The sequence below is a fragment of the Columba livia genome, chromosome W (assembly GCF_036013475.1).
Source record: "Columba livia isolate bColLiv1 breed racing homer chromosome W, bColLiv1.pat.W.v2, whole genome shotgun sequence".
In the NCBI taxonomy this organism is placed as follows: domain Eukaryota; kingdom Metazoa; phylum Chordata; class Aves; order Columbiformes; family Columbidae; genus Columba; species Columba livia.
Window position 1 is genome coordinate 3,316,446 of NC_088641.1, and position 144,179 is coordinate 3,460,624.

A 144,179-nucleotide genomic window follows, 5' to 3' on the forward strand; every position below is an offset into this window, starting at 1 on the left:
AGTATGGAGAGGCTTGGCAGATTGATTATACTTCCACAAACATGTCAAGGTAAGCGTTATGTACTTACAATGGTGGAAGCAACCACCAGATGGTTGGAAACATATGCCGTGCCCCATGCTACAGCCCAGAATGTTATCTTGGGCCTTGAAAAGCAAGTCCTTTGGTGACGCGGCAATTGAGTCAGACAATGGCGCTCATTTCAAAAACAGTCTTATAGACAATTGGGCCAAAGAACAGAAATACTACGTACTGTAGAAGGAGATAAAGTCCCTGTAGTACACATGAAGAATATGTTAGGAAAGGCAGTCTGGGTTACTCCTGCCTCAGGCAAAGGCAAGCCCATTCACGGAATTGTTTTTGCCCAGGGACCTGGCAGCACCTGATGGGTGATGCTTAAGGATGGAGAAGTCTGGTGTGTACCTCAAGGGGATTTGATTTTAGGTGCAAATATTCAATACTGAACTGCATGATGTGAATTGCCATACTAACAGTGTTTGATAAGTGTCTTTCAGATCAAGACAGTGGTGACGAAACCAGATCTAACTTCTTCGAGCGGCACCTGACAACTTCACTGAAGTGGATGTTTTTAACCCACAAACAGTGGTCATGAGATGCATTAGATGTACCATTTTTCCTGCCCTGAGAGACTGTTGTGATAAATGAACTTAATGAACTTTTCAAAGGATGGTCCATGGACTAAGAGAATGATGAATTACACCTGTGTATATATATACATATGTGTGTGGGTGTATATATATTAATAGTGATTAATTAGATTGTATTGATAAGGTCTAAGTATGCCGTGAATGATATGTTATAAGGGGTGGAATGTCCTGGTTTTGTTAAAAACAAGTTTCTCTTTTAGTGAATTTTCCCTTCAGCTAAAGTCTTCTTAGTAACTGCACTTTTCTGAAAGCTAGATACATGCTTTGGTAGACATAGCAATGGAATGCAAGGCTGCAGATAAGGATGCACGTCCTGTGAGAGGGGCAATGAGGAGCAGTGAACTGAAACAGGTGACTAAAACTGACCAACTAAGTATTCCATCCCATTCATGTGATATATAATATAAAAGTGGGAGATCACAAGGATCTCATCCCTTCTCCCTATGACCGACATTAGGAGAGGACCTTGCGAGTCATCCCTGCGAACTGAGGCCTAGTGACAGACTGAATCCAGTTCTGGTTGGCTGCAGAGTCCAATCCAGGACTTCTGGGTGCAGGCTCTGCTGCTGCTGGAGCAGTGCTAATCTTTGCTGGGATTTTCAAGATTGGGTGTGTATATTTTGTACTATATTCTCTATTTTATTAGTAGCATTAGTACAACACTTCTAATATTTTCCAACTCTTTTCTCTCTGCCCTTCTTTCCCTTCCAATTGCCTGTATTTAGTGGGGAGGGGGGGTAAAAGGGGGTGCTGGAGGGAAGAGGGGGTTAACTAAACATCTGCCAAGGTTTATTGTCACCCTGCAATCAAACCTTGACAACAGTCCAAAAGAGCCAGTTGGTTATTCATTTGCATATTGGTTACATATTCATTTTAGCATATAATAAGCAACATCCATGTAAAGGACACTTTATCTAATAGTCTGCAGACAGGTCTTAAAGCAAGACAACTAATTGTGAGGTTCCAGAAAGTCTGCACTGCAAGAATAGTATTCTTTGTAGTTCATGATTAGGTGTTTTGCAAGTCACTCTTATCTTTGTCAGAGTGACCTAAAACTGAAAGGATTTATGTATCCTTAGGTTAGCAATTGCCAGCAGGATTCATTCTTTTAAATGCTAATGACAACAGGATAAAAGCAGAACTTGGACTTACTAAGGGCAGCCTTTGACCTGTTTAGGAGGCTGGTTGACAGAGTCCCTTGGGAGGCAGTCCTGAAGGGCAAAGGAGTCCAGGAAGGCAGGTCATTCTTCAAGAAGGAAATCTTAGAGAAGCAGGAGCAGGCTGTCCCTGTGAGAGGAAAGATGAGCTGGCAGGGAAGAAGACTGGCTGGGCTGGACAGAGAGCTTCAACTGTAACTTGGGAATAAAAGGAGAATTTATAACCTTTGGAAAAAGGGGCAGGCAACTCAGGAAGACTACAAGGATGCTGTAAAGTTATGCAGGGAGAAAATTAGAAGGGCCAAAGCCCAGCTAGAGCTGAGCCTGGCTACTGCCATAAAAGGCTACAAAATATCTTTCTATAAACACATTAGCAACTCAGTTCCTCGGATCAGCTGACTGAAGCCAGCTCGGCTGGAGCCGGGAGCGAAATCTCGAAGCTACAGAGGTAAGAGAAGGTAAAGAGAGGGGTTTCTGGTCGCGTTTTCGATTCCTCTACCCGGGAGTCCCCGGCAGCACTTGCAGAACCGGCTGACGTGGCGCGGCCGTTACCACGGTGACACGGGAGATTTAAAAGCGGCTGTAACTCGAGACAAGCACTCAGGTCCTCGGATCAGCTGACTGAAGCCAGCTCGGCCGGAGCCGGGAGCGAAATCTCGAAGCTACAGAGGTAAGAGAAGGTAAAGAGAGAGGTTTCTGGTCGCGTTTTCGATTCCGCTCCCCGGGAGTCCCCGGCAGCCCTTGCGGAGCCGGCTGACGTGGCGCGGCTGTTACCACGGTGACGGAGGTCACACCCCCTCCCTCTTGCTTTGAAAAAGCCTCCGGGAGCCCACCAGGTGCTGGGAGGTGAATTTGCTTGTGAGGTAGGTGGGCACTGCTTACACTGTGCTGCAGCAGTGACTGGGGCTGCTCGTCCAGCAGGGTTCAGAGGTTCTGTCTCTCCTTGCTGTTAGACCTCTCACTTGTTGCTGGTGACACAGACTGGGGTGTGGCAGGGCAAGTAGACTGGACACAACTAGCTCTTGTAGGTGAGTTTGTCCAGGGTTTCATTTTGTGTTCTTGTCCCCAATTTAACTAAGGGTAGTAGTGGTTTCTAGAAAAACGAAAGCTGTTGCTGCCATTAATACAAAGAGTGTGTCTACACAGACACTACCTGCCAAGAGGGATGCAGCCACCCAGGCTTCTGGCTGCGCAGAGTGTCTGTGCCTGGCATTAGTACCAGAGAATGGTATGGGAGGCACCTGTGTACGATGTGACCAGGTCAATGACTTACTGTGCCTAGTGGCAGAGCTTAAAGAAGAGGTGGAGAGACTAAGGAGCATTAGAGAGAGTGAAGAAGAAATTGACTGGTGGGGTCAGGCTTTTTTAACTCCTAAGGGTGTGCAACAGGAGATGGCAAAGCCTTGTCCCTCCTGCCATAAGGCAGATAGAGCAGATCTAATTGATGGGGAGGAATGGAAACAGGTCCCTGATCGGAGAGGTAAAAGAACCCTCTCTTGAACCCCATCACCACCCTTGGTGCCCTTAACAAATAGATATGAGGCCCTGGACCCTGAAAATCAGGCAAAGGACAGCCAAGAAGATTCACCTGGAGAGCCCTCTGGATGGACCTCATCTACAAAAAGAATTACAACTGCAGCTGTAAGAAGAAGAAAAAAAAGAGTGGTAGTGTTAGCATTCAAGACACATAACAACAGGTGCAGTTATATGCGGTGCTTTATTTCAGCGCTGGGAAACCAGGGGTTCGCACCCAAAGCTGGCTTCAGCCACTGATTCAGACTACACCATATTTATACAATTTGATCACATACATATGCATTACAATTCCTGACAACCATTAGCATATCCCACACCTATTCTAACACAAATTATCTATCTAAGCAATGCTAAGTAACATTTGCATGTTTATCAGTTATTTCTAAGTTACCTGTTTTTACCTGTTTTAAAGAATATATCATAAATCTATATCAATCTTAAGAATAGGGTATGGTTTAAGTTACCTGTTCTAAAGAATATGTCATAAATCTATGTCAATTTCAAGAATAGGGTATAATTATATAAAATCATGCTTGAATGCACATTCTGAACCTGGATACAGTATCAAAGCTAAGAATCTTGGATACGGTCTACAGAATCAAAACACAGCCCACAAAATTCAATTCAACTATAACATTTCCCCCCTTTGAAAATGCTTTTCTATTCCTAGACAATGCATTTTCACTACATTATATTTTCCTTATAAGCTGGAGGGTTGTCAAAAGTGGATCTGCTAAGGACAGTAAAGATGCGGTCGTTCCTTGCCTTTGATTGACTTATTTATGCTTAATACAAGCATAGAGCAAAAAGAAAAGAGCAACTATAATGGCAAGCAAAAATAAACTCTCCAGTAACGAATGTACCCATCCTCCCAGGTTCAGGTTCAATTTGCCTAGCAAGGCCCCAACCCAGCTCTGCTCTACATCTTGTTTTTCCGCTTGCAGTTCTTTTTCTGTTTGGGTTAATTGGGAAATATCTTTTTCCACTTCAGAGGTTACGTTTGGGATATGAATGCAGCAATGATCAACCCTATCTTTTAAATATCCACAAACCCCATTTTCTTTTAGCAACATTATGTCAAGTGCCATTCTGTTCTGCAAAGTCATTTTGGTCGTAGCTTGCAATTGTATATTGAATTCTTGAAAACCCTTTTTGGTTACCCTTGCCAATCGATCCATCTGTCCAATTAATCTGTCAATCATTTATCTGTTTCTATAGGCTGCGATTGGTGCAAAGAAAGATTCTAATGCCCAGCCGAATTTAACACTACCTGATGGCTCGTGCCACACATCATCTTCATCTATCTCTCGCTTGTGCCTAACTTGTAGGAGTTCCTGCCTGTTCTTCAGGGGTGACCTCTTCCAAATGGGACATAGGGTTGGTAACCCCAAAGTAGCCTCCCTTACAGGTCCTGCTATCGGCAAATGTGTTGTCCAAGTTCCATTACTTAAGGCCCAAACCAAATGTCCCACACTACCTATAGTTCCTCTACAATCTATCTTATCTCCTTCAATGCCTATTTTGACTGCTTCCTTTGGATCCAATTGTTTCTGGCAAATGCAACCTGCGATTACTGCAACTTTAATGATGGACAGAGGTATTTCTTTCACATCTGTCTGGCAGGTCATTACTTGAGAGCAATTCCACCACGGTACTGTTACTCCTCTTGTTACATTGGTCCATCGTATACACCATGGAAATGCTTCGCTATATTGATATTGCTGTACTATACTCAACGTCCACATGTTGTCCCATGATTCAGTTATGTTCTGATTATCCTGATCTTTACATTCCCAATAGGCTCGCTCAACCTTTTCATATACTGTTTTGGTGGTCCACTTTTCATACGTGCAATACCCAATATTATGAAATCGTCCTATCTTTACAAATGTTGCTCCTGGCAACTTCAAGCAGTCACCTCTCTTTATCATGGCATTCTTAACAAGCTCTTTTGTCTGTTGTTCAATTGGTACTTGCTCTATTTTAGTATGGGACTCACACACTATCTTACCAGTCTTATTTACTTCTGGTAAGGTCGTAGATATTATTCCCCACTGTACTGGGTCTTCGGCTGATTTCGGGATGGGAAGACAAGCAGTGATGCTACTGACATTTTGGGTTTGTGCAAAATCTCGAATTAGTCCTATCATCAGATTCTCTGCCTGATTCTGTACACTCTGTACTACTTGTGGCATTTGAGTATCGTCACTATCTCCTACAGCCCTTCGTGTTTTACATAATTGTTCTCCAGTGACTTTGCAAATCAGTGTGGCATACAGTCTGGGTACATAAACTACTACAAAAACAAAACGGTAACAAGAGTTAGACATCCTGCGTTGTGATTTTAAGTGTGGTTGGACCCACTAATCATGATTGCCACAGTTTTGGGACTTTCTTCACTCGGGTGTAATGTATCCAGGAGTCTATTTCAGCAACCTTGATTGCGGTAAATGTAGTTAAAAGTACTTGATAAGGTCCGTCCCAACGTTCTTTTAAAGGATCTTCTCTCCAAGTCTTTATATACACCGTGTCTCCAGGTTCTATATCATGTACCGGATTCTCAAGTGCTAGTGGGCGATTCCACACTAATACAGATCTGAGTCGATTCAATGTCCTGCCGAGAGACAACACATAATTGTACACATCCTGATTACCTTTTACATGTACACTTGGATTCGGATCAGGTGCTTCATATGGTTTGCCATACAGAATTTCGTATGGGCTTACCGACATTCCACTCCTAGGTTTAATCCTAATTTGCAATAACGCTATTGGTAAGGCCTGGGGCCACTGAATTTTTGCTTCCTGGCAAATTTTGCTAAGTTGTCGTTTTAACGTCTGATTCATTTTCTCCACCTGGCCACTAGACTGGGGTCTCCATGGGGTATGTAATTCCCATTTAATTCCCAAACATCTACTGACTTCCTTTACCACTTGAGCAATAAAATGCGGTCCCCTATCAGATGATATTCCCAATGGTACTCCAAATCTAGGAATTATTTCCTTCAGTAACCATTTTACAGTTTCTTGTGCCTGGTTGGTGCGACAAGGGAAGGCTTCTGGCCATCCTGAAAAGGTGCATACCCCAACTAGCAGATATCTGAATCCTCGAGTTTTGGGGAGTTCCACATAATCTATCTGCCAACAATCCCCTGGTTGTACACCTGTCCTAATTTTTCCCATATCTACTTTTCTTCGAACTAAAGGATTATTTCTCAAGCAAATTTCACACTTAGCTGTGATAGATTTTGCCATTGTTAACATTTGGACCGAGATAATTTGTTTTCTTAGATAAGTTACCAATGCTTCTGCACCCCAATGACACTTCTGGTGCTCCGCCTGAAGTATCCCTCTCATAATTGTGATCGGGACCACAATTTGTCCGTTGGTGGTTACATACCATCCAGAATTATCCTTGACGGCTTTTACTAGTCTTGCCAATTTCTCATCTTCTGTAGAATATTCAGGTGCCTCTGAAGGTGTAGGTAATAAATCAATTGCTCTTACCTTTTGGGAGACAAGACCCACCATCATCCAGACTCGTCGTGCCACTGATCGGGCTGTTTGATCAGCAAGTCGGTTTCCTTCAATAATTGTTGATGTCCCACTCTGATGAGCTTTACAGTGCATGATGGCAACCAGTGATGGCTTTTGAACGGCATTAATCAAGTTCAATATTTCTTTTTGGTACTTGATGTTTGTTCCTTGGGAGGAGAGTAGTCCACGCTCTTTCCAAAGAGCTCCATGTACATGAACAACCCCGAATGCATATTTTGAGTCAGTCCAAATATTGACCCTTTTGTCCTCACTGAGCTCTAATGCCCTAGTTAGGGCTATCAACTCAGCTTTCTGTGCTGATGTGTTTGGTGGTAGGGATTTAGCTTCAATTACTGTTTTGGCAGTAGTAATCGCGTATCCTGCATACCGCACTCCTCTTTCCACAAAACTACTGCCGTCAGTAAAAAGCTCCCAATCCGTCTTCTCCAACGGGGTATCTTTCAGGTCAGGTCGACTTGTGTGGGTATATTCAATGACCTCCACACAATCATGTTCCAGATTTTCTTCTTCAGTCTCTGCGCTTAAAAACACAGCTGGATTCATTAGGTTAGTTGTTTTTAGGATAATATCATCCTGCTCTGTTAAAATTGCCTGATATTTCATCATCCTACTTGGGGAAAGCCAATGGCCCCCCTTTTGTTCTAATACAGTAGTCACCATGTGGGATACAAACACTTCAATCTTTTTCCCCATAGTCAGTTTCCGGACTTCCTGAATTAATATCACGGTAGCAGCCACCGCCCGCAAGCACGCCGGCCATCCAGCACTTACCGGGTCAAGTTGTTTAGAGAAATAACCTACGGGCCTTTTCCAAGATCCCAGCCGTTGGGTTAATACCCCTAGAGCAAGTCTCTGTCGTTCATGTACAAATAACTGAAAGTCTTTACTCAGATCAGGTAGGCCCAAAGCAGGCGCTTGCATTAAAGCCTGTTTCAATTTCCGAAAAGCTTCTCGTTGTGGTCTTTCCCACACCAAGGTCTTATTCTTCTGTGCCTCGTATAAAGGTTTGGCAATAAGTCCATAGTCCATGATCCAGAGCCTGCACCATCCTGCCATTCCTAGAAAAGATCTTAATTCATGTAAGTTACGCGGTTCTGAGATCGCACAGATAGCATGTACACGGTTTATACCTAGTCTTCGCTGTCCTTGAGAAAGCTCGCATCCTAGATAGATCACAGTTGTGGATGCAATCTGAGCTTTATTTTTTGACACTTTATATCCATTCATTCCTAATTGATTCAATATTCCAATTGTTACCTGAATGCAAAGTTCTTGGGTCTCAGCAGCAATCAGAATATCATCCACATATTGCAGCAACAAATACCATTGTCGAGGAATTCCGATATAGCCTCTCGTAGTCTACTCCTCAAGTTCTTTGGCTAGTTGATTTCCGAAGATAGTTGGACTATTCTTAAATCCTTGTGGAAGGCGTGTCCAGGTTAATTGGGCTTTTCTCCCGTTGTGTGGGTTCTCCCATTCGAAAGCGAATAGCTTTTTGCTTTCCTGGTCAAGGGGTATGCAGAAGAAGGCATCTTTTAAATCAAGTACTGTAAACCATTTATATTTCTCTTTCACAGATGTTAACAAGGTATACGGATTTGCAACTACTGGATGTATGTCCTTAGTGATCTGGTTTATTGCTCGTAAGTCTTGGACTAGTCGATAGCTACCATCAGGTTTCTTTACTGGAAAAATTGGAGTATTGTATTCTGATTCACATTCCTCTAGAATTCCATATTTCAAAAACTTCTCAATTAAAGATACTATTCCTAATCTGGCTTCCAATTTCAATGGGTACTGTCTTAATCGTACCGGTTCAGCACCTTCCTTCAGCTCTACTTTCACAGGTTTAGCTGCCTTTGACTTCCCAGGTATGTCAGTTTCCCATACCGTGGGAATCACTGCATCCTCTATTGCCTGTGGTATTTTCACAATTGGATTTTCCTTTAATAGTAAAATTTGTCCTACCTTTGACTCCGGAACTTTCATTACCAAATTTCCATCCTCAAATGTTATTGTGGCATCTAATTTGGTCAGCAAATCTCGTCCTAAAAGAGAAACTGGACAATCTGGAACATATAAGAACTCATGGGTTAGCTCCTTTTCTCCAAAACACAAATCCAAAGGTTGCAGGAATGGCCGTACTTCCTCCTTCCCTGTGGCACCAACAATTGTTGTAGCTCTGTGACCCACTGCCCCCTGTAAGGAATTTAATACAGAGTAAGTAGCCCCCGTATCTACTAAAAATCTTACATCCCGGTCTCCCACTTGTATTGTCACTAAGGGCTCCTTATTCTGGGTTTTCACTTCCGTGCCTTCATATAGTCAGCTGTTGTTACTGTATTCCCCTAACACCATAGTCTGTACCGCATTTCCCGTCGCATTGGACATCTGACCCACGGGGCTCCTAGCCGGGCATTCATTTTTCCAGTGTCCTTCTTGCTTACAATAAGCACGTTGATTTATGCCAAGCCTCATGAGGGGTCTCAGGGGAGTTCCTTGGGCACTCCACGAACCACGTCCCCGACCACCTCCTCGACTATTTCCAGCTCCCCTACCCCGGACCCCTATTCCCCTGCCTTGTCCCTGGATCAAAGCCAACAAATTTTGCTGGTGGCGTCTCGATTGTTCTTTTTCTCTATTATTATAAACTTTCCAAGCTGTTTCCAACATTACGTCCAGATCCCTTAATTGTGCACCCTCTAATTTCTGCAGCTTCTTTCGAATATCATCTTGAGATTGCCCTAAGAAAATTAGAGCCAACTGAATTTTTGCTTGTTCCGTTTCTACGTCTAAATCCGTATATCTTTTGGCAGCTTCTTTTAATCTTTCTAAAAAGGCTGAGGGAGACTCATTCCTTTCCTGCCTTACATTATACAATTTCGACCAATTCATTTGCTTCGGCATAGCAGTTTGAACACCAATCAATAACCAATCCTGATACCTCCGGAGATGACATAACCCGCCTCCTGTATTATAATTCCATCGGGGATCTTCCTTTGGAAAATTCTCATCAACATTCCCCTCTACTCTCCCATTCCGGATATCTTCTCTCACCTTATCCCTTGCAGCCTGTATAACCATATCCTTTTCTGTAGAATCCATTAATGTATCTAGAATGACTTGTAAATCATCCCAATCAGGATTCTGCGTCTTAATTATCATCTTAATCACTTTTGCAACCTTATCTGGGTTTTCCCTATAAGGACCAGCTGACTGCTTCCAGATCACTAAATCCCCCGGCGAAAATGGAACTTTTACATAGACCGGTTCCCCCCCAACACCTACCGCCTGCCGCAGGGGTGCTATCACATTTGATAAACCTCCCCCCCTTTGTGCTTCCTTTTCCTTTTCTCTGTTTCTAGTTCGGTGAGATATTGGAGTTACGGTTATTCCTTTTACACCGGCTATAGCCCCCCTTTCATCACTTGATTCGTCATCACTATCGACGGGAAGGACAGGCGCGGAGGGTCTAATTGGTACCCCTTCCTCAGAAGGCGCAACATCAAAACACAGTAAATCCCGTCTTTGAATCATTACCACTGCTATTTTCTACAGCCAAACACGTCATGCATTTCTTTTCCGTTGTGCATCCCACGCACTTATTATTGCTGCTACCTTGCACCAACATTAATCCACAGCTCTCTCTCCAATCATGTTTTCGCTCGAGATAGAAGAAGAGATCAACGTATGGAACTTCATCCCATTTGCCCTCTCTCTGACAAAACCTCATTAATTCAGCAATAATTTCATGGTTCAAAGTGCCCTCCGGCGGCCACTGTACTTCATTTGGTAATTTATACTCAGGCCACCAATGAGTGCAATACTCAATTAACTTCTTTTTATGCATAGACTGTCCAAACCCAGCCTCTTTCCAATACTTCAATAAACAATTCAACGGCGACACTTTTGAATCAGACATATCAACACAGAAAGATAACACAGATAACTTCACCAGAACAACAGTAAACACGGATCAGATCACCGATTTCAACAGCAAATACAGACTAAATCACCGGAACTACAGACCAGGTGCTGAGCAGCACAAATAACCAGACCAGGTGCGCACAAATAACCAGACCAGGTGCCGAGCCTGCGGCACAAATAACCAGACCAGATGCCGAACCTGCAGAGGTTTCCCTCTGTCTGACGGACGGCTGCCTAGGCAATACCACGGGATATCCCTGCCCAACCGAGCGTGGCTTTCGCCGCGTCTGACCGGCAGGCTACCAGATGCCTGACCAGCAGGCTACCAGACCAGAACCAGACCAAGTGGGTACCCAACAATCCAGATAAAGCACCTTCTTACCAGTCAGAGGTCCGTCGTGAGCAGCAGAGGGTCGGTCGCGTCCGATGCACTCCCCAAGAATACCTCGGTGCTAGCTGGAGCAGGATCAAGACGCGATCCGCCTCAGCAATGCTCGCGAAGTCCCATCTGGGTCGCCAAAAATGTTAGCATTCAAGACACATAACCACAGGTGCAGTTATATGCGGTGCTTTATTTCAGCGCTGGGAAACCAGGGGTTCGCACCCAAAGCTGGCTTCAGCCACTGATTCAGACTACACCATATTTATACAATTTGATCACATACATATGCATTACAATTCCTGACAACCATTAGCATATCCCACACCTATTCTAACACAAATTATCTATCTAAGCAATGCTAAGTAACATTTGCATGTTTATCAGTTATTTCTAAGTTACCTGTTTTTACCTGTTTTAAAGAATATATCATAAATCTATATCAATCTTAAGAATAGGGTATGGTTTAAGTTACCTGTTCTAAAGAATATGTCATAAATCTATGTCAATTTCAAGAATAGGGTATAATTATATAAAATCATGCTTGAATGCACATTCTGAACCTGGATACAGTATCAAAGCTAAGAATCTTGGATACGGTCTACAGAATCAAAACACAGCCCACAAAATTCAATTCAACTATAACAGTAGTAGTCAGCGACTCCCTTCTGAGGGGAACATAGGGCCCTATATGTTGCCCAGACCCATCCCACAGGGAGGTCTGCTGCCTTCCTGGGGCTAGGGTGAGAGACATTAATAGAAGACTTCCGGAGCTAATTCAGCCCTCAGACTACTATCCCCTGTTAGTAGTCCAAGCTGGCAGCGAGGACATCAACAGAAGAAGTACCAAGATAATTAAAAAAGACTCTAAAGCACTGGGTCTGTCAGTTCATGGGACAGGAGCACAAGTGATATTTGCCTCAGTTCCTGTGCTTTCTGGGATGGATGAGGAGCTAAATAAAGAGAGGAGTAGAAAAGCCCATCTCATCAACAGGTGGCTTAAGGATTGGTGTCACCGTCAAAATTTTGGGTTTTTTGACCATGGGGCAAACTCCATGGTACCTAGTCTCCTCAAATCAGATGGGCTTCATCCTTCTGGGAAGAGCAAGAGGACTATAGCCCACAAGTTGGCAGGGCTGATCGGGAGGGCTTTAAACTAGGTTTGAAGGGGGAAGGGATTGAAACTGGGCTCTCCAAAGATCAGCCTAAGGATGGAAAGCCCAAATTAAGAGGGAAATCAGCAGCCCACTTGAAGTGCATGTACACTAATGCACGCAGTATGGGCAACAAACAAGAGGAGCTGGAAGCCATCGTGCAGCAGGAAAGCTATGATATAGTTGCCATCACAGAAACATGGTGGGATGACTCATATGACTGGAGTGCTGCTATGTGTGGCTACAAGCTCTTCAGAAAAGATAGGCAGGGTAGGAGAGGTGGAGGGGTGGCTTTATATGTTAGAGAGTCACTCGACTCTGTTAAACTTGAGGTCAGCAGTGACAAGGTTGAGTGCCTGTGGACCAGAATCAGGGGGAAGTTCAACAAGGCTGACATCCTCGTGGGTGTCTGTTATAGACCGCCCAACCAGGACGATGAAGGAGATGAATTACTCTACAAGCAGCTGGCAGATGTCTCAAAATCGACGGCCCTTGTTCTTGTGGGTGACTTTAACCTGCCGGATATCTGCTGGGAGCTCAATACTGCACAGAAGAGGCAGTCTAGGAAGTTCCTAGAGTGTATAGAGGACAATTTCCTTCATCAGCTGGTAAATGAGCCCACCAGGGGCAAGACCCCGCTAGACCTACTGTTTACAAACAGAGAAGGGCTGGTGGGAGATGTAGTGGTTGGAGGCCGCCTGGGGCATAGTGACCATGAAATAATAGAATTTTCAATACTCAGAGATGCAGGGAGAACCATTAACAAAACCTCTGTGCTGGACAGGAAGCTCAACATGAGCCATCAGTGTGCCCAGGTGGCCAAGAAGGCCAATGGTATTCTGTCCTATATCAAAAATAGCGTGGTCAGCAGAACAAGGGAAGTGATCCTTCCCCTGTACTCTGCATTGGTGAGGCCACACCTGGAGTATTGTGTTCAGTTCTGGGCCCCTCAGTTCAGGAAAGACATTGAAGTGCTGGAGCGGGTCCAGAGAAGAGCAACACGACTGGTGAAGGGACTTGAACATAAGACCTATGGGGAGAGGCTGAGGGAGCTGGGGTTGTTTAGTCTAGAGAAGAGGAGGGTTAGAGGTGACCTCATCACTCTCTATAACTACCTGAAGGGAAGTTCTAGCCAGGTGTGGCTTGGTCTCTTCTCCCAGGCAGTCAGCAATAGGACAAGGGGGCATGGGCTTAAACTCTGCCAGGGGAAATTTAGGCTGGATATTAGAAAGAAATTCTTTACAGAGAGAGTGGTCAGGCATTGGAATGGCCTGCCCAGGGAGGTAGTGGACTCGCCGTCCCTGGAGGTTTTTAAACTGAGATTGGACATGGCACTTAGCGCCATGATCTAGTAAACGGACTAGAGTTGGACCAAGGGTTGGACTCGATGATCTCTGAGGTCTTTTCCAACCCAGTCGATTCTGTGATTCTGAAAAGGAGGGTAAGGAGAATCTCCACCCTCTAGTGGATGCAGGGGAAAACACAGTAACAAAGGATGAGAGAAAGGCTGAGGTATTTAATGCCTTCTTTGCCTCAGACTTTAACAGTAAGACCAGTTGCACTCCAGGTACACAGCCCCCTGATCTGGAAGACAGAGACAGGGAGCAGAATGAAGCCCCAATAATCCAAGGGTAAATGGTTAGCAACCTGCTATACCACTTAGACATGCAGAAGTCTATAGGGCCAGATGGGATCCATCCAAGGGTTCTGAGGGAGCTGGCTGAGGTGCTCACCAAGCCACTATTTATCAGCAGTCCTGGCTAACCGGGGAGGTCCCAGTTGACTGGAGGTTAGCAAATGTGATGCACATATACAAGAAGGGCCAGAAGGAGGATCCGGAGACATACAGGCCTGTCAGTCTGACCTCAGTGATGGGGAAGATTATAGAGTAGATCATCCTGAGTGCCATCACGCAGCACCTACTGGACAACCAAGCGATCAGGCCCAGTCAGCATTGGTTTATGAAAGGCAGATCCTCCTTGACTAACCTGATCTCCTTCTGTGACGAGGTGACCCACTTAGTGTTTGAGAGAAAGGCTATGGATATTTTCTACCTAGACTTCAGTAAAGCCTTTGACACTGTTTCCCACAGCATCCTCCTGGAGAGACTGGCTGCTCGTGGCTTGGACAGGTGTACTCTTATCTGGGTAAAAAACTGTCTGGGTGGCTGGGCCCAAAGAGTTGTGGTGAATGGAGTCAAATCCACTTGGTGGCTGGTCACAAGTGGTGTTCCCCAGGGCTCAGTACTGTGGCCAGTTCTGTTTAATATTTTTATCAGTGATCTGGATGAGGGGATTGAGTGCACCCTCAGTAGGTTTACAGACAACGTCACGTTGGGTGGGAATGTTGATCTGCCTGAGGGTAAAAAGGCTCTTCAGAGGGATCTTGACCAGCTGGATCATTGGGCTGAGGCCAACTGTATGAGGTTTAACAAGGCCAAGTGCTGGGTCCTACACTTGGGTCATAACAACCCCAGGCAACACTACAGGATTGGGGAAGAGTGGCTGGAAAGCTTCCTGGCAGAAAGGGATCTGGGGGTGTTGATTGACAGCTATCTGAATATGAGCCAGCAGTGTGCCCAGGTGGCCAAGAAAGCCAACAGCATCCTGGCTTGTATCAGGAATAGTGTGGCCAGCAGGACTAGAGGAGTGGTTGTGCCATTGTACTCAGCACTGGTGAGGCCGGACCTTGAATATTGTGTTCAGTTTTGGGCCCCTCATCATAAGAAGGACATTGAAGTACTAGAGAGAGTGCAGAGGAGGGCGACAAAGCTGGTGAGGGGCCTGGAGCACAAGTCTTATGAGGAGCAGTTGAGGGATCTGGGGCTGTTTAGCCTGGAGAAAAGGAGGCTGAGGGGAGATCTTATCACTGTCTACAACTACCTGGAAGGAGGTTGTAGCATGGAAGGTGTTGGTCTCTTCTCCCAAGTAGCAAGTGATAGGACAAGAGGAAATGGCCTCAAGTTTCGCCAGGGGAGGTTTAGATTGGATATTAGGAAAAAATTCTTCACAGAAAGGGCTGTCAGGCATTGGAACAGGCTGCCCATGGAAGTGGTGGAGTCATCACCCCTGGAGGTGTTTAGAAGGCATTTAGATGAGGTTCTTTGGGACACGGTTTAGTGCTAGAGTTAGGTTAGGTTATGGTTGGACTCAGTGATCCTGAGGGTCTCTTCCAACTGAAATGATTCTATGGTTCTATGATTTTGACTGGCCCAGTTCCAGGTTTCAAATTAATTTTCACCGTTTCTGCATTCTTTGATTTATCATGAACTCCTGAAGCTCATACCCCTGGAAATACTTGATCCAATATTTCCTGAGGCATTTGGCTTTGCTTATCAGTTTGAATCATTGCCAAATGTAACATCTCAATTCTTTTATCTTTAGTCTCACTTCACCTCGTCTGAATGTTTTATTGTTTGCAGTTGTTTTAATAGTAACAGTTTCGGACACCCAGGCAGATATAAGAACTTAGGGATTCCAGTTTGGTTTCCCAATTTATATTTGATTTGCTGTAAAAAGAACACTTTCTCTTGTTGGCCAGTAGCTCCCACTACAGTTACAAAATCTTTATCTAATGATATCAGTTCCTGATTCAAAACTGAATAGGATGTTCCAGTATCGACTAAAAACTCTTCTTTTCCCTGTTTTCCTCTTCTCTCACCGAAACTTCATAATCTGCCACCTTGAAAGGTGAAGGCACATAATCTTCAATTCTACCCCCTGTGGGGACACAGAATCACAGAATGGTTAGGGTTGGAAGGGACCTCTGGAGATCATCTAGTCCAACCGACCTGCTAAATCAGGTACACCTAGAGTAGATTGCACGGGAATGTGTCCAGGTGGGTCTTGAATGTCTCCAGAGAAGGAGACTCCACAACCTCTCTGGGAAGCCTGTTCCAGGGCTCTGTCACTCTCACTGTGAAGAAGTTTCTCCTCATTTTCATACGGAAGCTCCTATGCTTCAATCTGTGCCCGTTGCCTCTCATCCTATTGTTGGGCACCACTGAAAGGAGTCTGGTCCCATCCTCTTGACATCCACCCTTGAGATATTTATAAATGATGAAAAGATCCCCTCTCAGCCTTCTCTTCTCCAGGTTGAATGGTGGGTATGTCCTTTGTAACTTAATCACAGTATACATTAGTTTAGCAGCTTCTTTTCAATACTGAATTAGTTTTTGCTGCACTCTCCAATCTTGTTACATAAAATGTCTTTAGCCATTATTTTCAAATAATACATTTTTTAAGGTGAGTGATGGTTACAGGTTTTCTTTCTATACTAATACACAAGTTTAAGGAAATCCAATCTCAGTTTGGATGTTCCAACTGAACTAACAGAGAGCTAACCCTTTAACCCACATCACTATTGCCTAGCCTTGCTTAGCTCTGTGTAACTTATTGTACAAGAAACAGGAGTTCACTGATGCCTTGCAAAGATAATAATCCTTGGGTGCATCCTTGGGTGAACTAGGTAACAGAAACTTGGGCACAGGACAGGAGATATGCCAGTTTTAATCAACTCAGCAGTCTGAGTCCTAACCAACTCATCACACTAGACCAAAGGTGACCGTGTACAGAGAAGAGGACCCAGGTTCACAATCACTGCACTGCTGCAACCAGGAGGAGCTGGAGACTATGGAAATGGTCTCCCGGAACTCATTGTAATAAGAACCTCCTTCTCGGGGACAGGTTATGAATATGTATAGGCGTTCCTAAAACTTTCATGAATATGTAACACTTTACTGCATTTAACCAAGCTCACAGCTACTGTAAATTTACACACAACTTGGGCGGAGCTATCCCCCATGTGTCTGGCGCCATGTAAATACATACCTTCTTTACAATCTCAAGGGTTGTAAGGTCATTTCCGCGCCTCAGTCAGATCTGACTGTGGGCATTCCAGAAGCTTCTCGGCTTCTCTGCACCCCCCTGCTCTGGCTATGGGCACCCAGAAACTTCCCAACTTCTTGGCGCCTCTTCTCTCCTGGCTAACAGCAAACAAAAGGAGCTATTAACTGCCCCACTGAAGAAGAGGAGGGATGTGTTAGGGGAGAGGAGAATGTGCAGGCACCTTCCACATTGAAGGAAAGGAGGCAGGGGAGGGGGATGTGCAACTGCCGCAATCAGAAATAGTGTGGCCAGCAGGACTAGGGAAGTCATCATCCCCCTGTTCTCAGCACTGGTGAGGCCACACCTTGAATACTGTGTTCAGATTTGGACCCCTCGCTACAAGACATTGAGGTGCTGGAGCACGTCAAAAGAAGAACAACAAAGCTGGTGAAGGGTCTAGAGAACAAGTCTCATGACGAGCAGCTGAGGGAACTGGGGCTGTTTAGTCTGGAGAAAAGGAGGCTGAGGGGAGACCTTATCGCTCTTTACAACTACCTGTAAAGGACATTGTAGCAAGGTGGGTATCAGTCTCTTTTCCCAAGTAAAAAGTGATAGGACAAAAGGAAATAGCCTCAAGTTTCTACAAGGGAAGTTTAGATTTTATATTAGGAAAAATTTCTTCACTGAAAGGTGAAGAAAAGGTTGAGCATTGGAACAGGCTGCCCAGGGAAGTGGTCGAGTCACCATCCCTGGAGGTATTTAAAAGATGTGTACATGTGACACTTAGGGACATGGTTTAGTTGTGGACTTGGCAATGTTAGGTTAACAATTGGACTCAATGATCTTAAGGGTCTTTTCCAACATAAATTATTCTATGATTCTATGACTTCCAGCTCAGGAAGCCAGGAAATGGCTGTTGGCTGAAAGAAGGATGAGGAAGAACTATGCTTATCTCTGGTGCTTATATCCCAACAGTGGCTGCTGGCCACTGTGTGGATTAAGAGATTTGGCCCGCAGACCTTTGTGCTAACCCAAACAAACTGCTTTTTAATTTCAAATATTCTTGTGATGCTGTAAAATTGTGGTGGGTTGACCCTGGCTGCAAGGCAGGTCCCCACCAAAGCCTCTCTATCAGTCCTCCTCCTCAGCTGGACAGGGGAAAGAAAAGAATGAAAGGCTCATGGGTCAAGATAAGGACAGGGTGATCACTCAGCAATTACCATCACCGGAAAAACTCGACTTGGAGAAAAATAATTTAATTTATTACCAATCAAATCAGAGTAAGATTATGAGAAATAAAAATTAAATCTTAAAACACCTTCCCCCCCAACCCTTTGTTCTTCTCTGGCTCAGCTTCACTCCTGATTTCCTCTACCTCCTCCCCCCCAAAGCGGTGCAGGGGGACAAGGAACAGGGGTTGCACTCCATTCATAACACATTGTTTCTGCTGTTCCTTCCTCCTCAGGGGGAGGACTCCTCACACTCTTCCCCTCCTCCAGTGTGGGATCCCTCCCATGGGAGACAGTCCTCCATGAACTTCTCCAACACAAGCCTTCCCACAGGCTACAGTTCTTCATGCTGCTCTCCAGCGTCTCGCTCTCCAATCTGTATGTACAGCCAGGGTTGCCATGTCCCAGGTGCAAAATTCAGCACTTGCCCTTGTTAAACTTCATGCAGTTGAGGTTATTCCTCCCTGGGTGTAGGACCCTATACTTCCCTTTGTTGAATTTCATTAGCTTCTTCCCTGCCCAGCTCTCCAGCCTGTCCAGATATCACTGTCAGCACAGCCTCCTGGCATATCAACCACTCTTTCCAGTTTTGTATCATCAACAAACTTGCTGAGGGTACACTCATTCTCTTCATCCAGGTCATTGATGAGTGAGTTGAACAAGACTGGACCCAGTTCCCCAGTTCCCTGGGGAACCCCACTAACTACAGGCCTCCAAACACACTTTGCACCACTGATCACAACCCTCTGAGCTCTGCCATCCAGCCAGTTCATGATCCATCTCACTGTCCACTCATCCAACCCACACTTCCTGAGCTTACCTATGAGGATGTTATGAGAGACAGTGTCAAAAGACTTGCTGAATCAAGGTAGACAACAGCCACTCTTCTCTCCTCGTCTACCCAGCCGGTCATACCATCATAGAAGGCTATCAGGTTGGTCAAACATTATTTCCCTTTGGTGAACCCATGCTGACTACTCCTGATAACCTTATTTTCCTCCACATGTTTGGAGATGTGTGAGGGTGAAAACTCATGGACTCCACACAATCCAATATGAATTCAAGCGAAGCCATTTATTACAGAAACAAGTCTCCTTATATATGCAGTTATTTCCTGATCACGCGTCCACGCTCCAAGCATGCATTAGCTGATTGGATATTGTCCATGTTCGCGAGCTGTCCATGCGCCCGAGTCTCACTGCTAATAGGTCTGTTGATTTACGTCATGTTGAGGCCCTGTTATTGTAGAACTGCCTCACTCCCACAGCAGGTCCTGTTTTCAGCTTTCCAAGGTGGCCTTGAGATTCCTTTGGTCCTGGCTAGTTCAGTAATAAATCTCCATCTAATAGAAACCCATCCACACATTAACTTCAAGAAAATCCCTCAAATCTCCCACAGAGATGATGTCCAGAGTGAGCTGTTCCATCACCTTTTCAGGGATGGAGGCAAGGCTGACTGGCCTGTAGTTTCCTGGATCATTCTTCTTGCCCTGTTTGAAGACTGGAGTAATGTTGGCTTTCTTCCAGTCCTCAGGCATCTCTCCTTTTCCCCATAACCTTTCAAAGATAATGGAGAGCATCTTAGCAGTAACATATTCCAGCTCTCTCAGTGTGGAATATCTTACAGACAGTCACCTTGAGTTACTGGAATGACCTTGACTAAAATAGAATGAGGATCCAGGATGTTTTTGTACAAGATAAGAGGTCAATGAAACAGAAAAACCCTGTCAGCATGATATTTACAATGTGTTCGCTAAACTGCCAGAGCACGTGCAAGATTAAGTACACCAATCGCAAGATAGCTTTCAGCACATGAACACCTAGCATAAACCAATCGAAACAGAAAGTTAAACGTATGTACAACATCTCCCAGCTATAAATGTAAGTGCCTTGCCTAAATAAAGGGTCTTTTGGTTCACCTGCACTAGGAGTCCGTGTCGTCAGTCCCTCAAATGGTGACCCCGACGTGATAGGGTCGAAGAAACACTGAAGCGAGCGTCCGGAGGGACTCTAGACGAATCATCATCTCGACAGCTGGACTGATCGAGAAACACAAGAAACACACCTGGGCAATCACCGTATCACGAATACAGATGAGCTACTGGATAGTTAAATATGGGATCTAATTTGTCTGCAGAAGAAGCCATAGTGAAACCTTTTTTGCAAATTTTATAAAAGCGGGGAATAAAATTTGAAGAGCATATTGTTAAGCTAATGCTAAAATAGCTTAAAGTAAGTGGTGCTCCAACAACAGTAGCAGCAGTCTTTGATTCAGACACTTGGGAACACACAGGGACTATAATTTGGGAAGCTGCTTCCAAAGGTGATCTTACAGCAAAAGAAATAATGACAACGTGGCGCTTAGTAACAGAGATTCTTAAAGCTATAAAAGCAGAAAAGAAAGTAGCAGGAGCAGCGAGACAATCTTTGAGCTCCCGCTCCCCAGTAGATATCAGCAAAGACCAAAAAAAGATTGCAGAGGAAAGTATCAATATAATCAAAGAAGATTCTGAGCGAGACCTAATAGACCTTAATGTGACTATACCTCACATGGCAACTTCTAAACCTTTATTGACACTTTTTAATACCAATCTTGTAGCGAAAGAGGAGCCCACTGTCCCTAGCACTCCGCCGTTCCATTCAGAGCATTATTTTTATCCGCGGAGCCAATGGTGGTTATTACAACGAGAGGTGATTACCTTGGGGGACGGTGATGCTGCATTAGATTTTCCTGTGACAGTGCGCGATCGAGCACCAAACAAATGGACTTCATTTCAATGGGACTTGATAAAAGAGCTATGCAGAACAGTTACAACCTGGGGTTTGTCTGCACCATTCTCACAGTCATTACTGGAGAAAATTTTAACAGGACAGTTGCTAACACCTTTCAACTGCAGACAGCTTGCGGCCATGATCTTAATGCCCACACAGAAATTACCGTGGGATCAAAAGTGGGGCAATTTGTGTACAAATGCTGCGCTTGAGAATTTAGAACGGCCACAAGACAACCCTAGCTTCGGAGAAGGTTTGCCGCAGCTCCTAGGACAAGGGCAGTTTGCAGATCCTAGGGTACAAGCACAGCTGCACACCAGAACTCTGCGAAGTTCAGCTCAGCCTGGCTCAGCTCTGCCTGGCTCTGCTCTCACTGCTAACAAGAACTCTGTGCATCTCTGCGTCTCTATGCATCGTTCCTCATCACCACAAATTTTGAATACCCAGTTTGCACACTGGATGGGACAGCCTTTGACATAATGAGCATTGTTCCTTGGATAAAGAAATATGGAACCAATACAATTACAGGAGAAAAACTAGATGCCAAATCACTTATAAAGCTGAATTTTGCTAAAAACAGTGAAGGTAAATATCACTGTCCAGTGCTGTTTACTGTATTCACCAATAACTCCCATATTGTGGCCATCGAGACAAATGGAAACGTGTTTGCCTATGAGGCAATTGAGCAGCTGAACATAAAACCAAATAGCTACGAGGATCTTTTAACAGGTGAGCCCTTTACTCGGCAAGACATTGTGACACTGCAGGATCCAACAAACCTGGATAAGTTCAATGTCTCAAACTTCTGTCATGGTAAGAACAACTGTCAAGGTTTAAGGCAAGGTGGCAATAAACCGTGGCAGACGCTCCCTGTTACCCCCTCACTTCCCGCAGCCCCTTTACTTTAGATTGGAAAGATGATAGGAAAGATAAGGGGAAAGAAAGAGAGACTTAGCCTTAAAGTTGGAAGGTTTTAAAGGGTTTTACTAATGCTATTAATAAATAGAGAATATATATCAAATATACAAAACCAATCTCAAGTGCTCGATGTGGAGTTGGCATCACTCCAGCAGCGGCGGAGCCGGACGTGCGGAGCCGGTGTGGCTCCAGCAGGTGCAGGCCAGGCCCCCCGAAGTCATGGGCAGGACTTCACAGGAAACAGGAAACTGGTTGCAGTCTATGGGACCAGATGGGATCCATCCTAGGGTGATGAGGGAGCTAGCAGAAGAACTTGCCAAGCCGCTCTCCATCATCTTCCAACAGTCCTGGCTCACTGGGGAGGTCCCATATGATTGGAAATTGGCCAACGTTACCCCAGTCCACAAAAAGGGCTGCAGAGCTGACCCTGGCAACTACAGGCCTGTCAGCCTGACCTCGGTGCCTGGCAGGGTTATGGAGCAGATCATCCTGAATGGAATCACACAGCACCTTCAGGATGGACAAGGGATCAGACCCAGCCAGCATGGGTTTAGGAGGGGCAGGTCCTGTCTGACCAACCTGATCTCCTTTTATGATCAGGTGACTCACCTGGTAGATGAGGGGAAAGCTGTGGATGTGGTCTATCTGGACTTCAGCAAGGCCTTTGACACTGTCTCCCATAACATACTCTTGCAAAAGCTGGTAGCCCATGGCTTGGACAAGTGTACTCTACGCTGGGTTAAGAACTGGCTGGAGGGCCGGGCCCAGAGAGTGCTGGTGAATGGGGCTGCATCCAGCTGGCGGCCAGTCACTAGTGGTGTTCCCCAGGGGTCAGTGTTGGGTCCCGTCCTGTTTAACATCTTTATTGATGATTTAGATGAGGGGATTGAGACCATCATCAGCAAATTTGCTGATGACACCAAGCTGGGAGGGAGTGTCAACCTGCTGGAAGGCAGGAGGGCTCTGCAGAGGGATCTGGATAGACTGGAAAAATGGGCTGATTCCAATGGGATGAAGTTCAATAAGGCCAAATGCCGGGTGCTGCACTTTGGTCACAACAACCCCCTGCAGCGCTACAGGCTGGGCACAGAGTGGCTGGAGAGCAGTCAGACAGAAAGGGACCTGGGGGTACTAATTGACAGGAAGCTCAACATGAGCCAACAGTGTGCCCAGGTGGCCAAGAAGGCCAACGGTATCCTGTCCTGTATCAAAAACAGCGTGGTCAGCAGGACAAGGGAAGTGATCCTTCCCCTGTACTCTGCATTGGTGAGGCCACACCTGGAGTATTGTGTTCAGTTCTGGGCCCCTCAGTTCAGGAAAGACATTGAAGTGCTGGAGCGGGTCCAGAGAAGAGCAACACGACTGGTGAAGGGACTTGAACATAAGACCTATGAGGAGAGGCTGAGGGAGCTGGGGTTGTTTAGTCTAGAGAAGAGGAGGGTTAGAGGTGACCTCATCACTCTCTATAACTACCTGAAGGGAAGTTATAGCCAGGTGGGGATTGGTCTCTTCTCCCAGGCAGTTAGCAATAGGACAAGGGGGCATGGGCTTAAACTCTACCAGGGGAAATTTAGGCTGGATATTAGAAAGAAATTCTTTACAGAAAGAGTGATCAGGCATTGGAATGGCCTGCCCAGGGAGGTAGTGGACTCGCCGTCCCTAGAGGTTTTTAAACTGAGATTGGACATGGCACTTAGTGCCATGATCTAGTAAACGGACTAGAGTTGGACCAAGGGTTGGACTCGATGATCTCTGAGGTCTCTTCCAACCCAGTCGATTCTGTGATTCTGTGATTACAAGGCCTGAGGCCTATAGATCACAGGCAGACAGGCAGGGTCCTCTCTAGATGCCGGCTATGGTCGAAGAGAGCTTGACCCTCGTGATCACCCTCTTATATAGGGGGTATGACGATTATGGCATGGAATACTTCCGTTGGTCAGTTCTAGTCACCTGTTCCATCCACCCCTCCTCAAACACGCCCCTCTCATGACGGAACGTGGGAAAACTTATCAGTATTTCTTGGCTACCATAGTAATAAATCTAAACATGAGCTTCTTGAGCATTCTGTTGGTCTTCTTATTAGCGCCGAGTACAGCATCCTAGGAAAAAATATGCAGGCAAAAACTCAGAAAAGAGCACCTAGAAGAACTTAGCTGAAAGAAAAATCACTAAAAGAGAACTGGTCTTGTTTTTAACAAAACCAGGACATTCCATCCCTTATTCCATACCATTTGAGTCATACCCAAATCACTACTGCTTTCTGCATGTCTTCAAATGTGTATACACACACACACAAATATGCATCTCACTAGTTCATGAGTGCAAGTCTCTCTATCACAGCAGTCTCTCTCTAGGCAGGAGAGATTATGTGCAATCTGATGCAGTTTGTGCCCAGGAATTGTCAGAGATGTCAATCTCAGGAAAGTTACTGGACACCACTTGATGAGGTTAGCTCAGGGTTCATCACCACCACTGCATCAACCTGAAAGACACTTATGGAACACTGTTAGTGTCATGCAGCAATTCACCCTCATACAGTTTGAAATTGAGTATTCTCACCCAGAATCCAGTCTCCTTGAGGTACACATCAAACTTCACCATCCTTCAGCATCACCCACCAAGTACATCCAGGCCCTTGAGCAAAAACAATCCCACTAATGGGTTTGCCTTTGCCCAAAGCAGGAATAACCCAGACAGCTTTTCCTAACACGTTCCTTCCATGCACTGCAGGGACTTTATCCCCTTCCACTGTATGTAAAAGCTTTGACTGAGCAGGGCCAGCCTGATTGATTGATCCCCTGGTGTTAACTAACCAGGTGGCTTGTGCCAAATTCTTCTCCCAGTTTTTAAAAGTTCCACCTCCCGTTGCCTTCAGAGTAGTTTTAAACAAACCATTATATCTCTCAGTCTTCCCAGAGGCTGGTGCATGATAGGGGATATGATATATCCATTCAATACCATGTTCTTTGTCCCAGTTGGTTATGAGACTATTTTTAAAATGAGTCCCACTGTCTGACTCAATTCTTTCTGGAGTACCATGTCGCCACAGGACTTACTTTTCAAGGCCCAAAATAGTGTTCTGAGCAGTGGCATGTTTCCAGCCATCCTGTGGTTGCTTCCACCATTGTAAGCACATAGCGCTTGCCCTGGCGTGGTCTAGGGAGTATGATATAGTCAATCTGCCAAGCCTCCCCATATTTATATTTCAACTACCGCCCCCCATACCACACAGGCTTTAACCTTTTGGCCTACTTGATTGCAGCACATGTTTCACAATCATGGATAACCTGTGAAATAATGTCCATGGTTAAGTCCACCCCTAGATCCTGAGCCCATTTATATGTTGCATCCCATCCTTGATACCCTGAATCATCATGGGCCCACCGAGCTAGGAAATGTTCACCTTTATGTTGCCAGTCCAAATCCACCTCAGCTACTTTAATCTTAGCAGCTTGATCTGCTTGCTGGTTGTTTTGATGTTCCTCAGTGGCTCGACTTTTAGGCACATGGGCATCTACATGCCGTACTTTTACAGTCAGGTTCTCTAGTCGAGCAGCAATGTCCTGCCACAATGGGGCACCCCAAATAGGCTTGCCTCTGCGCTGCCAGTTATTTTGCTTCCACTGCTGTAACCACCCCCACAAGGCATTTGCCACCATCCATGAGTCAGTATAAAGTACTGGCCACTTTTTCAGCAATGTCCAATGCCAACTGAATGGCTTTTACCTCTGCAAACTGGCTTGATTCACCTCGTCCCTCATCTGTCTCTGTGCTTTGTCGTGTAGGACACCACACAGCAGATTTCCACTTTCGATGTTTTCCTACAGACAACAGGATCCGTCAGTGAACAGGGCATACTGCTTTTCAGTCTCTGGTAATTCATTATATGGTGGGGCTTCCTCAGCACGTATCACCTCCTCTTCTTCCGGTGATACTCCAAAATCTTTGCCTTCCAGCCAGTCTGTGATCATTTCTAAGATCCCCAAGTGATTAGGTTTCCCTTTTTGAGCCCGCTGTGTGATTAATGCAATCCACTTATTCCATGTAGCTTCAGTTGCATGATGTGTGGAGGAAACCTTACCCTTGAACATCCAGCCTAGTACTGGTAATCGGGGCACCAGGAGGAGCTGCGCTTCAGTACCAAGTAGTCAGGGAAGGGAGCCAGGAGGCCTGCATGGTTGAATAGGGATCTGTTGGGTATGCTCAGGCAGAAGAGGAGAGTTTACAGGTCATGGAAGCAGGGGCTAGCCACTTGGGAGGAATATAAGGCTGCTGTTAGAGGATGTAGGAAGGCAGCTAGGATAGCCAAGGCTGCCTCAGAATTATAGCTGGCAAGAGGGGTCAAGGACTGCAAAAAGAACTTTTTTAAATACATAGCAGATAAAACTAATACCAGAGGCAATGTAGGCCCACTGATGAATGGGGTGGGTGCCTTAGTGGCAGAAGATACAGAGAAGGCAGAATTACTGAGTGCCTTCTTTGTCTCTGTCTACTCTGCTGGAGGCTGTCCTGGGGAGCCCTGTACCCCTGAGACCCCAGATGAAGCCAGGTCAATGGAGGAGTTTGCTTTAGTCGATGAGGTCTGGGTTAGTGAGCAATTAAATAGTCTGGACATCCATAAATCCATGGGTCCAGATGGGATGCATCCGCGGGTGCTGAGGGAGCTGGCTGAAGTCATTGCTGGACCGCTCTCCATCATCTTTGCCAGGTCTTCAAAACATGGCAGGAGGGAGGACCCGGGTAATTATAGACCAGTCAGCCTCACCTCTGTCCCTGGGAAAGTAATGGAACATCTTATCCTTGGTGCCATCTCAAGGCATATCAAGGATAAGAGGGTTATTAGGGGCAATCAGCATGGCTTTACCAAGGGTAAGTCATGCTTGACCAACCTCATAGCCTTTTATGAGAATGTAACAAGGTGGATGGATGATGGCAGAGCGGTGGATGTGGTCTACCTTGACTTCAGTAAAGCCTTTGACACAGTCTCCCACAGTATCCTCACAGCTAAGTTGAGGAGGTGTGGCCTAGAAAATAGAGTAGTGAGGTGGGTTGCAAACTGGCTTAAGGAGAGAAGCCAGAGAGTGGTAGTCAATGGTGCGGAGTCTAGTGGGAGGCCAGTATCTAGTGCAGTGCCTCAGGGGTACTGGGGCCAATATTATTCAATATATTCATTAACGATTTAGACGAGGGAATTGAGTGTACTGTCAGCAAGTTTGCTGATGACACTAAGCTGGGAGGAGTGGCTGACACGCCAGAAGGCTGTGCTGCCATCCAGCAGGACCTGGACAGGCTGGAGAGTTGGGCGCGGAATAACCTGATGAAATTTAACAAGGGAAAGTGTAGAGTCCTGCATCTGGGCAGGAACAACCCCAGGTTCCAGTATAGGTTGGGAAATTACATATTAGAGAGCAGTGTAGGGGAAAGGGACCTGGGGGTCCTGGTGGACAACAGGATGACCATGAGCCAGAACTGTGCCCTTGTGGCCAGGAAGGCCAATGGCATCCTGGGGTGTATTAGAAGGGGGGTGGTTAGTAGATCGAGAGAGGTCCTCCTTCCCCTCTACTCCGCCCTGGTGAGACCCCATCTGGAATATTGTGTCCAGATCTGGGCCCCTCAGTTCCAGAAGGACAGGGAACTGCTGGAGAGGGTCCAGCGTAGGGCAACAAAAATGACTGAGTGGAGCACCTCCCTTATGAAGAAAGGCTGAGGGAGCTGGGTCTCTTTAGTTTGGAGAAGAGGAGACTGAGGGGTGACCTTATTAATGTTTATAAATATATAAAGGGTGAGTGCCACGAGGATGGAGCCAGGCTCTTCTCGGTGGCAACCAATGATAGGACAAGGGGTAATGGGATCAAGCTGGAACACAAGAGGTTCCGCTTAAATTTGAGAAGAAACTTCTTCTCAGTGAGGGTGACAGAGCATTGGAACAGGCTGTCCAGGGAGGTTGTGGAGTCTCCTTCTCTGGAGACATTCAAAACCCACCTGGACATGTTCCTGTGTGACCTCACCTAGGCGTTCCTGCTCCAGCAGAGGGATTGGACTAGATGATCTTTTGAGGTCCCTTCCAATCCCAAACATACTGTGATACTGTGATAAATATTTTCCCAATTTTGCAATACCTCAGCCAAGGGCGTCCCCTTTTCTATGCCAAGTTTTATTTCCCATCACTAAAAAAAATTCAATGAGACCCTCCCATTGAGTCACGAGGTTCAGATAGGACTCCCTTGCTTTCTAAACTCCTTCAGAGAGGAGTTTAGGTACGGCTGGATCCAGTCCTAGTCTCAGACTTGATCAACGGTTTATGTCTAAAGGATATTTTCCCATTCTCAGGAGAGACTTGAACCCCCTTTTATGTGCACTTTATAGTGATCATGCCACACACTTTGCACTCATAAACATGCTGCAGCAAGGGAGGGACTTGAACCCACCCCGGTATGGAGGAAGATTTAAACCCCCTATAGTTTTTTGTTTGTTTGTTTTTATGTACCAGTTTAGATCTTGGCATAGCCAATCATCATTGGATCCGTATTTTGGCCAGAATACCTTCCGCTCTCTTATGGGCTCTTTTGTCCAGACAAAACCACAATACTTGTATCATTTTCTATTTATCCTTTTTTGTACATCACACATTTCCCCAATACCTTAACATCCTCCCTAAAGGACTGTATGGAGGAATGTTATAATTTTTCCTTTACATTTTCCGTTCTGAGTCCCGAGGCTTCTCCTTCCGCCTCATCCCTCCTCTCAGAATGCCCCCAACCACCAAGGTAATACTTAATAGTCTGTTTTCTTACCTTGGTCCGTGCACAGAGTTGTCTGGTCACTTGTATTGTGCCTACTGCCTTTTTCTTTACCTTTTTCCCTTATGGTTTGCAGAGATCTGCCTTTTTCAATACAGCCTCAGGATTTCTGTCGGTCTCTCCTGGAGTCCCTACCAATGATCCACAGGACCGTTGAAATCAACGGGGTGCGCGTACCTGTCCTTCGGTAATAGGGACCCCTGAGATGACGACATCTCTCCCGGATGAGCCCCCAAATCTGTAGGAAACAATTATTTTGCAGATATAATAGGCCCAGGCAGGATCTCTCAGCAAAGCATATTTTAATAACGATTTTGCAAGACCAGGTGTTCTACCTAAAGGTAGGCACACCTAATAGGGCAAAAAGCCCCTGCTTATATCCCCCCAAAATTCTGGCCACAATTTCCCTCCCCTGTTCCCCATTGGTTGGGTACTTCAGGGTTTACAGACTACCTCAACACATACGATACCCTTCCCCTTATCAATATGGATTCCTGGTACTTTGGCTACACTTCCCCCTAAATTAACTTGTAAATACAGGTATCAGTATATATTCCGGGAAAAGACTGTGTTTTACATTAACGATTCATAGTCTGATGTCTCTTGGTCTTTCCCCTCTGCTGGGGTCAGGCGCCAGGTCCTCAGATATGTAAAAACAACAGTTCTTTGTTAAATGTTCCTTACAATTTCTCCTCTCCTTATTTTATACTTTTGTTGTTTTTGCATTTTCTTATGATTTAGTTCTATAGGTGGCTTCAAGCCTAGACAACATGATTTCACATTTTTCTTCTGGAGTTATGCATTTGCTGTTCTTTCTTTCTTCTTGACATTGACATCTGTAAGAAATTACAAAAGGTAAACGGGGCTGAAGAATGTGACTATTGCTCAGCTAATTGGAATTGCATATAAAGTGTATTATGGCTGGAATGAAATGGAAAACCAAAAAAGCAAAATATCTCAGGCCTCTGCTGTACAGCTTGAACATAAATTTCAGGCCTGTGTCAAGTTGCAAGATAAGCTTAGCTCATTGTAACTGAGGAGTCTGCCAGAGCCTGGCAGGTCCCACTTGGCACTAGCAATTACCCCACCTGCGTGGCCTTGCCTGTATCTAAACTGCTGTAAGAAGAAAAACAAACAAACAAACAAACAAATAAACAAAACTGGCTGCTCACCGCTAAAGTGGCAAAAGGGGGGCATTATTCTCCCCGCCCCCCCCCCCAGCAATGTTGCTGCTGGAGAACTGTATTACTGAATGAAGGAGTCTGAGGGTGAAATTTAAAGGCATCCCCAGCGGATATGTAATTCTAATGAAGCTGGGAAGTTAAACCAAAAATCTTTTAATAGACTTATTTTGTGGTAACTAGTTGTATGAAACTTCTTATTAAATTCACCGTGCTGGTTTTTGAGGTCATGGGAAAGGAAGTAAGAAAGGCCATTTTTTGAAACCAATGGAATGCCAAATTTGGAACAAAGTTTTAACAGATGAATTCTTGTATTTGCCAGAAAACCCTATACCTCTTTTAGGTCAAGATTTGTTAAGTAAGTTGTAAGCTCAACTAATGTTTTCTGAGAATTCTGTTTAGTTGCATGTCCCATAAGAAGGTGCTTGCAGATTTTTCTATTTATAGTTACAATACAAAAACAACCTGTGGCTATTATAGGACAATATGATGAGAAAGCAAACAGATTGATATATTTGGAGAGTGGATTCAGGTCTTAATAGGCCATGACCCATCTGTCATATATGTACCATTTGTGAAATCTGATTTTAATTTTTTAAATTTGCAAGCTATGTCTTTGTAAATGGCAGTAGCTGATTTTCTTAACAGCATAGCTTTTGGCATACCTAAATGTAAATTGCTGCAGAATTTGCATGTCTTTGACATCAGTCCACAGACCATACTTGTATCTGGTCTGATCCCACATACTCACACAGTTTTTGTTGATGGATCAGGGAAGTCTCATAAAGCTGTAGCGGTCTGGCGTGAACAACAATTGGCATCATTTTGTTAAAATTATTGATGGCTCAACCCAATTAGTAGAACTTGGCGCAACTTTACATTACTTAGAGCTTTTTAAGGAGGACCCTCTAAATTTGATTTATGATTCTGAGTACATAGTCAAGGTCCTACAGGGCATCACCTCCACCTTTCTTAAAGAAATCTTACAACAGCAGCTCTTTGAAATGTTTGTATCATTGTAAACTGCATTACAGCTTTGCAGACACCCATTGTTTGTTACTCATATATGCTCTCATACCACTTTACCAGGTTCTATAACAGAAGGTAATGCAGTTGCGGACTCTTACACTGTACCTACAGTTCACTTCCAGTTAGCCAGGGCTTCACATGCTTTTTTCCATCAGAATGCTGCTGCTTATTTAGTAGACTGATGTTACATGTTTCATCTTTTGGTCGTTTGAAATATGTACACATTTCTATAGATATTTTTTAGGTATCCTTTGTGCATCTGCTTATACTAGTGAAAAAAGCAGAGATGTTCTGCGGGAAGAAATGCCATCAGAGTTCCAGACCTGAGCGGACGGAGGAAGAAATGCAGCCGACTCAATATGAGTGATAAAGCATACTTCAACTTTATTGCCCGAGATAGCGTGCATTTATACCAAATACCATAATTATGCATACTTGTCTCTATCTAATAGGCTAAGCACTAAAAGGTTACATTTACTTACTCCACCTACTTGGGTTTAGCTAGCTATGCGCATCCCGCATTCTTCTGACTCTTATCTCTTCAAGGATATCCTGACCCTGCCTTAGTTAGTACTTTTCCGTTCCCCCCTTTCCCACGGCCTAATAGACAAGCTAACTAAGGCCTACTTATGTCAACTAAAATGGGCTCTGCTCGTACAGTTGCTTGGTGGACTCATGTCCGTGCTCCTTGAGCCAATCCCCGACAATGTTCAGTGCCACTGGACCCTCTGTTTTGCTATGCTGGGTGTGCCACAACAGATTAAAACTGACAACGTTCCTGGCTACACCGACAGATCCACACAATATTTTTTATAGCAATAGGGTGGTTCGCATGTCACAGATATTCCACGTTCTCCTACTGGACAGGCTATTATTGAACGGGCTCATTCCACACTGAAACAAATGTTAGAAAAACAAAAAAGGGGGAATATGATGCCTCAGGAACAATATGACATGCAACATTACAAAATTGAGCCACCATAGATATTTTTGTTGTTGGCCCATGGCCATGGTTATGAAGATTTTGACGGGCTGTGTTGCATGAACTTGTCTGATCATTCTGAATCAATTCACAAAGCAATCAGAAGGTTAGATGATATGACCAAGAAATTAACCTATGAAAATTGGGGTTTAGACAAATGGTTGAATGGTTGGGGTATTACAGGATGGATTAAGGATTTAATAAAAAAATGGTCTAGTTCTATTGATGGTTGTATTAGTAATATTCATGCTTGTCCCTTCTATCTTACAATGTGTACAATGTACAGTAGAAAATTCTATGAAAGGTCTATGGCTAGTTGAAAAACAAAAAGGGGGAGTTGTGGAATATCTTACAGTCACCTTGAGTTACTGGAACTACCTTGACTAAAATAGAATGAGGAACCAGGATGTTTTTGTACAAGAGGAGGACGATGAAACAGAAAAACCCTGTCAGCATGACATTTACAATGTGTTAGCCAAACTGCTAGAAGCGCATGCAAGATTAAGTAAACCAATCACAAGATAGCTTTAAGCACATGAACAGCTAGCATAAACCAATGGAAACAGAAAGTTAAACGCGTGTACAACAGCTATCAGCTATAAATGTAAGCACCTTGCCTAAATAAAGGGTATTTTGGTTCACCTGCACCAGGAGTCTGTTTCATCAGTCCCTCATGCTATGAGTCTGAGCACATTAATGTTGAATTCACACAATTAGATTCATGAATAGTGTGGGTCAGTTGCAATCATTGAACTTATGTGCTTGCACAGATTCATGAATAGTAAAATACTACTGTAAGTCTGAGTGCATTCACTGAAAATTTCTCACAGCTAGATTCACAAATACTGAGGTTTATTAAAGCAACAGGTACAAGTTATTTTAGACACCGTTGATAAATACACTGTCTGCAAAAACACACTTCATTTGCAAAAATATGCTTTAGTTGAAATACAAATAAGAAATAAGTATTGGTGCCAATATATATATAAATTCTAAGATGACTATATAGCGTTATTAATGTGATTACAGATATAAGCTTGAAGTCTAAGTGTCCTGGGGAAAACTTGGTATATCTAAGTGTGCAAATTTTACCCAAGAGCGTTCTCCTGAGGGTGGGAAAGATAGGCTCAGCCTGTTGACTAGTCCCAGAAGCCCTGTTATGCTGTTCTCTTGACTTGTCAGTGATGGCATCTTTCCCCCACCCTTGTTAGGGTATTTAATACTATTTTCTGCATTTAGGTGGAGCTTGAATGAATCTAGTCATATATACCTTTGTAACTGATTTGTGTAAAAAACAAAAACAAACAAACAAAAAAACCACCCTTGCTTTGATTTTTAAGGTAGAAACTTCACTACGTGTGCTTGAAGCTATGCTGGAGGTGGGTATCTTTTGAGATGGAGGTGTGTTTTGGTATTATGAGATTATAATGAGCAAAGTTCATCCATTGGACAAATTTCTGGCTCAGTAACTAGCATTCTGGATAGAATTTGAACATTTATCCTTTTTGACAGCAGCTATACCTTATCTTCAAAATTGGCAGCAGCTATGCCATCTGGTTCTTGTTAAACAGGGCTTGGCCATGATATCTTCACACTGCTCCATTTCCTGGTTCATCTTAATTGATAGTACTCTAAGCTTCCTCATGCACTACCAATTAAGAATGCAGGCCAGGTGTGTGGAGGGGTGAAACCACAGAGCAGGTTTCTTCACCACTGTGCAGCTGCCTTATATGCTAAAGATGTGGATATAGATTTATTCTTAAGTGTATTATTCTTGATAATTAGTTTCAATAATTTGCCCCCTCAGTAATTATTCCACAGTCCAGAATGAAGTTGGGCCTGGGAAGGAGAAGGTAGGTGGAAGCAAAGTGGTTTTAGCTTTTTGTCTTTGTTTCTCACTGTCCTACTCAAATATAATTTATTGCCAATTAAAAATAATTTTCCCCAAGTCAAGTCTGTTTTGCCCATTATGGCAATTGGTAAGCGATCTTCCTGTCTTTCTCAACCCACAAGTGTTTCTGTCATATTTTTTCATCTCATCCCATTGAGGGGGAATGAGAGTGCAGCTGAAGGGGGTTATAGCAGTCAGCCAAGGTCATTCCACCACATCCTCCCACATTACCTGTTCCTGCTTCTACCTTCTGTGTACTTCCTTTTAATATTTGAGTTTTGTCAGAAGCTCATTTTTCATTCATGCAAGCCTCCTGGCATTTTTGCCTAACTTTGTACTAATTGGGATGAACCACTCTTGAGTTTGGAAGAGGCAATCCTTGAATATTAAGGAGCTTTCTTGGGCCTCCTCTTCCCTCCAGGGCCTTAGCCCATGGAATTATTTCAAGCAAATCATTGGAGAGGCCAAAGTCTGCTCTCCAAGTCCAGGGTTGTGAGCTTGCTTTTCACCCTCCTCCTGGCCCTTGGGGTCCTGAATTCCATCATCTCATGTTTACTGCACTCAAGGCTTCCTTTGACTTTCACATTCCTGACATACCCTCATTGTTGGTGAGTTTCAGCATAGCACCTCTTCTCATTGGCTCTTCTGTCACTTGGAGGGGGAAGTTATCATCAAGGTACTCCAGGAACCTCCTGGATTGCTTATGCCCTGCTATGTCGTCCCTCCAGCTGATATTGAAGTCCCCCATGAGGACCAGGGCCTGCAAATGCAAGGCTGCCCCTGTCTGTCTGTAGAGGGCTTCATCCATTTTTTTTCTTCCTGAGAATGCAGCCCATAGCAGATACCCACTCTAATGTCACCCATATTGGTCTATTATTTAATCCTTACCCATAAGCTCTTGTGTGGTTCCTCATCCATCCCTAGGCAGAGCTTGATGTATATCAGTTGTTGTCTCACAAAGGACAACTCCCCCTCCTCATCTTCCTGTCCTGTCTTGTCCTCCTAAAAAGCTTGTATCCCTCCATTGCGGCACTCTAGTCATGGGAGTAGACCACTACACATATGTGAAGGTGCCTCATGCTCACTGGGAGCACCAGTCCATTCTCCAGAAGTGCAATCCTGCACTGGCTTATCTCTATCACAGAAGACAACTAATGATGGAAGCCAATTCTGTATTGGTCCTGAGAGAAGAGCTGGAGGACCTTGTTTCATGACCTTAACAAGCAATCAACTGAGTCTTAGTAGTGTGACTTGATTTTAGTCATTGCAATTTTTTATGTGTACACATGTTGCAAGGAGTTGAAGTTTTTGAAGGATTAAAGAAAGAAATAAACTTTTGTTTAAACAAAGCAAAGACTGGCAAATGGAAGCTCCATCATTTCAGTGGCATGATTACCTTTTTTTCTTTATTATCTTTCCAAAGCAGTGTAGCTTTGGGATGCTCATCTATAAAGCTCAAACAATCAGGTTGCATGCATGCATTTTTTTTTTTTTTTTTAATAGCAGTAACTTCTTTCAACCTCAGTTTATCAAGGAACTGAATCTGATCATCCATTTGTCAGGTATATATGTGAATGCCGTAACTTATATCTGATGTTAAATATTAAGAATAAGCAACATATGGCTTTGTCCTCTAACTCAGGCCACTGTAGGTATTCTAGGCATGTGCTCAGTTTCTTCTACTGATTGATTCAGTCTATGAGCAGGACAATATTCTATGATTATTTGATTATAAAAGATTGAACAGATCCAGAGCCTGGCAGCCTCTGGGAAACATTGGGGAAAAAAAAAAAAATCAATTTCTTGGTTGTTCTCTAAACTTGCAATCTTTCTGCTCTGTGGTCCAGATGTAGTGCCTACAGGGCACCAGGTTTGCTGGCATTGGATGGAGTTCACCTTTCTCAAAGGCAGAAGAGGGTCTTTGTACATGAGCTAGCAGGGCTCATCGACAGAGCTTATAACTAGGCATGATGGGGGAGGGGGATGATATCAGGCTCACCTGTGACAAGCTGTGGGATGAGATGCCAAGGACAGAGGGATGGGGTGCTGGCGTGGACCCTCAGCTGGTGGCCTTGGGACATGTTTGCTGCAGTGATTAGGAACGACGCATACCAGGATGGAGACAGAAATTCACGCAGAGGCAGAGATCTTGTTCAGGAAGGAGCGCAGAGCCTGGCCAAGCAGAGAGCTGACCTAGGCCTAGGCTACTTTCTTTATTCACCATTGACAATGTATATGATTTACAGGTACAGGCCTGGACTAAGATGCCTACAAAAGGTGTTTTTCCACTAATTGTTATTAAAAACACACTAAACTCATGTGATGTTTGTCTCACTTGTTCTTCCACTCATTCACAGACCAGGCCCAAGGACATTCACACATCCCATGCACTTGGGGGTGGTTATCCGGCCCAAGATACCATTCTCACGAGTCTGGGCTATAACTTTTTACAATTACGAGAAACGTACTTCAAAGTAATCTGTCCAAGGCCCTTTATATATTATTATGTTAGTATTATGTCTTTGACTGTCCAGATGGTCATGTTAGTATTGATCTTCCTTTATCATCCAGATGGCTGAAACTGCACATCTTGCTTTCTCACATTTTACTTTCCACCAGTTTGCCTCACTGGAGCACACTCAAAGTCTTATGGAGGTGAGCCAGGGACTCCTGACGTAATAGAGGCCAACAGGGAAACACCTGTGAAATATTTCAGAGGAATTAAGGTGTGTTCCTCTAAGAAGATGATGTGGCCAACAGCCCAGCTGAAGTGCCTCTACACCAATGCATGGGCAACAACCAGGAGGAGTTGGAAGCCACTGTGCTGCCAGAAGGCTATGAGCTAGCGGCCATTACTGAAACTTGGTGGGACAGATCCCATGATTGGAGTGTGGCGATCAATGGCTACAGGCTGTTCAGAAGGGACGTGCAAGGAAGGAAGGATAGAGGGTTTGCCCTCTACATCAAGAGAGGGATAGAGTGTGAAGAGCTGTCTCTGCAGAATAGCCAAGAGCAGATAGAAAGCTTATGGGTAAAAATCAGAGATCAAAGCAGCAAAGGAAACCTTGTGGTTGGTGTCTACTACAGGCCTCCCAGTCAGGGAGAGACTACCGATGAAGCTTTCTTACTCCAGCTACAGGAGGCATCATGCTCATGGGCTCTTGTCCTGCTGGGGGACTTCCACCACCCTGATATCTGCTGGAAAAGTAGCATGGCAAGCTGTAGGTAATCCAGGAGACCCCTGGAGTGCTTTGAGGATAACTTCCTAAGCTGGGTAATAGACAGCCCTACCAGAAGGGGTGCAATACTGGACCTGATGGTCACCAATGCAATTAAGCTAACTGGCAATGTCAAGATTGGAGGCAGCCTGAGATGCAGTGATAATGCGCTTGTGGAGTTGGCAGTCCTGAGGGATGTGGGACAGGTGAAGAGTAAAGTCAGGACCCTGAATTTTAGGAAAGCTAACTTCCACTTCTTCAAGGAGTTAGTCAACAGAATCCCCTGGGAAACTGCCCTCAGGGACAAGGGAGCAGCACAGAGCTGGCAGATATTTGAAGACGCTTTCCATAGAGCACAAGAGCTCTCGATACCCAGGTGTAAGAAATCAGGAAAGGAAGGCAAGAGATCGGCATGGATGAGTCAAAACTTGCTGGTCAAAGGGCAAGAAGGAAATGTACAAGCACTGGAAGCAAGGACAGGTGTCCTGGGAAGAGTATAGGGACACTGCCTGGTTCTGTAGAGATGGGGTCAGGAAGGCCAAGGTGCAGCTGAACTGAACTTGGCAATGGATGCAAAGAATAACAAGAAGGGCTTCTACAGGTATGTCAGCCAGAAAAGGAAGGACAAAGAAAGCATACCCCCTTGATGAGTGAGACTGGTAACAATGGAGAAAGAGAAGGCTGAGGTATTCAACAACGTTTTTGCCTCAGTCTTCACTGGCAAGCTCTCTTCCCACACTTTTCAGGTGGAAAATGAACTGCAAGACAGGGACTGGGAAAGCAAAATCTTTCCAACTGTGAGGATCAGCTTCGTGACCACTTAAGGAATCTGAACATACGTAAGTCCATGGGACCTGCTGAGATGCATCCCAGAGTCCTGAGGGAATTGGCTGATGTAGTTGCCAAGCCACTCTCCATGATATTTGAGAAGTCATGGCAGTCAGGTAAAGTCCCTGGTGACTAGAAAAAGGGAAACATTGCACCCATTTGTAAAAGGGGTAGAAAGGAGGACCCCAGGAACTATTGACCTGTCAGTCTCACCTCTGTGCCTGGGAAGAACATCGAATAGATCCTCCTAGAAGCTAACCCTGTAAATTCTTTGAATTTGTAGGAACAGAAAATCTTCAGAGGGTGTGCATAGACAAATTTCACAAATCACCATAGTAACTGAAAACAATAAAAGACATTCAGGGTTTTATATCTTCAAAACACTCTGCCAGCATAAATCTCTCTCAAATCTCTGTAAGGCAAGTAGAAGTCTAACAAACATTTGAGATTAAAATGAAATTAATAAAAAACTGCAAAGAATGTTACTTTCAGAAATAGAAAAAAAGTGTAAGTTTACTGAAATATTTTCTATAACTGGGCTTGTACTGCGTAACAATTTAATGTTATATCCAAATTAGTGTCAGTTTTATTAAAAACCCAACTACTCATTATATTTTGAATGTTTGCAATCATGCCTGCTTTTTAATGTCAAGAATATTTGTGCAATTACCACATGAAGGAAGTAGTTCTGTTTCGCAGTCAGCTGTATTTGCAATGAACTCTTCTCATTGTCATTTTGTACAGTAAGCATAAAGATGATTTTTTTAAAAAAATTGAACATGAAAATACTTTCATTTCAGGTAAGAGTGATGAGGATTCAACAAGTAGAGAAGGACATTCTTTGTATACAACAGATTCTGCAATCACAAGCAGCTGAAGCACAGGTTAGTGATCAATTTCTTGCCTTCTTTTGATTAGGATGTGTGTCTTTTAGAAAAAGCAAATCTACTGAAATGAGTATATTGGCAGGCAGCATTATTTGTATCAGCAAGTGATGTCATGGTTCATAAATTAGTTAATATTCATAAGCTGTAGCTGCCTTGATAATAGAATTTGGTAGCATGTTGCTTGCTCTGTTAACAATGAACTGAGGTTGAAAAACTTGGGATATTCTTTATGATACTGTTGAATTTTAAATCAATAATTATATATCAGTTAAAAGTTTAACTAGCAATTTCAATAAAAAGATCAAAGTGCAATGTATTATAAATGTATGGCTCACCTGTAACATGCTGTGGGATGAGACAGCAAGCATAGAGGGGCAAGGTGAAGCAGGCTCCTAGACTGATGAGCCTGGGCGGCGGAGTCCAAAGTGGTGATCCTCACACAATCATGTCCAACTGGGGAACATGCCAGACTAACCATACCAGCAACAAATATTCCTTACCTGCCTCCCAAAATGAGAACCAGAAGGCCAACCACCTCAAGGGTACACATGTCTGTGGTAGATCTTTCTGCACCCCTCATGAGAAACCCTCATGCTTGAGTACTTCCCTGAAGTGTCTATACACCAACGCAGGTAGCATGGGGAATAAACCGGAAGAATTAGAAACCTATGTGTTTTCACAGGGACATTATCTCATTGCTATTACAGAGATGTGGTGGGACAGCTCACAACTGGAATGTTGTCATGGAAGGCTATGTAATTTTTAGGAAAGATAGGCCAGCAAGGCAAGGTGGAGGAGTTGCACTTTATGTGAGAGCGCAATTCGAATGTATCAAACTCTGCCTAGAGGAGGATGACAAGCGAGGTGAGTCCTTATGGGTAAAAACTAAGAGACAAGCTAACAAGGGGGACACTTGTGGGTGTTTACTACAGGCCACCTGATCAGGAAGAGGAAGTGGATGAGGCTTTCTACAGACAACTGGAAGTAGCCTCACGATCACATGTCCTGGTTCTCATGGGAGACTTCGATCATCCTGACATCTGCTGGGTGGGCAACACAGCTAAGCACGCACGGTCCAGGAGGTTCCTACAGATCACTGGGGAACACTTTTTGATACTGGTGGTGGAGGAGCCAATGAGGATAGGCATGCTGCTGGACCTTGTCCTAACAAACCAAGAAGAACTGGTTGGATATGTCATGGTTGGAGGCAGCTTTGGCAGCATCAACCATGAGATGATAGAGTTCAGAATCCCATGTGGAGGAAGCAGGGCAATAAGTAGGACTAAAACCATGGACTTCAGCAGGGTGAACTTTGACCTCTCAAAGGTCCTGCTTGGAAGAATCCCATGGGATAGGGCTCTAGAAGGTAGTGGGGTCCAATAGAGCTGGCTAACATTCAAGCATCACTTCCTCCAAGCTTAAGACTGATGCATCCTTATGAGTAAGAAATCAAGTAAAGGGAGTAAGAGGCCAGCATGGATGAGTAAGGAACTCGAGTCAAAATTCAGGTGGAAGAAGGATGTTTATGTAATGCGTATGTATGTAATGTGGACAGATGACCCAGGAGGAATACGAGGTGGCTGTTAGAGTATGCAGGGATGCAGTGAGGAAGGCCAAGCTCCACTTGGTATTAAATCTGGCCAGGGATGTCAAGGACAACAAGAAGGACTTCTTCAAGTACATCAGCAGCCACAGGAAGGTTACGGAAAATGTAGGTCCACTGATGAATGAGGAGGGTTCCCTGGTGATGGATGATACAGAGGAGGCAGAGTTACTGAATGCCTTCTTTGCTTTTTTGCATTTTTCCTGCTAAGACTGGCCCTCAGTTATCACAGACCCTAGAGATAGGAAAGAAAGTCTGGAAAAAGAAAAACTTGCCCTTGGTTGAGGAATATCAGGTTAGAGATCATTTAAACAAGCTGGACACACACAAATCCATGGGCCCTGATGGGATGAACCCATGAGTGCTGAGAGAGTGGGCAGATGTTATTGCTAAGCCATTCTCCATCATCTTTGAAAGTTCTTGCAGAACACAAGAGGTGCCTGAGGACTAGAAGAAAGCCAACATCACTCCAGTCTTCAAAAAGGGCAAGGATCGTCAGCTGATCGGAGCCAGCCCAGCGAGAGTCGGAGCCAGCGGGGTTCAGCCGACCACGAGGTTCAGCCGAGATTAGGAAGCTCAGAGGGAAACGCACAGGGACAGCGTGATTCCCGGAGAGTCCCGATCCCCAAAACCCCGGCAGCCATTGCGAGAGAGCGGCTGACGTGGCGGGGGGTGTTCCCATGGTGACGGTGACCACACCCCCTCCCCTTGTCTTGAAAAAGCCTTTGGGAGGGCAGCGACCAGTCGCTGGCCACCAGGTGTAGGGAGGAGCAACCGGGTTGTGTAGCAGGTGAGTCCCACCAACACTGTGCTGCAGCAGCAGGTGTGGTAGCTTGTGTAGCAGGGTGCAGAGAGCACTTGTCGCTTGTCAGCCCCTCTAACTTATTGCCAGCATCCCAGACTGCTGACGACCATGGTCGCCTCCAGGAGGAGAGCTTGTCTGAAACAGAGTGTGGCAACGCAGACTGAGGAGGTTCTGTCCCGAACGGTGGCTGTTCAGGTCTCCAGCTGCAGGGAGTGCCAGAGCCTGCTGCTGCCGGGGGAGGGAGGCCAGCTCTCCACCTGTGTGAGGTGTGAGCAGGTGCAAGACCTGCTCGACATGGTTGTGAAACTTAAGGAGGAGGTTGAGGCGCTGAGGACCATCAGGGAGTGCGAAAGGGAGATTGACTGGTGGAGTAACACCCTGACGTGCCAGTCAGAAAGGTCCCAGGGAGGTACCCCCCAAAAGGAGATGGACCTCCTGCCCTCTCGGACAGAGGCGGAAGTCCTGAGACGGCCCCACCCTTGTCGCTGTCGGGCAGAGGTAGGGGACCTAAAAGACGACGAGGGTTGGAAGTGTATTCCGGTTCGGCGTCACGGGCAGCCCCCTTCCCTGCCTGCTTTGTCTCCCCAGGTGCCCCTCCGTAATAGGTTTGAGGCCCTGGATCTTGAAGAAGAGATAGGTGAGGAGGTGGTACCAAGCCTGCCTACAAGATCACATAGGAAGAGGCGGTTGACTTCACAACTTAAGACTGCCTCTGATAAGAAAGAGAGAAGGGTGATTGTAATAGGAAATTCCCTTCTGAAAGGAACAGAGGGCCCAATATGCAGGGTTGACCCTCATCTTAGGGAAGTTTGTAGTCTACCTGGAGCCCGGATCAAGGATATTGCTAGAGAGCTCCCCAAACTGATGCACCCGACAGACTACTACCCGCTGCTGGTCTTCCAGACAGATGGAGAGGAAGCTGCTTCCCGTAGTCTGAGGGGAATGAAGAATGATTTCAAGGTATTGGGAAGGATGGTGAAAGACTCAGGGGCTCAAGTGATCTTCTCTTCACTCCTTCCATCTTCTAGTGATGATTTGGGATGGAATAGGAAAATTCAGTCTCTTAATGGTTGGCTCCAAGACTGGTGCTACAGGCAGGGCTTTGGATTTTTTGATAACGATTGGTTTTATAAGACACCAGTCCGGACAGTGTCACGCGGGAAAGGTTTATCCCGCAGGGGCAAAAGGATGCTGGGGCAGGAATTAGCAGGGCTCATCTGGAAAGCTTTAAACTAGGCTCGAAGGAGGATGGGGCTGTAGCTGGGCTTGTCCAGGTGGGGCAGCATTCTCAAACTGATGAGGACTGGGTGGCCTCCTATGCCCCTAGGGAGAAATTGGTGTGCTCTGCTCGCTCCCTGAAATGCCTGTACACCAATGCGCATAGCATGGGGAATAAGCAGGAGGAGTTAGAATCCTGTGTTCGGTCTGGAGATTATGATCTGGTGGCAATTAGGGAAACATGGTGGGACAGTTCACATGACTGGAACGTGGTCATGGATGGCTATGCCCTTTTCAGGAAAGACAGGCCAGCCAGATGTGGTGGTGGAGTTGCTCTCTATGTGAGAGAGCAACTACAATGTACTAAATTCTGCCCAGGAGTGGATGACGAGCGAGTTGAGAGTGTATGGGTCAGGATCAAGGGGCAGGCTGGCAGGGGTGACACTGTTGTGGGCGTCTGTTACAGGCCACCAGATCAGGCTGAGGAAGTTGATGAGGCCTTCCATGGGCAGTTGAGAGTGGCCTCACAGTCACAGGCCCTGGTTGTTGTGGGGGATTTTAACTTCCCTGATGTTTGCTGGAAGGACCATTCAGCCAGCCAGCCACAGTCCAGGAGGTTCCTCCAGTGCATTGATGATAACTTCCTCATGCAGATGGTGGAGGAGCCAACTAGGAGAGGTGCACTGCTGGATCTCATCCTCACTAACAAGGAGGGTCTGGTTGAAGGCTGCCTGGGTTGCAGTGACCACGAGATGGTGGAGTTCAGCATCTTGGGTGGCAGGAACAGAATAGCAAGTAGAATTGCAACCCTGGACTTTAGCAGGGCTAACTTTGGCCTTTTCAAGCAATTGCTGGGGGAAATCCCATGGGCAAGACTGCTTGAAGGAAAAGGGGCCCAAGATAGCTGGATTGCATTCAGAGATTGCTTCTTCCACGCTCAGGATCAGAGCATCCCCACACGAAGGAAGTCAAGGAAGGGAGCCAGGAGGCCTGCGTGGTGGAATAGGGATCTGTTGGGTATGCTCAAGCAGAAGAGGAGAGTTTACAGGTCGTGGAAGCAGGGGCTGGCCACTTGGGAAGAATATAAGGCTGCTGTTAGAGGATGTAGGAAGGCAGCTAGGATAGCCAAGGCCTCCTTAGAATTACAGCTGGCGAGAGGGGTCAAGGACAGCAAAAAGAACTTTTTCAAATACATAGCAGATAAAACTAATACCAGAGGCAATGTAGGCCCACTGATGAATGGGGTGGGTGCCTTAGTGGCAGAAGATACAGAGAAGGCAGAATTACTGAATGCCTTCTTTGTCTCTGTCTACTCTGCCGGAGGCTGTCCTGGGGAGCCCTGTACCCCTGAGACCCCGGATGAAGCCAGGTCAGTGGAGGAGTTTGCTTTAGTCGATGAGGACTGGGTTAGGGAGCAATTAAATAGTCTGGACATCCATAAATCCATGGGTCCAGATGGGATGCATCCACGGGTGCTGAGGGAGCTGGCTGAAGTCATTGCTGGACCGCTCTCCATCATCTTTGCCAGGTCTTGGGAAACGAGGGAGGTGCCCGAGGATTGGAGGAAAGCAAATGTCACTCCAGTCTTCAAAAAGGGCAAGAAGGAGGACCCGGGTAATTATAGACTGGTCAGCCTCACCTCTGTCCCTGGGAAAGTAATGGAACATCTTATCCTTGGTGCCATCTCAAGGCATATCAAGGATAAGAGGGTTATTAGGGGCAGTCAGCATGGCTTCACCAAGGGTAGGTCATGCTTGACCAACCTCATAGCCTTTTATGAGAATGTAACAAGGTGGATGGATGATGGCAGAGCAGTGGATGTGGTCTACCTTGACTTCAGTAAAGCCTTTGACACAGTCTCCCACAGCATCCTCACAGCTAAGTTGAGGAGGTGTGGTCTAGACAACAGAGTAGTGAGGTGGGTTGCAAACTGGCTTAAGGAGAGAAGCCAGAGAGTGGTAGTCAATGGTGCGGAGTCTATTTGGAGGCCAGTATCTAGTGCAGTGCCTCAGGGGTCAGTACTGGGGCCAATATTATTCAATATATTCATTAACGATTTAGACGAGGGAATAGAGTGTACTGTCAGCAAGTTTGCTGATGACACTAAGCTGGGAGGTGTGGCTGACACGCCAGAAGGCTGTGCTGCCATCCAGCGGGACCTGGACAGGCTGGAGAGTTGGGCGGGGAATAACCTGATGAAATTTAACAAGGGAAAGTGTAGAGTCCTGCATCTGGGCAGGAACAACCCCAGGTTCCAGTATAGGTTGGGAAATTATGTATTAGAGAGCAGTGTAGGGGAAAGGGACCTGGGGGTCCTGGTGGACAATAGGATGACCATGAGCCAGCACTGTGCCCTTGTGGCCAGGAAGGCCAATGGCATCCTGGGGTGTATTAGAAGGGGGGTGGTTAGTAGATCGAGAGAGGTCCTCTTTCCCCTCTACTCCGCCCTGGTGAGACCACATCTGGAATATTGTGTTCAGTTCTGGGCCCTCAGTTCCAGAAGGACAGGGAACTGCTGGAGAGGGTCCAGCATAGGGCAATGAAGATGATTAAGGGAGTGGAGCACCTCCCTTATGAAGAAAGGCTGAGGGAGCTGGGTCTCTTTAGTTTGGAGAAGAGGAGACTAAGGGGGGACCTTATCAATGTTTATAAATATATAAAGGGTGAGTGCTATGAGGATGGAGCCAGGCTCTTCTCGGTGGCAAACAATGATAGGACAAGGGGTAATGGGATCAAGCTGGAACACAAGAGGTTCCGATTAAATTTGAGAAGAAACTTCTTCTCAGTGAGGGTGACAGAGCATTGGAACAGGCTGTCCAGGGAGGTTGTGGAGTCTCCTCCTCTGGAGACATTCAAAACCCGCCTGGACATGTTCCTGTGTGACCTCACCTAGGCGTTCCTGCTCCAGCAGGGGGATTGGACTAGATGATCTTTTGAGGTCCCTTCCAATCCCAAACATACTGTGATACTGTGATGACCCAGGAAACTACAGGCCAATCACCCTCACCTCCATTCCTGAAAAGGTGATGGAACAGCTCTTTCTGGACATCATCTCAAACCATGCAGAGGAAAAGAAGGTTTTCAGGAGTCAGCATGGGTTCAGCAAAGGGAAATAATGTTTGACCAACCTGATAGCATTCTATGATGGTATGACTGGCTGGGTAGACGGGAGAAGAGCAGTGGATGTTGTCTGCCTTATCTTCAGCAAGGCTTTTGACACCGTCTCTCACAATGATGTCCTCATAATTAAGTTCAGGAAGCGTGGGCTGGATAAATGCGCAGTGAAGATGAATCATGAACTGGCTGGATGACAGAACTCAGAGGGTGTTGATTAGTGGTGTAAAGTCTGGTTGGAGGTTAGTGGGTTTCCCCAGGGGTCAGTATTAGGTCCAGTCCTGTTCAACCTGTTAATCAGTGACCTGAATGAAGAGACTGAGTGCACTCTCAGCAAGTTTGCTGCTGATACCAATCTGGGAGGAAGGGCTGACACATCAGAAGGCTGTGCTACCATTCAGTGAGACCTGGACAGGCTGGAGGACTGTGCAGAGAAGAACCTAATGAAGTTCAGGAAGGGCAAGTGTAGGGTCCTGCACCTGGGGAGGAATAACCCCAGGCACCAGAGTACAGGTTAGGGATTGACCTGCTGGAACGCAGCATTGTGGGGAAGGGCCTGGGAGTTCTGGTCGACAAGAGGTTGACCGTGAGTCAGCTATGTGCCCTTGTCGCCAAGAAGGCCGACAGTGTCCTGAGATGCATTAAGAAGAATGTGACCAGCAGGTCTAGGGAGGTTATCCTATCCCTCTGCTCTGCCCTGGTGAGGCCGCATCTGGAGTACTGCGTCCAGTTCTGGGTTCCCCAGTTTAAGAAGGACAAAGAATTACTGGAGGGAGTCCAGCGGCAGGCTACAAAGATGATTAGGGGCCTAGAGCACCTTTCTTATGAGGAGAGACTGAGGGAGCTTGGTCTGTTCAGCCTGGAGAAGAGAAGGCTGAGAGGGGTTGTTATCAATGTTTATAAATATCTCAAGGGTGGATGTCAAGAGGACGGGACCGGACTCCTTTCAGTGGTGCCCAACGACAGGATGAGGGGCAATGGGCACAGAGTGAAGCACAGGAGGTTCCATCTGAATATGAGGAAAAACTTCTTTACTTTGAGGGTGACAGAGCACTGGAACAGGCTGCCCAGAGAGTTTGTGAAGTCTCCTCTGGAGACATTCAAAACCCACCTGGATGTATTCCTGTGTGATCTGCTCTAGGTGTACCTGCTTTAGCAGGTGGGTTGTATTAGATGATCTCCAGAGGTCCCTTCCAACCGTAACCATTCTGTGATTCTTTGATAAAGGCTGAGCATTGGTTTTAGCAAATGATTATAACAATTTTGCATGTCTTTCTACATGTGAATCTCTGTTAAGCAGCTTCATGGTTTGCTTATCTTTTGAGATAAGAAAAAAAGGGCGAATACAGTTTCTGTAAGACTTTATTAGAGAAGCCTTGCATGTTTTTAAAGTATTGCATTCTATTTTTAAAAGTACAAGATAATGTTTCCTGTAAATGGCAAAGTCCATAATAGTAATTTTCATTTTAAAAATCTGCACTAACACTGTAAATAATTTTACAAGCTCAACTCTTAATCATACTTGTAAATTAACTATAAATTATATGTTGGACCTGAGTATTTTATTGTTTGTCTTTGCCCAAAATAACTACTGTAAAAGTTCAGGGCAGCTTTTGAATTACTAAGAGAGAGAGATTTTCATATTGTAGAAAATAAATTATCTCACAATTCCATTTTTTTGGGGGAAAAACCTTGTATTATAAGTGAAGCTGACAGTAGTGTGTATAATTAAAGTTGTCTAGTCTTTTGACGTGTTAACCAGTTCAGTTGCAGTTTTATTTGATTTATATCCTTGACTGATGCTTTTAAAAATCACTAAACATTTTGGAGAATTAAATTATCAGTTTATTTTCCTAACCTTTTCATTTAATTCTGTCAGCACAGTTACTTGTGGTAAAACACGGATTTGATTTTTTGGAAGAAGTAACTTTTGCTTTCATAGTAAAATGTTTCCTAGTTTGATTTGTATAAAGTCTCCTAAAATCAGACTAGCAGACTTGCACAGTTGCATTAAGCAATTGAATTAAATTACAGTGGCATTGAGCTTTGTGGTCCAAATGGTAATGGAATCTGACAAGAAATGAAAACTTTTTTGGAGCAGTAGGAAAGATGAGCAACAATGCACCCATACAGTGACTCATCCAGTCACTGACAGCAAACACAGGATTATAATAGATGCCCTAGCTCCGGTGGACTGCCAGGGACACTTGGTGTCTGGGTCATCTGGCAGTAACAACCAATTGTGGAAATGCCTTTTGAATGCTGGTAAGAGTAGCACCGCCTCTTGGCTCTACTCATGGCAGTGTGATTTGAGTCAATCATACCTTACGTGAATAATGTAAGGTATCCTTCCTATGCTGCCAATGTCAGTGAGGGGACAGGGTGTCAGGCTTCCAGTTTCCTAATAAAACTTTTATGTTGTATGTGTAGAAATTGTTGCAGAGGTATTAGGTTGGTGCAAAAGGAATTGCAGTTTTTGCATTGTTGAAATTTGCCATTTGACGTTGGAATACATTCTTAAATAAATGTGGTTATCTTATACATCATTTTAATGCACTTTTCTCACTTTTTTTTTTTTTTTTTGCTACTGACTTATTACTTGCTGTTTATATGAACCAACAGCATGCCCTGGCCTCCAAGAGGGCCAACCGTGTCCTGGGGTGCATCAAGCACAGCATTTCCAGCCGCTCAAAGGAGGTGATTGTCCTGCTCTGCTCTACACTGGTGCGGCCTCACCTGGAGTACTGTGTGCAGTTCTGGGCGCCACAGTATAAAAAAGATATTAAGCTACTAGAAAGTGTCCAGAAGAGGGCTACAAAGTTGGTGAAGGGTTTGGAGAGGAAGACTTATGAGGATCAGATAAAGTCACTTGGCTTGTTCAGCTTGGAGAAGAGGAGACTAAGGGGAGACCTCATCACAGTTGACAGCTTCCTCACAAGGGGAGGAGGAAGGGTAGGTGCCAAACTCTTCTCTTTAGTGACCAATGACAGAACCGGAGGGAATGGCAGGAAGATGTGCCAGGGGAGGTTTAGGCTAGACATTAGGAAAAGGTTTTTCACCCAGAGGATGGTGGAGCACTGGAACAGGTTCCCCAGGGAGGTAGTCACAGCTCCAAGCCTGACAATGTTCAAGAAGAGAATGGACAACGCCCTCAGACACATGGTGTGAACCGTGGGGTTGTCATATGCAAGGACAGGAGTTGGACTCAATGATCTTTGTGGGTCCCTTCCAATTCAGGATATTCTATGATTCTATCAAATCTGTTTAAGCTTTTTTCTGAAGTCATGAGCTCCTCTATTAGCTATAAACCTTTTTTTGAATTAAATTTAAATGTCAAGTATGTAGTCTGGAGACAACTTTATTCTTCAGCCAGAAAAATAAACTAGCATTCTTATTCTCCAGCAGTCATTTGTCAATGGTTTACAAATTTTTTAACATCCTTTTTACTGAGCTGTTTTCTCTGTATCTCAGATAATAGCCTTTTCCTATTATCAGACATTCTTTTAAGGCAAATCAGGCTGATTTGTGGTTTGGATTTTAATGGTATTTGTTACTGACCTGGCAAGTGACCAGTGTGGATTGATAAGGTAACCTATGATCGTATTTCTGTTTTCCCAGATGGTGTAAAACATACTTATTTTTAAATAAAGCAAAGATATGTTAAAAATAATAAAATTGCTTAGTACTGAAATGCTAGCAGTGTAAAACAACATTGCCACCTTGAGTATAAATATGATAAACTTCTTAAATACAGTTAGTCTTTACTACACAGTATGTGGTACTTGGCTAAACTCAGGGCATTGAATAGAAGGTAAATGGGACAGTGATAAGAGGGGATACTCTTCTGTCTTTAAAGCCTAGGACTGTAGTCCAGGACAGTCAGGGTCTTGTCCATGTTCTGCCACAGACTTTTAATGAGTATTATTATTATTACGGTATAATTTTTTACTTTCAGATAACTATACAAGACATTTATTTGCATAATGTCTGTAATGTTCTCTAAAATCATTTAGAGACATTTAGAGACATTTAAAATCATTTAGTGACATTTAGAGAGCTGACGATCTTTATTTCAGAATTAAAATACATTTAATTTACTCATGTTGAGCCTACTGTTGACCGGCACCCCCAGATCCCTTTCTGCAGGACTGCTCTCCAGCCACTCCTCTCCCAATCTATACTCATGTCTGGCATTACTCTGTCTCAGGTGCAAAATCTGGCATTTGTTCTTAAATTTCCTGCCACTGTTATTTGCCCAATTTTCCAATCTATCCAGATCCCTCTGCAAGGCCTCTTGTCCCTCAAGAGAGTCAACAGCACCTCCCAGATTGGTATAATCAGCAAACTTGCTAATGGTGCATTCAACTCCTGCATACAGATCATTAATAAAAATATTGAACAGAACTGGCCCTAGAATTGAGCCCTGAGGAGCAATGCTGGTGATTGGTCATCAGCCAGATGTAGCCCCATTCTCTACAACCCTTTGAACCCCACTGTCCAGCCAGTTTTTCACCCAGTGCACTGTGTACCTGTTCATCTCTTAGTTGGACAACTTGTCCAGATGGATGCTGTGAGGGACAGTATCAAAAGCCTTAATAAATCAGAAAAACAACATCTACCACCTTCCCTTCATCCGCTAGGTGAGTGACCTTATCAAAAGGATATCAAATTAGCTAGGCAGGACTTTCCTTTTGTGAAACCGTGTTGCCTGTGCCTGATGATTGCACTGTCCTTTAAATGCTTTTCAATAGTAGGCAGTGTGGTCTTGTCCATAATTTTTCCAGGTACTGAGGTTAGACTAAGGTCTGTAGTTTTCCTGGGTCTTCCCTCATATGCCCTTCTTGTAAATTGGAAGACTCCCAAGACAAACAGAAGTAGAGGAATCAGTTTTCAATAAATACCAATTATCTGCTGACTATATGTTACTGTTGACTCCTTTGGGTCAGTATGCACAAAGCAAACAGCTACTCAGTTCAAATTACTCCAATAATGAAAGTCTTTTCTGTGGACTTGAAGGTTTCATGTTCAAGCCCTGCTGATGACTTGCGTGACAGTAAATTATGAGCTTGTTTATGCTTGTTGTGACTGCAAACTTGCATTTAAGGTGAGCTGAACTCTGGTAGTAACTGTAAATTATTTATTTCTAATTATAAATTAATTTGAGTGCTATGTTGACTACTTTTTGTCATGGCATACTTTTGAGAGCTTTTTCTGAAAATGGGAAGCCACCTCTTTTGTAAATAGCATGTAGTAAACAAAAACTTATCTCACTGGGAAGAGAGGGACAGAGAATGTAGGCGAGAGTTCTGCTTATGTTGTCAGGGAATGGAATAGATCCCTGTTTGTTCTCTAGATGAATCATAGCTTTTTAATAAATTACTCCCCCCACTCCTCAGGCCCCAAATCCAGAACTGTTCTTGGAAGAATAACATATAAATAGCATCAACTGGGCAACACAGTGATTCAGAGCCTTGCTAATGAACAGTTCAGCTTTTCGCCTCTAGATACTTTGAATGCTACTTTCTTCATGCGATTAAAAATTATTGATGTCTAATGACTGTTTGGAAAGTTCTATCTTGTGTTATATTGGAGGCTTAGATCTAGATTTATGTCAAACTTGTCACATCACTATACTATACTATAATATACTCAAGATTGAAAGTACTTTGAGACAGGGAGAGTCCTTACACTGTATTCAGCGCAGAATACAACGGCTTATCTTGACTAGTTGTATTTGCTGCTGTTGTATTTGGAAACAAAATTTCTTTAGTTACTTTATTAGCAGCAACAACACTATAATTTCATACACACTGATAGAGATGGTAAGCTTTAAAACAGCAGCTTAGGTTTAAAAGAATAACAACACTGTATCTCCTAAAATATTTTGAGATTTTTTTGCCTTGTGGTTTTTCATGTTCCATAATATTAAGGAAAACGTTATTAATTATGTTTCAGTTTTTTCATGTTATTACTTTGTTTAATGGTCCTGTGTTCTTTGAAGTATCTTCTTCTATTACTTAAATTGTATAGATTTCATTTTTTAATGTTTATTTCTAAATTATTATTTCACATGTCTTTAATCAGTTACTGGTTTCTGAAATCCTGTTGGATGTTAAATATTTTCTGGGTTTGAGATTAATGTTTTTATATGAATAAAACAAATTAAGAGTGCATGCCAGTGATACTGTATGAGTGTGTTCACCATTTTTTCAGGTAATGAGAGAAGTTTTAGTATATGTACATTGAAGAGAAATATGTTTCTTCTAGATGTTACAGAATAATTTGCATAAACTGATGAAGCAGACTATGCTGACATAGGCTGGACTGCTCATAAAAATTGTAGCATCTCATCAAAATGGAATTTGATAAACCAAGTATAGTTATGCAAATAAAACGAGAGGGATACAAGAGAGTATTGTCTGTTATGATAGTATCCTCTGAGCCAGAAAAGTGAGACTTTGCATAATCCTGCTTTGGAGATAAGGTAATACCTTTTGAATTTCAGACTTCAAGCCAGTTCCAAGGATAGAAAGCTTTATGTAATTCTGAAAAACTGGAACATTTTAAGCAAATTAGTGGATGATGTTGGACACTTTACACAGTATTCTGTTCAGTTATTCTATTTGCTTTATTAAGGAAATATATAAAACCCTATTTTTGGTGTTGATCTCATGATCTCTCTGAGTGGATATGACAACAGTTTAATTTTCATGTAGTTGTATTGAAAATTGGATCACCTTAAGAAACTGGAACGTGTCTGTACTAGGTTGCTGTATCATTTGCATTCATTTTGATAAAATACTATCAGGTTGATCAGTAGCAGATTATTTAAAATTTATTTTCATCAGAATGATTACTCCTGCATTGTTTGTCATTAAAATGTAGAAAGATTCATACTATATGTGTACTCTTCTGTTCACCCAGAAAGTGCTTGTATTTGAATGGGAATCTTAATTGTGCTAGCATTGTCTCAAAGTAAATGCACAGATCACGATATTGCAGAGAAGACAGTTTTTTGCTCCAATTCTGTTACATTTCTGATAGTTATGTGAGTATAGCTGGTAGAGAATAGTGTTTCTGTGTCTTGCAGGACTATAATCCTGAGTTGACATGCTTTGCTTTTATCTTGCAGTTTTTCTAAGACACTCTGTCTCAGCTGTTAATTATTGAGGCTAAGAGTTATGAAATACAAATCACTACTCAATGGCTTGGTGAAGATACAGGACTGATGCATTTATAGTTTAGAGAGCTTTGAACGTTAAAGTGTACTTCATTTCTGTATGTAATTTCATACACTTTTATTAACAGAGGGCACCTCAAAGCAAGCATGATGTGGTTTCCATGATACAGAGAGGCACAATGAAGGTCAAGGAGCAGCAGAAATCAGCATAGCAACTACTGGTACTGGTCGTCAGGTAAATTGATTATTTTCTATGTTGGTATTATAATTAAATACTTGACATGTACAAAGTTTATATTTTGGTATATACCTTATTGTTTGCATGTTCATTTTTAAAAGATTTACACTTCTCTTCATTCCTTCTGGAAGTGAGAACATTTCTTGTATTTATTAGAAAGAACTGTTTTAATGGGACAAATTGTAAACATTACACAATGCAAGGAGCCATTTTTCTTTTATTTAGTTTTATTTAGTGATTAATGAGCATAATAGTAAGAAACAAACAAACAAAAAGCATGACTATAGAAAGTTTATTTTATTCTAGGTGAGCTGTAATATTAGAACTATGGTTTAATTATGGGAAAATACTCAAAATTTCACTTGAGAAATTATCACTGAAATATCAGTGTTTTAAAAATAAAAAATACTCTTTTCATTGTCATTCCTTTTACTAGTGAAACACATTAGCACTGTATTTAGAGGGCTACATAAAATTCATTTAAAATTATATTTTATATTAATATTTTTGCAAGTTTGTGACCTCTTTCTTTGGCTAAAAATGCTTCAATTATTTATCATGCACTAGTTAATGTTCTTTCACTTCATCATCTCTAACTGTAGCTGAGTCATTCTTATTAGTATTTTGAGCTCTTAAAACTTCACGCTATAAATTTGATCATTTAATTAATGTGTAAAATATTTGTGCTACTTTAGGGAAGTAGAATTATTGAAATCCTTCTGAAAGTATCCTGTACAAGAAGATTTATCAGAAGGAATATAAATTGTTGTTTGGCTTGATTGTTTAATTTGATTTAATATTAAGCATAGCACATACTTTTGCTTTTGAAAGTTATTTGATCACCATTTTGAATTAAGTTCTCTCTGCTGTATCTGAACAGTTGCTTGAGGCTCTCACTCTAATTCTTATGACAGATTTATTGCTCAGCAAAAAAAAAATCACTGCTTTGGGGCATTATTTTGGACAACAGATATTTTATGAGGAAGAAAGATTTTTATGAGGAAGAAAGGGATTCTCATATGCCTTGGCAAACATTATGCAAGCAGACCATTCATTTGAGGTTTTATGTTTAGGATAATAACCTAATACTTTTAGGGCAAGTCCAGAGACAGAAGGTTTGACAGATTGGGCATAGCATTTATTTCTAATAAACCAGCTCAGTATACTTTGTTTCTTTGAGCAATCACTATTAAGTGGAGTGCAAAATATTTTAACTGAATAATTTGTGGCTAATTGGTTTTGTAGTCATATGAGCAATGCTAATTGAAAATCTGCCAGTTGAAGAAAGGATTTTTCAGGATTCAGACATGTCCTTTTCTGTACCATCCTACAACTTTCTTCTCTTCTGTTCCATTATGCTCACTATTCTGCCACTGTACTGAAATTTATTCAAATCTTTATTTTGGCAAATTTTATAAAGGAATTCAATGAAATATTCTATTTTATTAATAAAATATGCCACAAAATTCACAACCTGACTGAGAGTAAATAGCAAGTATAGTACAACAAACAACACGTGAAAGACAAGAAAGTATAAAAAGAGAAAAGATGAAGTATAGGAAGGAAGGATAGGAAAATATTTGGAAAGAGAAGGTTCTGCACAAGAAGGGTCCATGTAGATCTCTGTCATTTTCCAGTTTCACAGATAAATGGCTACACATTTCTTAAACTATTTCTTTCAGATCAGTCTTTAGGAGCCAGTAAGAAAGGTAATTGCATTTAATTTGGTCCTCCTGGCATCCTCAAAGTAGTAAGGCCCAAAATTATATATTTGAAGGAAATAGTTATTTGGATCAAAGTTGATACTGCTTTTTAGAAACAATAGGAAAAGCGTGCTATTTCTGTCTACACTATCCTGAATTTTAATAGGTAGTGCTCCAAACTTGCATCTTTTTTTTTCCTTCTTGGGTAAAATGAACATATTGAACTCAAGAGAGGAGAATTATGGCATGTATGTATACAAAAGCTGTAATCCTCTGAATGTAGTCTAAGATCAAGCTGATATTAATGGATCAGTCAGCGTAAAAATCTCAGCATTCTTTCCCATATTCATAGCACTGCAGATTATGAAAGTGAAATAAGTTAGGAAGTCTAATATAGATTTCATTCTAAGTTTTTCATACAATGTCCTCAGTCCTCAGTTGGAAGGGACCCACAAGGATCATTGAGTCCAACTCCTGTCCCTGCATATGACAACTCCACAGTTCAAACCATGTGTCTGAGATCATTGTCCATTCTCTTCTTGAACATTGTCAGGCTTGGAGCTGTAACTACCTCCCTGGGAAGCTTGTTCCAGTGCTCCCACCATCGGGGTGAAAAACCTTTTCCTAATGTCTAGCCTAAACCTCCCCTGGCACATCTTCCTGCCATTCCCTCTGGTTCTGTCATTGGTCACTAAAGAGAAGAGTTTGGCGCCCACCCTTCCTTCTCCCCTTGTGAGGAAGCTGTAGACTGTGATGAGGTCTCCTCTTAGTCTCCTCTTCTCCAGGCTGAACCAACCTAGTGACTTTAGCCGCTCCTCATACAGCTTTCTCTCCAAACCCTTCACCAACTTTGTAGCCCTAAGAAGGGGCTAACATAACATATCCAAAACAGCAAAAAAAGTGCTTGTTTACATAGGAAATATATATTGGAATAAAATAATGTGTGAATTTAAATCATTTTAGTTGTACCTTTTTAATATCCTATGCTAATACTTATTCTGGAATATGCACAAAATCTTCTGGATTCAGACGGAGAATGAAATTAGTCTGTTTAAATATTCCAGTATAGCTAGAACTTTTTTTCTGCTTTTTTTTAATAATTTGTACCAGAAATTAAAAGTCAGTAGATTAAAAGACCTGTGTCTTTAAAATAGTATACATTATTTTGTACATGACTTTTTAAATGTCACTGATATGGTCCAGTAATATTTGTGATTTTTGTATGAGTTTGCTTCTGTGATTCTTTCACAGTTTAACTTCCCTGATGATTGCTGGAAAGACTACTCAGCCAGCCAGCCACAGTCCAGGAGATTCCTCCACTGCACTGATGATAACTTTCTCATGCAAATGGTGGAGGAGCCAACTAGGAGAGGTGCACTGCTGGACCTCATCCTCACTAACAAGGAGGGTCTGGTTGAAGCAGTTAAGGTTGAGGGCTGCCTTGGTTGCAGCGACCATGAAATGGTGGAGTTCAGGATCTCGTGTGACAGGAACAGAATAGCAAGCAGAATTGCAACCCTGGACTTCAGCAAGGCAAACTTTGGCCTTTTCAAACAACTCCTAGGGAAAATCCCCTGGGCGAGACTGCTTGAAGGTAAAGGGGCCCAAGATAGCTGGTTAGCATTTAGGGACTGCTTCTATCAAGCTTAGAATCAGAGCATCCTGACACGTAGGAAGTCAAGGAAGGGAGCCAGGAGACCTGCGTGGTTCAATAGGGAACTGCTGGGCAAGCTCAAGTGGAAGAGGAGAGTTTACAGATCACGGAAGGAAGGGCTGGCCACTTTGGAAGAATATAAGGCTGTTGTCAGAGGATGTAGGGAGGCAACTAGGAAAAGTAAGGCCTCCTTAGAATTAAATCTGGCTAGAATCACAGAATCACAGTTAGGGATTGGAAGGGACCTCAAAAGATCATCTACTCCAATCCCCCTGCCGGAGCAGGAACATTTAGATGAAGCTACACAGGAATGTGTCCATGTGGGTTTTGAATGTCTCCAGAGAAGGAGACTCCACAACCTCCCTGGGCAGCCTGTTCCAGTGCTCTGTCACCCTCACTGAGAAGAAGTTTTTTCTCAAATTTAAGTGGAACCTCTTGTGTTCCAGCTTGATCCCATTACCCCTTGTCCTATCATTGGTTGCCACCAAGAAGAGCCTGGCTCCATCCTCGTGGCACTCACCCTTTATATATTTATAAACATTAATAAGGTCCCCCCTCAGTCTCCTCTTCTCCAAACTAAAGAGACCCAGCTCCCTCAGCCTTTCTTCATAAGGGAGGTGCTCCACTCCCTTAATCGTCTTCGTTGCCCTACGCTGGACCCTCTCCAGCAGTTCCCTGTCCTTCTTGAACTGAGGGGCCCAGAACTGGACACAATATTCCAGATGGGGTCTCACCAGGGCAGAGTAGAGGGGAAGGAGGACCTCTCTGGATCTACTAACCACCCCCCTTGTAATACACCCCAGGATGCCATTGGCCTTCCTGGCCACAAGGGCACAGTGCTGGCTCATGGTCATCCTGTTGTCCACCAGGACCCCCAGGTCCCTTTCCCCTACACTGCTCTCTGATATGTAATTTCCCAACCTATACTGGAACCTGGGGTTGTTCCTGCCCAGATGCAGGACTCTACACTTTCCCTTGTTAAATTTCATCAGGTTATTCCCCGCCCAACTCTCCAGCCTGTCCAGGTCCCGCTGGATGGCAGCACAGCCTTCTGGCGTGTCAGCCACTCCTCCCAGCTTAGTGTCATCAGCAAACTTGCCGATAGTACACTCAATTCCCTCGTCTAAATCATTAATGAATATATTGAATAATATTGGCCCCAGTACAGACCCCTGAGGCACTCCACTAGATACTGGCCTCCAGCTAGACTCCGCACCATTGACTACCACTCTCTGGCTTCTCTCCTTAAGCCAGTTTGCAACCCACCTCACTACTCTATTGTCTAGACCACACCTCCTCAACTTAGCTGTGAGGATGCTGTGGGAGACTGTGTCAAAGGCTTTACTGAAGTCAAGGTAGACCACATCCACCGCTCTGCCATCATCCATCCACCTTGTTACATTCTCATAAAAGGCTATGAGGTTGGTCAAGCATGACTTACCCTTGGTAAAGCCATGCTGACTGCCCCTAATAACCCTCTTATCCTTGATATGCCTTGAGATGGCACCAAGGATTAGCTGTTCCATTACTTTCCCAGGGACAGAGGTGAGGCTGACCAGTCTATAATTACCCGGGTCCTCCCTCCTGCCCTTTTTGAAGACTGGAGTGACATTTGCTTTCCTCCAATCCTCGGGCACCTCTCCCGTTTCCCAAGACTTGGCAAAGATGATGGAGAGCGGTCTAGCAATGACTTCAGCCAGCTCCCTCCGCACCTGCAGATGCATCCCATCTGGACCCATGGATTTATGGATGTCCAGACTATTTAATTGCTCCCTAACCTAGTCCTCATTGACTAAAGCAAACTCCTCCATTGACCTGGCTTCATCCGGGGTATCAGGGGTACAGGGCTCCCCAGGACAGCCTCCAGCAGAGTAGTTTATGCATAATCCATTATGAAAACTAACCCTTTTAAAGGAGTCCTTGGAATACTTTACTGGAGTCTGAGTGCACAAAACAGATAGCAATGCTAAGAAATTTAAATTTTAAAAAAAAGTTATGTAAGCCCTTGATGTTTATAAATGTCTGTTCTTTGTCTCTATAGTAATTCAGATAGTACGACGTAGAATAATGGAGAATGGAAAATGCTTGTAGTGACTAAATTATTTGAATTGAATAATTGTTGAAAGTAAGAAATGTGAAGGGACTTTGAGATCATCTAATGTATCTCCCAGTAATGCATTAATTTCATCAAGAGCATTCTTGACAGCACATGAAAGCTGTCTAACCTATTGGCTAAAGATGTAATGATAAGCAATCTCTATCAGTCTTTCAGTTTTTACTAATAATTTTCTTGATATCTAACCTAAATCTCCTTAGCTGCAATTTCCTTTTTCTCAGTGGAAATAGGAGGTACTCTTTCCATCTTTTGAAGCAACCTTCTATATACCTGCAGTGTATTCTAAAAAGTTACTGAAAAAGTGGAGATGAAGCTTGATATACAACAGTGTACTCAAGATATGTGAGCAGCATGAAGAGAGGAAAAAAGAGCAAATCTTTTATACACAATTGAGTTCCTGAACCACTGAAGCTTCCACTATCTGCGACATCAGAAACAATACAGATAGTATCAATGTGATGCTGATCCCAGTCTTCCAGGAAGCAGGACCTTGACATAGTATTAAGATATGTTGGGCCTTAAAACAGTGTTATGATTTAATTTCTGCCCTTCCTTGTATGTGTGCACCAAATGGAGGTGACATTAGTTAGAGCATCTCTTTGCAACTTGTAGAATTCCCAAAAGGTGCAGACAAGAGGAGAGCCCTGAATGCAGAAAAAGGGACTGAGTGCAGAAGGAAAAAGACAAATAGGTCCATCTTAGTGTGCTGTGGGGTAAGAAAAGCTTGAAATTAATGCATGAAAAGAAGGGAAAGCAGTAGAGATTTTAAGCATGTACAGATGGAAAAAGAGATGCCTTTGTGTGTAGTGTATATATAAAGAAGATATGTATATGTTTTTCCTGTACTACATGTGCCACAAATCTGGAGGCTAGATTTCGATGGCTTATATAGCTTTATTCTCTGACAAAAACTTTATCTTCCAAATCTAAATAACTGTGGAGTAAAGCTGTTCTCTAAAATATCTGTCAAGAGTCATGCATAAAGCAGAATGAATTCACTCTCATTTAAGAATCCAAGTGGATTATCTTAATACTATATTTGATTTTTTTCCCAGACCAGGAAGCAAGGATCTACAAGCTGTGATGCTAGGCTGTCATAAAATTCCCTCCAATAATATTTCAGTGGGGTTTGCATGTGATCATGCAATTTTATAAATTTTAATATTTCTATTGCTTCAGCAATATTTAGTATTTATCAGTATTTAGAAAAATGCATAGACTCATAGAATCATAGCATCATTTCAATCCGATGAGACCCTCAGGATCACTGAGTCCAACCATAACCTAACCTAACTCTAGCATTAAACCATGTCCTTAAGAACCTCATCTAAACGCCTTTTAAATATCTCCAGGGATGGTGACTCCACCACTTCCCTGGGCAGCCTGTTCCAATGCCTCACAAACCTTTCTGTGAAGATTTTTTTTCCTAATATCCAATATAAACTCCCCGTGGTACGACTTAAGGCCATTTTCTCTCATCCTATCACTTGCTACTTGGGAGAAGAGACCAACACCCTCCATGCTACAACTTCCTTTCAGGTAGTTCTAGAGATTGAGAAGGTCTCCCCTCAGCCTCCTTTTCTCCAGACTAAACAGACCCAGATCCCTCAACCACTCCTCATAAGATTTGTGCTCCAGGCCCCTCACCATCTTCATCGCCCTCCTCTGCACTCTCTCTAGTACTTCAATGTCCTTCTTATGATGAGGAGCCCAAAACTGAACACAGTATTCAAGGCGCGGCCTCACCAGTGCTGAGTACAGTGGCACAACCACTCCTCTAGTCCTGCTGGCCACACTATTCCTGATACAAGCCAGGATGCTGTTGGCCTTCTTGGCCACCTGGGCAAACTGCTGGCTCATATTCAGCCAGCTGTCAATCAACACCTCCAGATCCCTTTCTGCCAGGCAGCTTTCCAGCCAGTCTTCCCCAATCCTGTAGTGTTGCCTGGGGTTGTTATGACCCAAGTGTAGGACCCAGCACTTGGCCTTGTTAAACCTCATACAGTTGGCCTCAGCCCAACGATCCAGCCGGTCCAGATCCCTCTGTATGGCCTTCCTACCCTCCAGCAGATCAACACTCCCACCCAACATGGTGTCATCTGCAAACTTAATAAGGGTGCACTCAGTCCCTTCATCCAGATCATTGATAGAGACTAAACAGAACTGGCCTCAATACTGAGCCCCGGGGAAAACCACTTCTGACCGGCTGCCAACTAGATTTGGCTCCATCCACCACAACTCTTTGGGCCCAGCCCCCCAGCCAGTTCTTTATCCATCTCAGAGTACACCCATCCAGGCCATGAGCTGCCATCTTGTCCAAGAGAATGCTGTTGGATACAGTGTCAAAGACCTTACTGAAATCTAAGTACACAACATTCACAGCCTTTCCCTCATGTACTAGGTGGGTCACCTTTTAGTTGAAAGATATCATCGCCTTTCATAAAGCCAATGTTGATTGGGCCTGATCATATAGTTCTATTGAAAGTGCTGTGTGATGTTACTCAAGATCATCTGATCCATGACCTTCCCCAGCACCAAAGTTAGACTGACAGGTCTGTAGTTCCCTATGTCCTCCGACCGGCCCTTCTTGTAGATGGGTGTCACATTAGCCAACTTCCAGTCAACTAGGACCTCCCTAGTTAGCCAAGATTGCTGATGGATAATGGAAAGTAACTTAGTGATCACCTCTGCCAGCTCCCTCAGCACTGTTGGGTGTATCCCATCTGGCTCCATAGACTTGTGGATATCCAAGTGGTGTAGCAGGTCGCTAACCATTTCCACTTGGATTATTTGGGCTTCATTCTGCTCCACATCTGTGTCTTCTGGCTCAGGCGGCTGGGTACCTGGAGGACAACTGTTCTGACTATTAAGACTGAAGCGAAGAAGGCGTTTAGTACCTCAGCCTTTCCCTCATCTTCTGTCACTATATTTCCCCCTGCATCCATCAGGGGATGAAGACTCTCCTTAGCCCTCCTTTGTTGCTAATATATTTATAGAAACAGAATCACAGAATCACAGAATCACAGAATCGACTGGGTTGGAAAAGACCTCAGAGATCATCGAGTCCAACCCTTGGTCCAACTCTAGTCCGTTTACTAGATCATGGCACTAAGTGCCATGTCCAATCTCAGTTTAAAAACCTCTAGGGACGGCGAGTCCACTACCTCCCTGGGCAGGCCATTCCAATGCCTGATCACTCTCTCTGTAAAGAATTTCTTTCTAATATCCAGCCTAAATTTCCCCTGGTAGAGTTTAAGCCCATGCCCCCTTGTCCTATTGCTAACTGCCTGGGAGAAGAGACCAGTCCCCACCTGGCTATAGCTTCCCTTCAGGTAGTTATAGAGAGTGATGAGGTCACCTCTAAGCCTCCTCTTCTCTAGACTAAACAACCCCAGCTCCCTCAGCCTCTCCTCATAGGTCTTATGTTCAAGTCCCTTCACCAGTCGTGTTGCTCTTCTCTGGACCCGCTCCAGCACTTCAATGTCTTTCCTGAACTGAGGGGCCCAGAACTGAACACAATACTCCAGGTGTGGCCTCACCAATGCAGAGTACAGGGGAAGGATCACTTCCCTTGTCCTGCTGACCACGCTGTTTTTGATACAGGACAGGATACCGTTGGCCTTCTTGGCCACCTGGGCACACTGTTGGCTCATGTTGAGCTTCCTGTCAATTAGCACCCCCAGGTCCCTTTCTGTCTGACTGCTCTCCAGCCACTCTGCGCCCAGCCTGTAGCGCTGCAGGGGGTTGTTGTGACCAAAGTGCAGCACCCGGCATTTGGCCTTATTGAACTTCATCCCATTGGAATCAGCCCATTTTTCCAGTCTATCCAGATCCCTCTGCAGAGCCCTCCTGCCTTCCAGCAGGTCGACACTCCCTCCCAGCTTGGTGTCATCAGCAAATTTGCTGATGATGGTCTCAATCCCCTCATCTAAATCATCAATAAAGATGTTAAACAGGACTGGACCTAACACTGACCCCTGGGGAACACCACTAGTGACTGGCCGCCAGCTGGAAGCAGCCCCATTCACCAGCACTCTCTGGGCCCGGCCCTCCAGCCAGTTCTTAACCCAGCGTAGAGTACACTTGTCCAAGCCATGGGCTACCAGCTTTTGCAAGAGTATATTATGGGAGACAGTGTCAAAGGCCTTGCTGAAGTCCAGATAGACCACATCCACAGCTTTCCCCTCATCCACCAGGTGAGTCACCTGATCATAAAAGGAGATCAGGTTGGTCAGACAGGACCTGCCCCTCCTAAACCCATGCTGGCTGGGTCTGATCGCTTGTCCATCCTGAAGGTGCTGTGTGATTCCATTCAGGATGATCTGCTCCATAACCCTGCCAGGCACCGAGGTCAGGCTGACAGGCCTGTAGTTGCCAGGGTCAGCTCTGCAGCCCTTTTTGTGGACTGGGGTAACATTGGCCTATTTCCAATCGTATGGGACCTCCCCAGTGAGCCAGGACTGTTGGAAGATGATGGAGAGCGGCTTGGCAAGTTCTTCTGCTAGCTCCCTCATCACCCTAGGATGGATCCCATCTGGTCCCATAGACTTGTGAGGATCCAGATGGCTCAGTAAATCACCAACTATTTCCTCCTGGAATACAAGGGGCCTATTTGGCTTTCTATCTCTGCCAACCATCTCCAGACATGAGTTGTCCTGAGGGCCACCTGTCTTACTGGTAAAAACTGAGGCAAAGTAGGTATTAAGTACCTCAGCTTTCTCCTCATCTTTGTTAACTATATTTCCTTCAGAGTCCAACAGAGAATGGAGGTTTTCCTTGCCCCTCCTTTTGTTATTAACATATTTGAAGAAGGACTTTTTATTATCCCTGACAGAATTGGCCAAGTTAACTTCAAATTGCACTTTTGTTTCCCTGATCTTTTTTCTGCATGATCTAGCTATTTCCATAAATTCTTCATAAGTAGCCAGCCCTTTTTTCCACAGTCGGTAAAGTCTCTTTTTATTTCTGATTTCGTTCAAAATCTCCCTGTTTAGCCAAGCCGGTTGTCTTCCCCGCCGGCTAGCCTTTCGGCACACTGGTATAGCCTGTTCCTGTGCACTCAAAACCACCTGCTTGAAGCATGTCCAACCCTCCTGGGCCCCCTTGTTTTTAAGCATTGTTTCCCAGGGTATGCTCTGAACTAGACTTCTGAATAGGCAAAAATCTGCCCTCCGGAAGTCCAGCGTAGAGGTTTTGTTAATGGTTCTCCCTGCATCTCTGAGTATTGAAAATTCTATTATTTCATGGTCGCTATGCCCCAGGCGGCCTCCAACCACTACATCTCCCACCAGCCCTTCTCTGTTTGTAAACAGTAGGTCTAGCGGGGTCTTGCCCCTGGTGGGCTCATTTACCAGCTGATGAAGGAAATTGTCCTCTATACACTCTAGGAACTTCCTAGACTGCCTCTTCTGTGCAGTATTGAGCTCCCAAACATTTCTTGTTGCCTTTCACGGCAGTAGCTTGGCTCAGCTCTAGTTGGTCTTTGGCCCTTCTAATTTTGTCCCTGCATAACCTCACAGAATTCTTGTATTCCTCTTGAGTAGCCTCCCCCTCCTTCCAAAGGTTATAAATTCTCTTTTTATTCCTAAGTTCCAGCCGCAGCTCTCTATTCAGCCAGGCTGGCCTTCTTCCCCGCCAGTTGGCCTTTCGGCACACGAGGACAGCCTGCTCCTGCTCCTCTAAGATTACCTTCTTAAAGAGAGACCAGCCTTCCTGGACTCCCTTGTCCTTCAGGACTGCCTCCCAAGGGACTCTGCCAACCAGCCTTCTGAACAGGTCTAAGTCTGCCCTTCAGAAGTCCAAAGTAGCCGTTCTGATGACCACCCTTCTAATTTCTCCAAGGATAGTAAACTCAGTCATTTCATGATCACTATACACAAGGTGACCTCCAACCGACATGTTGCCCACGAGCACTTTTCTATTTACAATCAACAGATATGGTGGGCCTCCTTCCCTAGTAGGCTCACTAACCATCTGCGTTAGGAAGTTGTCTTCCATGCACTGCAGGAACCTCCTAGACTGCTTCCACTCTGTTGTATTGTATTTCCAGCAGACATCTGGTAGGTTGAAGTCCCCCATAAGAACAAGGGCTAGCGATTAGGAGACTTCTTCCAGCTGCTTGCAAAATGTTTCATCTGCTTCTTCATCCTGGTTGGGTGGTCTGTAATAAGAGTCATCCCAGCCTGTTTCTGAGATGGCAATTCAATCATAGTTTTTCTGCCTCACAAGGGCTTCCAGCTCCTCCTGTTTGTTGCCCATGCTGCATGCATTCATATAGATTCACTTCAGCTAAGCCATTGATTCCACTGGGATGGCAGACTGAAGTGCCTCGTTAGCACTACCCTCAGATGCCAGCATGTCACCCTGGGTTATGCCTTTGCCACATCTGGTTTCCTCCTCCCCCTTCAAATCTAGTTAAAAGCCCTCTCAGTAAGTCCTGCTAACTCCTGCTCCAGGATCCTTTTTCCCTTTTGAGACAGATGCATCCCATTTGTCACTAGCAGGCCAGGTGCCATGTAAGCCGACCCATGATCAAAAAAACCCAAATTCTGCTGGTGACACCAGTCCTGCAGCCAGATATTGATCTGCTGGGTCTTCCTCTAACTTTCCTTGTTCTATCCTGTAACTGTGGGGATAGAGGAGAACACTACTTGTGGTCCTGATCCCTTGATCATGTGTCCTAAGGCCCTGAAGTCTCTCTTGATTGTCTTTAGTTTTCCCTTTTCAGTTTCATCATTGCCTACCTGAAAAATTATTAGTGGATAGTAGTCTGAGGGCCTAACCAGGACAGGAAGTTTCCTTTTTACATCTTTAACACTGGCCCCAGGGAGGCAGCAGACTTCCCTAAGAAGTGGGACTAGCCTGCAAATAGGGCCTTCTGTTCCCTTTAGAAGGGAATCTCCTACAACCACAACCTGCCTTTTTTTCTTTGTGGGAACTGTTTTGATGGAGGGTGCAGGGTGACTTATCCTTTGTGGCACCTCCAACTTAGTGGAACTGCCTTCCTCAATGTTGTTGTTTGGTTCCACTTGCAAGGCCTCATACCTGTTTTGCAAGGGAACCTGGGAGGGTGGGGTGGTCACAGTAGGAACCCTACTCCTGCGCCAGGCAGGAACTAGCTGCCATTTCCCCTTATTCCTCAAGTTGCTGCATTCCACATCCTGAATCTTATGCCTGTTGGACAGAGGCACCTGGGAAGGTGGGGTGGGTAGAGGGGTGTTTTTCCTGCCACCCTGGGTGTGGACGTTCTTCCGTTCATCCCTTTCCCTTGACCTGCCTTCTTCAGTAAGGCAAGGAGAGAATACAGGAATCCCTTGATCTTCCTTTCTTGCTGGTGGTCTTACCTGCCCCCGGGCGGCCAGAGCTTGATCCCACCAGTTGATTTCCTTTACCAGCTCCCTGATGCTTCTCAACCTTTCCGCCTCCTCTTGCAGCTCTACTACCAGGCTGAGCAGGTCATCCACCTGTTCACATCTCACACAACTGTTTTCTCTATTACCACTCCATACCAGTGAAAGGCTCTGACATGCTCTGCAGCCTGTCTGGGTGGCTGTATGTTCCCATGGCAGCTCTGTCTGAGTTGTCGCCTCCTTCCTGACAAGTGTGGAGTACTTACCTTTGCCCTGAGTGGATACTATAGTCAGCTCCTTCTGTGAGGGTGACAACAACAAAGTGAGGTAAATCACTTGGGCTTGCCGAGCTTGCCCTGCCTGCTTAAACTGCTGCACTAACTGCTTCACCCCTGTTCACTGGACCTGGTTGCCTGTGCTCCCTAGGAGGGAATTTAAATCTCTCCCTGGTTGTTCCTGGCAATACCCCTTCCGCGTCAGCCCCTCTCATGAGATCAGCTGCTTTCACAGTGATTCTCTCAGCAGGACCGCGGCTCCGGGATCTCCTCCTCATCTCCTCAATCTGTGCCCAGCCTCAGCTCTTACCGTAGCCGCTGCTGTGCATGTCGGTTCACTGCATTTAAATCTCCCGCAGTTGCTCTGTAACCACTTTTGTGCTCATCTCTTGCCACTGACATGTTAACAGACTTATTGCTTAGTATACCCACTGCTATACTTTTTTTTTTTATAACTTGGTATTTGTACTCATCTTCAAAGACATTAGAATAGTCTCTGGAGAAACCAAATAAAATAATTCATTGGTCTGGTAACCAGTGTAAAAAATGTAGTTATTATTAGAAAACTCTGTATAACAGTCTGCAAGTGTCATTTCTTCCTTAGCTGGTATATTTTAAAGTAACACACCCACTATTACTTTGCTTTTCCCTTTGATAGTGTCTTTATGTTGTGGTATGATTTTTAAATTTGCTGTATTCTTGGTTTTAGGAGTTTGGAGTTTTTAGATAGTGTCTAATATTACGTTGTACATCATATTGCTCTACTAAAAGTTCACTAAAAGAACCAAACACATTTCTCAATCTAAAGCTATTACTGAAGAAAACAGAATGCAGGACAAACCAAATAGTTCATTGACCACTATATTATATGGCAACCAAAGGAACCCCTCAAAAATTACTGTTTTTAAATTTGAAAATTGATTGCTCTCAGTTAAATGTGTAATGCTGTTTTTCATGGCTTGATTTAGTTGGACAAAGACTTAGTACTTTATACTGTATATAGTAAATGATCATTTGTTTGCTCCATTGCTTTTATCCCTGTAAACTTGAAGAAAGTTTTAAATTAACTCCTCAATTTTCCATTAGCTGTAAATAATCTGGCCTATATGCAAATCACCATAACAAAAATTCATTGGTTAATTTGAAATAGTTAATGGAAAACATTAAAATATGTGTAAGATTTTTTAGCACAAAATATGTTAAAAATTAAAGTAAATAGTCATATTGTCTGGAAAAGCTGTATTTAATGCCATACATAAAATAATTTTTCACTCAAGAGAATCTTTTCATGAAAGTATGACTCATACAAAACATGCTCTTTGGAGATAAACTTAATTTTTAATATATTCCTACATTCCCAAACTAAAGCACTCTTATTAGTATGTTTCTTTAATCCTTGTGTGCAACTAAAAGTTAGATGTTTTTGCCATTAGTCTCACAGATTAATACAGTTTGATATAATTACCATTCTAGCCATTTAACCACTAAGTGAGATTTAAATTTATAAATGGTGAAGAGCTAATAGTGTTAATTATTTCAAAGCAGTACAAAACTAGATGATGGATGAATGGATGGATTGAGAGCAGCCCTGCAGAGAAGGACTTGGGGATATGAGATAGATGAAAAACTGGAAATGAGATGTTAACGTGTGCTTGCAGCCCAGAAAGCTAACTGTATCCTGGGCTGTGTAAAAAGAAGCTTAGCCAGCAGGTCAATGGAGGTGATTCTCCCCCTACACTGCACTCTGGTCAGAAAAAGGGTCAGAGGGTTATAACATTTCTCCAGAGAGACCTTATTGCAGCCTTTCAGTATATAAAGGGGGCTTATGAGAAAAACAAAGAGAGGCTTTTTACCAGTGCCTGTAGTGACATGACAAGGGGGGAATGGTTTTAAACTGAAAGAGGGTAGATTTAGACTACATAGAAGGAAGACATTTTTTACAATGAGGGTGGTGAGACACTGGAACAGACTGCCCAGAGAAGCTGTCGATGCCCTGTCCCTGAAAGTGTTTAAGGTCAGGTTGGATGGGGCTTTGAGCAACCTGATCTACTGAAAGATGTCCCTTCCCATGGCAGGGAGGTTGGAACTAGATGGTCTCTTCCAACTCAAACCATTTTGTGGTTCTATGATTTTATGTAATTACAGAATCACAGAATGGTTGGGATTGGAAGGGACCTCCAGAGATCATCTAGTTCAACCCACCTGCTAAAGCAGGTTCACCGAGAGCACATCACACAGGAATGCATCCAGGCAGGTTTTGAATATATCCGGAGAAGGAGACTCCACAACCTCTCTGGCCAGCCTGTTCCAGTGCTCTGCACCCTCAAAGTAAAGAAGTTTCTCCTCGTATTCAGATGGAACCTCCTATTTTCAGTCTGTGCCTGTTGCCCCTCATCCTGTTGTTGGGCATCACTTTGAAAGAATCTGGTCCCATCCTATTGACATCGACCTGTGACATATTTATAAGCATTGATAAGAACCCCTCTCAGCCTTCTCCAGGCTGAACAGACCCAGCTCTCTCAGTCTCTCCTCATAAGAAAGATGCTCCAGAACCCTAACCATCTTTGTAGCTCTCCACTTGATTCCCTCCAGTAATTCCTTGTCCTTCTTAAACTGGGGAGCCCAAAACTGGACACAGTACTCCAGATGTGGCCTCACCAGTGCAGAGCAAAGGGATGGGATAACCTCCCTCGACCCGCTGGTCACACTTTTCCTAATGCACCCCAATGCATCCTTCTTGGTCACAAGCGCACATTGCTGACTCACGGTCAACCTGTTGTCGACCATAACTCCCAGGCCCTTCTCCGCAATGCTGCTTTCCAGCAGGTCAATCCCTAACCTGTACTCTGGTGCCTGGGGTTATTCCTCCCCAGGTGCAGGACCCTACACTTGCCCTTCCTGAACTTCATTAGGTTCTTCTCTGCACAGTCCTCCCGCCTGTCCAGGTCTCACTGAATGGCAGCACAGCCTTCTGATCTGTCAGCCCTTCCTCCCAGTTTGGTATCATCAGCAAACTTGCTGAGGGTGTACTCAGTCTCTTCATCCAGGTCATTGATGAACAGGTTGAACAGGACTGGACCTAATACTGACCCCTGGGGAAACCCACTAACTACAGGCCTCCAAACAGACTTTGCACCATGTCGAGGGTTAAGATTGCGGGGTGACAATAAAACCCTGGCAGATGTATTGTTAACCCCCTCTCCCCCTCCCACACTTCCCCCTCCCTCTTTCCCCTTTTCACTAAAAAGAGGCGATTGGGAGGAAAAGAAGCACAGAGTGAAGAGAGTTGGAAAAAATTAAAGATGTTTTACTAATGCTACTAATAAGAATAGAGAAAATAATACAAAATATACAAAACCAATCTTGAAAGTCTCAGCAACTGCAGAGCCGGCACCTGAAGTCCTGGATTAGACTCTGCAGCCAATCGGAGCTGGATTCAGTCTCTCACTAGGCCTCAGTTCGCAGGGACGACTAACAAGGTCCTCTCCTAATGTCGGCCATAAGCAGAAGGGAAAAGGGAAAAGCCAACGAGATCCTCGTGATCTCCCACTTTTTATATGAAGTATTCACGTGAATGGAATGTTATACACAGTTGGTCAGTTTCTTGCTCACTTGTTTCTCGTCGCCCCTCTCGCGAGATGTCCATCTGTGCTTATCAATAAGTTTGCATTCCATTGCTAGGTTTACCAAAACATGTGTCTGGTTCTCCAGGAAAATGCAGTTAATATGAAGGCTTTAGCTGACAGGCAAATTCACTAAAAGAGAAACTTGTTTTTAACAAAACCAGGACATTCCACCCCTTATAATATGCCATTCACTGAATGCTTAAACCTTATCAATACAATCTATCAATACAATCTAATTAATCACTACAACTATATATATATATATACATATGTACATATATACACAGGAGTAATTAATCAGTGGACCATCCTTTAAAAAGTTCATTAAGTTCATTTTGTCGCGACAGTCTCCCAGGGCAGGAAAAATGGTACAAGTGCATCTCATGACCACTGTTTGTGGGTTAAAGACATCAACTTCGAAGAAGTTGTCAGGCGCCACTCGAAGAAGCTAGCTCTGGTTTCATCATCATTGTCTTGATCTGGAAGACATTTATTAAACACTGTTAGCATGGCAATTCACATCATGCAGTTCAATATTGAATATTTTCACCTAAACTCAAATCCCCTTGAGGTACACACTGAACTTCTCCATCCTTAAGCATCACCCACCAGGTGCTGCCAGGTCCCTGGGCAAAAACAATCCCACGAATGGGCTTGCTTTTGCCTGAGGCAGGAGTAACCCAGACTGCCTTTCCTAACATGTTTTTCATGTGTACTACAGGGACTTTATCTCCTTCTACAGTCCGTAGAGTTTCTGATTGGGCAGGCCCGGCTCGATTGGTTGATCCCCTGGTGTTGACCAACCAAGTGGCTTTTGCTAAATGTGAATCCCAGTTTTTAAAGGTTCCACCACCAAGTGCCTTTAGTGTAGTTTTTAGCAAACCATTGTACCTTTCAATTTTCCCAGAGGCTGGTGCATGATATGGAATATGATATACCCACTCAATACCATGTTCTTTGGCCCAATTGTCTATAAGACTGTTTTTGAAATGAGTACCGTTGTCTGATTCAATTCTTTCTGGCGTACCGTGTCGCCAAAGGACTTGCTTTTCAAGGCCCAAGATAGTATTTTGGGCTGTAGCATGAGGTACGGCATATGTTTCCAACCATCCAGTGGTTGCTTCCACCATTGTAAGTACATAATGCTTACCTTGACGTGTTTGTGGAAGTGTAATATAATCAATCTGCCAAGCTTCTCCATACTTATACCTTAACCATCGCCCCCCATACCATACAGGCTTTAACCGTTTCGCTTGTTTGATTTCGGCGCAAGTTTCACATTCATGAATAACCTGTGAAATAGTGTCCATCGTTAAATCCACCCCTCGATCGTGAGCCCATTTATATGTGGCATCTCTACCTTGATGCCCTGAAGCATCATGGGCCCACCGAGCTAGGAAAAGTTCACCTTTATGTTGCCAGTCCAAGTCCACCTCAGCTACTTTAATCTTAGCAGCTTGATCCACTTGTTGGTTGTTTAGATGTTCCTCAGTGGCTCGACTTTTAGGCACATGAGCATCTACATGCCGAACTTTCACAGGCAGGCTCTCTAGGCGAGCAGCAATATCTTGCCACAGTGTGGCAGCCCAAATGGGTTTACCTCTGCGCTGCCAGTTGCTTTTCTTCCATTGCTGTAGCCACCCCCACAAGGCATTTGCTACCATCCATGAGTCAGTATAGAGATAAAGTATTGGCCACTTCTCTCGTTCAGCAATGTCCAAAGCCAGCTGGATGGCTTTCACTTCTGCAAATTGACTAGATTCACCTTGTCCTTCAGTGGCTTCTGTAACTTGTCGTGTGGGACTCCACACAGCAGCTTTCCACCTTCGATGTTTTCCTACAAGACGACAGGATCCATCTGTGAACAGTGCATACTGCTTATCAGTCTCTGAAAGAGTATTATATGGTGGTGCTTCTTCAGCACGTTTTACTTCCTCATCTGGAGACATCCCAAAGTTTTTGCTTTCTGGCCAGTCTGTAATCACTTCTAAGATCCCTGGGCGATTGGGACTTCCAATTCGACCTCGTTGCGTGATCAATGCAATCCATTTACTCCATGTAACTTCGGTTGCGTGATGCGGAGAGGGAACTGTCCCTTTGAACATCCAACTCAGCACCGGCAGTCGAGGTGCCAGGAGGAGCTGTGCTTCAGTACCGATCACTTCTGAAGCAGTTCGAACTCCTTCGTATGCTGCTAGTATCTCTTTTTCAGTTGGAGTATTGTTGGCCTCAGATCCTTTGTATCCTCGACTCCAAAAACCTAAGGGTCGACCTCGGGTTTCTCCTGGTGCTTTCTGCCAGAGGCTCCAGGTAAGTCCATTATCTCCGGCTGCAGTGTAGAGCACATTTTTAACATCTAGTCCAGTCCGAACTGGTCCAAGGGCCACCGCATGAGTTATCTCACGCTTAATTTGTTCAAAGGCTTGTCGTTGTTCAGAGCCCCACTCAAACTGGTTCTTTTTACGAGTCACTCGATAGAGAGGGCTCACAATCTGGCTGTAGTCAGGAATATGCATTCTCCAAAAACCTACAACCCCCAAGAAAGTCTGTGTCTCCTTTTTATTAGTAGGTGGAGACATTGCTGCAATTTTGTTGATCACATCCATTGGGATCTGACGACGGCCATCTTGCCATTTTATTCCTAAAAACTGTATCTCTCGTGCAGGTCCCTTGACCTTGCTTTGTTTTATGGCAAAACCAGCATCCAAAAGAATCTGAATTATTCTCTCACCTTTCTCGAAGACTTCTTTCGCTGTGTCGCCCCATACGATGATGTCATCAATATATTGCAAGTGTTCTGGAGCTTTACCTTGCTCCAGCGTGGTCTGGATCAGTCCATGGCAGATGGTAGGACTGTGTTTCCACCCCTGGGGCAAGCGATTCCACGTGTACTGGATGCCTCTCCAGGTGAAAGCAAACTGCGGCCTGCACTCTGCTGCTACAGGAATAGAGAAAAATGCATTAGCAATGTCAATTGTAGCATACCACTTAGCTGCCTTTGACTCCAGTTCAAATTGCAGTTCTAGCATGTCAGGCACAGCAGCACTCAGTGGTGGTGTAACTTCATTCAGGCCACGATAGTCTACAGTTAGTCTCCACTCGTCACTAGACTTACGCACTGGCCAGATTGGGCTGTTAAAAGGTGAGCGAGTCTTACTGATCACACCCTGGCTTTCCAATTGACGGATCAATTTCTGGATAGGAATCAAAGAGTCTCGGTTGGTGCGATATTGGCGGCGATGCACTGTTGTGGTAGCAATTGGCACTTGCTGATCATCAACCATCAGCAGTCCTACAACAGAAGGATCATCTGAAAGACCAGGCAAATCAGACAGCTGTTCAATTTTCTCAGTGTCCACAGCTGCTATACCAAATGCCCACCTATACCCTTTTGGGTCCTTAAAATACCCTCTCCTGAGGTAGTCTATGCCAAGGATGCACGGAGCATCTGGACCAGTCACAATGGGATGCTTTTGCCAGTTTTTTCCAGTTAGGCTCATTTCAGCCTCTACAACAGTCAGTTCCTGGGATCCCCCAGTCACTCCAACAATATTGATGGATTGCGTTCCTTTATAATTAGAAGGAATTATTGTGCACTAGTGTCCACTAAAGCTTTGTACTCCTGGGGGTGTGTTGTACCAGGCCATCGTATTTGTACAGTCCAATAAACTCTGTTATCCCTTTCCTCCACCTGGTTGGAGGCAGGGCACCTCTAATTTCTGTTTTGCACCGTCTCTGGGTGTGAATTAGAGGTTCCTTCAAGAGCATCAGAATCTCTTCTGCTCCTTTTGTAAACTGGAGCAGCCACCTTCCTAGGAGTTTTTCCTTTTATCTCACTTACTCGTTCTTGAAGTTCTGAGGTAGGTCTTCCATGCCACTTATTCATGTTTTCTCCCTGCTCATGTAGGAAGAACCACAGTGAACCTCTTTTTGTGGGCTGCCTCTGTCCTCTCTCTTGAGATTGGAAACGCCTTTTCCTAATAGCTGAAACATAGGTTTGTGCAGGTCGTGAATGGTATGTGTCTTCTCTGAGCTCTTTGATTTCTTGCAACAGCTTTTCAAACCGGTCATCAGATTTTTCACACAGTTTCTCTACAGCAGAGACACAAGCCCGTAGAGAACCAGCAAGGCTGTCCTCAAAGTTCCGAAGCTGCTCAATCACTTCATTAATCTCTTGTTGACCTCCAGCTGACCAGACCATTCCTGCCAATGACTTAGCATATGCAGGGGGTGCACTTTGTACAAATCTGCGCCACAGAGATCGTGTACAATTGATTCTATCTGGGTCTGTCCCCTCTTGGTTGTCTGATCCAAAATAGATGATCTCTCGCACAGCTAATTCTCTCAGGAACTGAATACCTCTCTCCATAGTGTTCCATTTCCCTAACTTGGATATACAATCTTCCTTGTAGGGAAATCTTACTTTCATAGCTGCCAGGAGTCGGGACCAGAGACTAGTGGCATTAGACTCTCTTGAAATTGCCCTATCAATGGTGGAATCTCTTGACAGAGATCCCAGCTGCCTGGCTTCACCACCTTCCAATTCAATTGTTTCTGCCCCATTGTCCCAGCATCGGAGCAGCCAGGTTAAAATATTCTCGCCTTCACGACGACTAAAGTCTTTTCGCAGATCTCTCAGCTCACCTGGAGAAAAGGACCGAGTGGTGGTCACTTCATCTCCTCCCTGTCCTGATGATGCACCTTGGGTTGATGTTGGCCCTGTGCCGTCATCTGCTGCACGGGTAGTCTTTCTAGTGACTTTCTTACAACCAGCAACTGATGCTGATATGGGTTCACCATCATTTGATTTATTTCCAGAGTCTAAATGACTGTCACAGTGGTTACAGCAGCAACAGTGCCCAGTGTGTGAAGAAGGGGGGGCTGCCTTGTTAGCCTTTGAGGCTGGAGAAGTAGTGTTATCTGCAGCGACCTTGGCAGAGGAACTCTGCAGAGGAGCTGTAGCTTCAGCCTGCGAAGCCGCTGTTGGGGGGACAGTGGCTGCAGCGGCAGCTTTTGCTGTTTTGCTCTTTCTCGAGCGGCTCGGAGTGCTTTTTGCTAAAGCTTCCAAAGACGCACCGCAAATCTCAGGACAACAAAGAGACGCAAACCTCCTGTTGAACGCCATTTCTCTTAACAGAAGCACAAACTGACACACATTGAGCAAACCAGATAACACCATCACAGTTCTATCAAAACTCCAAGGATATTCAAAGCTCTCTAAAACATTTGCGAACTGTCCTAGCGAAAAAACGAAAGTATTGTTAGTCAGCCTTTCTGAAGATTCGCTTGACCAATTAGCAAACACAGAGCTGTACTGCTCTTTAATCTCTCCTGGAGGCTTTTCAAGGTAAAGCAGAAGCGAGTAAAAATTAATTAGCGGCTGCAGTATAATGAAATAAACCAGTGACAAACCACACAGCATCATCATGACCATTGTCCAGTTCCTTGTTGTTATATAATGAATACTTCGATTTAAAAAGAAAGCCCAACACAGATATGGAATCAGTGAGCACAATGTAGAAAATAACTGATACAACTTATGCCATAACATCTTTAAATCAGTGTAATTCACTTTGCCTTAATACAACTAAATAATATCCAAAGCAAACAGACATGCAAGTATCACAACTCTATGAGTTGGCACTGTGCCAAGAAAACTGAAAGGTACGTCAGAGCAGTGGAAAAGCCGAAAATCTTCAAATTTACCCCTTTCTCTTGCCCCACGTTGGGCGCCAATTATCTGTCAAGGGTTAAGATTGCGGGGTGACAATAAAACCCTGGCAGATGTATTGTTAACCCCCTCTCCCCCTCCCACACTTCCCCCTCCCTCTTTCCCCTTTTCACTAAAAAGAGGCGATTGGGAGGAAAAGAAGCACAGAGTGAAGAGAGTTGGAAAAAATTAAAGATGTTTTACTAATGCTACTAATAAGAATAGAGAAAATAATACAAAATATACAAAACCAATCTTGAAAGTCTCAGCAACTGCAGAGCCGGCACCTGAAGTCCTGGATTAGACTCTGCAGCCAATCGGAGCTGGATTCAGTCTCTCACTAGGCCTCAGTTCGCAGGGACGACTAACAAGGTCCTCTCCTAATGTCGGCCATAAGCAGAAGGGAAAAGGGAAAAGCCAACGAGATCCTCGTGATCTCCCACTTTTTATATGAAGTATTCACGTGAATGGAATGTTATACACAGTTGGTCAGTTTCTTGCTCACTTGTTTCTCGTCGCCCCTCTCGCGAGATGTCCATCTGTGCTTATCAATAAGTTTGCATTCCATTGCTAGGTTTACCAAAACATGTGTCTGGTTCTCCAGGAAAATGCAGTTAATATGAAGGCTTTAGCTGACAGGCAAATTCACTAAAAGAGAAACTTGTTTTTAACAAAACCAGGACATACCACTAATCAACACCCTCTGAGTTCTGTCATCCAGCCAGTTCATGATTCATCTTCACCACGCATTCATCCAGCCCACACTTCCTGAGCTTACCTATGAGGATGCTGTGAGAGACACTGTTAAAAGCCTTGCTGAAGTCAAGGTAGACAACAGCCACTGATCTCCTCTCATCTACCCAGCCCGTCATACAATCATAGAAGGTTAACAGGTTGGTCAAACTTGATTTCCCCTTGGTGAATCCATGCTGACTACTCCTGATAACATTCTTTTCCTCTTCTGTTCTCCATGACCTTTCAAAGATGATGGAGAACGGCTTAGCAGTAACATCTGTCAGCTCTCTCGGCACTCGTGGGTGCATCCCATTGGGGCCTATGGATTTGTGGATGTCCAGTTTCCCTAAACGATCTCTAACCTGATCCTCCTCAACCAAGGGAAAGTCTTCCTTTCTCCAGACTTTCTCTCCTGCCTCTAGGGTCTGGGATTTCTGAGGGCCAGTCTTAGCAGTAAAGATGGAAGCGAAGGCGGCATTCAGTAATTCTGCCTTCTCTGTATTATCCATCGCCAGGGCACCCTCCTCATTCAGCAGCAGACCTACATTTTCCCTAACCTCCCTTTTGCTGCTGATGTCCTTGAAGAAGCCCTTCTTGTTGCCCTTGACATCCCTCACCAGATTTGCTTCCAAGTGGAGCTTGGCCTTCCTCACTGCATCCCTGCATACTCTAACAGCCACCTTGTATTCCTCCCAATTGGTCTGTCCTTTTTCCACATTATATAAACATCCTTCTTCCACCTGAGTTGCTACAGGAGCTCCTTACTTATCCATGCTGGCCTCCTACTCCCTTTGCTTGATTTCTTGCTCATAGGGATGCATCAGTCTTGAGCTTGGAGGAAGTGGTGTTTGAATATTATCCATCTCTCTTGGATCCCTCTGCCGTTTAGAGCCGTAACCCATGGAATTCTTCCAAGCAGAACCTTGAAGAGGCCAAAGTTCACCCTGCTGAAGTCCGTGGTTTTAGTCCTACTTATTGCCCTGCTTCCTCCATGCAAGATCCTGAACTCCAGCATCTCACACTCGCTGCAGCCGAGGCTGCCCCCAACTGTGACATCTCCAACCAGTTCTTCTTGGTTTGTTAGGACAAGGTCCAGTAGCATGCCTCTCCTTGTTGGCTCCTCCACCACCTGTGTCAAAAAGTTGTCATCAATGATCTGTAGGAACGTCCTGGACTGTGCGTGCTTAACTATGTTGTCCACCCAGCAGATGTCAGGGTGATTGAAGTCCTCCGTGAGAACCAGAGCATGTGATCATGAGGCTACTTCCACCTGTCTGTAGAAGGCCTTATCAACTTCCTGATCAGGTGGCGTGTAGTAAACACCCACAACAGCATTCCCCTTGTTAGCCTGTCCCTCAGTTTTTAGTCACAAGGACTCAACTTGTTCTTCATCCCCCACTAGGCAGAGTTTAATACTTTCCAGTTGCTATCTCACATGAAGTACACTTCCTCCACCTCGCTTTGTGCCATTATATAAATAAATATTATTTCGCTCATGCATGCTATTGAGAACTTTGTTTTAATTTGATATGTATTTTTTAAGTGCAACTGTATTTTCAAAATCATTTGACCTGCAGGTGTATTTATTATTGTCGATGCTTGGTATTCATGATAAAGATGACATGTCACGAACATTGCTAGCGATGTCTAGCTCCCAAGACAGCTGCATAGCTATGTGTCAGTCTGGATGTCTTCCTCTCCTCATCCAGGTTTTACATGGCAATGTTAAAGACACTGCGTTGTTAGGAAATTCCTGTGGTAGTAAAGAGGCCCGTGCCAGAGCCAGCGCAGCACTGTATAACATCATTCACTCCCAGCCTGATGATAAGAGAGGCAGACAGGAAATCCATGTGCTTCATCTCTTGGAGCAAATTAGTGCTTACTGTGAAGTGTGTTGGAAATGGCAGGAGGCACATGAAGAAGGCATGGACCAAGACAAAAACCCAAGTAGGTTCTGTAAACTGTGTAAAGATGTTTAAAAGATATTTTGAAAGCAGTGAATTTACCAAAAAATCAGTTTTAATTTGACTTGTTGTTGAATCTATGTGAAGTCTCTTTTGTTTTTATATTTATTCATTTATTTACGTATATTCAAGTTGAGGTAGTTTCAGGAAATTTTATCTATTATAGATATGATATCTAATATATAAGCTTATTCTTTAAATCATAGGCTTTGGTATGCTTTCCAGATGTATAATTATTCTAGTGTTTTATATTTATAATCTACAAATTAAACATAAATTTCTACTCATTGCTATTTTATATTTGAATGGATAAGGAAATATATCTAAAGAAATAATCTCAAATTGCTCTTCATTCAGAACATGTTCTGAATAAGATAAAGAATTCATCTGGGAAAGGGATAGAGGGCACAAATTAAATAATCTCAGTCTATTCAGTATAATGAGAACTATTATTTAGAATGTGATACATAAAAAATATTTCAGTGTTTACCAGAGATGTGACAATTTAAGTGAATTGGAGTTTTCACACAGCAGTCGGGGGTTTTTTGTTTCGTTTTTTTGGATTTTGGGGGGATATTTTTGTGTTTTGTTTTGGGTTTTTTGTTTGTTTGTTTTTTTTGTTGTTGGCTTTTTGTTTTGTTGGGGTTTTTTGTTTGTTTGGTGGTTTTTTGTTTGTTTGTGTTTTGTTTTTTTTTTTTTAAGTAACCTTCTGGATTACTCAATGGATATCAGAAATACTACTGAAATCATTATGCTCTGTGTTGGATGTTGGATTTTACTGCAAGAATAATTTTGTAGAAGTGGGTCTCTGAGCTAGCAATATAACCACGATAGCCGCTCACTCATTCCACTCCCCACCCCCTAAATAGGGGAGAGAATCAAAAGGGAAGAGAGAAACTTGGATTGAGATAAACACAGTTTAATAATATAACAAAATACTAATACACTACTAATAAATATAGATATAAAATAGAAATAGAATATAAAATAAAAGATACTAGATGTAATTCCTCACAAACTCTGTCTGCACCAAATAGCCAATTCCAGGAATCACCACCTGGTCCCAACAACTGATCCCAGAGAGAGAAAGAGGAAAAAGGCAGAAAGGCCCAGAGGCCCCTGCAAAATGGCAGGATGGCCAAAGGCCAAACTAATGAAAGTCCCCAACAAAACTCCACCGAACAGGTCTCTGAGAGCGAAGAGAAGAGCCAGAGAGAAAGCAAGAGAGAGACTGGAAGATCCCGACTCTCCTTAAATATGAAGCTTGACACTAATAGGATGGAATACTCTTATTGATCAGTCTGGATGTCAGTCAAGGTCTGCCCCATCCATGCCCCTCTTCCTCGATGCCTCTCACCTGTGGGCAGAGCACTCAGAATGTCCTTGGCTCTCAGACCAAAACAATTAAAAACATTAACCTTGTTCTGGGTTGTTATCTCTTGTTCTCAAACTAAGTCCAAATAATGAGTGTACTAGCTATTAAAAAGAAAGGTTTCTAACTGCATGAAGAAAATTAACTCATTTTCAGTCAAACCAGCACAGATGTACCAATACAATTTGTGCTTTAGGGAAACATGAGCTCACAAAATTATGAACTTAAAAAGTTATGTTATAAAACCAAGGGCTTAATTAACCATTCATAAGGATGTAACACCCAAAGAAACAGCTTCACCTTAGATGTTGTATTATTTAATGCTGCTAGAAAATTTAAACTTACTGATTTGTTTCACTAAGATTATTATTTTTCAAAATTAGATTTTTTTTCATACTTGAAGTCATATTTTTTACTTAATACACACGTTCAAAATTCTTCCTAAATTCTTAATTAGTAATGTTCTTAATTAGCTGTCTGTTCTTGAGATACTGGAAAGATACAAACTCTGAAAAAAACCTCTGCACTGTACTTAATTTAATTTAAGTTTCTCTTTGGAAAGCTTATGATCTAGACAAAATTATACATCTAAGAAATACTAATAGTTACCTATTTCCTGATCAGTGCCAGCTCCAGTTGATCATCAAATCTGTCCTGCAGTGTGTGTTTTGATGAAACTTTCATTTGATGAAGAACACAGACATGACATGAATGAGCTTGGTAAGACTAAATATGTTTTTCTAACTTCCTTTGAGATGCTTCCTGAAAATGCAAACATTCCTTTCTTGTGGCTTTGATTAATGCAGTTTAAATGAACTTATAGCTAGAGTATTTCCTAGTGGATGGGTTGTTATGCAAGTTACTCTTATATCTGGCATGAGCTGTGATTTTTGGAAGGGTATTTGTATCCTGGAAATATTTGCTATTTTAGAAGTGTTGGACTTATGCTGGAGACTATTTTCTGAGGGTTTTTTGCATCATGAGTTAAACATATTGGTTCCTATATAACAGTCTGAATGCTTTAGTCCATCTTCAGTGAATTCTGTGCATTCAGGTTTCCTTAATTTGCCACTTTTCATTAATAATGAAAAAAATAAATGTATTTTTCTGGGATAATAAGATTCAGTAGTAACAGCTATTAAATTAATAGTTATGAGATTTACTGAATAACCTTTTATGTAATTGGTGTGAGTTCATCAGTCAAATGTGATTTTGACTGGGTAGAATTAAAAGATGGGTGTACTTCTTACCTCTTCATAAATGCTTCTTTTCTCATCTTCCCCCAAAATCTCAACATCATGTTACCATACCTTTCAGCTTGTACTAAGTACACAATTTAAGATCCAGAGTCAATATTTAACAGTGTATTTAAGAAATTATAATTTACCTTTCTGAGCCTTTTGTTTTTCAGATGTTTTGAGATATATTCTGTATATATGAATGCAATTTACTCCTTGAAGTGTGTATACTGTATTCTTGATATTAGGATTGAAATATAGCAATAGTAGTATTGTTTATTATTTTTCTTTTTCATTTTTTAAAGGAGTTTTGCAGGCCATTGCAGAACTGTTGCAAGTAGATTGTGAAATGTATGGACTTACAAATGACCACTATAGTATTACATTAAGGAGGTACACTGGAATGGCTCTCACAAATTTGACTTTTGGAGATGTGGCAAACAAGGTAAAAATAAAATTTCAAACATACAATAATTTCATTTCCTAGCTGTGTTTGACTTGTAGTTCTCTGTTTTGTCACTGAAAGTAAAGATTTTATCTACTGGCTTTATTTTTGTGTAAACAATACACTACATCTTTCCAGAATATACCAATGATTATGGATAATAGATTTTTCTGAGGATTTTGAACTAAACCTGTTAATTTAGTCAAATTTTGTAAAGTTATCACTTATTTACTAATATTATTATTGTCTGACATTTTTTTCCAAATCTCTTCAGCCTGGATCCTCTTTCTTAAATATTTGGAGCATGTCTGGCTCATAATGGGTGCTATTTCAAATGACTGGAGAAAATAAATTCCCTAATTTCTACCAAGGACTTTGCTTTCAAAAGATACAAAGTTATAATAATTTCTTGCCCCAGAGTTTTCCAAGACATAGATCTTCAAATAACTTCATTCTGACAAGACTTTTATCTTTCTACTCTAATGGAAGACACTTCAAGAGTGAATGAAAATTCCACCCCAAAAAGCAGGAACTCAAGCAAAAAATGCCAAGAGGTCTGCATGGATGAACAAAAGAGCTCTTAACAAAACTCAGATATAAAAAGGAAGTATACAGAAAGTGGAAGCAGAGACAGTTAACCTGAGAGGAATATAGAGACAGTCTGAGTTTGCAGAGACGTGGTTAGGAAAGCCAAAGCCCATCTGAATTTGCATCTGATGAGGGATGTCAATGGCAACAAGAAGGGCTTCTATAAGTACATAAGCGACAAAACTAAGACTAGGGAATATATAGGCCTGCTGCTGAAGGAGATGGGGACCTGATGACACAGATCATCATAAAGAAGCTGATAAAGCATGGGCTGGATGAGCAGACAACGAGGTGGACTGAGAACTGTCTGAACAGCCAGGACCAGAGGGTGCTGATCAGTAACATGAAGTCTAGTTGCAGATCAGTAACTAGCGGTGTACTCCTGTTCTGCACCAGGTGGGGTTCTGGGACTGTTTAGCCTGGAGAAGCGAAGGCTCAGGGAGAAACTCATGAATGTATATAAATACCTGAAGGGAGGGTGCAAAGAATCACAGAATCACAGAATGGTTGGGGTTGGAAGGGACCTCCAGAGACCATCTAGCCCAACCCATCTGCTAAAGCAGGTTCACCTAGAGTAGATCTCACAGGAATGTGTCCAGGCTGGTTTGAATGTCTCCAGAGAAGGAGACTCCACAACCTCTCTGGGCAGCCTGTTCCAGGGCTCTGGCACCTTCAAAGTAAAGAAGTTTCTCCTCATATTCAGATGGAATTTCCCATGTTTCAGTCTGTGCCCATTGCCCCTCATCCTATCTTTGGGCGCCACTGAAAAGAGTCTGGTCCCATCCTCTTGACACCCACTCTTGAGATATTTATAAGCATAAATAAGATCCCCTCTCAGCCTTCTCTTCTCCAGGCTGAACAGACCCAGCTCTCTCAGCCTTTCCTCATAAGATGCTCCAGACTCCTAAAGCAGTCTCTTTTCAGTGGTGCCCAGGGACAGGACAAGAGGCAATGGGCACAAATGGAAACACAGGAAGTTCTATCTGAAGATCAGGAAACACTTTTTCACTGTAAGGGTGACCAAGCACTGGGACAGGTTGCCCAGAGAGGTTTTAGAGTCTCTCTCCTTGGAGATATTCGAAAGCCATCTGGACATGATCTTGGGTAACTGGCTCCAGGTGGCCCTGCTTGATTAGGGAGGTTGGACCAGATGACCTCTGGAGATCCCTTCCAATCTCAACCATTCTTTGACTCGCAAAAATAAAACCAGATTTCATATTACTCAATTTTACTCCCAGTTTTAAACAGAGTGAAACAAATCCCTCCTACAAATGAAGAGCTTCACAAAATACTGCCTCTTAAAATCATCTGATTAGTAATTGCTGCAAGGCTGCAGTTACTTGGTTTATAGCACAAACTAAACTATTAAGTGATGTAAATGTATGTATTATCCAGCTATTGAATAATGCATTTCTAACATACTTTTGTTTTTGAAGAATTTTTAATTGTGCTTTGTCACAAACATTTTCTAACGCATGCCTTACAGTCTTCAGAAGTCAGGAACGTTGTTGTATTTGTGTCAGTTTTAAATTGTCATATAACTTTTTATATTACCTATATTTGAAAGAAAAAGTATGATTCTGAGACTCAAAAGACACATTGCCAACTTACAGGTGAGTGTCCCATATCTGGGACATAGGGAAGAAGGCTTCTCATCTATTAGTGTTCCAGATTTTATCCTAGACTTGTCAAAAATATAAAATTTCACCACTTATGTATTTCCGAGAATAGAAACTGATATTTATGCTTAACATTTTAATAACTGTAGATCAAATTTCTGTTATTGGAAACATTTTAGTAATCTTTTTTGAACCTCAGAGATGAATAGCTTAAATATCAAAGAATTATGCACAATCAAGCCACTGAATTTGTCATTTAATACTCTCTATTTTCTTTTTTCTCCGGATTCCTAATAGGCTACATTATGTTCTATGACAGACTGCATGAGAGCTCTTGTAGCCCAGTTGAAGTCTGAAAGTGAAGATTTGCAGCAGGTACTTCCTTTTGAGATGAAATATTTCCTTGGATTGCACATTTCCATCATCTTGCATCCCCTCAATTTGACTGAGTTGTATCAAAATGTTGTATTTCTGCTCCCCTTTCTTACCACTCATTTGGCCTCTCCATGAACTATTTTTGTGCTTGAATTCGTATTTTCTCTCATGACAATGGCTGAATATAAGCCAGCAGTGTGCCCAGGTGGCCAAGAAGGCAAATAACAACCTGGCTTTAATCAGAAATAGTGAGGCCAGCAGGACAAGGGAATTGATCGCCCCCTTGTACTTGGCATGGGTGAGGCCACACCTTGAATACTGAGTTCAGTATTGGGCCACTCACTACAAGAAAGACATTAAGATGCTTGAGTGTGTCCAAAGGAGCAACAAAGCTGGTGAAGGGTCTAGAGCATAAGTGTTAAGAGGAGTGGCTGAGGGAACTGGGGTTGTTTAGCCTGGAGAAAAGGAGACTCAGAGGAGACCTTATCGCTCTCTGCAACTACCTGAAAGGAGGTTGTAGTGAGGTGCGTTTTGGTCTCTTTTCCCAGGTAACAAGTGATAGAACAGGAGGAAATGGCCTCTATTTGCACCAGGAGAGGTTTAGACTGGATATTAGGAAGAATTTCTTCACTGAAAGGGTTGGCAAGCATTGGAAAAGGCCGCCCAGGGAAGTGGTTTAGTCACCATCCCTGGAGGCATTTAAAAGATGTGTAGTCATGGTCCTTAGGGACATGGTTTACTGGTGGACTTGGTATTGTAAGGTTAATGGTTGGACTCTATGATCTTAAGGATCTTTTCCAACCTAAATTATGCTATGATTCTATGATTTTTAGTGCTCTGTTCATAGAGCGCTTCCTCTTTTTTTAATTAGGCTATCTCTTTGAAATGTTCCATACTTCCCAATCTGATTCACTTTTTTTCATACTCATGTTGTCTTGTCAACATTAACTTGGATGCAAAGTTAGTACCTGTATTTGTCTGTAAACTAGGAAGTACAACTTTGTGGTTATAAAAATGCTTAAATCTGGGTCAAATTCTGTTTTCTCACCAAAGTATATATATATCAACTATAAACTCACTTTTATGACCCATATCTGTCAGTGAAAGTCCAGTTTTCAAGATAAGTTTGAGCAATCTGAGATTCTCTAATTTGGTTTACTAGTGATAGTACTAATGAACTAGGAATACTCTGAGGGTTAATGGCATCTGAGGTTCCTCCTACACTAGCAGCAAATAAATAATAGCCTAATAACAGCAGAGGAAGCTCTGCTTCAAAGGAGAATCTGTATGACATTTGATAAGGTTATTGTCTTAGTACATATGTACCAGCTTTCTCTTCCAGCATCTCATGCAGTGTAAAGAAAAATATCCTGTAAATAAACAGTATTTTATGGTCACCTTATTAAGAGGGACGTAGACAAAGCCAAGACATTTAATGCTTTCTTCGCCTCGGTCTTCAACACCGAAGACTGACTTGGGGGCCCCCATAGCCCTGGGTTAGAGAACCATGGCTGCATGAACAATAAACTCCCAATCAATCCGGAACTCATATGGGATTTGCTACTCCAGCTAGATCCCTACAAGTTGATGGGGCCTGATGGGATTCATCCAAGGGTACTTAAAGAGCTGGCTGATGTCATAGCGAGTGCTCTCTCCATGATTTTTCAATGCTCCTGGGAATCTGGAGAGGTCCCAGTTGACCGGAAGCTGACAAATATTGTCCCAAACTACAAGAAAGGCAACAGGGATGACCCTGGCAACTACAGGCCTGTCAGCCTCACTTCTGTGCCTGGAAAAATCATGGAGAAGATTGTTCTGGGAGTTATTGAAAAACATCTGAATGATAACGCAGTCATTGGTCCCAGCCAGCATGGGTTCATGAGAGAAAAGTCCTACTTAACAAACTTAATTTCGTTCTACAACAAGATTACCCACCTAGTTGACCAAGGGAAGTCTGCCGATGCAATCTTTTTGGATTTCACTAAAGCCTTTGATACTATCTCTCACAGTATCCTCCTGGACAAGATGTCCAGCATACAGTTGGATAAACACACAACACAGTGGGTGAGCAGTTGGCTGATGGGCCAGGCTCAAAGGGTTCTAGTAAATGGGGTTATGTTGGGCTGGCGATCAGTCACTAGTGGGGTTCTGCAGGGATCCATCTTCAGGTCAGTACTCTTCAATGTCTTCATAAATGACTTGGACACAGGACTAGAGGGAATACTAAGTAAGTTTGCTGATGACACAAAATTGGGAGGAGCTGTCAACACTCTCGAGGGCAGAGGGGCCCTGCAGAGGGATTTGGACAAATTGGAGAACTGGGCAATCACCAATTGCATGAAATATAACAAGGACAAGTGCCAAATTTTGCACCTGGGTCACAGAAACCCTGGCTGTACATACAGACTGGGGAACAAGATGCTGGAGAGCAGCTCCGCAGAGAGCGATCTGGGGGTTCTGGTCAACAGCAAGTTGAACATGAGCCTGTTGGCTCATGTGTGCCCTGGCAGCCAAGAGGGCCAACAGTGTCCTGGGGTGCATCAAGCTTTTTTTGTATTACCAGCTGCTCAAGGGAGGTGATTGTCCTGCTCTGCTCTGCACTGGTGCGGCCTCACCTGGAGTACTGTGTGCAGTTCTGGGCGCCACAGTATAAAAAGGATATTAAGCTACTGGAGAGTGTCCAGAAGAGGGCTGCAAAGTTGGTGAAGGGTTTGGAGATGAAACTGTATGAGGAGTGGCTAAAGTCACTTGGTTTGTTCAGCCTGGAGAAGAGGAGACTAAGAGGAGACCATATCACTGTCTACAGCTTCCTCACAAGGGGAGGAGGAAGGGTAAGCGCTGATCTCTTCTCTCCGGCAACCAATGACAGAACCTGAGGGAATGGCAGGAAGATGTGCCAAGGGAGGTTTAGGTTGGACATTAGGAAAAATTCTTCACCCAGAGGGTAGTGGAACAGGCTTCACAGGGAGGTAGTCATGGCCCCAAGCCTGTCAGTATTCAAGAAGAGACTAGACAATGCCCTCAGACATATGGTGTGAACCGTGGGGTTGTCATATGCAGGGACAGGAGTTGGACTTGATGATCCTTATGGGTTCCTTCCAACTCAGGACATTCTTTGATTCTCTGAGTATTTTCTTAAATCTTAAAAAGTACTTAGGGTGATCCTGAGAGCACAGAACTGTACTTCAGTGGTGTGGAAGTTAAAAGTATTAAATATGAAATTATAATCCACTTAAATAAATAGATCATGTAAACAAATCAGAACAGCTTTTGGAGAGGAAAACACTTTTTACCTTGCAGTTTGAGTGAATCATTAGAAAATAGATAAAAGAACAATTTTAAAGAAAATTTACTTTCTATGTTAAGATACCACTGACAAAAAGAATTTCCCCACTAGTTGAGAAACTAAGTAAATATGGTTGAAAAAATAGTTAAAATTACAGTAAAGGATACTGGGTACAGTCTCTAATTTGCTATTAGGACAGATATTTAGTAGTCTTGGAAAGGAAGTCATCTGTGGGATGCCAGCATTGTATAGTTATTTAGATTTATCAGGATTAAAAAAGACTCTGAGGAAGTCCAGAAGTGTATAAAACTTTTAAAAATAAGCAACACAGGCAATTCATTTTTTAAATGGAAAGTACTGTATGTTGGAAGAAGTAAATGCAACTGTTCGTACACATTACTTACTACTTTTCTGAATGGTTGCAGTTCATCTAAAACAAGAGCTTGAAATCACTGTAGTGACTAGTCAATAAAAGCATCTACTCAATATGCAGCAAGTACTTGAAAATAATAATTTACAATAGATGGATTTTTTTTTATTTCTGATCAGCTAAGGATAAAATGCAGAAAAGAATGGGCATAGGTAACATGAGTTTAAACATTGAAAGATGTTTATATTGAAAAACTGTTATAAGTATTGAAAAAGAGACTGTTTTGGTCATAAGCAAACGAGGACAAGAGACAGGTAAAACAACTTAAGGAATGATGTAACACAGGTAAATTGTGCCAGTTACTCATTTTTATCATTAAAATGAAAACCAACAAATTTAAATTAACCATTAAATGTCAAGACCAATAGGTCAGTAATATTTTTAAAAACTTTGTTAGGGAGGACCTGTCGTGGTTTAACCTCGGGTAAGACCACGATAGCCACTTGCTCACTCCCCCTTACCCTCCAAGTGGGACAGGGGAGGGAACCAAAAGGGAAAGGAGAAACTCATGGGCTGAGATAAAAACAGTTTAATAAGACAACAAAATAATAATAATATACTACTACTATATATAAAATAAAAGAAATGCTACTCACTGCAATCCCTTACAAAACTCTAGTTGCTCCAAACAGCCAGTCCTGGAGAGGAGAGAACTGTGGTCCTGAACAGCCAATCCCACCCAGAGAGAGCAAAAAGGCAAAAGGCAGAAAGGCCCAAAGGTCAGCTTCAAAATAGCAGAACAGCAAAGGGCCGAACTAACACTGAACTCCCAATGGAATGGAACTCCCGAACAGAACTAACTGAACTAATGAACCAGAAAACCCAAACTTATGGAACTAACCAGCCAGAAAAGCCGACTCCAATTATATACTGAGCATGATGCTAATGGTAGGGAATATTTCATTGATCAACCTGAATGTCAATCTAGGTGCTATCCTGCCTGTGTCCCCCTCCTATCAATTTGCACCTGCAGCTGGATGGCCAAAGAAGTCCTTGGTTTCCCTGACAACAGCCAAGATATCAGTGAGTTCGTACATTCTATTCATACTGACTCAAAAACACAGCTAGCTACTGAAAGAAAAACATTAATTCTATCCCAGGGAAGAAGCAGCTTTGTCTCATTATTGTAATAGTAAATCTAAACAAAAGACCGTGCTAGCTACGAAGGAGAAAATATTCCAACTGCGTGAAGAAAATTAACTCAATTTCATTTAAACCAGCACAGGACTGAATCTGGTATCCCAACAGAGACAAGGCTGTTACAGCTCCATTGCACCCAGATCCAACCAGTAGTGAGGCTGAAAATGTATTCCCAGTAGGCAGGCACACACAGAGGACACATATACACCACATATATACATAGGTTCACAGCTGGCCACAAACATTACAGATGGGCATGTAATAAATTTTGACTTAGTCTTGTAAGTAACAAAAGTTTTATTTTTAATCAAGCAATAAGCAAAGACAGCGCTGGGTGCGACGTAGAGACCTCAGTCTCCCTTGCGGCATGCGCACACAGCTAATGCAGTTTACTGGGTTTTTATAGTCCATCTCTGGTCCACAGCTTCCGGGTGTAACTTTCCACTCATGTTGAAGGCTCGTATTGTGGTGGGCGTTGACTGCTGTGTAGCCAGTTTCGATCGCCTTACTTTGGTTACTTATTAGGTAAATACATCAAGCAGAACAAAGCAAGTAAGCATACAAACACTTCTCAGAACTCAAACAAACATCTTCAGGAGCTTTAATGAACAAACATTTCTCGGAACTGCTTGTTACAATTTCCCCCTTTTTTATTTTGTTACTTATTTTGTTCATTAAAGCGTTGCAACTCTTGACCACTTAATACTAATAATTCGGTGTCGTTTTGATCATGCAATTTCTCATATTTTGCCTCAATCAACATCAAGTGAGCGGCTTCTAGCCTGCCTTTCACGATCGCTATTACTTTATTTAAGATACAAGGTCCGAATGTTAATACTAGGATTAAAAGAATCAGTGGTCCTGCTATAGTGGATAGGAGGGTTGTAAGCCAGGGTGATTGTCTGAACCAGTTCTCATACCAGCTCTGCCGAGATTCATATTCTTTTTTTTTTTTTTTTTTTCCGTCTTTCTATATTTTCTCGTAGTTTATTCATTGTGTCTCTTACTGGTCCTGTGTGATCGGCATATACACAACACTCTTCCCTTAAAGCCGCACATAATTCTCCCTCTTTAAGAAATAATAGGTCTAAACCTCTTTGGTTCTGTAAGACTACTTCAGACAGAGATCTTACCGATTTTTCTAATGCGCTTATAGATTGCTATATCCTTAACAGGTCTTCATCAACAGCCACTCTTAGCGCTGCAAATTGGTGGTTCTGATTCACTATTGAGGCGATACCTGTTCCTGCACCCACCGCACTGAGGGCTATTAGGGTGCCTACAGTTATAGCAGTAATTGGTTCTCTTTTGACCAAGTGGTGTGTTGCCACGATTTCCTCATATCCTTTTGGGTGATAAGTAATTTTAGGAATTACTACCACCTGGACGCAAAACTCGCTTAATCGTTTTATGTAATCCGTGGAGACACAAGGTGTGAGCCCAAAGTGAATTTTCATTAACATTATAGCCTTGTGTGGCTCCAAAGCTATCTGTTTTAGTCTTATTATTATTATTATCCAATTCTTCAGTTATTATTATATTGGGACCTATTGGCTGAGCTTTCTCCACGGGTGCAGGCTCCTTCTGTATCTTTATGAGCCCTCCCCGATCCTTTCCTGGTTCCCGATATTTGATCCCCCAAACCGCATGGCTCTATCAAAGATAATTACAAGGATTTACGTCAAATCTTGGAGATCCTACAGTAGTATTCTCTGTGATTACCTGGCTTTTCTTCTACTTGGATCAGGGTCCATTTATATGGTCGATGTGCCGTCTCTCCATTATTTGTCATCAACAATAATGTTAGTACAGTATACCAGGTGGGGGGGTTGCATTTGCCCAGGTTCGGCGTGCTTTGATTTTGCAATTTGTTGTGCTGCCTAGCACTGTGGTAGTTCTCCCAACATTGTTGCACAATTCCATTCGGGTTTTTTTTGCCCCCACTTTGTGTTATTCCTCTGCCTCGCCCGTCGACTTGGTTGCTTCGAGCCACGGGGTAAACCATCTTCTCGGCAGCAAGAATATTCTTCAGGAGGCCCCGAATGTTTCCGGCAACTGCAGCGTCACTTGTAAGCTTCCCAGTTGCAGCTTTTTACCAAGGGGGAATGGCACGTTATTTCTTTACAGTGGTTCAGCAACACACTTGTAATTTCGGGGGAGTCGGCTCATTAGGGTAGGAACAAACTCGTTCCAGTATTTGTTCCCCCAACTAGGGCCTTTGACCTCAATTTCTCTTCGTAAGGCTTTAAGTTCTAATGCCAATTCAGTAATTTCTCGTTCAATCGAATAACACTGATCACAAGTCCCTCAAAGGGGAATACCGTCTAGGCAATGCAACCACCAGTTTTTCCCGGCACACTGTGCATTTAAAACATATAAAAGGATAATAATTACAACTTATATTAATACATCTAACTCTTATAGTTTTTTGGTTTTTTTTTTTGTACTTGCACGGTATGATTCAACAAGCCCAAGTCCATTTATTGTTTCCGTAGTTTAACTTTCAGAGGGTCGTCCGTGGGCTCTGCAGTCCAGGCGTTAGTCTTGACTGAACCTTTAACTCGGCTGGTGTGTCCACCCCTTTTCGGCAGTTCGGATGGCTGTTTCTGTAGTGAGTAAAACAACAAAAGGTCCCTCCCATCGAGGGGTTAATGATGTTTCTTTCCATGTTTTTACGAGTACCTTATCTCCAGGTTCTAGGGTATGTATTTTTATGTCCAGAGGTGGACGCTGTACCACCAACCCTTTTTCCCAAAGGTATTTTCTTCACTTTAATAACTGTATTAGATAACTCCTTATTTGGAAATCCTTTATTTCTGGGTGGTCCTGTGGCATTTCTAAATCATAAGGCATACCATATAACATCTCAAAAGGTGAGATCCCGAGGTCTGTTCTTGGCTGCGTTCATATGTTTAATAGTGCTAAGGGCAAGCACTTTACCCATGACATTTTGGTTTCTATCATTAGTTTTGTGAGTTGTTTCTTTATCTCTCCATTCATTCGTTCTAGTCTTCCTGAACTTTGTGGATGCCACGGAGTATGATACTGCCAATTGGTACCTAGTGCTTGGAAGGTCTCTGTAATAATCTTTGATGAAAAATGTGGGCCCCGGTCGGAATCGATAGCTTCAGTTATTCCATATCGGGGAATTATTTCTTCTAACAATATTTTTGCTACCGTACGAGCAGTGGCCCTAGTTGTTGGAAATGCCTCCACAAAGTGCGGGAGATGGTCTACAAGCACCAATAAATAGCGGTATCGCCCGACCTTTGGTAACTCTGTAAACTCAATCTGTATTCTTGAGAATGGCTGGTATGTGAGTTCCCTTCCGCCGGGAACTCGTTTCCTTATTTCTTGTTCATTTTTGCTCTTCAATTGTTTGCAAACAATCATGTGTTAATTGTTTGCTAGATTCCCCATATAAGAACTGTGCAGGGTTCTGCAAGGAAGTAATTTCTAGGGTTAATTTAGGGGATTCAATCAAAATACTTTCGTATTTTAACAACCTAGAATCTGTTATCCATTTATCAGATTTTTGTTGCAAAACCCCTCGTATATTATATAGTGTCAAAACATACAATTCTCCTCCAAATGTTATTTTCTGTGCTTCTTCTACTAGTAATGCAGCTGATACTATTGCTTGTAGGCATGTTGGCCAACCCCTGCTAACGAGGTCTAGCAATTTAGATAAATAAACTACCATTTTTTTTATGTCCAGCCCATTCTTGTGCCAAGACCCCGTATGCAGTCCCTGCATCTATATTAGTGAACAAATAAAATGGTTTCCGTATCATCTGGCAAGCTCAACACAGGGGCACTTATCAGCTCTTTCTTTATGCAATCAAATTGTTCCTCATCTTGTTCCATCCATTGTACCAATTTTTCCTGTGTTAAATTTTCATACAAAAATTTTACCTTCTTTGTATAATTTTCGATCCATTGTCTACAGTATCCAGTTAGTCCTAATATTTGTCTTATCTGTCATTTAGACTTTGGGGCTGGCAATGACAAGATCCCACTTACACTTTCTGGGTCCAAATATTTGGTCCCCCTGCTTAAATAGTGTCCTAGATATTTGACTTCTTGCTCAACAAACTGGAGTTTGGTCTTTGACACTTTGAGCCCCTGTAGACTAAAGAAATTTAATAATTTAATACTTTCTTGTCTAACCACTTCTTCGTCTTGCCCTGCTAACAAGAGATCATCTACATATTGCACTAGTACCACTTCTGGACAGCGCTCATATCCCTGCAGAATTTGTTCTAAAGCTTGCCCAACCAAGTTAGGTGACTCCGTAAACCCCTGGGGAAGCACAGTCCATCGCAAAGGCAAAATAGTCTCGGCTCTCTTCATCAAGCGGGCAAGCCCAAAAGGCATCCTTTAAATCTATAACACTATACCATTGATCATTCGGATCTAATTGACTCAGAAGGGTATACGGGTTGGCCACTACAGGGAAACGACTCACGGTTCTTTTATTCACCTCCCTCAGGTCATGTACTAGTCTCCTTTTTAAAGGGAGACATGCAGGGCTCGAGTAAGCCTTTTTCTAGTAATCTTTCTATTTCTGGTTTTAATCCCCTTCGGCCCTCTTTGGATACTGAATATTGTTTTACACGAATGGGTATTTCTGGACTAGAAATTTTATCTTTAAAGGGTGTTATGTCCAGCTTCCCTACTGAGTCTTCTGAATACCATACTTCAGGATTAATTTTATTTTCATCTTCCACCCTGAGAGGACATAATCTTATCCGAATTTCTTTCCCCGTTACTTCTAAATTAACACCCAATTCGATTATTAAATCTCACCCCAAGAGATTATATTCAGCTTCTGGAACTAAAAGCAAATTTCCCACTCCTATTTTGGAGTCGGTTTCGATAATTACCCCCTTTACAACAGGAACACGAAATGGCTCCCCTTTTGCCCCAATTACTTGCATGGTGTCGAAGGATATTTTGCATCCCCTGGGCAAGGCTTGTATGGTAGATCGCTCTGCCCCGGAATCGACAAGAAATTCAATTTCTTGCTGCTGGGGGCCCACTTTCAATTTTATCAAGGGCTCTGTTCCTTTTTGGGTCCCCAGCAAAAAGAGCCCCTGACACCCCTATTCCGCTTTAAACATTCTCTCATCCGCCATTTTCTTCCTACAGTTCCGCTTAATGTGCCCTTTCTTTCCACAGTAAAAACATTCTATCAGCTCACCCCGTTCCATTGTAGTCTCGCTATTAAGGGGTCTTATCTTAGGACTAGGCCCCTTATACTCTTCCCTTCGATCTTTGGATTTCTGAACTGTACCTTCTCTGACTGCTGCAACCATCATTCGTACAGTCCTCCGCTCTTTCTCATCCTCTCTCCTGACATAGACTTTCTGAGCTTCCCTTAGTAATTCATCTAATCCACGATTTTGCCAGTCCTCAAGTTTTCCAGTTTCTTCCGAATATCTGTCCAGGATTTTGCTACAAATTGCGTCTTAAGCAACGCCTCCCCTACAGGGATGCTGTCATCTAATCCCGAGTATAACTGTAAATTCTTTCTAAGCCGTTCTTGCCATTCTGTGGGCGTTTCATCTTTTTTTCTGGTGTTCACTAAACACCTTTCCAATGTTCTGCCCCCTTGGCACAGATTCTCTAATACCCTGGACTAATATAGTCCGCAGATCTTGCATATGACCCCTGTGTAACGGGTCCTGGTTATTCCAGTCGGGCCTTTGCAGCTGCCATTTAGTGTCAGCTGCAGGACCCTGTTGATGCTGTTCATCCCAAATCCGCATACCAGCTCTACGGATCATTCCCCTCTCTTCTGCAATGAACAATATTCCTATTATCGATTGTAACTCGTCCCAAGTGTATACTTTGGGTCCTAAAAATTGGTCAACCCGCTCCGCTACTCCCAGCAGGTCTTCTAAAAGACTCCCCATTTCCTTTTTAAAATCTCTAAGGTCTCCAGAATTGAGGGGCACCGCCACATATCCCATTGCATTTTCTCGCAACGGATATAAATGTCCCGTCACCTGATACTGCTGCTGTCTAGTTTTACTGCAGGTGACGGGTCCTGTGGGTTGACTAGGGTCCGCTTCCTCCAGGTTCGGTACTAGTGGTGGAGCATTTGGGCTAGGGGCCGGCACCAGGGGTAGTGGTGGCAGCACATAAGGTGGGGGAGTTACAGGAATCTCTTCCGCATGCCGCTTATTTCTTCGTTTATCGTGCTTCTCATCCCCCTTTTCTTTTAACGGATACAAGTTGATCCTAGTTTCTGACCCTATCCATAAGCACGCATAATCACTCTCCTCTTGACTAAATGGTTCTTTTGAGTTAACATAAAGATTCAAGGCTTGGCAAATCCAATCCTCAAAGGACCCAAATACTGGCCAAAACAAAAGGTCCTTACGAATTTCCTTACAACCCCAAACCTCCATGCAATAGTGTATCATTTTTATTTTACTCTTACCCCGTCTAGAGGGGTAATCATCCCAATATTTAATCATTAATCCTAATGGACTGTCCTGGGAGTTTCGCTTGCTCCCCACCCATGGGACCAGAAGGCCTGCTTTTCTTCCATCCCATCTTCCAGGGTACACTCACACACACTCACACGTGCTCCCCTCGTTCGTGACTCGCTCCCTCGCGGGCTACGAGAACTGCACTACTGGAGGGTCCGCACTCGCTTCGCCCGCAATTGGACGTCTCAGTTGTCGTACCCCAGGAATCCCAGCCCCAACCCGAGTGGAAATCCGGCCTATACTCACACGTCCTGCGTCTTCACTCGGGTCTTCGTGCACAAAGTTTAAGGGGCTGCCGGCATTTACTTTGCTTATTGCAATTTAGAAGGTACGTCTGTGAAGGATGGCGGCAAAATCCTCCAAGGGCCGCTAGAAAAAGAAGCGGGGCGCCTCCCTCAAAAAGGATTGCCACCGAATATCCTTCATCCGGGTCACGGCACCGAATTGTAATAAATTTTGACTTAGTCTTGTAAGTAACAAAAATTTTATTTTTAATCAAGCAATAAGCAAAGACAGTGCTGGGTGCGGCCTAGAGACCTCAGTCTCCCTTGCGGCACGCGCACACAGCTAATGCAGTTTACTGGGTTTTTATAGTCCATCTCTGGTCCACAGCTTCCGGGTGTAACTTTCCACTCATGTTGAAGGCTCGTATTGTGGTGGGCGTTGACTGCTGTGTAGCCAGTTTCTGATCGCCTTACTTTGGTTACTTATTAGGTAAATACATCAAGCAGAACAAAGCAAGTAAGCATACAAACACTTCTCAGACCTCAAACAAACATCTTCAGGAGCTTTAATGAACAAACATTTCTCGGAACTGCTTGTTACAGGCATGCAGAGCACTCCCACAAGCACAGCAACAGCCTTATCCTGCTCCCCTCTCTGGTTGAGGAGGATGGAGATCCAGTAGTGAGAGTATATATATGCATATGTGCAAGGTGGATCCCTCCAGCAGCTGGGCTCAGACACTCAGTAGTAGCTGACTCCTGCATCCCAGTCTGTCCAGTTGCTGGCACCTGGACATAGGAGCCCCTGAGACTACAGTCCTAATTCAGTTGCTGGTACAGACCATCTCTCATGTGTGCACACACACAAGCACACAGACCTGTCCAGGACTTTCCTAGTCCCAATAGCTGACCCACCCCCCTGTGATCTCGCCCCTAGAGACACACAGGCACACTCACACCCAGAGCTGGCTAGGACTCACCGGATCCCATAGCTGATCCCCGTGCTCTTGCACGGTGCTCCCACACGCAGGTGCTCCCACACGCAGAGCTGACCCTTAGAGACCCACTCACGCCCTTGCTCCTAGACCACTTCACCTATTCACCAGCTAGTCCAGCTTGATATTTGCTAGTGCTCACACGTTCACTCGAATATATGCACTGGTTCCTGTTGCTGTCACTCTAGTGAGGACCCCTATGCCACTCACCCAGGGAGTTAGAAAGTTAGAAAGTTAGAAAGTTAGAGTTAGAAGGGATAAGAAGATAGGACAGATGCAGGAAGAAGAAGATACATGAGATAGATCAAGTGCAGGGTGTAGCCAGACAAGCATACTGACCAGCAACCTATTTATATGCAACCAGCCCCTCTTATCCCATCATTTCTATATTTTCCTGCACTTGTTTTTCCCCCGCACTTGTTTTTCCCCTCCTTTGTTTCCTCCTCTAAACATCCCAAAAGTCCTGTGCAACCCTGAAATACTCTTCCCTTGCATCCCATAACGTGCCCTTTAGACCAGAGCAGTAACTCCTCTCAGTTTGAAAGGTGCTTCAGAGGGCATTCACCTTGATGGGTTTCACACACGGATAATAGGGCTGATGGCTCTCCTGGGACAGCCTTGGGAGTGTCCTGGACAGGGGGTCCCTTTCTCCAAGTCCTTAATTTGGGTTCCCGCCTGCCATTGTGTATCCCTATGCTCCTCTGGGTTTCTGCAGATGGGCCTGTGATGGGCTGCTGGCTCTTGTTGCTGTCCCAAAATGTGGGTCTGTTCCCAGTGTGCAATGAGCCAAATTTTACACACAAAGAGATGAGATATTGTTTAGTACAGAGTTACACAAGTCTGGATGCTGGAAGAAAGCCAGCATGCCAGAAAAAAAAAAAAAAGACACCCATTATATACAAAATCTTATCACTACATTCACACCCTCAGGGGAGTCCTAAAGAGATTATTTGCTACACATTTGCATATTGGTTACACAATCAATTTACCACTAGGTATGCTCCCTGAGGAGGGGTCTCAGGCTGGGCTTGGGTCTTCCCTCCTAGGGGTGTGATTTTTTGCTTTATAATGAACATATAATGAGCAAAGTTCAGCTAAAGGACACTTTATCTAACAGTCTTAAGATATACGTTAAACAAGACTCAACTAATTGTCCAGGCTCCAGAATGTCTACACTGCAAGGACAGTAGTCCCTGTAGTTCCTGATAGGGAGGTTCTCCAAATCACTCTTATCTTTGTCAGAGGAACAGACTGACCTGAAACTAACAGGATTTACATATCTTTAGGTTAGCAATTGCAGAGAGGATTCATTCTTTTAAGTGGTAATGACTACACTGTGATGGGCCTGGGAGTACCTGGGGCAGGGTATTGTTTGGGTCCCCCACCTGCCATTGCCTCTCTGAGCTCCTTTGTGGGTATGCAGATGAGCTTTTATCACCTTACAAGGATATATGATTTTGCATCAATGAGAACATCCATAGATAACAGTCTTCTATCAAATATATTTAATGAGGGTTATACATGCTTACAGCGGCCCATAAATGGATGGAGTTAAATATTTAATGACTGTCCACTGTCTTGACAGTTGCACTTTGAAGCATGCTGCTGCCAAGAACAAGAACCTATACTGAATGGCTACCCATCTTTGACAGATAACTATTCTGATTATAAAAGTGTCGAGGGTTAAGATTGCGGGGTGACAATAAAACCCTGGCAGATGTATTGTTAACCCCCTCTCCCCCCCCACACTTCCCCCTCCCTCTCCCCCCTTTTCACTAAGGAGAGGCGATTGGAAGGAAAAGAAGCACAGAGTGAAGAGAGTTGGAAAAAATTAAAGATGTTTTACTAATGCTACTAATAAGAATAGAGAAAATAATCCAAAATATACAAAACCAATCTTGAAAGTCTCGGCAACTGCAGACCCGGCACCCGAAGTCCTGGATTAGACTCCGCAGCCAATCGGAGCTGGATTCAGTCTCTCACTAGGCCTCAGTTCGCAGGGATGACTAGCAAGGTCCTCTCCTAAGGTCGGCCATAAGCAGCAGGGAAAAGGGAAAAACACAAAAGGGACGAGATCCTCGTGATCTCCCACTTTTATATGAAGTATTCACGTGAATGGAATGTTATACACAGTTGGTCAGTTTCTTGGTCTCTTTCTTCTCGTCGCCCCTCTCGCGAGATGTCCATCCGTGCTTATCAATAAGTTTGCATTCCATTGCTAGGTTTACCAAAACTTGTGTCTGGTTCTCCAGGAAAATGCAGTTAATATGAAAGCTTTAGCTGACAGGCAAATTCACTGAAAGAGAAACTTGTTTTTAACAAAACCAGGACATTCCACCCCTTATAATATGCCATTCACTGAATGCTTAAACCTTATCAATATAATCTATCAATACAATGTAATTAATCACTACTACTATATATATACACATATGTACATATATACACAGGAGTAATTAATCAGTGGACCATCCTTTAAAAAGTTCATTAAGTTCATTTTGTCATGACAGTCTCCCAGGGCAGGAAAAATGGTACAAGTGCATCTCATGACCACTGTTTGTGGGTTAAAGACATCAACTTCGAAGAAGTTGTCAGGCGCCACTCGAAGAAGCTAGCTCTGGTTTCATCATCATTGTCTTGATCTGGAAGACACTTATTAAACACTGTTAGCATGGCAATTCACATCATCCAGTTCAATATTGCATATTTTCACCTAAACTCAAATCCCCTTGAGGTACACACCGAACTTCTCCATCCTTAAGCATCACCCACCAGGTGCTGCCAGGTCCCTGGGCAAAAACAATCCCACGAATGGGCTTGCCTTTGCCTGAGGCAGGAGTAACCCAGACTGCCTTTCCTAACATGTTTTTCATGTGTACTACAGGGACTTTATCTCCTTCTACAGTCCATAGAATTTCTGATTGGGCAGGCCCGGCTCGAATGGTTGATCCCCTGGTGTTGACCAACCAAGTGGCTTTTGCTAAATGTGAATCCCAGTTTTTAAAGGTTCCACCACCAAGTGCCTTTAGTGTAGTTTTTAGCAAACCATTGTACCTTTCAATTTTCCCAGAGGCTGGTGCATGATATGGAATATGATATACCCACTCAATACCATGTTCTTTGGCCCAATTGTCTATAAGACTGTTTTTGAAATGAGTACCATTGTCTGATTCAATTCTTTCTGGCGTACCGTGTCGCCAAAGGACTTGCTTTTCAAGGCCCAAGATAGTATTTCGGGCTGTAGCATGAGGTACGGCATATGTTTCCAACCATCCAGTGGTTGCTTCCACCATTGTAAGTACATAACGCTTACCTTGACGTGTTTGTGGAAGTGTAATATAATCAATCTGCCAAGCTTCTCCATACTTATACTTTAACCATCGCCCCCCATACCATACAGGCTTTAACCGTTTCGCTTGTTTGATTTTGGCGCAAGTCTCACATTCATGAATAACCTGTGAAATAGTGTCCATCGTTAAATCCACCCCTCGATCGCGAGCCCATTTATATGTTGCATCTCTACCTTGATGCCCTGAAGCATCATGGGCCCACCGAGCTAGGAAAAGTTCACCTTTATGTTGCCAGTCCAAGTCCACCTCAGCTACTTTAATCTTAGCAGCTTGATCTGCTTGTTGGTTGTTTAGATGTTCCTTGGTGGCTCGACTTTTAGGCACATGAGCATCTACATGCCGAACTTTCACAGGCAGGCTCTCTAGCCGAGCAGCAATGTCTTGCCACAGTGTGGCAGCCCAAATGGGTTTACCTCTGCGCTGCCAATTGCTTTTCTTCCATTGCTGTAGCCACCCCCACAAGGCATTTGCTACCATCCATGAGTCAGTATAGAGATAAAGTATTGGCCACTTCTCTCGTTCAGCAATGTCCAAAGCCAGCTGGATGGCTTTCACTTCTGCAAATTGACTAGATTCACCTTGTCCTTCAGTGGCTTCTGTAACTTGTCGTGTGGGACTCCACACAGAAGCTTTCCACCTTCGATGTTTTCCTACAAGACGACAGGATCCATCTGTGAACAGTGCATACTGCTTATCAGTCTTTGAAAGTGTATTATACGGTGGTGCTTCTTCAGCACGTTTTACTTCCTCCTCATCTGGAGACATCCCAAAGTCTTTACTTTCTGGCCAGTCTGTAATCACTTCTAAGATCCCTGGGTGATTGGGACTTCCAATTCGAGCTCGTTGCGTGATCAATGCAATCCATTTACTCCACGTAACTTCAGTTGCATGATGTGGAGAGGGAACTGTTCCTTTGAACATCCAGCTCAGCACCGGCAGTCGAGGTGCTAGGAGGAGCTGTGCTTCAGTACCGATCACTTCTGAAGCAGCTCGAACTCCTTCATATGCTGCTAGTATCTCTTTTTCAGTTGGAGTATAGTTGGCCTCAGATCCTTTGTATCCTCGACTCCAAAAACCTAAGGGTCGACCTCGGGTTTCTCCTGGTGCTTTCTGCCAGAGGCTCCAGGTAAGTCCATTATCTCCGGCTGCAGTGTAGAGCACATTTTTAACATCTAGTCCAGTCCGAACTGGTCCAAGGGCCACCGCATGAGTTATCTCACGCTTAATTTGTTCAAAGGCTTGTCGTTGTTCAGGGCCCCACTCAAATTGGTTCTTTTTACGAGTCACTCGATAGAGAGGGCTCACAATATGGCTGTAGTCAGGAATATGCATTCTCCAAAAACCTACAACGCCTAAGAAAGTCTGTGTCTCCTTTTTATTAGCAGGTGGAGACATTGCTGCAATTTTGTTGATCACATCCATTGGGATCTGACGACGGCCATCTTGCCATTTTATTCCTAAAAACTGTATCTCTCGTGCAGGTCCCTTGACCTTGCTTCATTTTATGGCAAAACCAGCATCCAAAAGAATCTGAATTATTCTCTCACCTTTCTCGAAGACTTCTTTCGCTGTGTCGCCCCATACGATGATGTCATCAATATATTGCAAGTGTTCTGGAGCTTTACCTTGCTCCAGTGTGGTCTGGATCAGTCCATGGCAGATGGTAGGACTGTGTTTCCACCCCTGGGGCAAGCGATTCCACGTGTACTGGATGCCTCTCCAGGTGAAAGCAAACTGCGGCCTGCACTCTGCTGCTACAGGAATAGAGAAAAATGCATTAGCAATGTCAATTGTAGCATACCACTTAGCTGCCTTTGACTCCAGTTCAAATTGCAGTTCTAGCATGTCAGGCACAGCAGCACTCAGTGGTGGTGTAACTTCATTCAGGCCACGATAGTCTACAGTTAGTCTCCACTCGTCACTAGACTTACGCACTGGCCAGATTGGGCTGTTAAAAGGTGAGCGAGTCTTACTGATCACACCCTGGCTTTCCAATTGACGGATCAACTTCTGGATAGGAATCAAAGAGTCTCGGTTGGTGCGATATTGCCGGCGATGCACTGTTGTGGTAGCAATTGGCACCTGCTGATCGTCAATCATCAGCAGTCCTACAACAGAAGGATCATCTGAAAGACCAGGCAAATCAGACAGCTGTTCAATTTTCTCAGTGTCCACAGCTGCTATACCAAATGCCCACCTATACCCTTTTGGGTCCTTAAAATACCCTCTCCTGAGGTAGTCTATGCCAAGGATGCATGGTGCATCTGGACCAGTCACAATGGGATGCTTTTGCCAGTTTTTTCCAGTTAGGCTCATTTCAGCCTCTACAACAGTCAGTTCCTGGGATCCCCCAGTCACTCCAACAATATTGATGGATTGCATTCCTTTATAATTAGAAGGAATTATTGTGCACTGAGCACCAGTGTCCACTAAAGCTTTGTACTCCTGGGGGTGTGTTGTACCAGGCCATCGTATTTGTACAGTCCAATAAATTCTGTTATCCCTTTCCTCCACCTGGTTGGAGGCAGGGCATCCCTAATTTCTGTTTTGCACAGTCTCTGGGTGTGAATTAGAGGTTCCTTCAAGAGCATCAGAATCTCTTCTGCTCCTTTTGTAAACTGGAGCAGCCACCTTCCTAGGAGTTTTTCTTTTTAGCTCACGTACTCGTTCCTGAAGTTCTGAGGTAGGTCTTCCATGCCACTTATTCATGTTTTCTCCCTGCTCATGTAGGAAGAACCACAGTGAACCTCTTTTTGTGGGCTGCCTCCGTCCTCTCTCTCGAGATTGGAAACGCCTTTTCCTAATAGCTGAAACATAGGTTTGTGCAGGTCGTGAATGGTATGTGTCTTCTCTGAGTTCTTTGATTTCTTGCAATATCTTTTCAAACCGGTCATCAGATTTTTCACACAGTTTCTCTACAGCAGAGACACAAGCCCGTAGAGAACCAGCAAGGCTGTCCTCAAAGTTCCGAAGCTGCTCAATCACTTCATTAATCTCTTGTTGACCTCTAGCTGACCAGACCATTCCTGCCAATGACTTAGCATATGCAGGGGGTGCACTTTGTACAAATCTGCGCCACAGAGATCGTGTACAATTGATTCAATATGGGTCTGTCCCCTCTTGGTTGTCTGATCCAAAATAGATGATCTCTCGCACAGCTAATTCTCTCAGGAACTGAATACCTCTCTCCATAGTATTCCATTTCCCTAACTTGGATATACAATCTTCCTTGTAGGGAAATCTTATTTTCATAGCTGCCAAGAGTCGGGACCAGAGACTAGTGGCATTAGACTCTCTTGAAATTGCCCTATCAATGGTGGAATCTCTTGACAGAGATCCCAGCTGCCTGGCTTCACCACCTTCCAATTCAATTGTTTCTGCCCCATTGTCCCAGCATCGGAGCAGCCAGGTTAAAATATTCTCGCCTTCACGACGACTAAAGTCTTTTCGCAGATCTCTCAGCTCACCTGGAGAAAAGGACCGAGTGGTGGTCACTTCATCTCCTCCCTGTCCTGATGATGCACCTTGGGTTGATGTTGGCCCTGTGCCATCATCTGCTGCACGGGTAGTCTTTCTAGTGACTTTCTTACAAACAGCAACTGATGCTGATATGGGTTCACCATCATTTGATTCATTTCCAGAGTCTGAATGACTGTCACAGTGGTTACAGCAGCAACAGTGCCCAGTGTGTGAAGAAGGGGGGGGTGCCTTTTTAGCCTTTGAGGCTGGAGAAGTAGTGTTATCTGCAGCGACCTTGGCAGAGGAACTCTGCGGAGGAGCTGTAGCCTCAGCCTGCGAAGCCACCATTGGGGGGGGCAGTAGCTGCAGCGGCAGCTTTGGCTGTTTTGCTCTTTCTCGAGCGGCTCGGAGTGCTTTTTGCTAAAGCTTCCGAAGACGCACCGCAAATCTCAGGACAACAAAGAGACGCAAACCTCCTCTTGAACGCCATTTCTCTTAACAGAAGCACAAACTGACACACATTCAGCAAGCCAGATAACACCATCACAGTTCTATCAAAACTCCAAGGATATTCAAAGTTCTCTAAAACATTTGCGAACTGTCCTAGCGAAAAAATGAAAGTATTGTTAGTCAGCCTTTCTAAAGATTCGCCTGACCAATTAGCAAACACAGAGCCGTACTGCTCTTTAATCTCTCCTGGAGGCTTTTCAAGGTAAAGCAGAAGCGAGTAGAAATTCATTAGCGGCTGCAGTATAATGAAATAAACCAGTGACAAACCACACAGCATCATCATGACCATTGTCCAGTTCCTTGTTGTTATATAATGAATACTTCGATTTAAAAAGAAAGCCCAACACAGATATGGAATCAGTGAGCACAATGTAGAAAATAACTGATACAACTTATGCCATAACATCTTTAAATCAGTGTAATTCACTTTGCCTTAATACAACTAAATAATATCCAAAGCAAACAGACACGCAAGTATCACAACTCTATGAGTTGGCACCGTGCCAAGAAAACTGAAAGGTACGTCAGAGCCGTAGAAAAGCCAAAAATCTTCAAATTTACCCCTTTCTCGTGCCCCACGTTGGGCGCCAATTATCTGTCGAGGGTTAAGATTGCGGGGTAACAATAAAACCCTGGCAGATGTATTGTTAACCCCCTCTCCCCCCCCACACTTCCCCCTCCCTCTCCCCCCTTTTCACTAAGGAGAGGCGATTGGAAGGAAAAGAAGCACAGAGTGAAGAGAGTTGGAAAAAATTAAAGATGTTTTACTAATGCTACTAATAAGAATAGAGAAAATAATCCAAAATATACAAAACCAATCTTGAAAGTCTCGGCAACTGCAGACCCGGCACCCGAAGTCCTGGATTAGACTCCGCAGCCAATCGGAGCTGGATTCAGTCTCTCACTAGGCCTCAGTTCGCAGGGATGACTAGCAAGGTCCTCTCCTAAGGTCGGCCATAAGCAGCAGGGAAAAGGGAAAAACACAAAAGGGACGAGATCCTCGTGATCTCCCACTTTTATATGAAGTATTCACGTGAATGGAATGTTATACACAGTTGGTCAGTTTCTTGGTCTCTTTCTTCTCGTCGCCCCTCTCGCGAGATGTCCATCCGTGCTTATCAATAAGTTTGCATTCCATTGCTAGGTTTACCAAAACATGTGTCTGGTTCTCCAGGAAAATGCAGTTAATATGAAAGCTTTAGCTGACAGGCAAATTCACTGAAAGAGAAACTTGTTTTTAACAAAACCAGGACAAAAAGACACAGTGTATTCAAAGAGTTTGATTAACATTAACAAAGGTAATCACACCATACCTCTGAGGGACAAGTTAGTATGATTGTCCTATTTTACAAGTGAAAAAAAGCTGAAGAAAAAGATTTTATAAATCTCTCTCCTGAGACTGCATAATAAGTACAACACGCATCAGAATAAAGCACAAATGTAAATTTTTGGTCGAATTTTTCAGCCAATGTGGAAAACAGGGAACCTGCTTTCAAATCTTTGTTTATTTATATACAAATGCCAGTATCTCTGATCAAACTTCATACTGAAATCTTAGGACAGTCTAGCTGGCAATAGAACAAAAAGTGAATTTCAGCAAAATAACTAGTTCAACAGCTGAACATTGTCACTGTTACTGAGTTCTGTAGTATTCCAGAAATCCAGGAGGAAATGCTGATAGCTTACTAAAGGAGTAGCTATTTTTGAGATAACGTTATTTTTCTCTCATGTTTTCCAGCTCCTTGCAAGTGTTTTGAGGAACTTGTCCTGACGAGCAGAAGTAAACAGTAAAAAAACTCTACGTGACGTTTGTAATAAGTGATGGTCAAAATTGTTAATGTTGAACAAATTGAGTAGGATTCAATTATATTATGCATATTGTTGTAAGCAGGAACTGCGCTTGTGCAAGTTTGATCATGTTTTGTAGAACCTTGTAGTAGTAGTTAAGCCAACGTCTGGATCGCCTGGATGGGGCAGCGGGGCCCAGGCCAGGCTGGAGCCTGGATGGCGCAGCGGATGACGAAGCGCCCAAATGGTGCAACAGATAACAGAACTCCCGGATGGTGCAACAGATAACAGAACTCCAGAAGCAGAAACACCCAGCAACACCCAGCGCGTGAACGAGCGTATAACATATATAAGCACATACGAAAAGTTGAGTGTGTGTGCCGGTTGGCGGAACTGAGCTTCCCCCGGTCACCCAGCGCTGTTTTGCCTAATTACCGCTTGCTCAATAAAATCGATTGATTGGCTCAAAATCGATTGATTGGCTCTTATTTATAACAAATTTTGGTGCCGTGACTCGGATTAAGGATCTCTGGGAGGGACTACTAAACTTCAGGGAGGCGCCCCGTCCCGTTTTCAGACGGCCCTGGAGTGGACGGAGGATCACCCTGAAACCTTAACCTCCGAACCCTAAATTTAGGTAATTAGGCAAAAGAATTGAACCCCATAAACCTTTGTGCACGAAGAACCAGACGAAGACCCCAGGGAGAGGGTAAGTAAGCGAATCCGTTCGGTTGGGGTGGGTGTCCTGGAGTGTGCATGAACGAGACGCCCCCCGCTTGGGGAGGAAGCGAAGTGAGTGTGGACCCTGCCGTAAGGCAGGGCGGGACTCTCTAGTAGTGCGGTTCTCATTGCCTGCGAGGGCGTGAGCCACGAACGAGGGGTGCGTGTGTGTGTGTGTGAAAGAAGGCACTCCAGAAGATGGGACAGAGGAAGAGCAAGCCTTCCGATCCCATGGGGAAGGGACCCAAGGAGAGGTTACCGGATATTCCCCGAGATTCCCCATTGGGCCTTATGCTCAAGAATTGGGAAGGTGCAGCTTGCACGCGAAACAAAGGTAGGGAAAAAATGGTTTATTATTGCATGCATGTCTGGGGAAACCAGCAGATTAGACCAGATCATTTATTTTGGACAATTTTTGGTTCATTTGAAGATTGGATTTGTCAGGCCCTAATTTTTTATGTAAATGATAAGAAGCCCTTTAATCCTGAGGAGAGCGAGTATGCGCGTTGTTGGCTACCTCCTGCGACTCGTGCTGGGATTTTTACCATAGGCGAAAAAAAATCTGGCTGCAAAAAGAGGGCCCCCGAGGAACCTCCACCCCCTCCCCCTCCCTATGATCCCCCGCCAGTAGCGAATCCAAGGCCCCCCTCTCCCCCTATGCCTTTGGCTCCTGAGGAGGATTCCGATTCTTCGGGGTCAGTTAGGGGAACCCGAAGACTCACGAGGAGTCAAGCTAGGCAGCAAACGACATCAGGGGCAGGACAGCAAGCATCATCAGAAACAGGGTTATACCCATTACGAGAAATAGCAATGGGAGGTCCACAACCCGGGGTGGGATTTGTGTCAGTGCCTCTAAATTCGGGGGATGTAAGAGAATTTAAGAGGGAAATGGGGAATTTGTTAGAAGATCCCTTAGGAGTTTTGGAAAGGGTAGATCAGTTTTTAGGACCTAATTTATATACCTGGGATGAACTGCAAGCTATTTTAGGGATACTATTTACCGCAGAAGAGCGGGAAATGATTCGGAGGGCTGGGATGAGAGTTTGGGACCAGCAACACCAACAAGGGCCGGGTGCTGACATTAAGTGGCCCCAGCAGCGCCCTAATTGGGATAATCAAAACCCGGAACACAGGGGCCATATGGGAGATCTCTGCACTATAATCGTACAAGGGATTAAGGAATCTGTCCCTTGAGGGCAGAACATAAATAAAGCCTTTAATGAACAACAAAAGAAAGATGAGACTCCCACAGAATGGTTAGAAAGACTAAGAAAGAGCTTGCAGCTTTATTCTGGGATAGACCCTATGACACCGGTCGGGCAAGCTCTTTTAAAAACACAGTTTGTGGCGAAGTCATGGCCGGATATTAGAAAGAAGTTAGAAAAGTTGGAAGATTGGCAAGAGAAAGGGTTGGATGAGTTGCTAAGGGAAGCACAGAAGGTTTATGTGAGAAGGGAGGAAGAGACTCAGAAGAGGCAAGCTAAAATTTTAGTAGCAGCAGTTCGAGAGGTACAGAGGACGGCTCCACAGAAGGGAGGGCCACCACACATAGGTGGGAATGGGCCACCTCAGGGAAGTCAAGTCGGACTGAAGGATTTGAAGGAAATCAAATGTTTTTACTGTCAGAGGAAGGGACATATGCGAAGGAGCTGTAGGAAACGTATACAGGATGAGAAAATGTATTATGCTGAGTAGGGGTGTCAGGGGCTCTATTTGCTGGGGACTTCTAAAACAACAGAGCCCTTGATAAAATTGAAATTAGGTCCCCAGCACCAGGAGATGGAATTCCTGGTAGATTCAGGGGCAGAAAGATCTACTGTCCAAACTGTGCCCTGGGGATGCACTCCATCCTCGGAGAAAATACAAGTAATAGGAGCAAAAGGAGAACCCTTTTCTGTACCCATAATTAAAGGAGTAGAAGTAGAATCCCCATCCCGGATAGGGGTAGGGTCCTTTTTATTAGTATCTGAAGCTGAATATAACCTATTAGGAAGGGATTTAATCGTCGAATTGGGAATTAGTTTGGAGGTAAAAGATCGAGAATGGAAAGTAAAACTGTACGCTTTAACAACCGAAGACAAAGCTAAGATCAATCCTGAAGTATGGTACACTCCCGAGTCGGTTGGAAAATTAGATAGTCCACCAATTACAGTGACAATAACGGATCTGGAAGTACCGATACGTGTTAAACAATACCCTATATCACAGGATGGGAGACGCGGGCTGCAACCAGTAATTGATCGATTGTTACAACAAGGGTTACTAGAACCATGTATGTTGCCCCACAATACCCCCATATTACCTGTAAAGAAATCAGATGGGTCCTATCGTCTAGTACAAGACCTCCGTGAAGTAAATAAAAGAACGGTAACTAGATTTCCGGTAGTGGCCAACCCTTATAACCTATTAAGCCAAGTGTCCCCAGAATTGACCTGGTATAGTGTAATAGACCTAAAGGATGCCTTCTGGGCCTGTCCTTTGAGAAAAGAATGTCGTGACTATTTTGCCATTGAGTGGGAGAACCCTGATACCCATCGGAAGCAACAACTTAGATGGACGGTTCTTCCACAGGGATTTACTGAATCTCCAAACCTCTTTGGGCAGGCCCTGGAACAAGTCTTGGAGAATTTTGAACTGGAACCTGGAGTAGTTTTAGTACAATATGTAGATGACCTATTAATAGCTGGAAAAAGCCAAGATAGTGTGCAAAGCACCAGCATTAAGTTATTGAATTTCTTGAGTCTAAAGGGTTTAAAGGTATCAAGATCTAAACTGCAATTTACCGAGGAAGAGGTAAAATATTTAGGGCACTGGTTGAGCAAAGGGACTAAGAGACTAGATCCAGATCGAGTAAATGCTATTTTATCCCTCCAGCCTCCCAAGAATAAAAGGCAAGTGCAACAACTTTTAGGTCTTTTCGGCTACTGTAGACAATGGATTGAAAATTACAGTAACAAGGTTAAGTTCTTATATCAGACGTTAGTGGGGGAAGGTCTGATGAAATGGAGTACAGAAGATGATAAACAATTAGAAAACTTAAAAGCTGATTTAGTAAATGCCCCAGTACTGAGTCTGGTGGATGCCCGAAGGCCTTTTTACCTATTAGTTAACACGGAGGGTGGAACGGCCTTCGGGGTCCTAATGCAAGAATGGGCAGGTAAAAAGAAACCCGTAGGATATTATTCCAAATTATTAGATCCAGTTAGTTGCGGTTGGCCTACCTGTTTACAGGCCATAGTTGCTACTGCCCTCCTAGTTGAAGAAGCTGGAAAAATAACTATGGGAGGGGAATTAAAGGTATACACACCTCATAATATACGAGGGGTATTGCAGCAGAAAGCTGACAAATGGATTACAGATGCTAGGTTATTGAAATATGAAGGGATCCTATTGCACTCTCCTAAGTTAGAGCTTGAAACCACTAACTTGCAGAATCCAGCCCAATTTTTGTATGGGGAACCGAGCGAATCTCTTTCCCATGATTGTATCAGGGTAATAGAATATCAAGCCAAAATAAGAGAGGATTTAGAAGAAGAGGAGTTGCTATGTGGAGAAAAACTGTTTGTAGATGGATCATCGCGGGTAGTGGACGGAAAGAGGAAATCAGGATACGCCATAATAGATGGAAACAGCTGGACAACTAAGGAGTCAGGTCCCCTTAACTCAGGATGGTCGGCGCAGGCTTGTGAGCTGTTCGCAGTATTGAGGGCATTACAGTTGTTAAAAGATAAGAGAGGAACAATATTTACAGATTCTAAATATGCATTTGGGGTGGTTCACACGTTTGGAAAAATTTGGGAAGAGAGGGGACTAATGAATTCTCAGGGTAAAGGATTAATACATGAGACCTTAATAAAGCAAACTTTGGAGGCATTAAGAGGGCCCAAACAAATCGCGGTAGTTTATGTAAAGGGCCATCGGAAGGGAACCTCCACGCAAATAAGAGGGAATAATTTAGCAGATGAGGAAGCTAAGAAAGCTGCGTTACTGGTAATAAAAGCAGTTGAACAGGACTCTGTACAAACTAGGCATGCTATGAGATTTACAAATCAGGAAAAGGAGAAATTGGGGCAAATGGGAGTAGTCGAACGAGAGGGGAAGTGGTGGCTACCTGATGAGAGGGAAATGCTCCCGAAAGGAGTAGCTTGGCGAGTTTTAAGAGAATTTCATAGGCAAACCCATTGGGGAGTACAGGCCCTGGTAGATCAGTTCGTTAATAAATATATGACCCTGGGAGTGTATGATTTAGCAAAAAGAATCGTTGGAGAATGTTTAACCTGTCAAAGGATAAATAAACAGTGCCTTAGGGAAAGAGTCCCTGGGGGGAGGCAACTGGCCAAGAAGCCATTTGAAAGGATTCAGGTAGACTTTACGGAATTACCGAAGGTAGGCAGGTATAAGTATCTCCTAGTTTTGGTAGATCACCTAACTCACTTTGTCGAAGCCTTTCCGGTAGTTCGGGCCACTGCGAGGACAGTAGTAAAAATATTATTAGAACATATCATACCTAGATATGGGATCATGTCAGTTATCGATTCGAACAGAGGACCCCATTTTACTTCCAAAATAATTAGAGAAACGTTAGAAGCTCTGGGAACCAAGTGGGAGTATCACACTCCTTGGCACCCCCAGAGTTCAGGAAAAGTTGAAAGGATGAACAGAGAAATTAAAAAGCACCTGACCAAATTAATGATAGAAACCAGAATGAACTGGGTGAAGTGCCTCCCCTTAGCCCTCTTGAATATAAGGACACAACCAAGGGCCGATACAGGACTTTCCTCCTTTGAAATGTTATATGGAATGCCCTATGATTTGGAAAAACCAATCGAACACCCTAAAGTGGAAGAAAAGATGTTACAAGAATATCTTATAGAACTCATGAAAAGGAGGCAAGAACTGTTAAAGCGAGGCCTGGTGGTTCAAAGACCACCTTTAGATATAGCAATACATAGTATTAAGCCGGGAGATCAAGTACTCGTAAAAACATGGAAGGAATCATCATTAACCCCTCGCTGGGAGGGACCTTTCCTTGTTTTACTCACCACAGATACCGCAGTCCGCACCACGGAAAGAGGATGGACACACGCTAGTCGAGTAAAAGGTCCTATCCTGCACACAGACTGGGAAGTCACCGGGGAACCGGATGAGTTGAAGCTGACCTTCAAGAGGAAACAGACACGTGACGCATAGCCCTGGATACTAGGCTTTTTATGGACAATTGTAAGGAATTACATAAGTCGCACATCACATGTCCTGTATGTAAGCAATGCAATCCGTGGGTACGTCGCGTGTGTAACGGGTGCGGGATACAGCAGTGAAAAAAAAAAAAAAAGTTTCCTTATGTTGAACGATGGTGTAATGAGTGTTGGGGAAAACCCTTAGATACCATTAGGATATTAATAATCACTGATAAGTCCAGATATTTGGGAAACAACCAAGAGGAAGTGTAAGAAGCGTTTTTGGTAAGAAAAGATACAGGAAGTGTTCCAAACCCTGTGAGGATTCGGGACAGTGGCCAAACCCTTGTATTTGAAAATAGCCCTATTGGGTTGAGTATTGGAAAGTGGGTTGTGACAGAACAAGGAGAGAATTCAGGAGGCAGTCCCCTGAAGACTACAACTGCTGCCGAGAAGATAACTTACCCGGCTACTCTGAAGCAACAGAGTAGGCCCAGGGCAAGGCAGAGGGGTATCCTTGTGGGGATTGGCAAGTGCCTCCGAAAACTTCTAAAATAAAGCAGCTCAGTTAAGCAGAATAACCCTCAACAAAGTGAACCTCCACTGGCTGATTTTCAGCCAACCAGGGGCCGGGTCGCTCTCCCTAATCCTCCTTACCTTACCAGTAATAATAGCAATAAAGCAGGGGAGTTCTCACCAACCTTTTAAATGGACCCTCTATCGATTGGAGGACCAAACGATAATACAACAACAGACCACATCAGGGTCACCTTCTTTTACTGCAACCTTATGCCAATTAGTTCAAATTGAGCCATGCCTTAACAAAATGGGGTTTTATATGTGCCCCAGCACAGGGCCCTTATATTGTAATACTCCAGGACACTATTACTGCGCTTACTGGGGGTGTGAAACGATTGCCTCAAGCTGGCCAATTCCTCCGGCAAATACTGATAAGTTCTTAAAGGTTGGATGGGGACCTGTAGGATGCATTCCTCCTTCGGGAGTCATGAACCAAGGCCGCCGACTAAAACTCGGTTATCCTCGCAACCGAAACGAGCGGGACAGTGATGGCGAGTGTGAATATATATTCCTTAACATAACAAATCCTGAACATAGTGGATGGCTTGTTGGGAAAACCTGGGGAATGCGGTATTATGAACCAGGTGATGATAGGGGAGGCATGTTCTTCATAAAGAAGGAAGAAGTTAAACCGACCCCTCGAGCGATAGGTCCCAATCCAGTAGTAAAATCCCCTCCCCCTCTGGGTAAGGAGACAAGGACAGTAGAGAAGGAGAATGTAATAGTAAAAGAGGAAACTGTCACTGAAGCCTTGAAATCTCTGAATACTGAAGCCTCGGAATCTTTGAATCCTCTATGGGAAATTATCCAGGCTACTTATCAAACCCTAAACTATACTCAACCCAACTTAACCACTGGTTGCTGGTTGTGTTATAATGTTAATCCACCCTTTTATGAAGCTATAGGGGATAATCGTCTGCATACCATAAGCAAGGAGCCTGCGCCTATTCAGTGTCTTTGGGAAAAGCAGAAAAGAGGGATAACTATGCAACATGTAACTGGGATAGGGACTTGTATAGGTAAAGTACCAAATTCCAAGAGATCACTTTGTGGGAATATCATACCGAGCCTTAATAAAACCACAGGATATATTATTCCCCCGAATGGAACAAAATGCATATGTTCCAGGACGGGACTTACTCCATGTGTGTCTTTAAAAGTGTTTAACAGTTCCCGAGAGTATTGCATGTCAGTTACTATCATTCCAAGGATATTATATCATCAAGAAGATGTGATGTATGATATTTGGGATACAGGGCTCCATCGCACCAAGCGAGAACCTGTTACGGCTATTACTATAGCCACGTTGCTAGGGTTAGGGGTAGCCGGAGCAGGAACAGGGATAGCTTCACTTGTTCAACAAAATCAAGGATTCAGTTCCTTGAAGACTGCCATAGATGAGGACCTAGAGAGAATTGAAAACTCCATAACCGCCTTAGAGAGATCTCTAACCTCACTATCTGAAGTGGTGTTACAAAACAGGAGAGGGACGGATCTCCTTTTCTTACAGCAAGGGGGACTATGCGCAGCCTTGAAGGAAGAGTGTTGTTTTTATGCATATCACACAGGGGTAGTCCGAGACTCAATGGCAAAATTAAGGGAGAGACTGGAACAGAGAAAAAGGGAAAGAGAAGCTGCAAAAGGGTGGTACGAGTCTTGGTTTATTCAGTCCCCGTGGCTAACTACATTGCTATCCACAATAGCTGGACCCTTGATGATATTATTACTTACCCTAACCTTTGGACCCTGTATCCTAAATCGACTTATTGGACTAGTTAAAAGCCGTGTAGAGCAGGTACACCTTATGCTGCTACAGAAACATGGTACTGATGAAGAAGCTGAAATGACCTTACTAGCCCGAGAAGCGGTAACTCGATTTGATCAACAAATAAATGAGTAAAAAAAAAAAAAAGGGGGGAATTGTAATAAGTGATGGTCAAAATTGTTAATGTTGAACAAATTGAGTAGGATCCAATTATATTATGCATATTGTTGTAAGCAGTAACTGCGCTTGTGCAAGTTTGATTATGTTTTGTAGAACCTTGTAGTAGTAGTTAAGCCAACGCCTGGATCACCTGGATGGGGCAGCGGGGCCCGGGCCAGGCCGGCGCCCGGATGGTGCAGCGGATGACAAAGCGCCCAGATGGTGCAACAGATAACAAAACTCCCGGATGGTGCAACAGATAACAGAGCACCCGGATGGTGCAACAGATAACAGAACTCCAGAGGCAGAAACACCCAGCAACACCCAGCGCGTGAACGAGCGTATAACATATATAAGCACATACGAAAAGTTGAGTGTGTGTGCCGGTTGGTGGAACTGAGCTTCCCCCGGTCACCCAGCGCTGTTTTGCCTAATTACCACTTGCTCAATAAAATCGATTGATTGGCTCAAAATCGATTTATTGGCTCTTATTTATAACAATGTTGGAAGTGTGAAAGCATTGATGGAATGTGCTTTAGAAGTTAAGAAGGTGTCACATATAAATGTTTATGAGATAAATTTTGGACAGATTGCATTAATTTTACATAAAACACAAATATTGTTACCCCTTTTTGACATAAGCAATTAGTCAAATAGTTGCAGTGTTTCAGGTACTTTCCTTTGAAGAAGAGAATTGCTTTGAGTTAAATGGGCAACAGATCACAACGTAGCAATGACATCTGGGAAATACTAGCGTTTCTGTAGTTTTATTTACAAGGACTGATAGCTTTCACACTTCAGTTTAATGAGCTGTGCTGTTCCAATAGCCTTTTTAATAATTTTTCAGTTTTAATAAGACCATTTTCTGATTTTGTGGATGTAATTCTAGAGATGTCTACTTGATATCCCACCAGGATTATATTCCATCCCAGTGTCCCCTGCCAGCTAATCTACAAACTTTTTCCTGTTATGGCAGCTGACAAGTATTGTGGTGCATACTTCTGAAACTTTCTGGCAATCAATAGCAAAACCATAGCTGAGGAAATGAGAGAGAAGCAAACAAAAGTAGATATGTGTGCACTGCTGCTTGCCTCTAGTTTATCAGCACAGAAAGCAGAGCCTGAAACATAATTCTCATTTGTGAAGAAAAGCTAGAGAAATAGTGGCACATGCAGTAAAACAGAAAGCAAAACATTGGTAATCAACATACAACACAGCAGAGATTTCATGCCGATCAAAAATAAAATTCTACAGTGAACTGGAAAGAAGCTAAATTCCATGGTCAATGAATTCTGTGATTTGCAAATCTGGATTAGATTAAGTGAGGCAGTTTGTGTCTCCGAGCTGTATTTTTAGACTGTGTGCAGGTTCAGTGGGAAATATTTCTTTAGGTTATTCTTGGTTCACATTTTCAAAGCTATCATTGCATCCATGAGAGCTAGAAAAACAAGTTTGTGACTACCTCCTTGAAGCTAACTTGCATACTTCTGAGGGCTTGTGATCAATAGTTGAAAAATCTCTAATTCTGTCATTTTATTATTCTCCTAGGAATCCACACTAAAAAGTGTCTTGAGTGCCTTATGGAATTTGTCAGCACACTGTACTGAGAACAAAGGTGATATATGTGCTGTTGATGGTGCTCTTGCATTTCTAGTTGGTACACTGACATAGCAGAGCCAAACACATACTTTAGCCATCATAGAAAGTGGAGGAGGAATATTAAGAAATGTTTCTAGCTTAATTGCTACTAACGAGGACCACAGGTGAATATACTTTCTATTTTTATAGTTGTGGTACCAAAAGTATATTTAATAGTTTGTATGACCAAGGCTTAATATGAATGCATGTTTTAAGTATAATAATTAAGCATTCATTTTTTAATTGACATGATAAGGCAAGTATTTAATTTAGATAACAGGAATATGCAAAAGGATTAATATATCTGCTGCTTGTTAAATGATGAATTGTACTAAAAGCTTTTCCTGGAAAGAGAGAGGAAATTAAAAAGTTACTATCAGCCACCTAGAATGGTTTATATGGAGAGGATAGTGTGTGAGCAAACTGTTCATATTTGTATGGGATTTGATTAACATTCAGATGAAAACTTGAGGAAAAAATAAGATAAATTTGCACTGAAGAATTAATAATTATCCTTACTATGGGTTAAGCTTGCCTACAGCACAATAGATTTTAGTTTTGTCTCTTATCCTTTTGAAATGCCACTTACTGATTTTTGGTTTTGATCACTCAACACCAGGCAAATCTTGCGAGAGAACAGCTGCTTACAAACCTTGTTACAGCATTTGAAGTCACACAGTTTGACAATAGTCAGTAATGCATGTGGGACCCTGTGGAATCTTTCTGCACGAAATGCAAAAGATCAGGAGGTGCTGTGGGACATGGGAGCAGTGAGCATGCTCAAAAATCTCATTCACTCAAACCACAAAATGATAGCAATGTGCAGTGCTGCAGCTCTAAGAAACCTGACGACAAATAGGCCAGCAAAATATAAGGATGCCAACATTATTTCTCCAGGATCAAGCTTACCATCTCTTCATGTTAGAAAACAAAAGGCACTGGAAGCAGAATTAGATGCTTAGCATTTATCAGAGATTTTTGACAACATAGATTTAAGCCCAAAAGCATCTCACCATAATAAGCAGAGACATAAGCAAAATATATATAATGAATATGTTTTGGATTCCAGGCGACATGATGATGGGATTTGCAGATCAGAGTGTTTTAATACTGGTCATACGACTGTACTTTCACCATATTTAAATGCTACAGTATTTCCCGTCTCCTCTTCCTCTAACAGAGGAAACATAGAAAACTCTCAGTCTCAGAAAGACAGAAGTCTCGATAAGGATGGAGCAGTAGGTTTAAATAGCTATCATCCAGCTACAGAGAATACTGGGAACTTCTCTAAGAGAATAGGAATGCAGATTACTGCTGCAGCTCAGATTGCCAAAGTTATGGAAGAAGTAGCAAGCATGCATATTCCACAAGAAGACAGAAGTTCTTGTTCCACTCCTGAAATGCACTGTTTGACAGAAGATAGAAATGTCCCAAGAAGAACAGCTGCTGCCCATACTCACTCAAATACATGCTTTCCTAAATCTGATAATTCAAACAGGACATGTCCTATGCTTTACACAAAACTGGAATACAAGAGAGCTTCAAATGATAGTATAGGTAGTGTCAGCAGCAGTGATGGCTATGGTAAAAGAGGCCAAATGAAACCTTCCATTGAATCTTACTCAGAAGAGGATGAAAGTAAATTTCATAGTTATGATCAATACCCAGCTGACTTGGCACATAAGATACATAGTGCAAATCATAAGGATGACAATGATGAAGAGCTAGACACTCCTATTAATTATAGTCTTAAATATTCAGATGAACATTTAAATTCTGGAAAGCAAAGTCCCTTTCAGAATGAAAGATGGGCAAGGCCTAAGCATATAAGACATTATGAAATAAAACAAAATGAACAAAGGCAGTTAAGGAGCCAAAATGAAACTTATTCCATGTACACTGAAAGTGAAGATGAGAAGCGCATGAAATATCAGTCACCTTTTGGACAGCAAGAGTGTGTTTCTTCTTTTAGATCAAGAGGATCCAATGGCTCAGAGCAGAGCAGAGTAGGCTCAACTCTTGGAATGAATCAGAAAGTAAGCCAGTCCTTGTGCCAGGTTGATGATTATGACAATAAGCCAACCAACTATAGCGAACGCTATTCTGAGGAGGAACAACACAAAGACGAAGAAGATAGACCAACCAATTATAGCATAAAGTACAATGAAGAGGAACATCATGTTGATCAGCCTATTGATTATAGTCCAAAATATTCAACAGAAGTTCCTCCCTCTTCTCAGAAACCATCTTTTACTTTTTCAAACAGTTCATCAGTGCAAAGCACTAAAACTGGCCATATTTCCTCAAGCTGTGAGAACGTATCAACCCCTTCAGGTAGTTCAGAGAGACAGAATCAGCTTCACCCAAGTTCTGCACAGAGTAGAAGCAGTCATGCTCAAAAGACTGCCTCCTGTAAGACTCCCTCTATTAATCGGGAAACTATACAAACTTACTATGTGAAAGATACACCAATATGTTTTTCAAGGTGTAGCTCTTTGTCATCTTTGTCATCAGCTGAAGATGAAATAGGACATGTTCAGCCCACACATGTGACAGATGCTAATGACATATTACAGAAAGCAGAACTAAAGGAAAACAATGGGATTCTGTCTACAGAAGATGCAGTAAGTGAAGTTGCATCATCATCTCAGCACATCAGAACAAAATCTAGTAGACTTCAGACTCCTAGTTTATCTCCTTCTGACTCTTCTAGACATAAAGTTGTTGAATTTTCTTCAGGTGCCAAATCTCTTTCAAAGAGTGGTGCACACATTCCTAAAAGTCCACCAGAACATTATGTGCAGGAGACTCCACTCATGTTTAGCAGATGTACTTCTGTAAGTTCCCTGGATAGTTTTGAAAGCCATTCAATTGCTAGTTCAGTTCAAAGTGAGCCTTGCAGTGGAATGGTAAGTGGTATTATAAGTCTCACTAATTTTCCAGACAGCCCTGGACAAACAATGACTCCAAGCAGAAGTAAAATTCCATCCCCTGCTCAAGGAGCTCAAATAAAGAGTGAAGTAGCTAAAGGCAAAGTACCTAATGCAGAAAAGAAAGAGTCCCAACAGAGTGGATCAAGTAAAGGACCTTCTAGATCAGGATTTAGAGATTCCACTCCTTCTAGACCTCAACAGCAGCCATTAAGCAGGTTTCTAAAAACTCTAGACTGAAAGTCAAGTTTCTCAGGAAGAAATGGTATAAGTCCTCTCAACAAACTGTCCCAGTTGCCAAGGACATCATCACCTAGTACAGCTTCAACTAAATCTTCAAGTTCAGGAAGTTCAGGAAGAACTGTGTAACCGTAAAACCTTGAACAAAATTATTCTACCTGAACTAGATTTTATCTTAAAGTAAGTAGAATTTTTTTGCTATGCTGTAACTTGTTGTATATTCTGGTACTTGAGGTGAGGTGGCTGCTCTTCTATTAATGAGACATGGGTGATATTTCAACGGACACTAAAGTGAACACTTCAGAATAAATTATTGCTATATGTAAATTGTATGTGTTACTTCTGCATTACATAAAACCAGTGTATTTTATTTTGAGATGTCACCTTATAATGCATTGTATAATGTGCTTACACTTAAGGCTTGATCCAGCAGAATCTTACACCTCCAATATTCACTCTTCTTTATCACTGACAAATGGCTGTTGTAGGATGTTTATAATCACAGCAGGATCAGGCCCTAGGTCTGAAATAGTTTCACACATCTCAGGTGCATAACAAGGCTAAAAGCAGGGTATTTCCAGAAAGCAAGCAGTGTAATTGTTTTCACAGCTGCAAGCCTGAAAAAATATTGGATTTTTTTTAAATGTTTTGTTTTACAAAAATTACTTTTAATAGGGGAAAATAATGTAGAATGTGAAATAGTGACTATAAGATTAAACTTTAATTCTATTTGAAATCTTAATGCATTATTTATTTTTTAAAAATATTATCAAGGGAAAACATTGCAAAAATCCCATGACAATAAATTTGTCTGTCATAGTAGAAAAAGTATTATATGGAAACCTGGACATTTGCTGCCTCAGGTCTTTTTGATGTGAATATGGTTTGTTCTAAAACCTTTAAAATTATATCCTGAATTTAGATGAGATTTGGTTCAACATAGAAATGCTTAGGAGAGAATATAACATTTGCCATTTTGTGTGTGACTGAATGAACCATTAAATGGTATCATCTCAGTTTTGTTGTATCTTAACTTGACTATTCTAAAGTTAGCATTCTAAATAATTGGTAATCAGGATTCAAAATGCCCTGATTTCAGGAAGCACTGACATAGAGCAATTTAACTTTATGGTATCTTTAACACAGTTGCAGACTGTACTGATACTGTAAAATCAGCTAATTGAAGAAACTTCTAAAACCCATTTTGGAGGTTTTAAAAGCAAGCATCACCTTTACTGATGAGCTGGCACACCCACAGGGATCATTCCGCCTAGTGGGAGGCCCCGAACAATTCCCAGACACAGGTTAAATCCACAGATCATACATATTCAATACATTTCCAAGAAATTCTTTGCATATGTATTAAATTCCTTTGTTATTCAGCTAGTAACCTGCTTGCACTGGTGTCGCCACCTTTTCTTCTGAGAGCAAGGGCATTGTCTCCTACCCTTCTCCTGCTTATCTTAACAAATATCATTCTTGTGACTTAACGCCTAGTAAGTGTCTAAAGCCTAACATCTGTGAACCTTATTCTTATTAACTTAGTAAATGCCTAAAATCTATGACCCTTATTCATATAGACTTATTTTATTACTGATTTCTGATTTTAGGTATCATTATCACATCTGTAGCTTTTGTACTTCATCTGATATTAAAGTGAATCTGTTTTTTACCTGAATTTCAGCATATGTCATGCACTGTTTATGAACAGAAATGAGATACTGTCAGAAGACAGAAATCAATTTAGATTAGTTTAAAAGCCAATACTAAAATATCTTTTTGGAAGAGGTGATATCCTTTTAAAGATGAAACAGATAGAGAGAGATTATGTGATTTTTTTTTAAGTCAAGACTTTGCATTGGAGTAGAACAGAGAACACCACCCCTGTTTTTAAAATGCAAGAAAATTTTTCTTATAAATGATATTTTTTGTCTGCTGGGTTTTGAACTACTAATTTGAAGGTATACCACACAATCCAGGATTGTCATTTGACATCAGCTGTACACCTACATCCTGTTGATTTAAGAGTTTTAAGTTAAATTGAATCCATATAAAGCAATTCTTATTTCAGTTTTATAACCAAATAATTTTATGTGTATCAAATACCAGAATGTCTTTGAAAATTATAATGGCTTCTCTAGTTAGTCTTGGAGGTACTTCATGACCATTAAAATTGGGAAGTTTCTCTTAATATCCTCATAACTAGCCTATATTTGTAGCAAAGATAGGTAAGATAAACTATCCAACTATAAGGATAGTGAAACACTAAAATATGCTTCCCATGGGAGTTTTTACATTTTCATTATAGAAGTTTTAAGAAGAGGTTTAGCAAATATCTCTCAGGGATGGACTTCAGTATATTTCATATTGCCTGTATGCAGAGATGGGCTTAGGTGACCTTTTGAAACGCCTTCCAAACCTACATTTTTCTGATTCTATATCTAAAATGCTTAGTACCCATTAAGAGCCTTTTTGAATATTTAAGGTTATCCATGATGTTTGATTTATCTATCGGGATCTGGCGACGCCCATCTTGCCATTTAATTCCCAGAAACTGAATGTCTCGGGCAGGTCCCTTAACCTTACCTCTCTTTATGGCAAAACCAGCTTTCAAAAGAATTTGAATTACTCTCTCACCTTTCTTGAAGACTTCTACTGCTGTATCACCCCATATGATGATGTCATCAATGTATTGCAGCTGTTCTGGAGCTTTACCTTGTTCCAGTGCAGTCTGGATCAGTCCATGGCAGATAGTAGGGCTGTGTTTCCACCCCTGGGGCAGTCAAATCCAGGTGTACTGGATACCCCTCCAGGTAAAAGCAAACAGTGGCCTGCATTCTGCTGCCAAAGGAATAGAGAAAAATGCATTAGCAATGTCAATTGTGGCATAGCACTTGGCTGCCTTTGACTCCAGTTCATATTGGAGTTCTAACATGTCCGGCACGGCAGCACTTAATGGTGGTGTAACTTCATTTAGGCCACGATAATCTACAGTCAGTCTCCATTCTCCATTAGGCTTTGGAACAGGCCATATAAGACTATTGAAAGGTGAGCGAGTCTTACTGATCACTCCTTGACTCTCTAGCTGTTGGATCAGTTTATGAATGGGGATCAGGGAATCTTGGTTGGTACGGTATTGTCGTCTGTGCACCATCATGGTAGCAAATGGCACTTGTTGCTCTTCGACCTTAAGGAGTCCTACAACAGAAGGGTCATCAGAAAGACCAGGCAAATTAGACAGCTGTTTAATGTTCTCAGTCTCTACAGCTGCTATACCAAAGGCCCATCGATACCCTTTTGGGTCCTTAAAATACCCACTCCTTAGGTAGTCTATACCAAGGATGCATGGAGCATCTGGACCAGTCAAAACAAGGTCCCTCAGCCTTCAATACTGACAGATACTGACCCTTTATGATTCAATGGTATCATTGTACACTGTGCACCAGTGTCTACCAGGGCTTTATACTCATGTGGTTCTGACATACCAGGCTGTCCCGTCCCAACAGATGGGATGAGGGATGAGTTAACTCTAGACGCGACACGCGCCCTGACTCAACAGATGAGACCAGGCGTGAGTTAACTCTGGGTTAATTCTGCGCGATTATGTGAAGTGAATGACAGACAATCACCTCCGGGGTCCAATTCAATTGTGAGTTTTACTAAAAGTACTTGTTGGAATATTTGTTACAGCGAATGGTGACTTGGCAAAAGTATAACAATTTATCAACACATTAACAGCAAAAATCCTACTACGAGCGATATATTGGCAACCATCAGTAGCTATAATATGAAATTTAACCAGAAATCAACAGCAGAGCTTAAAGATGGTGTTATCCTTATATGTTCAAGAGGGAAAGAGAGAAAGAGAATGGTAGAGAGGGAAGGAAAACTAAGGAATAAGGGAGAGAGAGAGAGAGAGTGATATATATACGGAAGGAGAGACAAAGAAATGGGGTATAGAAAAAAGGAGGGAAGGAAAGAGCAGAGAGAAAGGAAGAAAGGAGTGAGGGATCCAGTCTCTTATGGCCCTGTAGTGTGGATGACAGGACTTGTATGATGATGTGTGGCCTCGGTGTTCCACAGCGAGGATGCTGGGGTCAGAAGTGCAGCGTCCTCCGATGTCTGGTTCAGAGTGAGGGTCCTCAGGGTGCTGGATTCCCTTGGTGAGGCCAAGCTGGTATTTCCTTCGGTGAGACTGGTAGGCCCCTCCAGTGAGGCCGAGCTGGTATTCCCCCACCTGTGCTGTTTTAGGTGAGCTTTTTATAGCTCACAGAGTAGAGGAAAGTCTGGGGGGGGAAAGTGGTGATTGCGAAAGAGGGACAAGTCTGGACAAGTCCTGGGCCACCTTGAGGGGTCTCCGCTTTGCCTCTTTGTATCATGCAGATAATCCAGGGGGAAGTGGTGATTGCAAAAGATCAACAAGTCTCCACAAGTCCCGGGCCATGTTAAAGGGTCTCAGCTTTTCCCCTTTGTTTGCCGAGCTGGGCATAACAGGAGATGGGGCTATGTGCCCTCCAGGACATCCTCCATCTCTGGTCAGTCAGCCAGCCTGATCTGTATCTAGTCGTTGATATGTAGATCGCAGTTCCCCCTGCTCTGAATGTGTCATCTCCTGGCTGAACTAGTCTCCCCACAATGCTTTCAGCCATGATCCTTATCAATACCCAACACAGCTTTTCTCTCGGGAGCTTTCTTTTTCAACTCACGTACTCGTTCCTGTAGGTCAGCAGTGGGCTTGCCATGCCAATTACTCATATCTTCTCCCTGGTCATGCAGAAAAAAACATAATTCACCTCGTGACATGTTGCATTTGTCTCGGGCTGATGCTGCAGTAGGGCATCTCTTCCCAATAGCTGTGGCTCGGGCTCGTGTATGTGACGAGTAGGATCTGTCCTCCCTCTTGGACAGTTTGTCTCACTGTTTCTCCACAGCTGCGACACAGGCTTGTAGGGGAGAAGAAAGAGTGTCTTCACACTGCTGCAACATGTCTACTACTTCACCCACAGTTGATCGACTGTCTTTTGAAAGGGTGAGTAATCCTAAAGTGCGGGCATAATACGGTGGTGTGCTCTGCACAAACTTCTGCATTATACCTCGGGTACATGGCACTTTATCAGGATCTATAACTGTCTGTGGGTCACTGTAAATTATCTCTCACACAGCCAGTTCTCTCAGATACCTAATACCTCTCTCCATAGTAGTCCATTTGGTTGGGTGGCATATGATATCATCTTTTAAAGGGTACCTGATTTTTACTGCTGACAAAATTCTTCTCCAGAGGCTTTGACTTAGTTTCTTCTTTGCAATTGCCTTATCAATGCCACCATCTCTGGCCAGGGATCCCAACTGACTGGCTTCACTGCCATCTAAGTCCAAACTATTAGCCCCATTGTCCCAGCATCGAATAAGCCAAGTGACAATTGGCTCGCCTTCACGACAGCTGAAGTCTTGTTTCACAGTCCTCAGCTCCTTCAGAGATAAGGAGCATTCTATTAGCTCATCCTTTGCTGGTGGCTTTGTTGTAGTAGCCTGGGATAGAGGTGGAAGGAGTTTAGAAAGGGCTGTGGGAGAAGCTGTAGAAGGGACCTCTTTTTCCTCCTCTGATTCTTCTTCATCATCACCTTGTTCTATTCCAGAAACAACCTCTCCCTGCTCTGTTGTAGAAGGACCCTCTGCTTCCTCTTCTTCATCTTCCTCCACAATGGATTCTAATTGTGCTTTCTTTTGCTTCCTCGTTGTTGGGGCAACCAATACTTCTCAAGTCTGAATGGCCACATTACATGTTGTGGGGGTCTGAGTAGATGCAGAAACTGACATTGCAGTTGTAGTGGCTGCTGTATCCAAGTCAAGAAATGGAGCTGCTGCAGAGTCTGTCCAGGGGGTAGCACTAGCTGTCACGGACGTTGTAGCTTTAAAAGCGGCAACTCCTGCTGCAGGAGTTAGAATTGCTGCAGTCCTCCTAAACAGTTTTATCAGCAGCAAAGACTGACACACATTCCAGATGTAATAAATTTTGACTTAGTCTTGTAAGTAACAAAAGTTTTATTTTTAATCAAGCAATAAGCAAAGACAGTGCTGGGTGCAGCCTAGACACTTCAGTCTCCCTTGCGGCACGCGCACACAGCTGATTCAGTTCTCTGGTTCTTATAGTCCATCTCTGGTCCACAGCTTCCGGGTGTAACTTTTCACTCATGTTGAAGGCTCTCACGGTGTGCCTTGCATCATGTGAGGTTGACTGCTGCGTAGCCAGTTTCGATCGCCTTACTTTGGTTACTTATGAGGTAAATACATCAAGCAGAACAAAGCAAGTAAGAACTCAAACAAACATCTCCTTGTTAGGTAAATACATCAAGCAGGACAAAGCAAGTAAGCATACAAACACTTCTCAGACCTCAAACAAACATCTCCAGGAGCTTTAATGAACAAACATTTCTCGGAACTACTTGTTACAATTCCCCCCCTTTTTTTTTTTTTACTTATTTTGTTCGTTAAAGCGTTGCAACTCTTGACCACTTAATACTAATAATTCGGTGTCGTTCTAATCATGCAATTTCTCATATTTTGCCTCAATCAACAACAAGTGAGCGGCTTCTAGTCTGCCTTTCACGATCGCTATTACTTTATTTAAGATACAAGGTCCGAATGTTAATACTAGGATTAAAAGAATCAGTGGTCCTGCTATAGTGGATAGGAGGGTTGTAAGCCAGGGTGATTGTCTGAACCAGTTCTCATACCAGGTCTGCCGAGATTCATATTCTTTTTTCCGTTTTTCTATATTTTCTCGTAGTTTATTCATTGTGTCTCTTACTAGTCCTGTGTGATCGGCATATACACAACACTCTTCCCTTAAAGCCGCACAAAGTCCTCCTTCCTTAAGAAATAGTAGGTCCAAACCTCATTGGTTCTGTAAGACTACTTCAGACAGAGATCTTACCGATTTTTCTAGCGCACTTATAGATTGCTCTATCCTTAACAGGTCCTCATCAACGGCCGCTCTTAGTGCTTGCTTAGGAGGTTGGCAACTGCTGGGCCCCCAGGTTATATTCAAAAACTTATCTCACACAACCGGTTTCCAGTCTGAAGCAATTGTCTCACAACCCCAATATGCACAATAATACTCATTAGGATAGTTGCAGTAACTCTTCCCTGGATTGGAAGAGGGAAAAACATAATAACCTTTTTGATCTAAGCATGGTTGTATAGGTGCTAACTGACAAAGGGTTACAGAAAAACTAGGGGATCCTACTGTAATATTCTCTTTAATCACTCGGCTCTCTTCTACCTGAATTAGGGTCCATTTGTATGGTCTATGTGCTGACTCCCCATTACTGGCCATTATTAATAATATTAATACAGCATACCAGGTGGGGTTGCATTTGCCTAGGTTCAGCTTGCTTTGATTTTGCAATTTGTTGTGCTGCCTAGCACTGTGGTAGTTCTCCCAACATTGTTGCACAATTCCATTTGGGTTTTTTTTGCCCCCACTTTGTGTTATTCCTCTGCCTCGCCCGTCGACTTGGTTGCTTCGAGCCACGAGGTAAACCATCTTCTCGGCAGCAAGAATATTCTTCAGGAGGCCCCGAATGTTTACGGCGACCACACCATCGCTTGTAGGTTTCCTAGTTGCAGCTTTTTACCAAGGGGGAATGGCACGCTATTTCCTTTACAGTGGTTCAGCAACACACTTGTAATTTCAGGGGAGTCGGCTCATTAGGGTGGGAACAAACTCGTTCCAGTATTTGTTCCCCCAACTAGGGCCTTTGACCTCAATTTCTCCTCGTAAGGCTTTAAGTTCTAATGCCAATTCAGTAATTTCTCATTCAATTGAATAACACTGATCACAAGTCCCTCGAAGGGGAATACCATCTAGGCAATGCAACCACCAGTTTTTCCCGGCACACTGTGCATCTAAAACATATAAAAGGATAACAATTACAACTTATATTAATACATCTAACTCTATGATTTTTACAAATGGGACAACTTTATCGTTTTTTTGTACTTGCACAGTATGATTCAACAAGCCCAAGTCCATTTATTGTTTCCGTAGTTTAACTTTCAGAGGGTCGTCCGTGGGCTCTGCAGTCCAGGCGTTAGTCTTGACTGAACCTTTAACTCGGCTGGCGTGTGTCCACCCCTTTTTGGCAGTTCGGATGGCTGTTTCTGTAGTGAGTAAAACAACAAAAGGTCCCTCCCATCGAGGGGTTAATGATGTTTCTTTCCATGTTTTTACGAGTACCTTATCTCCAGGTTCTAGGGTATGTATTTTTATGTCCAGAGGTGGACGCTGTACCACCAACCCTTTTTCCCAAAGGTATTTTCTTCACTTTAATAACTGTATTAGATAACTCCTTATTTGGAAATCCTTTATTTCTGGGTGGTCCTGTGGCATTTCTAAATCATAAGGCATACCATATAACATCTCAAAAGGTGAGATCCCGAGGTCTGTTCTCGGCTGCGTTCGTATGTTTAATAGTGCTAAGGGCAAGCACTTTACCCATGACATTTTGGTTTCTATCATTAGTTTTGTGAGTTGTTTCTTTATCTCTCCATTCATTCGTTCTAGTCTTCCTGAACTTTGTGGATGCCACGGAGTATGATACTGCCAATTGGTACCTAGTGCTTGGAAGGTCTCTGTAATAATCTTTGATGAAAAATGTGGGCCCCGGTCGGAATCGATAGCTTCAGTTATTCCATATCGGGGAATTATTTCTTCTAACAATATTTTTGCTACTGTACGAGCAGTGGCCCTAGTTGTTGGAAATGCCTCCACAAAGTGCGGGAGATGGTCTACAAGCACCAATAAATAGCGGTATCGCCCGACCTTTGGTAACTCTGTAAACTCAATCTGTATTCTTGAGAATGGCTGGTATGTGAGTTCCCTTCCGCCGGGAACTCGTTTCCTTATTTCTTGTTCATTTTTGCTCTTCAATTGTTTGCAAACAATCATGTGTTAATTGTTTGCTAGATTCCCCATATAAGAACTGTGCAGGGTTCTGCAAGGAAGTAATTTCTAGGGTTAATTTAGGGGATTCAATCAAAATACTTTCGTATTTTAACAACCTAGAATCTGTTATCCATTTATCAGATTTTTGTTGCAAAACCCCTCGTATATTATATAGTGTCAAAACATACAATCCTCCTCCAAATGTTATTTTCTGTGCTTCTTCTACTAGTAATGCAGCTGATACTATTGCTTGTAGGCATGTTGGCCAACCCCTGCTAACGGGGTCTAGAAATTTAGATAAATAAACTACCAGTTTTTGTATGTCCAGCCCATTCTTGTGCCAAGACCCCGTATGCAGTCCCTGCATCTATATTAGTGAATAAATAAAATGGTTTCCGTATCATCTGGCAAGCTCAACACAGGGGCACTTATCAGCTCTTTCTTTATGCCTGGACTGCGCTCATATCCCTGCAGAATTTGTTCTAAAGCTTGCCCGAACAAGTTAGGTGACTCCGTAAACCCCTGGGGAAGTACAGTCCAGCGTAATTGTTGTTTTCTATGAGTATCTGGGTCCTCCCACTCAAAGGCAAAATAATTTCATCCAATGGGCAAGCCCAAAAGGCGTCCTTTAAGTCTATTACACTATACCACTTATCATCTGGGCTTATATGACTCGGGAGGGTATACGGGTTAGTTACTACAGGAAATCGACTCACAGTACTTTTGTTTATCTGCCTCAGGTCATGTACCAGCCTCCATTTCCCATCCCTTTTTTTTTTTTTTTTTTTAAACAGGTAAAATGGGGGTGTTAAAAAGAGACATGCAAAATTCGAGCAAGCCTTTTTCTAACAATCTCTCTATTTCTGGTTTCAACCCCCTTCGACCTTCTTCAGATATTGGATATTGTCTTATCCGAACGGGTATTTCTGGGCTAGAGATTTTAACTTTAAAGGGCGTTATGTTCAGTTTCCCTACTGAATCCTCCGTATACCACACTTCAGGATTAATTTTATTCTCGTCTTCCACTTTGAGGGAACATAATCTTATCCGAAATTCTTTCCCTATTACTTCTAAATTGATACCCAATTCGATTATTAAATCTCACCCCAAGAGATTATATTCAGCTTCTGGAACTAAAAGCAAATTTCCCACTCCTATTTTGGAGTCGGTTTCGATAATTACCCCCTTTACAACGGGAACACAAAATGGCTCCCCTTTTGCCCCAATTACTTGCATGGTGTCGGAGGATATTTTGCATCCCCTGGGCAAGGCTTGTATGGTAGATCGCTCTGCCCCGGAATCAACAAGAAATTCAATTTCTTGCTGCTGGGGGCCCACTTTCAATTTTATCAAGGGCTCTGTTCCTTTTTGGGTCCCCAGCAAAAAGAGCCCCTGACATCCCTATTCCGCTTTAAACATTCTCTCATCTGCCATTTTCTTTCTACAGTTCCGCTTAAGGTGCCCTTTCTTTCCACAGTAAAAACATTCTATCAGCTCACCCCGTTCCATTGTAGTCTCGCTATTAAGGGGTCTTATCTTAGGACTAGGCCCCTTATACTGTGCCCTTTGATCTTTGGATTTCTGAGCTGTACCTTCTCTGACTGCTGCAACCATCATTCGTACAGTCCTCCGCTCTTTCTCATCCTCTCTCCTGACATACACTTTCTGAGCTTCCCTTAGTAGTTAATCTAATCCACGATTTTGCCAATCCTCAAGTTTTCCAGTTTCTTCCGAATATCTGTCCAGGATTTTGCTACAAATTGCGTTTTTAACAACTCTTCCCCTACAGGGGTGCTGGGATCTAATCCCGAGTATAACTGTAAATTCTTTCTAAGCCGTTCTTGCCATTCTGTGGGCGTTTCATCTTTTTTTCTGGTGTTCACTAAACACCTTTCCAATGTTCTGCCCCCTCGGCACAGATTCTCTAATACCCTGGACTAATATAGTCCGCAGATCTTGCATGTGACCCCTGTGTAACGGGTCCTGGTTATTCCAGTCGGGCCTTTGCAGCGGCCATTTAGTGTCGGCTGCAGGACCCTGTTGATGCTGTTCATCCCAGATTCGCATACCAGCTCTACGGATCATTCCCCTCTCTTCTGCAATGAACAATATTCCTATTATCGATTGTAACTTGTCCCAACTGTATACGTTGGGCCCTAAAAATTGGTCAACCCGCTCCGCTGCTCCCAGCGGGTTCGGTACTAGTGGTGGAGCATTTGGGCTAGGGGCCGGCACCGGGGGTAGTGGTGGCAGCACATAAGGTGGGGGAGTTACAGGAATCTCTTCCTCACGGCGCTTATTTCTTCGTTTATCGTGCTTCTCATCCCCCTTTTCTTTTAACGGATACAAGTTGATCCTAGTTTCTGGCCCTATCCATAAGCGCGCATAATCACTCTCCTCTTGACTAAATGGTTCTTTTGAGTTAACATAAACATTCAAGGCTTGGCAAATCCAATCCTCAAAGGACCCAAATACTGGCCAAAACAAAAGGTCCTTACGAATTTCCTTACAACCCCAAATTTCCATGCAATAGTGTTTCATTTTTATTTTACTCTTACCCCGTCTAGAGGGGTAATCATTCCAATATCTAATCATTAATCCTAATGGACTGTCCTGGGAGTTTCGCTTGCTCCCCACCCATGGGACCAGAAGGCCTGCTTTTCTTCTGTCCCATCTTCCAGGGTACACTCACACACACTCACACGCGCTCCCCTCGTTCGTGACTCGCTCCCTCGCGGGCTACGAGAACTGCACTACTGGAGGGTCCACACTCGCTTCGCCCGCAATTGGACGTCTCAGTTGTCGTACCCCAGGAATCCCAGCCCCAACCCGAGTGGAAATCCGGCCTATACTCACGCGTCCTGCGTCTTCACTCGGGTCTTCGTGCACAAAGTTTAAGGGGCTGCCGGCATTTACTTTGCTTATTGCAATTTAGAAGGTACGTCGGTGAAGGATGGCGGCAAAATCCTCCAAGGGCCGCTAGAAAAAGAAGCGGGGCGCCTCCCTCAAAAAGGATTGCCGCCGAATATCCTTCATCCGAGTCACGGCACCAAATTGTAATAAATTTTGACTTAGTCTTGTAAGTAACAAAAGTTTTATTTTTGATCAAGCAATAAGCAAAGACAGCGCTGGGTGCAGCCTAGAGACCTCAGTCTCCTTGCGGCACGCGCACACAGCTGATTCAGTTCTCTGGTTCTTATAGTCCATCTCTGGTCCACAGCTTCCGGGTGTAACTTTTCACTCATGTTGAAGGCTCTCACGGTGTGCCTTGCATCATGTGAGGTTGACTGCTGTGTAGCCAGTTTCGATCGCCTTACTTTGGTTACTTATGAGGTAAATACATCAAGCAGAACAAAGCAAGTAAGAACTCAAACAAACATCTCCTTGTTAGGTAAATACATCAAGCAGGACAAAGAAAGTAAGCATACAAACACTTCTCAGACCTCAAACAAACATCTCCAGGAGCTTTAATGAACAAACATTTCTCGGAACTACTTGTTACAAACCAACAAGCTTCGCTCAAGGTCCAGGGATATTCAAAATTCCCAAAAGCATCTGTAATTTGCTCTAATGACACAGGCAGAAAATAGTTAAATAGCTCTTCTAAAATCTCACTCCTGAAACTGAGAAAACAAAAGGCACAGGTGTCTTTAATTTCTTCTGCTTTTACTGGAGAATTCCAAAAATGCGTATTCCCAAAATATGATAACGAGTAGAAATACATCGTGGACTTAACTAAAATCACATAAATCAGTGATACACAACCCAGGACCAAAGCTATTATAACAAGTTTATGTCTACTTCCAAAAGTTATGTTCTGCACAAAAGCATAAACAAGAAGGATTAACCCCAAAAAAGGCATTATTAAATCCAAATAGATTTGCAACAACATCCTTTAAAATCAAAAACAAACTCAAACCACAATATGCTTTATGACCCGTAAAGCACACAGATCTATCGTTTCCCAAAGTTTCCTCCCACCAGAGGATTCACGCACAGGCCGTGCACATCAAAGCCTAGTGCTCTCTCACTTATGCTACTCGGTAAGCTGTTTACATTAATTGTCAGATACTGCTCAGAGCCCGTCTCAGTCAAACCCCGTCCCTGGTCCGGTGCAATAAAATCTGTCACGATTTCTCATGCAAATCTGAGTCAAGGCACCAATAGAACCTGTCACGGTTTCTCTTATCCCCGTACGGGCCACCAATTAAATTTTGTCAGGGTTTAAGGCAAGGCGGCAATAAACCATGGCAGATGCTCCCTGTTACCCCCTCACTTTCCGACACCCCCTTCCTTTAGATCAGAAAGATGATAGGAAAGATAAGGAGGAAGGAAGAGAGACTTAGACTTCAAGTTGGAAGGTTTTAAAGAGTTTTACTAATGCTACTAATAAATAGAGAATATATATAAAAAATATACAAAACCAATCTTGAGTGCTCGATGTGGAGTTGGCGTCACTCCAGCAGCGGCGGAGCTGGGTGTGCAGAGCTGGTGTGGCTCCAGCAGGTGCAAGGGTGAATTGTCATGTACTCCACACAATCCAATGTGAATTCAAGCAAAGCCAATTCATTACAGAAACAAGCCTCCTTATATATGCAATTATTTCCTTATCACGTGTCCATGCTCCAAGCATGCACTAATTGATTGGATATTGTCTATGTTCACGAGCCGTCCACACGCCCGAGTCTCACTGCTGATAGGTCTGTTGATTTACGTTGTGTTTTCAGCTTTCCAAGGTGGCCTTGAAATTCCTTTGTGCCTGACTAGTTCAATGACAAATCTCTGTCTAATAGAAACCCATCCACATATTAACTTCAAGAAAATCCTTCAAATCTCCCACAGTTTCCCCTTTTTGTTCTTGAACCAGTCAGGCCTTTTTTACAGTGTGCTGAATCATCTTTGAAATAAATTGCAACATACAACACATGATTAACAACATAATTACAATTACATATAATGCATTTAAGCCTTACTTAATAACATCAAACAACTACCCACCTATTCCCAAACTTTTAAACTGTTTGTCAAACCCTAATTCTGCTACGACAATCTTCTTAATGTGCTGGTTTAGTTTGTCTAAAACACTATGAATAGATTCAGAATGATCAGAAAAGTTAATATAACATGTTTTCTTGAATTCTTCACAACCATGACCTAGTGTTAAAAGTAAAAGATCTATAACTGTGCGATTTTGTAGAGTAGTATGCCTAATACTATCAACATCTACTATTAATTGAGTTAGTATCTCAGAAGTTAGATTAGCCTGTTTAAGAGACCAACAGCTTAACTTTGATATGTCTCCTAAAGCTTTAGCAGCTGCTAGACTAGGGAGAAAGAGCGCAGTAGACACTAGGGTAGGAAGGTCCCATAATTTTACCTCATTTTTGCATTGACTATCTAAGTGTAATATCGTCCTTTTGGCTCTCCTGCTGTTTGTTCAAATTGCCATTCTCCACAGAAGGTACACCACCTGCTTGCTAATAGGATTGTAGACCACCAGGTCTGTGAGCATCTATAACACTGAATTAGGATCCACGGTTTACATCTGAAACAGTCCTCACAACTTATCTCCCTCCTGTCAGTATGCATCCGTTAAATCTTTGTTGTCTTTATTCAGCCATGGCTTGACCCATTTCACGGGAATCCACTTTGATCTTTGGCCTGTAATGACAGAAGCATAACAGTTATTAATTGGAAAGGACCTTTCCATTCACCATTTCCATTGACCTTTCCTTCACAACTTAAGACTGCCTCTGATAAGAAAGAGAGAAGGGTGATTGTAATAGGAAATTCCCTTCTGAAAGGAACAGAGGGCCCAATATGCAGGGTTGACCCTCATCTTAGGGAAGTTTGTAGTCTACCTGGAGCCCGGATCAAGGATATTGCTAGAGAGCTCCCCAAACTGGTGCACCCGACAGACTACTACCCGCTGCTGGTCTTCCAGACAGATGGGGAGGAAGCTGCTTCCCGTAGTCTGAGGGGAATGAAGAACGATTTCAAGGTCTTGGGAAGGATGGTGAAAGACTCAGGGGCTCAAGTGATCTTCTCTTCACTCCTTCCATCTTCAAGTAACGATGTGGGATGCAATAGGAAAGTTCAGTGTCTAAATGATTGGCTCCAAGACTGGTGCTACAGGCAGGGCTTTGGATTTTTTGATAATGGTTGGTTTTATAAGTCACCAGTCTGGACAGTGTCAAGCGGGAAAGGTTTATCTCGCAGGGGCAAAAGGATGCTGGGGCAGGAATTAGCTGGGCTCATTTGGAGAGCTTTAAACTAGGCTCGAAGGGGGATGGGGTTGTAGCTGGGCTTGTCCCAGTGGGGCAGTGTTCTAAAACTGATGACGACCGGGTGGCCTCCTGTGCCCCTAGGGAGAAATTGGTGTGCTCTGCTCGCTCCCTGAAATGCCTGTACACCAATGCGCGCAGCATGGGGAATAAGCAGGAGGAGTTAGAATCCTATGTTCGGTCGGGAGATTATGATCTGGTGGCAATTACGGAAACATGGTGGGACAGTTCACATGACTGGAATGTGGTCATGGATGGCTATGCCCTTTTCAGGAAAGACATGCCAGCCAGGCGTGGTGGTGGAGTTGCTCTCTATGTGAGAGAGCAACTACAATGTACTAAATTCTGCCCAGGAGTGGATGATGAGCGAGTTGAGAGTGTATGGGTCAGGATCAAGGGGCAGGCTGGCAGGGGTGACACGGTTGTGGGCGTCTGTTACAGGCCACCAGATCAGGCTGAGGAAGTTGATGAGGCCTTCGATGGGCAGTTGAGAGTGGCCTCACAGTCACAGGCCCTGGTTGTTGTGGGGGATTTTAATTTCCCTGATGTTTGCTGCAAGGACCATTCAGCCAGCCAGCCACAGTCCAGGAGGTTCCTCCAGTGCATTGATGATAACTTCCTCATGCAGATGGTGGAGGAGCCGACTAGGAGAGGTGCACTGCTGGATCTCATCCTCACTAACAAGGAGGGTCTGGTCGAAGCAGTAAAGGTTGAGGGCTGCCTGGGTTGCAGTGACCACGAGATGGTGGAGTTCAGCATCTTGGGTGGCAGGAACAGAATAGCAAGTAGAATTGCAACCCTGGACTTTAGCAGGGCTAACTTTGGCCTTTTCAAGCAATTGCTGGGGGAAATCCCATGGGCAAGACTGCTTGAAGGAAAATGGGCCCAAGATAGCTGGATTGCATTCAGAGATTGCTTCTTCCACGCTCAGGATCAGAGCATCCCCACATGAAGGAAGTCAAGGAAGGGAGCCAGGAGGCCTGCGTGGTTGAATAGGGATCTGTTGGGTATGCTCAAGCAGAAAAGGAGAGTTTACAGGTCGTGGAAGCAGGGGCTGGCCACTTGGGAAGAATATAAGGCTGCTGTTAGAGGATGTAGGAAGGCAGCTAGGATAGCCAAGGCCTCCTTAGAATTACAGCTGGCGAGAGGGGTCAAGGACAGCAAAAAGAACTTTTACAAATACATAGCTGATAAAACTAATACCAGAGGCAATGTAGGCCCACTAATGAACGGGGTGGGTGCCCTGGTGGCAGAAGGTACAGAGAAGGCAGAATTACTGAATGCGTTCTTTGTCTCAGTCTACTCTGCCGGAGGCTGTCCTGGGGAGCCCTGTACCCCTGAGACCCCGGATGAAGCCAGGTCAATGGAGGAGTTTGCTTTAGTTGATGAGGACTGGGTTAGGGAGCAATTAAATAGTCTGGACATCCATAAATCCATGGGTCCAGATGGGATGCATCCGCGGGTGCTGAGGGAGCTGGCTGAAGTCATTGCTGAACCGCTCTCCATCATCTTTGCCAAGTCTTGGGAAATGGGGGAGGTGCCCGAGGATTGGAGGAAAGCAAATGTCACTCCAGTCTTCAAAAAGGGCAAGAAGGAGGACCCGGGTAATTATAGACCGGTCAGCCTCACCTCTGTCCCTGGGAAAGTAATGGAACAGCTAATCCTTGGTGCCATCTCAAGGCATATCAAGGATAAGAGGGTTATTAGGGGCAGTCAGCATGGCTTTACCAAGGGTAAGTCATGCTTGACCAACCTCATAGCCTTTTATGAGAATGTAACAAGGTGGATGGATGATGGCAGAGCGGTGGATGTGGTCTACCTTGACTTCAGTAAAGCCTTTGACACAGTCTCCCACAGCATCCTCACAGCTAAGTTGAGGAAGTGTGGTCTAGACAATAGACTAGTGAGGTGGGTTGCAAACTGGCTTAAGGAAAGAAGCCAGAGAGTGCGGAGTCTAGTTGGAGGCCAGTATCTAGTGGAGTGCCTCAGGGGTCAGTGCTGGGGCCAATATTATTCAATATATTCATTAACGATTTAGACGAGGGAATAGAGTGTACTATCAGCAAGTTTGCTGATGACACTAAGCTGGGAGGTGTGGCTGACACGCCAGAAGGCTGTGCTGCCATCCAGCGGGACCTGGACAGGCTGGAGAGTTGGGCGGGGAATAACCTGATGAAATTTAACAAGGGAAAGTGTAGAGTCCTGCATCTGGGCAGGAACAACCCCAGGTTCCAGTATAGGTTGGGAAATTACATATTAGAGAGCAGTGTAGGGGAAAGGGACCTGGGGGTCCTGGTGGACAACAGGATGACCATGAGCCAGCACTGTGCCCTTGTGGCCAGGAAGGCCAATGGCATCCTGGGGTGTATTAGAAGGGGAGTGGCTAGTAGATCGAGAGAGGTCCTCCTTCCCCTCTACTCCGCCCTGGTGAGACCACATCTGGAATATTGTGTCCAGTTCTGGGCCCCTCAGTTCAAGAAGGACAGGGAACTGCTGGAGAGGGTCCAGCGTAGGGCAACCAAGATGATTAAGGGAGTGGAGCACCTCCCTTATGAAGAAAGGCTGAGGGAGCTGGGGCTCTTTAGTTTGGAGAAGAGGAGACTAAGGGGGGACCTCATTAATGTTTATAAATATATAAAGGGTGAGTGCCATGAGGATGGAGCCAGGCTCTTCTCGGTGGCCAACAATGATAGGACAAGGGGTAATGGGATCAAGCTGGAACACAAGAGGTTCCGCTTAAATTTGAGAAAAAACTTCTTCTCAGTGAGGGTAACAGAGCATTGGAACAGGCTGCCCAGGGAGGTTGTGGATTCTCCTTCTCTGGAGACATTCAAAACCCGCCTGGACATGTTCCTGTGCGACCTCACCTAGGCGTTCCTGCTCCAGCAGGGGGATTGGACTAGATGATCTTTTGAGGTCCCTTCCAATCCCAAACATACTGTGATGATACTGTGATATTGTAACAGCATTGCGCACTTGGACCTCAAACTGATTTTCCCTAAGGTCTGTCAGATGTCCTTTTAAACTTGTTCCATGGTGAATCATAGGTCCAGATCAGGGACATCACAAGGACACTCCCCAACCAGATGCACCCGACGGACTACTACCCACTGCTGATCTTCCAGACAGATGGGGAGGAAGCTGCATCCCGCAGTCTGACGGGAATGAAAAAAGATTTCAAGGCCTTGGGATGGATGGTAAAAGAGTCTGGGGCTCAAGTGATTTTCTCTTCCCTCCTTCCAGTTTTGAGTGATGATGTGGGAGGGAACAGAAAAATCCAGTCCCTAAACAATTTGCTACAGGACTGGTGCTGCAGGCAGGGCTTTGGGTACTTTGATAACGGCTGGTTTTACAAGACACCAGTCCAAACAGTGATACATGGGAAAGGTTTATATTAAAAGGGCAGAAGGATGCTGGGACAGGAATTAGCAGGTCTCATTTGGAGAGCTTTAAACTAGACTCGAAGGGGGATGGGGTAGTAGCTGGGCTTGCATCAGTAGGGCATCACTCTAGAGTTCATGAAGGCTGGGAGGCCTCCCATACCCGTAGGGTGAAATCAAAGTGCTCAGCTCGCTCTCTGAAATGCTTGTACACCAATGTGTGCAGCATGGGGAATAAGCAGGAAGAGTTAGAAACCTGTGTTAGGGCAGGAGATTATGACCTAATGGCAATTACAGAAACATGGTAGCACAGCACACATGACTGGAATGTGGTCATGGATAGATATGTCCTTTTCAGGAAAGACAGGCCAGCTAGGTGTGGTGGTGGAGTTGCGCTTTATGTGAGAGAGCAACTACAATGTATTGAGTATTGTCCAGGCACGGATGAGGAGCGAGTTGAGAGTCTGGGTGAAAGTTAAGGGGCAGGCTGGCAAGGGTGATACTATTGTGGGTGTCTATTACAGGCCATCACATCAGGGTGAGGAAGTTGATGAAGCCTTCTACAGACAGCTGAGAGCAGCCTCACAATCACAGGCCCTGGTTGTGGTGGGGGATTTTAACTTCCCTGATGTTTGTTGGAAGGACTGCTCGGCCGGCCAGCCGCAGTCTAGGAGGTTCCTCCAGTGCCTTGATGATAACTTTCTGATGCAAAGGGTGGAGGAGCCAATTAGAAGAGGTGCATTGCTGGACCTCATCCTCACTAACAAGGAGGATCTGGTTGAAGTAGTAAAGGTTGAGGGCTGCCTTGGCTGCAGCGACCGTGAGATGGTGGAGTTCAGGATCTCATGTGGTAGGAGCAGGATAGCAAGCAGAATTGCAACCCTGGATTTCAGCAAGGCAAACTTTGGCCTTTTCAGGCAACTGCTGGGGGAAATCCCATGGGCAAGGCTGCTTGAAGGTAAAGGAGCCCAAGATAGTTGGTTAGTGTTCAGGGACTGTTTCTACCAGGCACAAGATCAGAGCATCCCGACACGTAGGAAGTCAAAGAAGGGAGCCAGGAGACCTGCGTGGTTAAACAGGAAGCTGCTGGGTATGCTCAAGTGGAAGAGAAGTGTTTATAGATCATGGAAGGAGGGGCTGGCCAATTGGGGAGAATATAAGGCTGTTGTCAGAGGGTGTAGGGAGGCAACTAGGAAAGCTAAGGCCTCCTTAGAATTACACCTGGCGAGAGGGATCAAGGGCAACAGGAAGAGCTTTTTCCAATACGTGGCAGATAAAACTAACACCAGAGGCAATGTAGGCCCACTGATGAAGGAGGTGTGTGCCCTGGTGACAGAAGACACGGAGAAGGCAGAGTTACTGAATACCTTCTTTGTCTCTGTCTACTCTGCCAGAAGCTGTCCTGAGGAGCCCCATACCACTGAGGCCCCAGAGGAAGGCAGGACAATGGAGCAGTTAGCCTCGGTTGATGAGGACTGGGTTAGGGAGCAGTTAGGCAATCTGGACATCTATAAATCCATGGGTCCAAATCGGATGCACCCGTGGGTGCAGCCCTGTGGAAAAGGACTTGTGGGGTGTCCTGGTTTTGTTAAAAACAAGACCAGTTCTCTTTTAGTGAATTTTCCTTTCAGCTTAGTTCTTCTAAGTAACTCTACTTCTCTGAATTTAGCTGCATGTTTTCTCAGACACTGCGCTCTGAAGCTGATAACAGTAGCAATGGTTTGCAGAAGAGCCCCAGGTTTAGATTTATTGCTATAGCAGCCAAGGATGCTGATAAAATTTTGCACGTCCTGTAAGTGAGAGGGGCATATTTGCAAGGAGGGGCAGACAAAACAGGTGACTAAAACTGACCGAGTATTCCATCCCATACACATCATACACCCTATAAAAGTGGGAGATCACGAGGGTCTCGCTCTCTCTGACCATGGCCAGCATCTGAAGAGGACCCTGCCTGTCGTGCCTGCGATCCAAGGCCTGGTTCCAGACCCTGCATCCCTGAATCCAGTTCTGGTTTACTGCGGAGTCCAGCCCAGGACTTCTGAGTGCCTGCCTTGCAGCCGCTGGAGCCACGCCAGCTCCACATCAGGCAACCCTGTGCTACCCCAGGAAATTCAAGATTGGTTTTGTATATTTTGCATTATTTTCTCTATTTATTAGTAGCATTAGTAAAGCATTTTAAACTTTTCCAGCTCACAAGTCTCTCTCCCTTTTCCTCCTATTACCTTTCCTTAGCGGGGAGGGCAGGGGGTTAACTGAGAGCATCTGCCAAAGTTTATTGTCACCCTGCAGTAAACGATGACATGGGGTACTGGTGGATGAAAAATTGGACATGAGCCAGCAATACGCACTTGCAGCCCAGAAGACAAATCATATCTTGGGCTGCATCAAAAGGAGCGTGGCCAGCAGATAGAGGGAGGTGATTGCCTCCCAAGATGAGAACCAGAGGGCCAACCACCTCAAGAGTACACACAGCTCCGGTAGATCTTTCTGCGTGGGGTATAAACAGGAAGAATTAGAGATCTATGCGCGTTCACAGGGCCGTGATCTCATTGCTGTTACGGAGATGTGGTGGGACAGCTCACATGACTGGAATGTTGTCATGGAGGGCTGTGTACTTTTCAGGAAAGACAGGCCAGCAAGGTGAGGTGGAGGAGTTGCACTTTGTGAGAGAGCAACTCAAATGTCTTGAACTCTACCTAGTGGGGGACGACAAGCGAGTTGAATCCTTATGGGTAAAAATTAAGGGACAAGCTAATAAGGGGGACACTGTTGTGGGTGTTTACTGCAGGCCACCTGATCAGGAGGAGGAAGTTGATGAGGCTTTCTACAGACAGCTGGAAGTAGCCTCACAACCACATGCCCTGGTTCTCATGGGAGATTTCAGTCACCCTGACATCTGCTGGGTGGACAACACAGCTAAGCACACACAGTCCAGGAGGTTCCTACAGATCATTGATAACAACTTTTTGACACAGGTGGTGGAGGAGTCAACGAGGAGAGCCGTGCTGCTGGATCTTGTCCTAACAAACCAAGAAGAACTAGTTGGAGATGTCACAGTTGGGGGCAGCCTTGGCTGCAGCAGCCATGAGATAGTAGAGTTCAGGATCCTGCGTGGAGGAAGCAGGACAATAAGTAAGACTAAAACCATGGACTTCAGCAGAGTGAACTTTGGCCTCTTCAAGGTCCTGCTTGGAAGAATCCCATGGGTTAGGACTCTAGAAGGTAGGGGGTTCCAAGAGAGCTCAGGAAGTGTGGGTTGGATGAATGCATGGTGAGATGGATCATGAACTGGCTGGATGGCAAAGCTCAGAGGGTTGTGATCAATAGTGCAAAGTCTGGTTGGAGGCCTGTAGTTAGTGGGGTTCCCCAGGGGTCAGTATTATGTCCAGTCCTGTTCAACCTGTTCATCAGTGACCTGGATGAAGAGACTTAGTGTACCCTCAGCAAGTTTGCTGATGATACGAAACTGGGAGGAAGGGTTGATACACCAGAAGGCTGTGCTGCCATTCATCAAGACCTGGACAGGCTGGAGGACTGGGCAGAGAAGAACCTGATGAAATTCAACAAGGACAAGTGTAGGGTCCTGCACCTGGGGAGGAATAACCCCAGGCACCAGTACAGGTTAGGGTATGACCTGTTGGAGAGCAGCATTGCAGAGCGGGACTTGGGAGTTCTGGTGGACAACAGGTTGACCATGAGTCAGCAGTGTGCCCTTGTGGCCAAGAAGGCCAATGGCATCCTGGGGTGCATTAAGAAGAGTGTGACCAGCAGGTCGAGGGCGGTTATCCTCCCCCTCTACTCTGCCCTGGTGAGGCTGCATCTGTAGTACTGCATCTAGTTCTGGGCTCCCCAGTTTAAGAAGGACAAGGAATTACTAGAGGGAGCCCAGCAGCAGGCTACAAAGATTATTAGGGGCCTAGAGCATCTTCCTTATGAGGAAAGACTGAGAGAGCTGGGTCTGTTCAGCCTGAAGAAGAGAAGACTGAGAGGGGATCTATCTCATCGATGTTTATAAATATCTCAGAGGCGGATGTCAAGAGGATGGGACCAGACTCCTTTCAGTGGTGCCCAATGACAGAATGAGGGGCAACAGGTGCAGACTGAAGCATAGGATGTTCCATCTGAATATGAGGAAAAACTTCTTTACTTTGAGGGTGCCAGAGCCCTGGAACAGGCTGCCCAGAGAGATTGTGGATTCTCCTTCTCTGGAGACATTCAAGACCTGCCTGGACACATTCCTGTGCAATGTATTCTAGGTGAACCTGCTTAGCAGGTGGGTTGTACTAGATGATCTCCAGACGTCCCTTCCAACCCTAACCATTTTGTGATTCTGGGAAATTCATTTAACTTTTTACCAATCAAATCAGCATAGGATAATGAGAAATAAAACCCAAATCTTAAAACACCTTCCCCCCCACCCCTCCCTTCTTCCCAGGCTCAACTTCACTCCTCCCCCTGAGCAGTGAAGGGGGACAGGGAATGGTGGTTGCAGTCAGTTCATTACACGTTGTCTCTGCTGCTCCTTCCTCCTCATGCTCTTCCCCTGCTCTGGCGTGGGGTCCCTCTCAGGGGGAGCCAGTCCTTTACGAACTTCTCCAATGTGGATCCTTCCCACGGGTTGCAGTTATTCTTGAACTGCTCCAGCATGGGTCCTTTCCAACATCTTCCCCCCTGAGCAGTGGAGGGGGACAGGGAACTGGGGTTGCGGTCAGTTCATGACACATCTCTGCTGCTCCTTCCTCCTCACACTCTTCCCGGGGCTCCTGCTGGCTTCTCTGGGATCGGTTGCATCACTGTACTGGGTGCCTCACAGCACCCATCTGTGTCACTCCGGATTTGGGGATCTGAACCTGACTCCGTTTCAATTGGATTTTCATGGGCCAGTGAAAGCTCAACGGATGCTGCCAGAACTGTGATGCTTTCCAAGGTGTGGGCCTCTCTTTCAGGGTGAATGCATTCCAGGGTGTCCAGCCCTTCACAAAGAAAAGAAAACTCTCCCTGCCAGCGTGGGTTCCCTCTCCACAGGGTCCCAGCCTCCTTTGGGCACATTCACCTGCTCTGGCATGGGGTCCTCCAAAGGCAGCAGGTGGATATCTGCTCCACCATGGACCTCCATGGGCTGCAGGGGGATAACCTGCTTCACCACGTTCTTTTCCACAGGCTGCAGAGGAATCTCTGCTCCAGCACCTGGAGCACCTCCTCCCCCTCCTTCTGCACTGACCTTGGTGTCTGGATAGCTGTTTCTCTCACATATTCTCACTTCTCTCTCCCAGCACAGCATTTTTTTCCCCCCTCTTAAATATGCTATCACAGAGGTGCTACCACTGTTGCTGACTGACTCAGCTTTGGCCAGCAGTGAGTCCATCTTGGAGCTGGCTGGCACTGGCTATGTCGGACACAGGGGAAGCTTCTGCCATCTTCTCACAGAAGCCACCCCTGCTACCAAAACCTTGCCATGCAAACTCAATACAGTCTGCCAACAGTCTTCTTAAATCCTAAACTGGACAAAGCAAATTCCAACAAAAATAGTTTCAGTGCCAAACTAAGAACTAGTATTGCCTTTGTCGTCCCTAGAGATTTCACTTCATATAACCAAGAATTACATTAGGCTTTTTGAGCAAAGCACCAAATTTAAGAATTCGTTCATTGTTGTGTTCCTGTACTGGTTTCGGCTGGGATAGAGATAATTTTCTTCCTAGTAGCTGGTATAGTGCCATGTTGTGGCTTTAGTATGAGAAGAATGTTGATAATATACTGATGTTTTGTTTGTTGCCAAGCAATGTTTATACCAAGTCAAGAACTTTTAAGCTAGAAGGCTGGAGATGCACAAGAAGCTGGGAGGGGGCACAGCCAGGACAGCTGACCCAAACTGGCCAAAGGGATATTCCATACCATATGATGTCATGCTCAGTATATCAATTAGGAAAAAAGTTAGCTGGGAGATTGCTGCTCGGGGATGGGTTGGGCACTGATTAGTGGGTGGTGAACAATTGCTCTGTGAATCACTTGTTTTGTATATTCTGATATTATTATTGTGGTTATTTTATCTTCCTTTGCTGTCTTGTTGAACTGTCCTTATCTCAAACCACGAGTTTTGCTTTTTTTTTTTTTTTTTTTTATTCTCCTCCCCATTCCACTGGGGGGGAGGAGTAAGCAAGTGGCTGTGTGGTGCTTAGTTGACAGCTGGGATTAAACATGACAGTCCATTTTGGCACTAAACATGGGGTTCGAAGGGTTTGAGATAATAACAGATTAACTAGAGCATATTAAGGGATTTATATCTGTTTAAAGTTACAGGTCACAATATTAATTCTTCTGTTCTTGATATTAGTTTATTTGATCTGCACCATGCTCTTGTTCTTTTGTTGTACATGTTAAAGGCTGATGTTAGCTCTTGCAGTTTGCTGTGCTCTGTAGTGATTAGTGATGTTTTTCCTGGGAGATCTGTTATTAAAACAATTATCTTGAGCTTAATCTGGTATTTGAGCTTTGTACTGAAGCCATTACTGTACTTCAGGTACCATCTCATGGAGACAATTAGCAGTTATACTTCTGGGAAGTTTTTTATGGAGGAAATACAGAATGGCACCTTCACTACCTTCTGTGATGTTTCCTACTTCATTACAATAACTTTTCAGTATTTTGAACATCCTTGGGTAGTTAAAATACTTCTATCAGTATTTCTTGGGAATATTGTTGCAGTTTTGTTTAAGGTTAACAAGCAATTTAAGAATATCATCCAGAGATCTGCCCTGAGGCTGGATAGTTATAAGTCACAGGGTGCGTGGAATAGCATGGGCAAATGCCTAGGATA

At 43.7% G+C, this 144,179-nt stretch overlaps 3 protein-coding genes across 5 annotated transcripts; 2 read left to right on the forward strand and 1 right to left on the reverse strand.

Moving 5' to 3' along the window:
• The first annotated feature begins 1,729 nt into the window (after positions 1 to 1,729).
• On the forward strand, positions 1,730 to 114,419 carry LOC135577056 (adenomatous polyposis coli protein-like). Of its 3 annotated transcripts, XR_010468658.1 has the most exons (9): positions 1,903 to 2,493; positions 38,851 to 38,934; positions 48,300 to 48,629; positions 52,986 to 53,092; positions 80,224 to 80,319; positions 81,143 to 81,282; positions 83,787 to 83,864; positions 105,497 to 106,255; positions 111,286 to 114,419. XR_010468658.1 is itself a non-coding variant. In XM_065044699.1 (8 exons), exons 4-7 carry the CDS (start codon positions 80,271 to 80,273, stop codon positions 105,527 to 105,529), a joined length of 300 nt encoding a protein of 99 aa, XP_064900771.1. In that variant the 5' UTR covers positions 1,730 to 2,493; positions 38,851 to 38,934; positions 52,986 to 53,092; positions 80,224 to 80,270; the 3' UTR covers positions 105,530 to 106,255; positions 111,286 to 114,419. The 3 variants fall into 3 exon arrangements, 1 of the variants encoding a protein (XP_064900771.1); XM_065044699.1 differs by lacking the exon at positions 48,300 to 48,629 and having other exon boundaries at positions 1,730 to 2,493; XR_010468659.1 differs by lacking the exon at positions 48,300 to 48,629 and having other exon boundaries at positions 1,904 to 2,493; positions 111,314 to 114,419.
• LOC135577206 (protein NYNRIN-like) lies at positions 3,741 to 7,946 on the reverse strand. The gene has a single exon (XM_065045102.1). It carries the CDS (start codon positions 7,944 to 7,946, stop codon positions 5,727 to 5,729), a length of 2,220 nt encoding a protein of 739 aa, XP_064901174.1. The 3' UTR covers positions 3,741 to 5,726.
• A 1,413-nt stretch (positions 114,420 to 115,832) lies between the features above and the next one.
• On the forward strand, positions 115,833 to 119,310 carry LOC135577207 (adenomatous polyposis coli protein-like). Its single transcript, XM_065045103.1, is given in 2 exon segments — positions 115,833 to 115,840; positions 116,204 to 119,310. Coding segments are annotated over 2 exon segments (2,559 nt in total). The 3' UTR covers positions 118,755 to 119,310.
• Positions 119,311 to 144,179: the final 24,869 nt, after the last annotated feature.

Coding starts and splice junctions, on each gene's coding strand:
- LOC135577206 (XM_065045102.1), bottom strand. CDS start 7,946: ATGGACTATGGACTTATTGCCAAACCTTTATACGAGGCACAGAAGAAT.
- LOC135577056 (XM_065044699.1), top strand. CDS start 80,271: ATGAAACTTTCATTTGATGAAGAACACAGACATGACATGAATGAGCTT. Junction 80,320..81,142: donor ACATGACATGAATGAGCTTG/GTAAGACTAAAT, acceptor CATTTTTTAAAG/GAGTTTTGCAGGCCATTGCA. Junction 83,865..105,496: donor AAAGTGAAGATTTGCAGCAG/GTACTTCCTTTT, acceptor CATGTTTTCCAG/CTCCTTGCAAGTGTTTTGAG.